General features: G+C 53.6%; 1 protein-coding gene across 1 annotated transcript; it reads left to right on the forward strand.

Annotated features, from left to right (window-relative positions):
• The first annotated feature begins 34,750 nt into the window (after positions 1-34,750).
• ENPP2 (ectonucleotide pyrophosphatase/phosphodiesterase 2) lies at positions 34,751-101,412 on the forward strand. The gene is given in 28 exon segments (XM_078604740.1): positions 34,751-36,143; positions 42,766-42,832; positions 43,917-44,048; positions 45,392-45,517; positions 46,534-46,594; positions 63,226-63,323; positions 68,127-68,206; positions 68,513-68,632; positions 68,936-68,991; positions 70,383-70,448; positions 70,919-70,991; positions 71,616-71,724; positions 72,569-72,703; positions 76,510-76,541; positions 77,336-77,463; positions 79,110-79,183; positions 79,423-79,506; positions 82,755-82,771; positions 82,773-82,799; positions 82,801-82,830; positions 82,832-82,927; positions 85,352-85,403; positions 87,719-87,858; positions 89,963-90,098; positions 94,893-94,970; positions 96,447-96,579; positions 96,972-97,131; positions 98,870-101,412. Coding segments are annotated over 28 exon segments (2,502 nt in total). The 5' UTR covers positions 34,751-36,116; the 3' UTR covers positions 99,035-101,412.
• Positions 101,413-111,147: the final 9,735 nt, after the last annotated feature.

Below are 111,147 nucleotides of genomic sequence, written 5' to 3' on the forward strand. Positions count from 1 at the left end.
ACACGGGCCCGCTCACCATCATGAAGGTCCTTAATGATCATGAGCAGAGGGTCAGGGACTCTGAAAGCACGAAGAACAACCCAGAGCCCAGGCCTACTGATGGTATCATAGTCATTGACCAGGTCAATAAAGCAGAGATCTAGGTCTGGTTGGAATTCCCTACACCTCTGCTGTAGCAGACGGACAGAAAATATGGCATCTGTGCAGGACCGCCCTCTCCTGAAACCGCATTGGGGCTCCGCAAGCCTCTCCTCAGCATGCCTAGCAAGGCAATGTTGAATAATCCTTGCCAGGACCTTTCCCGGCATACTGAGGAGTGAGATACCCCTGTAGTTGTTACAGTCTGTGCGGTCCCCCTTCTTAAAGACGGGGACCACCAGGGCATCCTGCTAATCCTGCGAAACCCATCCAGTGGTCCAGACTGTTGTTATGATGTCATGTAGGGCAGTCTGTGCATAACGCCACCCTCCCTCAGCATTTCGCTTGGGAGATCATCTCTGCCCGGTGCCTTTCCTGGTCTCAGACTCTGGATCGCCTTCAGTACTTCCTCAACAGATGGCACCTCAGCCAGCCACTCACTTGGGGTAACTTCTTCTTCCAACATTTGAGGCACCGCAGGCTCAGCAGGGTCATCCTCACTTTGTGCCACGATTTTTTCCTGGTTGAGGGATTTCCCCTCCCCCAGGACCTCACAAAAATGCTCAGCAAATCTGCAAACCTGTTCCTGGTGTCGGAGATTGGATCACCGTTTTTTCCCCTAATAATGGTAATAGGTGTGGCGCTGCAGGTTACTTTTTTTATGGAGTTAAATAGGGATTTGTGATCGCGGGCCAATGAGGCAGACTCCATCTCCTCAGCAACCCGCGACCACCACCCATCCTTGCAGTGCCTCACGGCTCTCCGAACCTCCGAGCGAAGGCTGCGGTAACCCTCCTCATTCTCTGACGTGGGATGCTGTAGACGATGAGAGTGGGCCTGTCACTTTTCTCAACCATCCTGAACACCTTCTCTGTCAGCCAGGGTCTCTGGGTAGGCCTGGACCGCATACCCAAAGCAGCCATTGCATCTGCATTCGTCACAGTCCTAAACCTCGCCCATTTACCCTCGACATCAGGAGGAGTGGGGGACAATGCCAACCCCAGCCGCAGGCAATGATGAAATTCTCGCTTGCAACTTTCATCAGCTAACTGAGACCAAGCCACCTTAGGTTGGAATAGGGTCCTGGGTGTACACCCACCACTGGAGTGGAAGAATGGCAGGCGCATCTTACAGATGACCAGTCGATGGTCAGAGGGCAGATCAGCTCCACGGTAGGTCCTGGAGTCAAGGACATGGGTTCGCATCCGCTGGTCCATCACTATGTAGTCCAGCAGATGTTCTTGCTTGGACCCGGCATGCATCCATGATGCTGTGTGGATGCGCCGATGCCGGAACAGCGTGTTGGTAATTACAAGCTCATGGGCTGCACAAAATTCTAGCAGCCTCCTACTGTTGTTATTGAGCTGATCTGGCCCATGCCTTACAATCACTCCAGACCAGGTGCCAGTATTATGACCAACTCGGGCATTGAAGTCACCCAACAAGATGACTCTATACCGAGGGGCAACTTTAGCCAGCACCTGTGACAGGAGGTCATAGAAGGCATCTGACTCATCGGCCTTGCCTGCATCCCTCCACGGATGTTCGTTTTCGGTGGGGGCATAAGTAATCACGACCACCACTCCTCGTCTTCGGTTGATAGGAAGGCGAGCCCAAAGTAGCCTGGGGCGTACAGCTTCACACACCTCACCGCCACGCTCCCACGCCCCCTTCATTATTTTGTTCAGAAGAAGAGCCACACCCTGTTGTTTGGCAGTCTCCTGCCCAGAGTAGAGGACTGTCCACCCCTCATGGTGGCAGGAGCCAGAGCTGGTCCACCGGACCTCCTGAATGCCACAGAGATTCAGGCGGTACCGGTCCAGCTCCCGACAGAGGAGTGGCAGCCTCTCCTCCACAGTGAGCTGTCGAACATTCCACGTGGCCATACATAGTGGTTTTTTGTTGTCTTCTCGAGGATCTCCTGGCTCCGCCAGATGGGTTTTGGCCAGGAGATGTCATAGACGCCTGTCCCCCCGGAGCCTCCAGCACAAGCCTATTAATTAGATATTTTTAACGTGGTTTAGTGGTAATTTATTGAAGGTGGAGGGGTTACCAGCCCCTCGCACCCGTCCAGAGCCCCCATTTAGCCGCTGTGGTTGTCACAGACGCCATGAGGGGAAAGGCCAAACGGAATTGGCCCTCCCCCCCTCAGCACTGTCCACGACAACGTTGACCGTCCGGCACCACCGGGTAGGGGGTTCATCTTCTTGGTTCTTTCGGTAAAGTCACGTAGAACCAAGAAGATGAATCCCTGCAGTCACGAAAGCTTTAAATCGAAAGGTAGGGGGTTGTTTTGCCGGACACACACACATGCACACACACGCACTTTAAAGGACAAGAGCCGCAGGGCTTCTGTCTAAAATCCAAAGGGCGCTGGCCAAGACGCTGCGTTTTTTAAAAAGAAGAACCAACCCCAGTTGTTATCCGGTTGCCGTGCGATCCATGTCGTTGTTTGCTCTTGTTTCGCTCACGCTGTTGCGAGGCAATCGTTATCTCTCCACCACGGCCTCCCGCTTTACGCCAATCTGGCCCCTTTCCTTTCCAGAAATTGCGTAACATTTACTCGCACATATATATGCAGTATTTAAAATGTTATCGTTGCAAATTGGCCAATTGTTTTGAATGTTTTTGTTCCCAATTACTTGGCCCTATTCCCGTGTTTATGAAATGGTTGTGAACATTTGAGGTGGGATTTTTGCGGAGCATTTCCCTTCTAATTGACTTGATGCGGGAGTCGGGGCCGGTCTAGCTGTCTAGGCAGTATTTATTTAACGCTGCATCTCCTCTCGAGATTGAGGAAGGGGGGGGGGGCACGGTGGCTATGAGATGCTATCTTCCTCGTCTGGTATACAAGAGGTCGGGGGATCGATCCTGACTCTGACGCCTGCTGCATATTTGGAGTTTGCGTGTCTTTCTCCCTCCCCCCGTGGTCGCGTGGATTTTTTTCCTCCGGGTCCTCCGGATTCCCCCTCCACATCTATAACCGTGCGTTTAGAGTATTTGGCTGCTATGAATTGCCATGTGATGATAAGCCACTTCGTCGAGCTATCGCTTGTGGCCAGGTTGCTTCTGAAGAAGGTAATTGCTTATTGGGCTTCATCTGATAAAATAAAATATATTAGTTTCATTTGTAGTTTTTCTAGTGATTTGTTTACCTTACCTATACTTTGCACTCCTATCGTGTTTTTTTTGTATCGTTTGTTGTCGTAACGTTCTGACCTCGTGCTCCCGACCGGACTCTCTTTGAAAAAATAGATCATGGGATTCCTCCCGCAGTAAATTAAAGTCAACATTCCGATTCGTGGTTCCATAAAGGATACCCATGGCGCTGACCACTATTGATTGTGCTGGACACAACGACGCCGGCCGAACTCTACTCAGGGCCAAACACGGATCTGCCCACACACACAGAATGCGAGAGAGATGATGGGTAAGGGAGTGGGGGAGTAGGGGGGTTCAAGAAGGGAAGGAAGGGAAAGGGGTTTCGTGACATCACCCCCAGCACCGGCAAGCGGCAGCGTTCATAACCCCCCTGGGGGTCGCCGAGTGAATGGCCCTCATTGTGCGGGTCACGAGGTCCTCATTGCGCGGGTCACGAGGAAGGTCGCGGGCGCTCGGCTACACCAAGGGGGGCCCACGACGCGGAGGCTGCGGCGGCGGCGGACTTTGAAGAAGAGATCGGCTGTTGTGTGTGGGGCTGCTCACGCAGGAGGGTGGTAGGAGGAGGTGGGAGGGAGGGTCGAGGGGTTTCCTGGCCCCATCCTGAATGGGAAGCGGGACACATCCAGGTCGGCCTGGGGGTTAGCGCGCTCGCTCACTCGCTTGCTCGGTGTCGATTGGTAACGCGAGCCTGGCGTGCTAATTGATGCCAGCGTCAAGGGGCTCTTCCTCGACCCCCCCCCTGCGGAGGCTTCACTCTTACGGGGGCTGGATCACGCCCGCCTGTCACCACCCCACCGCTCTCACCGGAGTGTCGGTGGGGAGGGGTGGGGGCTGTAGGGGGGCTATGCATCCCCCCCCACACCACCCCTCCCAACCCCACAATGATACATTGTTATAGGTGAAGTCAAAATAATGATTATTGGGAAAACAACGAGAAGCGATCAGGCCATGGGCGACGCAGCTCGTCAACTCATGGTGCCTCACGCTTTGTATCGGTGTGACGTCCCTGTGTGACGTCCCTTTAACGTTGGTGCCCCCCCCCACCCGCCCGGCCCCCCTCAATGTCTTGATGTGCCCCCCCTCCCCCTAAACAAGGTCACACTTCAGGGTTGACTCACTAATGCACACCAAGCCGGAGTAAGTTGATTTTTTTTACTATTTTGTATTTTACCCGGTAAGTGCCCCAACACTGAGCTGTTACATCGCTGTTTTTCAGAAGTGACGCTGGCTATCACAAATGATAGCCCAACGAAGTGGCTTATCATGATCTTCATCGTCATAACAGATCCACATCCTCATCGCTGCAATAGGTGGCTACCGCGCGCACGCGTGCTGTGTGGTTAGCGCGCGCGGCCTCCTCCACACCATGATGGTGTGGAGGAGGCCGCGATGGCGTGGAGGAGGCCGTGATGGCGTGGAGGAGGCCGTGATGGCGTGGAGGAGGCCGCGATGGCGTGGAGGAGGCCGCGATGGTGTGGAGGAGACCAGCGATGGCGTGGAGGAGGCCGTGATGGCGTGGAGGAGGCCGTGATGGCGTGGAGGAGGCCGTGATGGCGTGGAGGAGGCCGTGATGGCGTGGAGGAGGCCGCGATGGCGTGGAGGAGGTCGCGATGGCGTGGAGGAGGCCGCGATGGTGTGGAGGAGGTCGTGATGGTGTGGAGGAGGCCGCGATGGCGTGGAAGAAGCCGTACAAATACTGGAGGAAGGGCCTTTGCTGTTGATGCCCGCAGGGTCTGGAATGCTATCGTCAATAAAGTGCAACTTGGATCACGACCTGTGAGCTCTTCACTCAAAACTGCTCTTGAGGAGCTGTACACCCCTAGCTGCCACTGCTATTCAGAATGGCCTGAAATCAAATGCATCGTTCCGGATGGCCGCTGCAAAGTATGATCTTGAGTTTTGATTATAGTGTGCTGATCTTCAAAGGTGCATTGAAAATGTTTGATACTCCTGCTGATACTCCTGCTGTTATGGAGTGACTCATGCTGCCAGCTTTGGCTGCAAAGTTTGGTCGTACATGTTATGTATCTCGTTGATTGTTAAATTTGAATCACAGTTCCTATGAGCACTGTTACCTTGTTTTATTGGATTATTTTGGTGATTTCTAAAACGAATGGTTTAGCCATGTTTGTCTGTTGAAGAACAGAGTTTGCCTGATAACTTTAATCTAAATTGTCTTCTGGTTGTTATTGTCTGAGAGAGTGCCTTCACTCAATGCGCTTGACATGGCTTGAGAAACGAAGTGGAGTGATTTCGATTGCACGGGGCGCGCTAGGACGATTGAGGAATGAGTGACCGCGATCGATGGATGCTTTATGGCTCACGAAAGCGTAGGGGAGGGACGGGAAGAGAATGGGGGGGGGGGGTCCCTGTAGTTAACATCTCGCCGCGGTGGCAGAGATGTTGACTATCTCGCCTAGTATGCAAGTCTGTGGGTCTCTGCGAGTTTGAAGGTCTCTACGTGAGTCTGTGGGTCGCTGTGTGAGTCTGCGAGGCTCAGTGTGAGTCTGTGGGTCAGTGTGAGTCTGTGGGTCCAAACAGCACTTGCCCCCAACAGTCTGTACAATGACTATACGGGGGACCTTTGTCTTTGCGTGTGTGTGGAGATTGCTGCGGCCTTGTACACGAATGTGACCCTGGGTTAGCGGTGTGTGTGTCTCCGTGTGTGTCTCTGTGTGTGAGCGGTGTAGCGGTTAGCGCGCTGCGCTATGAACCTAGCGACCCGGGTTCGATTCCCGCTCACGGTAACACCAGTGACGCTTATCTGAACCGGTCCCGGGCCTCACCTAGGTCGACTCAGCCTTAAATGAGTACCTGGTGCGGTGTGTAAACATTGCCACTAGGGAGACAAAGGCAGTCGGGCGTGGTGCCGGCCACACCCACCCCCTCGTGTACCGTTCCGGCCTTCATAGGTGCTCGCTAACAGCACTTGCCCCTACAGTCTGTTAAGGCTATATTGGGGGATCTTTGTCTCTGTGTGTGTCTCTGTTATTGTCTGTGTGTGCGTGGTGCGTGTGTGTGTGTCTGTGTGCGTGTGTGGGTCTCTGTGTGCGTGTGTGTTTGTGTGCCTCTGTGTGCGTGTGTGTCTCTGTGTGCGTGTATATGTCTCTGTGTGTCTCTGTGTGTCTGTGTGTGTCTGTGTGTGTGTCTGTGTGTGTAGCGGTTAGCACGCTGCGCTACCAGTCCGGCGACTCGAGTTCAATTCCCGCTCACGGCTGACACCAGTGACGATTATCTGAACCGGTCCTGGGCCTCTGCTAGGTCGACTCAGCCTCAACTGAGTACATGGTGCGTTGTGTAATAATATCGCCACTGGGGAGACAAAGGCGGCACGGGCGTGGTGCTGGCCACCCACCCCCTCGTGTGCCGTGCAGGCCTTCATAGGTGCTACTCGTTTAACAGCACTTGCCCCAACTGTCTGTTAAAGGCTACACGGGGGATCTTTGTCTTTGTTGTGTGTGCCCAGGACAGGCAGTGCCACTTATCTCGCCACACTGTCGCCTCCTTTCAAGTGGCTCCACGAGGAACCCCCCACCACCCCCACCCCGGCCGACACGAGAGGCGATTCCGCGGTTAATCTTCTCGCCCTGCCGACCGGGGGGGGGGCGAGAAGGGGGGGGGGGGTCTGGGGGCAGCCCCGCCCCGTGGGCTGCAGGGCCGAGGGGAGGGCCTGGACAGGGGGCCTGGACAGGCGACCGTGAAAGTCCCGTGGCTTTGTGCTGACGATGGGCCCGCTCGACGGCGGTGGCGAGACGTTAGCTATGATGCGGCGTTGATTTCATTGGGTTAGATCGCGTAAATATATACATGTGTCGTTAAACCCGCCACCACCCCGACACAGCCAACTAGTAAGGGTTGTCACGTACACAGAACGTGGCAATTCGTTACTGGTACAGCACTAACCGGTGTGTTGGAGAGCCAAGCTACAACATTTACAATCTGAGTACGACGTTTCGCCAGTAATTGCTATTTGGCTATGTCGAGTGGTGGCGGGTTTAACGACACATTTAAATAGTTACGCGTTCTGACCCCAAAACACCTTTATTATGGATGATATTGATCGCGAAAGCCTACGTGTTAAACAGATGTTAACTACCTCGCCTGGTATACAGGAGGTTGTGGGTTCGATCCCGACCCTGACGCCTGCTGTATATTTGGAGTTTGCGTGTCTCTCTCTCTCCCCGTGGTCGTGCGGATTTCCCCCCGGATCCTCCGGTTTTTTCCTTCGCATTTAGAATCAGCATCACCATGCGTTTAGAATGTTTGGCGGCTTTAAATGTCCACGCGATAAGCCACTTGGTTGAGCTATCATTTGTGATGGCCAGATCACTTCTGATAAAAAAAAAATGTTTACATAGTTTTAGACATTTTGCGCGTCGAAAGCTTCTCCACAGTTGCAGAATATTTAGGAATCAGAATATTTATTACTAGAGGAATCCGATGAATTATAAAGCTCGTTTTCACTGATGTCCAATAGGGGAACGGGGTAAGAACGTTACAGTAACAAAGAGTACAAACACGATAGTAGTGCAATCAAGGTAAACAAATCATCCCAACACAAACAAATACAAGACTAAACCATCCCCACCCTGCAGCCAGGCAAAGCCCACCGAGGCATTCACTTGTTTTCAGAAGCGACCTGGCGATCGCGAATTGTAGCTCAAACAAAGTGGCCCCATCATTTGGACAATTGAAGCACCAAGACAATCTAAATCATCTCAAGGCAAGTTGAAGCATCATCTCAAGGCAAGTTGAAGCACCAAAACAATCTAAATCATCTCAAGGCAAGTTGAAGCACCAAGATAATCTGGATAATCTCAAGGCATGTTCCTAAATGTGGCCATAAAAATAAATGGTTGAGAACCACCGATTGACCCGTCAAGTCACGGGGCTGGCCCTCCCAAGCAGGATTTGACCTCGCGACCTTTCCGCTCGCTCGCTCCATCGCCCCACCGCTGCCCCAGCGTTGACGGAGGGTTCGCACCTTGAGCCCGCTGAAATGTGCACAGAGGAGCGCTGGGTTTTATTATTCGATCTCCAGGCGCGGCAGTTGAAAGCAAGAGAGAGCCGGGCCGTGTTCGTAGTGGCGCGTTGTTGCGCCCCGTGGTGTGAGTCGGGTGCACCTCGTGGCGCGGGCGTGAACACGCGGCAGGCGAGCCTCCTCGTGCGCGTCACGTGGCCGCACCGCCTCAACCGCTCCGACCTCTTCGCGCTCATTGCGCGCAGCAGAGTGCACGTGCACGCCCGCGAAACGAGCCACGGCGTCCCTTGCTTGGTCTCGGCAAGGAGCGTAAACCGTCGGCCATGCGAACTCCGCTCATCCTAGTGGCGGCGGCGGCTTTTGGCTACGAGCCGTCGGACAAAGTCGGCGGTGGTCACCGCATCAGCGCGCGGCGCTTTCAGATGGCGCTGCATCTGCGGCCGTCTGGAACGTTCTTCCCTTCCGATATTAGGAAGCCATTGGGAGCTATGGTGCACTTTTAAATCATCATCTAGATTGACAAACTCATTGTTTTATAATAGATGTGTGTTCAGCGTTGTTGTCTTTTCCTCCGCACCTCCGATTAGCGCGGTTGGCGACGTACGGTGCGTGAGTGTATGTATGGTGGGTGAATAAGTGAGTGAGTGTATGTACGTTGAACTTCTTTCGCACCGTACGTAGCCAACCGCGCTACTAACGGGCAGCGCAGCGGGTTGAAGGACATCGAACTAAACACAAGAGCAAGCGGTGAGGAGCCACCCGCGAGAACACAAAGTGAACGAAGCCTCTTGCGCCAGGGGTCGGCAAAGCAAAACAACAAGAAGAGACGTAAAAAAAATGCGAATTTGGTCCAAAATGAAACTCAATATTTAAAAAGCCTCAGTGCAATGACGTCACGACGCGGTCCCTTTAAAGAGCCGCGCGGTTGGTAACCCCCCCCCCCTTGCAAGTCGACAGCACCGAGGGGCCAAGTGAAACAGGGGGAGCAGGGGGGAGGGGGAGCAGGGGGGAGGGGGGGCTTGCCTGTATGTGGTGTGGTGTGTGTGTCGTCTTGGGTGTGTTGTGGTGTGTGTTGTGTCTCGTGGCGTGTGTTGTGTGTTGTTGTGTCTCGTGGCGTGTGTTGTGTGTGTTGTGTCTCGTGGCGTGTGTTGTGTGTGTTGTGTCTCGTGGCGTGTGTTGTGTGTGTTGTGTCTCGTGGCGTGTGTTGTGTGTTGTTGTGTGTGTTGTTTTTGCGGCTGTGTCTGTGAGCACATCCTGAAATGTTTTTGTTGAGTGAAGCTCCCAGCTGACGACCGCAACCCGCCACGAGCGGATGTTGGTGTAGACAGAAAGCGTTGACAACAACAACAACAACACTCACCAGTGTGCCAGTGTTGACAACAACAACACTCACCAGCGTGCCAATGTTGACAACAACAACACTCACCAGCGTGCCAATGTTGACAACAACAACACTCACCAGCGTGCCAATGTTGACAACAACAACACTCACCAGTGTGCCAGTGTTGACAACAACAACACTCACCAGCGTGCCAATGTTGACAACAACAACACTCACCAGCGTGCCAATGTTGACAACAACAACACTCACCAGCGTGCCAATGTTGACAACAACAACACTCACCAGTGTGCCAGTGTTGACAACAACAACACTCACCAGTGTGCCAATGTTGACAACAACAACAACAACAACAACACTCACCAGTGTGCCAATGTTGACAACAACAACAACACTCACCAGCGTGCCAGTGTTGACAACAACAACAACACTCACCAGCGTGCCAGTGTTGACAACAACAACAACACTCACCAGCGTGCCAATGTTGACAACAACAACAACACTCACCAGTGTGCCAGTGTTGACAACAACAACACTCACCAGCGTGCCAATGTTGACAACAACAACACTCACCAGTGTGCCAATGTTGACAACAACAACAACACTCACCAGCGTGCCAATGTTGACAACAACAACAACACTCACCAGCGTGCCAATGTTGACAACAACAACACTCACCAGTGTGCCAGTGTTGACAACAACAACACTCACCAGCGTGCCAATGTTGACAACAACAACACTCACCAGCGTGCCAATGTTGACAACAACAACAACACTCACCAGCGTGCCAATGTTGACAACAACAACACTCACCAGCGTGCCAATGTTGACAACAACAACACTCACCAGTGTGCCAGTGTTGACAACAACAACAACACTCACCAGCGTGCCAATGTTGACAACAAGAACACTCACCAGCGTGCCAATATTGACAACAACAACACTCACCAGTGTGCCAATGTTGACAACAACAACACTCACCAGCGTGCCAATGTTGACAACAACAACAACACTCACCAGCGTGCCAATGTTGACAACAACAACACTCACCAGCGTGCCAATGTTGACAACAACAACACTCACCAGTGTGCCAGTGTTGACAACAACAACAACACTCACCAGCGTGCCAATGTTGACAACAACAACACTCACCAGCGTGCCAATATTGACAACAACAACACTCACCAGCGTGCCAATATTGACAACAACAACACTCACCAGTGTGCCAGTGTTGACAACAACAACAACACTCACCAGCGTGCCAATGTTGACAACAACAACACTCACCAGCGTGCCAATGTTGACAACAACAACAACACTCACCAGCGTGCCAATGTTGACAACAACACTCACCAGTGTGCCAGTGTTGACAACAACAACAACAACACTCACCAGCGTGCCAATGTTGACAACAACAACAACACTCACCAGCGTGCCAATGTTGACAACAACAACACTCACCAGTGTGCCAGTGTTGACAACAACAACAACACTCACCAGCGTGCCAATGTTGACAACAACAACACTCACCAGCGTGCCAATGTTGACAACAACAACAACACTCACCAGCGTGCCAATGTTGACAACAACAACACTCACCAGTGTGCCAGTGTTGACAACAACAACAACACTCACCAGCGTGCCAATGTTGACAACAACAACACTCACCAGCGTGCCAATGTTGACAACAACAACACTCACCAGTGTGCCAGTGTTGACAACAACAACAACACTCACCAGCGTGCCAATGTTGACAACAACAACACTCACCAGCGTGCCAATATTGACAACAACAACACTCACCAGCGTGCCAATATTGACAACAACAACACTCACCAGTGTGCCAGTGTTGACAACAACAACAACACTCACCAGCGTGCCAATGTTGACAACAACAACACTCACCAGCGTGCCAATGTTGACAACAACAACAACACTCACCAGCGTGCCAATGTTGACAACAACAACACTCACCAGTGTGCCAGTGTTGACAACAACAACAACACTCACCAGCGTGCCAATGTTGACAACAACAACAACACTCACCAGCGTGCCAATGTTGACAACAACAACACTCACCAGTGTGCCAGTGTTGACAACAACAACAACACTCACCAGCGTGCCAATGTTGACAACAACAACACTCACCAGCGTGCCAATGTTGACAACAACAACAACACTCACCAGCGTGCCAATGTTGACAACAACAACACTCACCAGTGTGCCAGTGTTGACAACAACAACAACACTCACCAGCGTGCCAATGTTGACAACAACAACACTCACCAGCGTGCCAATGTTGACAACAACAACACTCACCAGTGTGCCAGTGTTGACAACAACAACACTCACCAGCGTGCCAATGTTGACAACAACAACAACACTCACCAGCGTGCCAATGTTGACAACAACAACACTCACCAGTGTGCCAGTGTTGACAACAACAACAACACTCACCAGCGTGCCAATGTTGACAACAACAACACTCACCAGCGTGCCAATGTTGACAACAACAACAACACTCACCAGCGTGCCAATGTTGACAACAACAACACTCACCAGTGTGCCAGTGTTGACAACAACAACAACACTCACCAGCGTGCCAATGTTGACAACAACAACACTCACCAGCGTGCCAATGTTGACAACAACAACAACACTCACCAGCGTGCCAATGTTGACAACAACAACACTCACCAGTGTGCCAGTGTTGACAAGAACAACAACACTCACCAGCGTGCCAATGTTGACAACAACAACACTCACCAGCGTGCCAATGTTGACAACAACAACAACACTCACCAGCGTGCCAATGTTGACAACAACAACACTCACCAGTGTGCCAGTGTTGACAACAACAACAACACTCACCAGCGTGCCAATGTTGACAACAACACTCACCAGCGTGCCAATGTTGACAACAACAACACTCACCAGTGTGCCAGTGTTGACAACAACAACAACACTCACCAGCGTGCCAATGTTGACAACAACAACAACACTCACCAGCGTGCCAATGTTGACAACAACAACACTCACCAGTGTGCCAGTGTTGACAACAACAACAACACTCACCAGCGTGCCAATGTTGACAACAACAACACTCACCAGCGTGCCAATGTTGACAACAACAACAACACTCACCAGCGTGCCAATGTTGACAACAACAACACTCACCAGTGTGCCAGTGTTGACAACAACAACAACACTCACCAGCGTGCCAATGTTGACAACAACAACACTCACCAGCGTGCCAATGTTGACAACAACAACAACACTCACCAGCGTGCCAATGTTGACAACAACAACACTCACCAGTGTGCCAGTGTTGACAACAACAACAACACTCACCAGCGTGCCAATGTTGACAACAACAACACTCACCAGCGTGCCAATGTTGACAACAACAACACTCACCAGTGTGCCAGTGTTGACAACAACAACACTCACCAGCGTGCCAATGTTGACAACAACAACACTCACCAGCGTGCCAATGTTGACAACAACAACAACACTCACCAGCGTGCCAATGTTGACAACAACAACACTCACCAGTGTGCCAATGTTGACAACAACACTCACCAGTGTGCCAGTGTTGACAACAACAACAACACTCACCAGCGTGCCAATGTTGACAACAACAACACTCACCAGTGTGCCAGTGTTGACAACAACAACAACACTCACCAGCGTGCCAATGTTGACAACAACAACACTCACCAGCGTACCAATGTTGACAACAACAACAACACTCACCAGCGTGCCAATGTTGACAACAACAACACTCACCAGTGTGCCAGTGTTGACAACAACAACACTCACCAGCGTGCCAATGTTGACAACAACAACACTCACCAGCGTGCCAATGTTGACAACAACAACAACACTCACCAGTGTGCCAATGTTGACAACAACAACACTCACCAGTGTGCCAGTGTTGACAACAACAACAACACTCACCAGCGTGCCAATGTTGACAACAACAACACTCACCAGCGTGCCAATGTTGACAACAACAACACTCACCAGTGTGCCAGTGTTGACAACAACAACACTCACCAGCGTGCCAATGTTGACAACAACAACACTCACCAGCGTGCCAATGTTGACAACAACAATAACACTCACCAGCGTGCCAATGTTGACAACAACAACACTCACCAGTGTGCCAATGTTGACAACAACACTCACCAGTGTGCCAGTGTTGACAACAACAACAACACTCACCAGCGTGCCAATGTTGACAACAACAACACTCACCAGTGTGCCAGTGTTGACAACAACAACAACACTCACCAGCGTGCCAATGTTGACAACAACAACACTCACCAGCGTACCAATGTTGACAACAACAACACTCACCAGCGTGCCAATGTTGACAACAACAACACTCACCAGTGTGCCAGTGTTGACAACAACAACACTCACCAGTGTGCCAGTGTTGACAACAACAACACTCACCAGCGTGCCAATGTTGACAACAACAACACTCACCAGCGTGCCAATGTTGACAACAACAACAACACTCACCAGTGTGCCAATGTTGACAACAACAACACTCACCAGTGTGCCAGTGTTGACAACAACACTCACCAGTGTGCCAGTGTTGACAACAACAACAACACTCACCAGCGTGCCAATGTTGACAACAACAACACTCACCAGTGTGCCAGTGTTGACAACAACAACAACACTCACCAGCGTGCCAATGTTGACAACAACAACACTCACCAGCGTACCAATGTTGACAACAACAACAACACTCACCAGCGTGCCAATGTTGACAACAACAACACTCACCAGTGTGCCAGTGTTGACAACAACAACACTCACCAGTGTGCCAGTGTTGACAACAACAACACTCACCAGCGTGCCAATGTTGACAACAACAACACTCACCAGCGTGCCAATGTTGACAACAACAACAACACTCACCAGTGTGCCAATGTTGACAACAACAACACTCACCAGTGTGCCAGTGTTGACAACAACACTCACCAGTGTGCCAGTGTTGACAACAACAACAACACTCACCAGTGTGCCAATGTTGACAACAACAACACTCACCAGTGTTGACAACAACAACACTCACCAGTGTGTCAAAGTTGACAACAACAACAACACTCACCAGCCTGCCAACGTCACCTGCCAGTGGCTGCCACGTGCTTGCTCACAGTTACTTTGATGGCTTGCGCAGACAAGAACGAGACGCAACAACGCAGCTCTGCACGAACCGCCGACCGGTTTTTGCATGAAGCGCCAGGGGCCGTGTGAGAGTGTGTGCCGTGCCTGCCTGAATGTTGTTGGCACAGTAGGGGGCACAGGTGGTGCATCAGCCAGTCGTCTCAGTCGTCTCAGCCAGTCGACCCGTGGCACCTGCTGGGTCTGCCCCGTGACCTCCTGCCAGCGGGCGTTCGACACTTCACGTGGCCTCAACGTGCACATGGCCTGGCACAAGCGTCGTGGAGACGTCACCGCCACTTAGTGGCAAATGGCGGTTGTTGTTGTTGTTGTTGTTGTTTTGCAGCCTGCACTGTGATTCTGTTGCCGTGATGATGCTGCTGCTGCTGCTGATGTTGTTGTTGATGACCCTGATGGGCTGGTCTCATCATTTGCAGATCTGATCGCGTTACCAGTTACGTCAGGCACTTCCCGGCATCCCCCGCAGCACCGCCTGGGACTCACCACGTGCAGAACCCTCGCGGCCGAGTTCGATCCCCACTCACGGCCAACACCGGTCCTGGGCCTCCTCCCCTAGGTCGACTCGGCCTCAAATGAGTACCCAGTGTAAACATCGCCACTGGGGAGACAAAGGCGGTCGGGCGTGGTGCTGGCCACCCACCCCCTCGTGTGCTGTGCCGTCCTTCATAGGTGCTGCTCGCTAACAGCACTTGCCCCGACATTCTGTGAATGCTATACGGGGGGGTTTTGTCCTGTGTTTTGTGCCCACAGTGGCCTGCCGGTCGCTGGCACTGCTGCTTCTACAGCTACGCTAGATGATGTCGCTACTCATGATGATACTTTTGATGATAATGTTGGCTTCTGACGATGATGATGCTGCTGCGACTGATCATGATGATGAAGATACTGCTGCTGCCTAGGATGCTGCTGCTTCTGAAGACGATGCTGATGTTAATGATGATTCTTCTATCTTCTTGGTTCTTTCGGTAAAGTCACGTAGAAGGGAAATAATAAAATAATAAAAATAAAACATAATAAAATAATTCTCACGACGTTTCGGCCACAACGCAAGCAGCCGTCCTCAGGTGAAGAACAGGTCTGTCGGGAAGACAGCGTCTGAATGAAACACCACCAGGCTTGGAGCGTATATTTAAGCTGGGTTGGAGGGGGAAGAGCGCCTTGACAAAATAATTTGCATATCAAGAGGAATTTAGCATATTTGTAGTAACGCTTATGACTCGTTCACACCGGAGTTGGAGGCACACTTGTTTATTCAACACCACACGTTGTGACATACACACTGAGGGGGTATCGGCCCCCTCACCCGTCTATCTGAGGACACACCTCTAGGCTAACCCTAGCCTGCCTCTGAGTCCTCCTCTAATGGGCTAGGGGAGGCTATCTTGGCCCGACACTGGTCAGTCGGGCCCGGTACCCAGAGTCCAGACCAGCTCTGGCTCTGGTACCACGCCACTGGCTCGAGCCTGCGCGGTCCTGATAAGGACGGCGTGCCAGGGGGAGACCAGGGCTCTATCTAGGACGTCTTCCGTCTCCTCTTCTTAGCTAACACAACACTCTCGAGCCCCTCGATACATTCCCCTTTTATACCCAACCCCTCCCTGAGGGGTGGGGCCCCGGGGGATCATAATGACCGAATCGACCCCCCAGGGTGTCTGGCGCGGACGTCGCAGAGGGCACCTGCTCGTGCACACATGTAGCCCCGCCTACTGTGTTTGTTTACCATAGGCTGCCATGCATAACGGGCTCTCTCTCTAACACCCCTACATCACTCCCCCCCGCATAGCATGCAGCCGTCCCGGCTGCCAACATACAAAAATTTGACAATAAAGGTGCCTTCACCCCCTGACCGCGCGTGTGCCTCACTATTTTTGAACAATAACAGGAACCAGAACAAGAACGCAACAGCAAGATGAGAAAACAACCCGTCGCACCCCCCCCGAATAAATACGAATTCCGTAAAAAAAAACAGCCTATATACAATCAGCAGGGAACCCACCACGCACACACAACACACGGTGAAGCCAACATATGTACATCCGAGGAGTGGGGAACACACCACCCACACAACATCCAATGAACACAACAGCTATGTACACATTTTCCGGCCTCACAACAGTTTGCGCATTTTAGCGCGCGTCCTTGCAGCGGGCCCCTCACACGGGGTAACCGCGTGTGGCGGACCATCAGGTGGCAATTGTCCGTCTTGGGGTGAGCATTCATCCGACTCCGCGTGACCCTCGGTATCCGCAGGAGGGGTGATTGGGCGTGAGCCCGTCACTCCTGATGCACCTGAAGGTGGCACAGCCGGCAAGGCATTAGGTGAGAGCGACGGAGACGGACCCAGCGAGTCGGCCGACCCCCCACATGCTTGGCCACGCGCGTGTGAAGTGTGATTGTGTACCGCAGAGAAGGGTTTTAACCTAGAGGGGTGCACGAACCATCGCCGCTTCCCCCACTTGATGCGCACGCACTGCGGTCGTAACACCTCCACCACTTCCACAGGGCCCCGCCACGGCCGCACCAGTTTAGAGGAGGTTGCCAGTGGCACCTGGGGGCAGTGCAGCCATGCCTTGTCCCCCGGCTTCCACTGCAGCATGTGCGCTCGACTCAATCTGAGGCGCTCATTCGCCTTCTGACGGAGGTCAGAGTTTTGCATTGCAGCATCCCGTGCCTCGGTCAATTTGTCCAGATTAAATTTAACGTGGTCAGCCAGATTAGTTTTTCCCTGCGGCACGGGGATCTGCAACTGGGCACGAACAGGCGGGTCTGGTTCTCGGCCGTACATGAGGTAAAAGGGAGAAAACCCCGTAGCTGCATGGGGTGCCATCCGGTACGCCGCCAAGACCCCCTGAATTTGTAGGTCCCAATCCGTTTGCGAGTCCGAAACTTGTTGTGATAACATGGACGTGATGGTGCGATGCAACCGTTCGACCATCCCGTCAGTTTGTGGGTGATATGGGGAGGTCCGAATTTTCTTTGTGCCCAGGAGATCACAGACTTGTCTGAGTAGTTTACCGGAAAAATTTCTGCCCTGGTCGGTCAGCAGCCTCTCCGGAGCACCTTTGTCCAGGACATAACCCTGAACAAAGGCCTCCACGATGGCTGCTGCCGACTGGTTGGCCAGAGGCCAGGCCATAGGCCAGCGTGTAAAATACTCGACACCAGTCAACAAATATCTATTCCCCCTGGGGGTGGCGGGGAATGGTCCCAAAATGTCCAGAGCGACCAGCTCGTTTATCCTGGACACTTTGATCGATTGCAAGGGCGGGTTAGACTCCCGTGCCGGCGGTTTGCGTTGTGCACATCGAGGGCATGATCCCAACAAATCCCCAACATCCCTCGTCATGCCAGGCCAATAAAAATCAAGTTGCAGCAAGGCGAGAGTCTTTTGGGTCCCCAGGTGTAGGAGGCGCTCATGAGCGGCCCATACCACCCTGCCCCGCAACCCAGTAGGGACCACCAGCCGATGTCGACGCGACTTCCCGTCCCAATGCATCAGCAGGCCTTGGCACATTTCCCATGCGTCGGAACCACCTCTTTTTCCCCCCGCCGCACCGCCAACGCGACGTCGCCACCCGAGGAGGGACACATCCTCCATCTGGAGGCGCCCCCAGTCAATGACGGGCAACCCCAACAGGGAATCTTTGCCCTGTTGTTCGATCGAATTAGTAACTACTGTATCGTCGTCGTTGGCGGCCGCCAAGACAGGAACCGATGTGTCCCCTGGAGGTCTGCAACGTCCAGACCCCAGGAGGCATGCACACTCGGAGGTGGTTGGCAAGCGCGACAGAGCGTCCGCGTTGGTGTGGCGAACGCCCTTACGGTATGTGGTTTGGAAATCGTAATCCTGGAGGACCTCCAACCATCGGGACAATTGTCCCGATGGCTGTTGAACCCTCAGGGCGTACTGCAGTGCCGCATGATCTGTGCGGACGGTGAAATGCCGACCGTACAGATATGGGCGATACTGTTGGATGAAATGGACAATTGCCAACAGTTCCCTACGGGTGACACAATATCGTTGCTCCGCTGGAGACAACACCCGACTGCCGTACGCAACCACACGTTCCACGCCGTCAACCACCTGGGAGAGCACGCCCCCAATACCCGTGTTGCTCGCATCGGTGTCGAGCAAGAATGGTTTTGAAAAATCAGGGTAAATCAGGGGAGGAGCGTTTACCAAAGCGTCCCGAAGGGAGCAAAAAGCAGCTTCCTCCTCCTGACCCCAGCAGAACCGAACCCCTTTTGATGTTAAAGCGTGTAGGGGTTTTGCTATAGTCGCAAAATTAGCGACGAAGCGTCTATAATACGACGCAAACCCAATAAAACTCCTAACCTCTCCCACTGAGGTGGGAGTCGGCCAGGAGCTTACACACTGCGTTTTGGCGGGATCGGTAGAAATACCTGAGCGTCCCACGATGTGCCCCAAATAACGCACCGACTCGCGTAACAAATGGCATTTTTGGGGCTTAAATTTCAAATTAGCAGCCCGCATCTTTAGGAAAACCGCCCGCAACCTCTGGAGATGTTCATCAAAAGTTTTGCCAAAGACAATAACGTCATCCAAATAAATCAGGCACGACTCCCATTGCAATCCAGCCAAAACCAATTCCATCAACCGCTGGAAAGTTGCCGGCGCTGAGTGTAAGCCCATCGGCAACCGGTTGAATTGAAACAGGCCGTGCGGAGTACGGAAAGCAGTTTTAGGCTTTGAATCATCGTCCAGAGGAAGCTGCCAGAATCCCGAAAGTAAGTCCAATGTGGAGAAGAATCGCGCTCCCGCCAAGGCGTCAAGCGATTCGTCCATCCGTGGGAGCGGGTATGCGTCGGCAACCGTAATTTTGTTAAGGCGCCGAAAGTCAACGCAAAACCGCAACGAACCGTCCTGCTTCTTAACCAGGACGATCGGCGCTCCCCAAGGGCTGTTGGAGGGAGAAATGATGTCGGCGGCTAGCATGTCATCAACAGCCGATTTGACATGGTCCTTTTCGGCGGGACTCAACCGAAAAGGATTCTGGCGTATTGGCGCGCTGTCACCCGTATCAATATGGTGACGCAGCAGATTAGTGCAGCCCAAATCGTATTTATCCCGACTGAAAACGTCGGAAAATTCCCTTAGTAGTGTCTTAAGACGTTGACGCTCTAAATTTGACAGGTCCGTCGATCCCGCACAAAGCGCCTCGAGCCACCCTTCATCGCTGTCCGAATGTGGTCGCGGTGCAGGGACAGCGCCGACATGACTCGCGACGGGTTCCTCACAGGGCACCGGCGTTGCGTGAGCAAGCACGGTCCCCTGTGGGACCACCACCGTCTGCGAGCCCACATTGAGGACCGCGATGAAGGGTTCTCCTTCCCCTCTCACTATGGTCTGGGCCGGGAGTAAATCAGGTCCACTGACCCCGGCCCTAGACGGTCCCAACAGAACCCCTTGAGCCCCAATGCCCTTAGCGAAGGGCCGCCGAAGTTTCAAGGGAATCAACATTTGCGCCCCCGGAGGAACGCGCACCGTTCTATCTACGAACGCCGGCACCGTCGCGAACGCCGTCCGGCTCGTAGCGGGGGATGGCAGAAACGCCATGCGTCGGCCCGATGGGAGCTCAATGCATCCCTGGTCGATTAATATCCTAATCGGCATTTTGGCCAGGAAGTCCGTCCCCAGCAGGCACGGAACCGCCAGCGAGGAGGAAACAAAAATCGGCCCAGACAATTTAATATCCCCGACACAAATTTGGGCACGAATTTGTCCGATGATGCCAAGTGAACCCCCGTTAGCAGCAAAGAATGGCACGTTAACAGGCATCAAAGGACGGCTTTGGGCAGGGAGAATGTTATAAATCAACTCCGAAATAATGGTCGCCGATGCTCCTGTATCGACCAGGATGCGCACCTCGACCCCATCGATGTGGCCCACAACGGCCGACGACCCTGACGACGCGGCTACAACCCGATGGGCCAACACGGACCACTGGCTGGGTTCAATCTGAGTACCCAGAGCGGTGCGTGTTGGTGCCATGGTACGCGATATTGGCCCCCCCTTCGCTGCGGTGTTTGAGTGTGTGACGGGCGTGTGCGTGGGCCAAGCATGAGGGGTGCCGCGACTCGCCGGATTATGATGGTGGAGCTTGTGACGAGGGCCAGCGTCCCGTTGAGGTGTCGTCCTGCGCTGCCCAGGAGAGCGGCACCCCGAGGCGACGTGGCCCCGGATGCCGCAGTTGTAACAGCGTGGAAGCGCTGGTGACGACGATGGATGTTGTAGACGGCTTGAACCGGCCCGGTCCTCCCGTACTCCCGCTCCATGCTGCCGTTGATGGTCGATGGCGCAAACCTCTTCCGCCGGGAGGGTGGCTGCAGCGACGGCACGCCCGCTCGCCGCCTTGCTGGCCTTCCGTCGTTGAGAGGACAGGTTTGCGTGGAGAAGACGGGCCGCTTGGAGGGAGCACATCTCTGCATCGTCCTGTGCGACAATGACGATGTCTAAGTCGTCCGCCAGCAAAAGTATCTTCTCTGTCACCATGGCGTCGACACCCTCGTCATCCATTCGTGGAAAGGCCTCCTTCGCCAGTGCCAGGAGGCTTGTGCGGTACGCCAGGGGCGACTCCTTCGTCCCTCGCTGGCGATCGTAAAAGAGTTGGCGACAGTCCGATGGTGGACCATATACCGCCGACAGCACCTGCATCGCCTTCTGCAGCGTGGAGCGCCTCTCCTTCGAAGCCGATGTTAGAGTGGCGAGGGCGTCGCTGTCGAGGAGTGCTGGCAGTGCTCGGAGAGCCTCGGCGTCTGTCCACTGTGCCATCTCCTGGTGAGCGAGGAAGCGCCGCTGGAAGCCGCCCCAGTCGCCATCCTCGCCCACAAATTCCTTGAGTGGAGGTAGCCGCTGATGTAAGGCAGCGGCTGCAGAGGAAGAACGCACTCCCTCGTCCGCCTCACTCAAGTCAGCGTCGGCACGAACCAGCGATGGCATCGCCGGTCGCACCCGTGGTGACGTTCCGCCCGTTGGTGGTGACGCGGCAGGTACTGTACTCCCGCCGCTGGACGCGATGCTTAGAGCGGCCACGCCCTCAACAGCAGCTGCGGCGATGGCGGGAGTTTCAAAATGTTGCTCCGTGGAAATGGCGGGAAGGCGCTGTGATCGTCGGCTGCCGTTGCCCCGTGGCGGTCCCGCAGCCCCCAGCTGCGTGATGGTGTCGAGCATGGCGGCTGCGGCGTACAGCAGCTCGGTCAGCTTCGCGTGCGCCTCCCTCAGCCCCTCCATCGACGGCTCCCCTTCCTCCAGCTGCTGTGGCGTGGATGCGCCCAGCCCCGGCTGGTCGATGGCATCTTCAGCCGTCTCGGGCCCTCCGACTGCAGTGGTGTCTTCTGCCTCTGGTACCCCGACTCGAGTCGTCCGGCGTGTATCCATGTTCGTACTTTGTTTCACTTCTGACGCCAGATGTAGTAACGCTTATGACTCGTTCACACCGGAGTTGGAGGCACACTTGTTTATTCAACACCACACGTTGTGACATACACACTGAGGGGGTATCGGCCCCCTCACCCGTCTATCTGAGGACACACCTCTAGGCTAACCCTAGCCTGCCTCTGAGTCCTCCTCTAATGGGCTAGGGGAGGCTATCTTGGCCCGACACTGGTCAGTCGGGCCCGGTACCCAGAGTCCAGACCAGCACTGGCTCTGGCTCTGGTACCACGCCACTGGCTCGAGCCTGCGCGGTCCTGATAAGGACGGCGTGCCAGGGGGAGACCAGGGCTCTATCTAGGACGTCTTCCGTCTCCTCTTCTTAGCTAACACAACACTCTCGAGCCCCTCGATACATTCCCCTTTTATACCCAACCCCTCCCTGAGGGGTGGGGCCCCGGGGGATCATAATGACCGAATCGACCCCCCAGGGTGTCTGGCGCGGACGTCGCAGAGGGCACCTGCTCGTGCACACATGTAGCCCCGCCTACTGTGTTTGTTTACCATAGGCTGCCATGCATAACGGGCTCTCTCTCTAACACCCCTACATATTCATGGGAAATGCAGATATGGGATTAGTCACTACTTGCAAAATGCGTAGGAGGTGGGCGGGGGGTTTCAAAGTCATTATTCCCATTGCATTATGCAGGATTAGCAGCATCAAAGGTAGGGGATAGGGGTAGCATTAATAAAGGGAAGGAATGTTAATAGTATGTAGCTGCAGTAACTAAACCACCACGTAAAAAACTATAATATAAACTACATAGTATCATCAGTGTACTAAATATACTCTCCAATAAGGTGAGCTACTAACAGTAAGTAATACATTACAATTCTACGTCGCAAAAAATATAATATGCTTCCAGCTAAACTTTTTTCTCTTACATTACACGGGTCTACCCCGTACTATATGCTGCCATAGACAAACCCAACATTAAATTATATACTGTATTACTATACAACACCCTATACCTTCGACTATACATTGTAATATTACACTATGTATTATTCTACCCACCCTACTGTATACCACACTGCTGTATATTCACTATACAATTACGATACTATATATTACCTTATACATTGTATTAAACATTACAATTTTATGTGGTATACAGTAGGGTGGGTAGAATACGCATTTCACAAGTAGTGACTAATCCAATATCTGCATTTCCCATGAATATGCTAAATTCCTCTTGATATGCAAATTATTTTGTCAAGGCGCTCTTCCCCCTCCAACCCAGCTTAAATATACGCTCCAAGCTTGGTGGTGTTTCATTCAGACGCTGTCTTCCCGACAGACCTGTTCTTCACCTGAGGACGGCTGCTTGCGTTGTGGCCGAAACGTCGTGAGAATTATTTTATTATGTTTTATTTTTATTATTTTATTATTTCCCTTCTACGTGACTTTACCGAAAGAACCAAGAAGATGAATCCCTGCAGTCACGAAAGCTTTAAATCGAAATATGATTCTTCTAATGTCGGTGCTGATTTTGAACATGCTGCTCCTACTGATGATTCTTCTGATGATGATGTTGTTGCTGATGATGATGCTACTGCTGCTGCTTCTGTTGATGCTACTGCGATTGATGAATATTCTGGTGATGTAGCTGCTGATGCTGATGACGCTACTTCTGATGTTGCTGCTTCTGAACATGCTGCTGATGATTGTTCTGATGATTATTATTTCTGATGTTGCTGACGCTGCTACTACTGCTGCTTCTGATGCTTCCACTGCTGCTTGCCGCTGATGCTGCCGATGATGCCTGTAGGCGGTCCCCCTGCCGGGCGTCTGTGCTGTTTGTTATGCGAGTCAAACAGCAGCAGGCGCAGCAGCAGCAACAGTAGGGGCAGCAGCAGTAGGGGCAGCAGCAGCAGCGTTCATGCAGTTGCGACAGCGCGCGGCCCTCTGGGTAACGGGCCTGGCAAGCAGCCGCGCCTGGGGCCGTGTCCGCCGGGGAAGGTCGCCAGAGTTTGGTAAACAAATGGTCTCCGTGGCAACCGAATGTCCGACCAGCCCCCCGCACCGCTCACAACAAAGACGAAAAGGTCACCACCCACGTGGCCCCCTTCGAGCAGAGTGCGGTTCGCGAGCGCCGACTAAGGCCCGCGACAGCTGCGAGCGATGCGATGGTCAACGCTTCACCTCTGCTTACAACTTTCTTCGGCTGACCGGGTTAATTTGGGTTTTAATTGGGGGGGGGGGGGGGGGTGGAAGGTGTTGTTTCCCCCCTCCACACTGAGAATCAACATCACGCACGTTTAGAATATTTGGCTGCTGATATAAATTGCCACACGATGATGATGAGCCACTTGGCTGAGCTGCAATGAAAAGCTACGTAGCAGCTCAGAGGGGCCTTAACTGGTAAAATAAAAGAAACATTGTTAGGATGCCCACCACCGCTACCACCACAGTGGGAGAATGGCAAGCGCATCTTGCAGATGGCACGCCGATGGTCATTGAGCAGATCAGCTCCACGGTAGATTCTGGTGTCAAGGACATTGACCCGCCATCCACCGTTCTGTCACTATGTACATCCATAATGCTGTGTGGATGTGCAGATGCCGGAGCAGTGTATTGGTGATTACAAGCTCACGGGCCACACAGAAGTCTGGTAGCCTCCTGCTGTTGTTATGGAGCTGATTTGCCCCATGCCTTCCAATCACTCCATCCCAAGTGCGAGCATCAACACCCACTTCGGGCATTAAAGTCACCCAAAAATATGCCTCTGTCCCGAGGGACCACTTTATCCATCACCTCGGACAAGGGGTCATCGGAAGCTCTTGTAACTCATCAGCCTTGCCTAAATCCTTCCACAGATGTCCGTCTTCGGTGGGGGGTGGGGGTGTTGGCCACCACCATCACTACCCCTCGCCTTCTGTTGATGGGGAGACGAGCCCACAGCAGCCTGGAACGGACGCCTTCTCACACCTCACCGCTACGCTCCCAAACCTACTGCATTCTCTAGTTTGGATGAACACTCACTGCCTGATGTTTGGCAGTTTCCTACCCCGAGTGGACGACTGTCCACCCCTCATAGTGACTGGAGCCAGAACCAAACCGCCGGACCTGTATTCCACAGACCTTCTGGGTGGCTCCAGTCTAGCTCCCGACAGGAGTGGCAGCCTCTCCCCTTTCGTCCCCAGTGAGCGTTGGGACGTTCCTCACAGCCAGCCGTAGCGATTTGCCGCTCACTTCCTGCGCAACCCCAAAGGCGGTGGGTGGGTGGTCCGAGTCTCCTGGCTCCACCAAAATGGGCTTTGGCCAGAAGACGTCATCGACGTCCTGTCCCCTGCGTACCTCTGCCACGTGTTCGGCTCATGTTTAAATGGGCTGTCTCATCATTTGCAGATCTAATCGCGGTAACAGTCAGGCACTTCCAGGCATCCCCCGCAGCGCCGCTTGGGACTCACCACGTGCGGAACCCCCCGAGTTTGATCCCCACTCACAGCCAACACCGGTGACGAGTATCTGAATCGGTCCTGGGCCTCCTCCGCTAGGTCGACTCAGCCTCAAATGAGCACCCAGTGTAAACATCGCCACTGGAGAGACAAAGGCGGTTGGGTGTGGTGCTGGCCACCCACCCCCTCGTGTGCCGTGCCGTCCTTCATAGGTGCTGCTCGCTAACAGCACTTGCCCTGACAGCTGTGAATGCTATACGGGGGGGGGGGTTGTCCTTTGTTTTGTGACCACAGTGGCCTGCCAGTCGCTGGCACTGCTGTTTCTACAGCTACGCAAGATGATGTCGCTACTCATGATGATACTTTTGATGATAATGTTGGCTTCTGATGATGATGATGCTGCTGCGACTGATGATGATGAAGCTACTACTGCTGCTGCCTAGGATGCTGCTGCTTCTGAACATGATGCTGATGTTAATGATGATTCTTCTAATGTTGGTGCTGATTTTGAACATGCTGCTGCTACTGATGATTCTTCTGATGATGATGTTGTTGCTGATGATGATGATGCTACTCCTGCTGCTTCTGTTGATGCTACTGCGATTGCTGAATATTCTGGTGATGTAGCTGCTGATGCTGATGACGCTACTTCTGATGTTGCCGCTTCTGAACATGCTGCTGATGATTGTTCTGATGATTATTATTTCTGATGTTGCTGACGCTGCTACTACTGCTGCTTCTGATGCTGCCACTGCTGCTTGCCGCTGATGCTGCTGATGCCTGTAGGCGGTCCCCCTGCCGTGCGCCTGTGCTGTTTGTTTCGTTGAGCTGTCGTTTGTGATAGGCATTGTCGCTTCTGTAATAAAGTGTGTGCGTGTATGTGTACTCGGGTTAAGTGTGTGTGTGTACCCGTGTGTGTACTCGTGTTAAGTGTGTGTGTACCCGGGTTAAGTGTGTACCCGTGTGTCAACTCGTGTTAAGTGTGTGTGTGTGTGTACCCGGGTTAAGTGTGTGTGTGTACTCGTGTTAAGTGTGTGTGTGTGTACTCGTGTTAAGTGTGTGTGTGTACTCGTGTTAAGTGTGTGTGTGTGTACTCGTGTTAAGTGTGTGTGTGTACCCGGGTTAAGTGTGTGTGTGTGCTCGTGTTAAGTGTGTGTGTACTCGTGTTAAGTGTGTGTGTGTACTCGTGTTAAGTGTGTGTGTGTGTACTCGTGTTAAGTGTGTGTGTGTACTCGTGTTAAGTGTGTGTGTGTGTACTCGTGTTAAGTGTGTGTGTGTACCCGGGTTAAGTGTGTGTGTGTGCTCGTGTTAAGTGTGTGTGTACTCGTGTTAAGTGTGTGTGTGTACTCGTGTTAAGTGTGTGTGTACTCGTGTTAAGTGTGTGTGTGTGTACTCGTGTTAAGTGTGTGTGTACTCGTGTTAAGTGTGTGTGTGTACTCGTGTTAAGTGTGTGTGTGTGTACTCGTGTTAAGTGTGTGTGTACTCGTGTTAAGTGTGTGTGTGTACTCGTGTTAAGTGTGTGTGTGTACTTGGGTTAAGTGTGTGTGTGTACTCGTGTTAAGTGTGTGTGTGTACTTGGGTTAAGTGTGTGTGTGTGTACTCGTGTTAAGTGTGTGTGTGTACCCGGGTTAAGTGTGTGTGTGTACTCGTGTTAAGTGTGTGTGTGTGTGTACTCGTGTTAAGTGTGTGTGTACTCGTGTTAAGTGTGTGTGTGTACTCGTGTTAAGTGTGTGTGTGTGTACTCGTGTTAAGTGTGTGTGTGTACTCGTGTTAAGTGTGTGTGTGTACTCGTGTTAAGTGTGTGTGTGTACTTGGGTTAAGTGTGTGTGTGTGTACTCGTGTTAAGTGTGTGTGTGTGTACTTGGGTTAAGTGTGTGTGTGTACTCGTGTTAAGTGTGTGTGTGTACTCGTGTTAAGTGTGTGTGTACTCCTGTTAAGTGTGTGTGTGTACTCGTGTTAAGTGTGTGTGTGTGTACCCGGGTTAAGTGTGTGTGTACCCGTGTGTCAACTCGTGTTAAGTGTGTGTGTGGTTCAGTCAGCAAGCTACCGTGGTTCATCATCATCAGCAGCCGTCAGTCCACCACGTGCGATCCGCTGCTGTAACGCAGAGGGCAATTTATTATTTGCTTCTCACCGAACATATTCTGGCTCTCCGCTTGAGCCTGAGTGAGTGGGCACGTGTTGAGTAGCCACAGCGAGACGCATGGCGGACGTGGTGTGCCGGGAGCGGACACGAGGTGCCGGCTCTATGTGTCGGAACGTCCAGCGAGGAGCGCGGTGCTCATGCGCTGCATTGAAACTGCTGAAACTATTTCTCTCTTTTTATTTTACCGGGTGTAAGGTCCCACTGAGCTCTTTTTCCCAGGCGACCCGGTCGTCACAAATGACAGCTCAAGGAAGTGGCCTATGGTGTGGACACTGAGAGCAGTAGCCGAAGACTCTAAACGCGTGACGTTGATTAAAGACTGGGAGAAAAATCCACGCGACCACGGCGAGAGAGAGACTCAAACTCCAAATATACAGCAGCAGGCGTCAGGGTCGGGATCGAATCCACGACCTCCTGCATACCCGGCGAGGTAGTTGACATCTCCTAGCCACCGTAATGATGATGATGATGAGAGAGAGAGACACTCAAACTCCAAATATACAGCAGCAGGCATTGTCAGGGTCGAGATCAAATCCACGACCTCCTGCACACCCGGCGAGGTAGTTGACATCTCCTAGCCATCGTGATGATGATGATGATGAGAGAGACACGCAAACTCCAAATATACAGCAGCAGACATTGCCAGGGTCGGGATCGAACCCACGACCTCCCGTATACCAGGCGATGTAGTTAACATCTCCTAGCCACCGTGATATTGAGAGAGAGAGACACTCAAACTCCAAATATACAGCAGCAGACATTGTCAGGGTCGGCGTCAAACCCACCACCTCCTCAATACCAGGCGAGGCGCCCGTGTGCTGGGCTCCCGGCTAACATCAGTGGCGTACAGAATAGTTGAACCGGTCCAGGGACTGCCACTCTTATCGACTCGGCCTCGAGTGTGTGACTCAGTGCGGGGACAGAGGCGGCCGGGCGTCATTGCTGTCCAGCCAACCGCCTCGCGTGCCGTGCCAGCAGCCCTCCTCACAGTCACTCGATCACTCCACTTGCCCCAGCACTCTTGAAGGCTACACGGGGGGTCTTAGTCTTTGTGTAGGGGGGGGGGGAGCGGTGGCGCAGTGGTTAGGGACACTGCCGCTACGGACCCCGGTGACCCGAGTTCGATTCCCGCTCACGGGCAACGTCGGTGACGATTGTCTGAACCGGTCATGGGCCTCCTCTAGGTCGACTCGGCCTCAGATGAGTACCTGGTGCGGTGTGTAAACATCGCCACGAAGAAGACAAAGCGGCCGGGCGTGGTGTTGGCCACCCACCCCCTCGTGTGCCGTGCCAGCCCTCACCGTTACTCGTTAGCACCACTTGGCCCAGCACTCTGTAAAGACACGTGGATGGTGTTTGTCTCTGTGTGTGTTTGGGGCGAGGGGGAGCGGTGGCGCAATGGTTAGCGCACTGCGCTACGTATACCCCGGCCACCAGAGTTCGATTCCCGCTCACGGCCACCAACACCGTTGACGATTGCCTGAACCGGTCATGGGCCTCCCTTAGGTCGACTCGGCCTCAAATGAGTACCTGGTGCGGTGTGTCAACAATCATCACTGGGGAGACAAAGGCGGTCGGGCGTGGTGTTGGCCACCCACGCCCTCGTGTGCCGTGCCGGCCTTCATAGGCGTTCGTTGGGAGCACTTGCCCCAACAATCTGTTACGGCTCCACGGGGCGATCTTTGTTATTGTTTGTTGAGTGTGGCACTGTGTGGGTTTCGTGTGTGTGTGAGAGAGAGCGCGCACTTGTGAGCGTGGCTGTGTGTGTGTGTGAGTCTGTGTGAGAATCTGTGTGTGGGTGTGTGTGTGTGTGAGAGTCTGTGTGTGTGTGAGAGTCTGTGTGTGTGTGAGAGTCTGTGTGTGTGAGCGTAGCTGTGTGTATGTGAGTGTGTGTGAGAGTCTGTGTGTGTGTGAGTCTGTATGTGTGTGTGATGGCCTTCATAGGTGCTACTCGCTAACAGCACTTTCCCCGACACTCTGTTACAGGCTACACGGAAGGTCTTTGATGTTGTTTTGTGTGTGCGGTATACGTCTGTGTGTGTGTGTCTGTGTGCGTGTGTCTATTTGTGTGTGTGAATCTGTGTGCACGTGTCTGTGTGTGCGCGTGTCTGTGTGTGTGCATGTGCGTCTGTTTATGTGCGCGTGTGTGTCTGTGTGTGTGTGTCTGTGCGTGCACGCGCGTGTGTGTGTATGTGTGTGTATGTCTGTGTGTTGTCCGGCAAAACAACCCCCTACCTCCTCGCGGTGCCGGACGGGGAACTCTGTCGTGGACAGTGCTGTGGGGGGAGGGCCAATGCCCATTGGCCTCTTCCCTCATGGCGTCTGTGACCACCACAGTGGCTAAACGGGGGCTCTGGACGGGTGCGAAGGGCTGGTAACCCCTCCACCTTCAATTCATTACCACCAAACTACGAATTAAACATAAATATGTAACTAATAAGCTTGTGCCGGAAGCCCAGGGGGGACAGGCGTCTATGACATCTCCTGGCCAAACCCCAATTGGCGGAGCCAGGAGATTGAATCTTCACCCTCGGAGCTCCTCCAGAAACAACGAAAAGCCACTACGGATGGCCACGTGGAATGTTCGAACGCTCACTGCGGAGGAGAGGCTGCCACTCCTTTGTCGGGAGCTGGACCGGTACCACCTGGATCTCTGTGGCATTCAGGAGGTCCGGTGGACCGGTTCTGGCTCCTGCCACTATGACGGGTGGACAGTACTCTACTCGGGGCAGGAGACTGTCAAACATCAGGGTGTGGTTCTTCTTCTGAACAAAAGAATGAAGGGGGCGTGGGAGCGTGGCGCTGAAGTGTGGGAAGCTGTAAGCCCCAGGCTACTTTGGGCTCACCTTCCCATCAACCGGAGGCGAGGAGTGGTGGTCGTGGTTACTTATGCCCCCACCGAAGACGAACATCCGTGGAGGGATGCAGGCAAAAGTCGATGAGTCAGATGCCTTATATGACCTCCTGTCACAGGTGCTGGCTAAAGTGGCCACTCGGGACAGAGTCATCTTGTTGGGTGACTTCAATGCCCGAGTTGGTCATGATGCTGGCACCTGGTCTGTAGTCATTGGAAGGCATGGGCCAGATCAGCTTAATAACAACGGTAGGAGGCTGCTAGCTTTTTGTGCAGCCCATGGGCTTGTAATTACCAACACGCTCTTCTGGCATCGGCGCATCCACACAACATCATGGATGCATGCCGAGTCCAAGCAAGAACATCTGCTGGACTACATAGTGACAGACCAGCGGATGCGAGCCCATGTCCTTGACACCAAGACCTACCGTGGAGCTGATCTGCCCTCTGACCATCGACTAGTCATCTGTAAGATGCGCCTGCCATTCTTCCACTCCGGTGGTGGGTGTACACCCAGGACCCCATTCCAACCTAAAGTGGCCTGGTCTCAGTTACCTGATGAAAGTTGCAAGCGAGAATTTCATCATCGCTTGCAGCTGGGGTTGGCATCGTCCCCCACTCCTCCTGATGTCGAGGGTAAATGGGCGAGGTTTAGGACTGTGACTCATGCAGCTGCAATGACTGCTTTGGCTACGCGGTCCAGACCTCCCCAGAGACCTTGGCTGACAGAGGAGGTGTTCAGGATAGTTGAGAAAAAGCGACAGGCCCACTCTCATTGGCTACAGCATCCCACGTCAGAGAATGAGGAGGCTTACCGCAGCCTTCACGCGGAGGTTCGGAGAGCCGTAAGGCGCTGCAAGGATGGGTGGTGGTCGCGGGTTGCTGAGGAGATGGAGTCTGCCTCAGTGGCCCGCGATCACAAATCACTATTTAACTCCATTAAAAAGTAACTTGCAGCGCCACACCTATTACCATAATTAAGCGAAAAAACAGTGATCCAATCTCCAACACCCAGGAACAGGTTTGCAGATTTGCTGAACATTTCTGTGAGGTCCTGGGGGAGGGGAAATCCTTCAGCCAGGAAAACATCACGGTACAAAGTGGGGATAACCCTGCTGAGGCTGCGGTGCCTCAAATATTGAAAGAGGTCACCCCCTGCGAGTGGCTGGCTGAGGTGTCATCTGTTGAGGAAGTACTGACGGCGATCCGGAGTCTGAGACCAGGAAAGGCACCGGGCAGAGAGGATCTCCCAAGCGAAATGCTGAGGGAGGGTGGCGTTTGTGCACAGACTGCCCTCTATGACATCATAACAACTGTCTGGACGGCTAGACGGGTTCCTTAGGATTTGAAGGATGCCCTGGTGGTCCCCCTCTTTAAGAAGGGGGACCGCACAGACTGTAACAACTACAGGGGCATCTCACTCCTCAGTGTGCCGGGAAAGGTCCTGGCAAGGATTATTCAACATCGCCTAGCTAGGCATACTGAGGAGAGGCTTGCGGAGCCACAATGCGGTTTCAGGAAAGGGCGGTCCTGCACAGATGCCATATTTTCTGTCCGTCTGCTACAGCAAATGTGTAGAGAATTCCTACAAGACCTACATCTCTGCTTTATTGACCTGGTCAAGGCCTATGATATCATCAGTAGGCCTGGACTCTGGGTTGTTCTTCGTGCTTTCGGAGTCCCTGACCCTCTGCTCATGATCATTAAGGACCTTCATGATGATGAGCGGGCCCGGGTAAAACTACGTGGCCGGGAGTCAGAGCCTTTCCCTGTACACCTTGGGGTGCGACAGGGATGTCCTCTGGCTCCCACATTATTTAACATATATTTTGACCGCGTAGTTCGTGAAGTTTTCAATAGCTGTACCGGGGGAATTTCCATTTGGTACAGATATAATGGGAGACTGATCGACGCCCGGGTGCGATCAAGGGATGGCTCCCTATTGGTCAACCACGTTATGTATGCCGATGATTTGGTAATAGCTGCTCTTTCAGAAGAGGAGTTGGAGACGCTGCTGCTGAGACTGGAGCGTGCCACTAAGAGGTAGAGCCTTACAATCAGCCCCACTAAAACTAAGCATCTGCCTGGGTATTTTGTACCATCGGACACTCCACCCCCACAACTCCCAATCGGTGATGGGGCAGTAGTGGAGAGAGTGGAGAGTTTTCCATATCTGGGCAGTGTGCTTATGACCGTCTCCAGTTTAACAGCAGAGGTCTCACTCCGAATCAGTCGAGCGGCAATATCTTTTCATCGGTTGCGTAACGCTGTGTGAAAGCTGCCTAGTCTGTCGCTCCGCACGAAGCTTCAGGTCTTCTCGGCCACAGTCATTCCCTCCCTTCTCTACGCTTGCGAAACGTGGACCCCCCTAATGGAGCATCTTCGCCGGTTGGAAACATTTAGGCTGGCTTGCCTACGATCCATCCTGGGTTTAACCAGGCTGGATTGTGTGAGGAGCTCACAAATCCTTGAAAGATCTGGGCAAAGTCCCATCGGTGAGCTCCTCCGGCAGGCAAGGCTGCGTTGGCTGGGTCATGTAGCCCTTATGCCCAGCCACCACATGCCTAAACAGCTTTTGTTTGGCCGGATTGAGGGGGCTAGACGGGCGCGGTACGGGCTTGAGAAGAGATGGAGTGATGTGGTACAGGAGGACGTGGAGCTGAGTGGACTTGCCGATGACTGGTACCAGCGGTGTCAAGATCGGCCTCTGTGGAGGAGGCTCGTGAAGGACGCTACTGGGCAGTTGGAGGCAGTCGCCCTCCAACAACAACGGAGGGCGGAGGAGCGACGCTCACAACAACGAGCGGAGCGCCGGGTGGCTAAAGCACAGCAAGTTGGTACAGTAGGGGACACAGGTGGTGCATCAGCCAGTCATCTCGGTCATCTCGGTCAGTCGACCCGTGGCACCTGGGTCTGCCCCGTGACCTCCTGCCAGCGGGCGTTCGACACTTCACGTGGCCTCAAGGTGCACATGGCCTGGCACAAGCGTCGTGGTGACGTCACCGCCACTTAGTGGCGAATGGCGGTTGTTGTTGTTGTTGTGTGTGTGTCTGTGTGTGTGTCTGTGCCAAAAGGTAGGCGGGCGGCCGCGGTATTGAACCACCCCTCGTGTCCCTACATTGGCGCCACTCGCCACTCACAGCACTTGCCCCGACAGTCCATTGAAGGCGACACGGGCGGCGGGGAGGGGTGGTGGGCAGGGATCTTTGCCTCTTTTGTCTCCGTGCGTGCGCTGAACGCGACCCACTCGGACTGGGAGCAGCGTTGTTTGGGAATTATCGCCCGGGAGAAGTTTGCGGAAGGCAAATCGACGATGCTCAGCGGGTGTTGCGGTGCCGGAGAGCGGAGGGAGGGCAGTCGGCACAGCTCCACCGAGCGGCGCCAACGACTCGGGGTGGCTCCGTGTAGTGGTGGTGGTGCACTGCTTACTGCTGGCCACAGAGACCCCCCCACCACCCCCCGGAGGAGAGAAGGGGGCGGCGTAGGGGGTGCCGGGTGAGAGAGAAGAGGTGAGGTCCTCTCGCTGAAATGAGAGCCACGTGTTGGGACCCCCCCACGCGCTCAGAGGCGCTCCGCGCACCCCGTAACCCATCCCGGTGGCGGTGCCCCTCCCAACCCTCGCCCCCCCCCCCTCGACAGAAGAAACTGGGAGGAACATTTAGGAACCGCAGCAGAGAAGGAGAAAGGTGGAGGGGGGTGTTGGTGGAATTATTTTATTATTATTCACGAATGTTTTTTTTTACTTTCCTCTCTCTGATGGTGACAGTAAAAGCCGGGGGCTCGCGGCTCCGCACGAACACTTTCGTCTCTGTGTCTCTCTCTCGCTGTCTGTCTCGCTGTCTCTCTCTGTCTCGCTGTCTCTCTCGCCACTGTGTCTCTGTCTCGCTGTCTCTCTCGCCACTGGCTCTCTCTCTGTCTTGCTTGTGTGTCTCTTTCTTTCTCTTGCTCTCTGTCTCTGACCTCTCTCTGTCTCTCTCTGTCTCTCGCTGCCTGCGTGTGCCGTGGGTGCGAGCAGCTGTGTGGGTGGGAGAAGGAGGGAGGGTGGTGCGGGGGGTGCATCAGGAGCGAGTGCGGGGCTGCTGTGAGAAGAGCGCTGTGTGTGGCGTGACAGGAGCGGTGAGTGAGTGAGGAGTGGGTGGCTGGGTTTGTGAGAGAGAGAGTGGGTAGCCGTGTGTGGGTGACCGAGTGAGCGTGTGGGTGACCGAGTGAGCGTGTGGGTGACTAAGTGAGTGTGTGGGTAGGTAGTGGCGTGGGTGACCGAGTGGGCGTGTGGGTGGCTGAGTGAGTGAGTGTGTGGGTAGTGGCGTGGGTGGATGGCTGAGTGAGTGGGTAGTCGTGTGGGTGGCTGAGTGAGTGAGTGTGTGGGTAGTCGTGTGTGTGGGTGGCTGAGTGAGTGTGTGTGGGTAGTCGTGTGGGTGAGTGGCTGAGTGAGTGTGTGTGTGGGCGGGTGGCTGAGTGAGTGTGTGTGTGGGTAGTCGTGTGGGTGGGTGGCTGAGTGTGTGGGTAGTCGTGTGTGTGGGTGGCTGAGTGAGTGTGTGTGTGGGTAGTCGTGTGGGCGGGTGGCTGAGTGAGTGTGTGTGTGGGTAGTCGTGTGGGTGGGTGGCTGAGTGTGTGGGTAGTCGTGTGAGTGAGTGGCTGAGTGAGTGTGTGTGAGGGCGGGTGGCTGAGTGAGTGTGTGTGTTGGTGAGTGGCTGAGTGAGTGTGTGTGGGTGAGTGGCTGAGTGTGTGTGTGGGTGAGCGGCTGAGTGAGTGAGTGTGTGGGTGGCTGAGTGAGTGTGTGTGGGTAGTCGTGTGGGTGAGTGGCTGAGTGAGTGTGTGTGTGGGTGGCTGAGTGAGTGTGTGTGTGGGTAGTCGTGTGGGTGAGTGGCTGAGTGAGTGTGTGTGTGGGTAGTCGTGTGGGTGAGTGGCTGAGTGAGTGTGTGTGTGGGTAGTCGTGTGGGTGAGTGGCTGAGTGAGTGTGTGTGTGGGTAGTCGTGTGGGTGAGTGGCTGAGTGAGTGTGTGTGTGGGTAGTCGTGTGGGTGAGTGGCTGAGTGAGTGTGTGTGTGGGTAGTCGTGTGGGTGAGTGGCTGAGTGAGTGTGTGTGTGGGTAGTCGTGTGGGTGAGTGGCTGAGTGAGTGTGTGTGTGGGTAGTCGTGTGGGTGAGTGGCTGAGTGAGTGTGTGTGTGGGTAGTCGTGTGGGTGAGTGGCTGAGTGAGTGTGTGTGTGGGTAGTCGTGTGGGCGGGTGGCTGAGTCCGGTACGAGCCACGGCGCCACGCGTCTACCTCTGTCCGTCTCCACGGTCGCTGACATTTTTCGTGGCGACGTGAAATATTGAACCGGCCACTGTGACTCACTCGCTCGCTGCTGGGTCATCACCCCACCCCCCGGCACCCACCCGCCCTCTCAGCGAAGAGGCGACTTCGAACGAGCGCACGAGGAGAGAGAGAGAGCTGCCGTCATGGGGATGTTGAGCGTGATCCTACAGGTAAATGCAACGTACAATCCACTCGCTCGCTGCCGGCACCACCACCACCACCAACCACGACTACTACCGCGATCCTCGCTCGCCTCGATCCATGTCATCGTGGTCGCGCTCCACAGCGCTGAGCGGGGAAGCGGGCGTGGGGTTGGCACGAGCTGACACGACCGGCCACAGCCACGCGGAGGCGAGAGGGGAAATATGATTGAGTTTCCCTCCCCGGGTCGCCGGGTAGACTTGCGTGTGGGTGGCATGCGACGATAATGAGCTCGTTAAAGCGTCGTAAAAGCGGGGGGTTTGGACTGCACTGGACGTGGGTCTCGCTGCGTTCGGCAAAGGGTAACGAGACCAGGACCGCATCATCCGGACGGACCTTACCTAATCCGCGAATTCAATTTACAAAAGTTAATTGTGCCACGTGTGCGTGTGTACTTAAGTCTGATGTGTGTGTGCGGGGAGCGGTGGTGTAGTGGTTAGCGCTACGCTGCGCTATGAAGCCCGCAACCCGAGTTCGATTCCTGCTCACGGCCAACACCGGTGACGATTATTTGAACCGGTCCTGGGTCGCCCCTAACTCGACTCAGCCTCAAATGAGTACCTGGTGCGGTGTCGTAAACATCTCCACTGGGGAGACAAAGGCGGTCGGGCGTGGTGCTGGCCACCCATCCCATCGTGTACCGTTCCTGCCTTCATAGATGATCGCTAACAGCACTTGCCCCAACAATCTGTTGATTCTATACGGGGGATCTTTGTTGTCGTTGTGTGTGTGCGTGTTTAAATGTTCTAATCCGCGGGAGGATTAGTGAGCGAAAGACGTTCATTATTAATGCCTTTTGTGTGCCGACTGATCTGAAACACAGACGATTCTTTGGGGGTGCTTGCACTGCCGTGCCTAAAGGGCTTGATTGAATCCGTGTGTGTGTGTAGCTTTATAAAACGCATGTATAGTCATATACTCATGTCACTCCACTGCCGAGTGACGGCCTTCCACCCCGCGAGTCGTCTCCGCGTCATGGCTGATCGTTTGGCCATACTTCGCCACGCCGGTCAGTGCGGGGTGGTGAACGTTTCGTGGTGGACGGGGTGGAGGGAAAGGCCGCAGTTTGCGGGTCAGAAATCACTCGCCACTGATGTCTCTCTCGAGCCGCCGCGGACAAGAATTGAACTCCCCTCGCCCCCCGGGTGCATTGTGGCGCAACGCGCTAACCACTGCGCCACCGCTCCCGTCGTGTTCCGTGCGTTGACAGACGTGGATAACGCCGTGGTGTCCGTAGTAACCGGTTAACGGGTTCTGTCGTAACCGGTTAACGGGGACCGCAGCCACCCCGGGCTACACGACTCACAAGAGCTCGTGGCGCCACGGTGGCTAGCAGATGTTAACTACCTCTCCCGGTATGCAGGAGGTCGTGGGTTCGATATCCCGACCCTGACGCCTGCTGCTGTGTATTTAGAGTTCGCGTGGATTTTTCACCGGGACCTCCGGATTTTCCCTTCACACTTAGAAACACGCGTTTAGAGTATTTGACTGCTGCTATAACTTTCCACGCGATGGTGACGACGATAAGCCCACTTCGTTGGGCTACCATCTGTGATGGCCAGGGTCGCTTCTGCAAAAAGTGCCACATCGCTCAGTGGGGCCTTACCTGGTACAATAACAAACAAATAGTTACGTTCGCAGTTGCTGACTTTGATGTTCGAGCCAAATCGGCACACACACAGGACGCAACTGAGTGGTGTTCACCAACCGACAATCCCAATTGTTGAAACGTCACCTGCACATCACTCAATTGGGATGCCACAGCAGCAGCGGCAGCAGCAGCGGTAGCAGCAACATCGCTCTGTACTGCTGCCAGAGGCTGGCAGGACCCTCCTGAAGAACATCACCAAGTCACGAGACTCAGTGAGGCTTTCCTGGGTCAACAAGCGGATTGATAAGCATGGCTCCATCACGAACTCTCAAACCTCAACTAAAACTCGTTTTTATTTTATCAGCTAAGGCCCCGCTGAACTACTATAGAAGCGACACTGGTTATCACAAATGATAGCTCAACGAAGTGGGCTTATCATCATCATCATGACGTGGACATTTATAACAGTAGCAAAATACTCTAAAACGCGTCATGCCGATACTACATGTGGAGGGGGAAAACCGGAGAACCCAGAGAAAAATCCACGCAACCACGGGGAGAGAGAGAGAGAGACACGCAAACTCCAAATATACAGCAGCAGGTGTCAGCGTCCGGTTATCGGACCCACGAACTCCTGCATACCCTGCGAGGTAGTTAACATCTCCTAGCCACCGTGATGATGATGATAGAGAGAATGACACGCAATCTCAAAATATACAGCAGCAGCCGTCAGGGTTGGGATATCGATCCCACGACCTCCTGCATACCCGGCGAGGTAGTTAACATCTCCTAGCCACCGTGATGATGATAATGATGACAGAGAGAGTGACACGCATTCTCAAAATATACAGCAGCAGCCGTCAGGGTCGGGATATCAATCCCACGACCTCCTGCATACCAGGCGAGGTAGTTAACATCTCCTAGCCACCGTGATGATGATAATGATGGCAGAGAGAAAGTGACACGCAATGTCAAAATATACAGCAGCAGCCGTCAGGATCGGGATATCGATCCCACGACCTCCTGCATACCAGGCGAGGTAGTTAACATTCCCCTAGCCACCGCGGCGCCCGTGTGACACCATGGTCCTGTCATGCCGTCAAACGCAATGTTTGAGATATTGGGGCCACATTCTGAGTGCTAGAGAGTTGATCGACTTACACAGAGAACCATGAACTTACACAGAGAGCCATGAACTTACACAGAGAACCATGGACTTACACAGAGAACCATGGACTTACACAGAGAACCATGGACTTACACAGAGAACCATGGACTTACACAGAGAGCCATGGACTTAAACAGAGAACCATGGACTTACACAGAGAACCATGGACTTACACAGAGAACCATTGACTTACACAGAGAACCATGGACTTACACAGAGAAACATGGACTTACACAGAGAACCATGGACTTACACAGAGAACCATGAACTTACACAGAGAACCATGGACTTAGACAGAGAACCATGGACCTACACAGAGAAACATGGACTTACACAGAGAACCATGGACTTACACAGAGAACCATGAACTTACACAGAGAGCCATGAACTTACACAGATAACCATGGACTTACACAGAGAACCATGAACTTACACAAAGAACCATGGACTTACACAGAGAACCATGAACTTACATAGAGAACCATGGACTTACACAGAGAACCATGGACTTACACAGAGAACCATGGACTTACACAGAGAACCATGCACTTACATAGAGAACCATGGACTTACACAGAGAACCATGAACTTACACAGAGAACCATGGACTTACACAGAGAACCATGCACTTACATAGAGAACCATGGACTTACACAGAGAACCATGGACTTACACAGAGAACCATGGACTTACACAGAGAACCATGCACTTACATAGAGAACCATGGACTTACACAGAGAACCATGGACTTACACAGAGAACCATGAACTTACACAGAGAACCATGGACTTACGGAGTATCCACACTCACACGCGAGTCTCAGACTCAAATGATCGCCAGTGTAAAGCTGATGCCAGTTGTGTGCGGTGTGCGATGTGCTGTGTGGTTTGCTGTGTGTATGTGATGTGTGCTGTATGCGGTGTGTACTGTGTGGTGTGTACTATGTGATGTGTGTGTGCTGTGTTTGATGTGTGTATGTAATATGTGTGTGTGGTGTGAAGTGTGCTGTGTACTATGTGATGTGTGTGTGATGTGTGGTTTGTACTGTGTGATGTGTGTGCTGTGTGTGCGGTGTGATACGTGCTGTGTGTGCTGTGTGTTTGGTGTGATGTGTGTGCTGTGTGTTTGGTGTGCTGTGTGGTTTGTACTGTGTGATGTGTGTGCTGTATGTGTTGTGTGTGCTGTGTTTGGTGTGATGCGTGCTGTGTGTGATGTGTGTTTGGTGTGTTTGGTGTGATGCGTGCTGTGTGTGATGTGTGTGATGTGTGTTTGGTGTGCTGTGTGTGCTGTGTGTGATGTGTGTTTGGTGTGATGTGTGTGCTGTGTGATGTGTGTGCTGTGTGTGATGTGTGTTTGGTGTGATGCGTGCTGTGTGTGATGTGTGTGCTGTGTGTTAGGTGTGATGCGTGCTGTGTGTGATGTGTGTGCTGTGTGTTGTGTGTTTGGTGTGATGTGTTTGGTGTGATGTGTGTGCTGTGTGTGATGTGTGTTTGGTGTGATGTGTGTTTGGTGTGATGTGTGTGATGTGTGTGCTGTGTTTGGTGTGATGCGTGCTGTGTGTGCTGTGTGTGTTGTGTGTGCTGTGTTTGGTGTGATGCGTGCTGTGTGTGCTGTGTGTGCTGTGTATGATGTGTGTGCTGTGTGTGATGTGTGTGCTGTGTGTTTGGTGTGCTGTGTGTGATGTGTGTGCTGTGTGTGATGTGTGTGTTGTGTGTGCTGTGTGTTTGGCGTGATGCGTGCTGTGTGTGCTGTGTGTGATGTGTGTGCTATGTGTGCTGTGTTTGGTGTGTTGTGTGTTTGGTGTACTGTGTGCTGTGTGTGCTGTGTGATGTGTGTGCTGTGTGTGTTGTGTGTGCTGTGTGTGTTGTGTGTTTGGTGTGCTGTGTGTGTTGTGTGTTTGGTGTGATGCGTGCTGTGTGTGATGTGCGCTGTTGGTAGCGGTCGTGGTTATCGCGCTTCGCCACGACACCGACCACCCGAATTCGATTCCCGCCCATGGCCAACACCAGTGACGATGATCTGAATTGGTCCTGGGCCTCCCCTAGGGCGACTCAACCTCAAATGAGTACCCATGCGGTGTGTAAAAACAATGCCACTGGGGAGACAAAGGCGGCCGGGCGTGGTTGTGGCAACCCACCCCCTGGTGTGCCGTGCTAGCCTTCAAAGGTGCTCGCTAAAAGGCACTTGCCTCTACAGTCTGTTAAGGCTATACGGGGGGATCTTTGTCTTTGTATATGTGAATATGCTGTGTTGTGTGGTTTGCTGTGTCATGTGATGTGTGTATGTGATGTATGCTGTGTGTATGTGTTGTGTATGTGATGTGTTGTGTGTATGTGATGTGTATGTCTGGACAAAGTTCCATCGGTGAGCTCCTCCGGCAGGCAAGGCTGCGTTGGCTGGGTCATGTAGCCCTTATGCCCAGCCACCGCATGCCTAAACAGCTTTTGTTTGGCCGGATCGAGGGGGCTAGACGGGCGCGGTACGGGCTAGAGTAGAGATGGAGTGATGTGGTACAGGAGGACGTGGAGCTGAGTGGACTTGCCGATGACTGGTACCAGCGGTGTCAAGATCGGCCTCAGTGGAGGAGGCTCGTGAAGGACGCTACTGGGCAGTTGGAGGCAGTCGCCCTCCAACAACAACGGAGGGCGGAAGAGCGACGCTCACAACAACGAGCGGAGTGCCGGGTGGCTAAAGCACAGCAAGTTGGCACAGTAGGGGGTACAGGTTGGTGCATCAGCCAGTCATCTGGGTCATCTCAGTCAGTCGACCCGTGGCACCTGCTGGGTCTGCCCCGTGACCTCCTGCCAGCGGGCGTTCGACACTTCACGTGACCTCAACGTGCACCTAGCCTGGCACAAGCGTCGTGGTGACGTCAACGACACTTAGTGGTGAATGGCGGTTGTTGTGTATATGTGCTGTGTGTATGTTATGTGTGCTGTGTGTATGTGATGTGTGCTGTGTGTATGTGATGTGTGCTGTGTGTATGTGATGTGTGCTGTGTGTATGTGATGTGTGCTGTGTGTATGTGATGTGTGCTGTGTGTATGTGATGTGTGCTGTGTGTATGTGATGTGTGCTGTGTGTATGTGCTGTGTGTATGTGATGTGTGCTGTGTGTATGTGATGTGTGCTGTGTGTATGTGCTGTGTGTATGTGATGTGTGCTGTGTGTATGTGATGTGTGCTGTGTGTATGTGCTGTGTGTATGTGATGTGTGCTGTGTGTATGTGATGTGTGCTGTGTGTATGTACTGTGTGTATGTGATGTGTGCTGTGTGTATGTGATGTGTGCTGTGTGTATGTGCTGTGTGTATGTGATGTGTGCTGTGTGTATGTTATGTGTGCTGTGTGTATGTGATGTGTGCTGTGTGTATGTAATGTGTGCTGTATGTGATGTGTGCTGTGTGTATGTGATGTGTGTATGTGATGTGTGCTGTGTGTATGTGATGTGTGCTGTGTGTATGTGATGTGTGTATGTGATGTGTGCTGTGTGTATGTGATGTGTGCTGTGTGTATGTGCTGTGTGTATGTTATGTGTGCTGTGTGTATGTGATGTGTGCTGTGTGTATGTGATGTGTGTATGTGATGTGTGCTGTGTGTATGTGCTGTGTGTATGTTATGTGTGCTGTGTGTATGTGATGTGTGCTGTGTGTATGTTATGTGTGCTGTGTGTATGTGATGTGTGCTGTGTGTATGTGATGTGTGTACAGTACTTGCTCGTGTACTGCATTTGTACTGTACGCACCGTGAGAACCGTTGCGTACTTTACACACACGTACTGTACGCGCACCCGCACTGTACTCACTGTACGTGCACTGTACTCACACTGTACGCAGGTGGCTGCGCTCTGGACCGGCGTCGCGAGCGGAATGAGCCTCCCCAGCATCCTCAACCGCTCCCAGGGTAACCATGGCAACCGCAATAACCACCCTTACCCCTCCCATAGTAACCACGGTAACCACCCTTACCCCTCCCATAGTAACCACGGTAACCACCCTTACCCCTCCCATAGTAACCGCGATAACCACCCTTACCCCTCCCATAGTAACCACGGTTACCATCCTTACCCCTCCCATAGTTACCGCGATAACCACCCTTTCCTCTTCCACAGTAACCATGGTAACCATCCTTACCCTGGCCATAATAACCACGGTAACCACCCTTACCCCTCCCATAGTAACCGCAGTTACCACCCTTGTACCTCCCACGTTAACCATCCTCAACACGAGCATGGCATTTGCATTTAACAGTGATGGCAGTCGACAGATCTTTGTGAATCTACTGCATGCGAGGGGCCCCCCCAGCGGAAGCTGCCACTGCGCGGCACCCGACCCGAGTTACGATTCTCGCTCACGGCCACCAACACCGATGTGTCGTAGTAAACATCGCCACTGGGGAGACAAAGGTGGCCGGGCGTGGTGCGGGCCACCCACCCGCTCGTGTGCCGTGCCGGCCTTCGTAGGTGCTCGCTAACCGCACTTGCCCCAACAGTCTCTTAGAGGCTACACGGGGGATCTTTGTCTTTCATCCCACCCGAGTCGTCGGTGGAATTCTTCGATTCGGGCAAATTCTGGGACCGTGGACGCCAGTGGCTCACGGTCGCCGACCCCTGCAAACGACATTCGCCGGGATCTTTAGACGCCCGGTGACGATTCTTTGAACCGGTCCTGGGCCTCCGCTAGGTCGACTGAGCCTCAAACGAGTAGCTGGTGCGGTGGGTAGCAAACATCGCCACTGGGAAAACAAAGGCGGCCGCAGTATTAACCAAGGGGGGCGGCCACCAGGGGTGGGAACGCGAACCCCCTGCGTTGAGTGGGCGCAGGGCTGCACTTGACGACTAAAAACCTGCAAGCGGGGGGAGTAGAGCGGTGGCGGTGGTGGTGGCGGTGGTGGCAGTGGCGGTGGCGGCGGTGGTGGCAGTGGTGGTGGCGGTGGTGGTGGCCACCGCGTACTGACGGCGCCGCGTGTGGGCCGCGTGTGGGCCCAGGGTCGACCTCGTCGTGCAGGGAGCGCTGCTTCGAGGTGACCCCCAGCGCCGAGGACGCGTGCAGCTGCGATGCGCTCTGCATCGCCTACAACACGTGCTGCGCCGACTTCAACGAGTTGTGCATCCAGCCAGGTGCTCTGCCGCACCGCACGCACACACCGTGCCGCACACACCACACACACACACACCACACACACACTGTGCCGCACACACACCGTGCCGCACACACCACACACACACACCACACACACACACCACACACACACACCGCAGACACACCATGCCGCACACACACCACACACACACCACACACACACACCACACACACCACACACACACACACCACACACACACTGTGCCGCACACACCACACACACACACACACTGTGCCGCACACACACCGTGCCGCACACACCACACACACACACCACACACACACACCACACACACACACCGCAGACACACCATGCCGCACACACACCACACACACACCACACACACACACCACACACACCACACACACACACACCACACACACACTGTGCCGCACACACACCGTGCCGCACACACACCACACACACGCCACACACACACCGCACTCACATCGTACACACATCACACACACACACACCGTGCCACACACACACACACCACACACCACACTCACATCGTACACACCACACACACACCGTGCTGCACTCATACACCGTGCCGCACACACACCACACATACCGTGCCGTACACACACCACACCACACACACTGTGCCGCACTCACACCACACCACACACACACACATACACCATGCCGCACACACACCGCACCGTGCCACACACACACACACCATGCTGCACACACACCGCGTACACACCGCGCCCTACACACACCGCACACACCGTGCTGCACTCACACCACACACCGCACACACCGTGCTGCACTCACACCACACACACACACCGCACCGTGCCACACACACACACACCATGCTGCACACACACCGCATACACACCGCGCCCCACACATACCGCACGCACCTCACACGCCTTCTCTCATCCCATCTCATGACGACGACGAGACGACCTGCTGCTACTGCTGCATTGGGTTCCCAGCCGTACCGATTTTGCCCTAAATCCGCTTGTGCATCACGGTCACTCGCACCTCTGATGAGCGCGGTTGGCTACGTACGGCGCATCCAGCACACCTTTGGCTACTACTCGTCACGTGCCACTTACTGCAGCATATCTGCAACCAGGAGAACATTCTGAGAAACTCTACCCTGCTGTGAATCACTTCCAATCGACGAGCGTGTGAGCCTCCCCTTGCTGTGTGCTCGGTAGGGCTCCATCACTCGCTCTCTCCCTCACTCATTCCTTCACTCACTCTCCCACTCCTCTGCTCCCTCACTCGTTCCTTCACTCGCCCCCCTGCTCACTCGCTCCCTCGCTCATTCCCCTTCTCCCCCGCTCGCTCGTGCAGGCTACGCGTGGAACTGCATCAAGTCGCGCTGTGGGGAGAAGCGCACCAACCAGACGTACTGCAACTGTGCGGACGATTGCCTCGAGCACAGAGACTGCTGCACCAACTACAACGTCGTCTGCAAAGGTGCGTCCCTTCGACCCCCCCCCCCACACCGCGCACCACGCCTGATGATGACGACGAACGACGGACGAGCGAGCTCTCGGCACATCCGCTCGGCGGTTCCCCGCGACGCCGTCACGCTCGGCGACATCACTCGGCGACATCGCTCGGCGGTTCCCATGACACCGTTACGCTCGGCACCGCCGGTGGTGGTGGTGACACTCGCAGCAAGGGTGGTGCCTGAGTTCGACTCCCGATTCTGTGCGGAGGTCGTTGTGTTCCCTCTCCTCCCCCCGCCGGTCTGCATGGGTTTGCTCCGGCTTCTTCGGGTTTCCTCCCACGAACAAAACCACGCGCAGTCGGACTGCTGTTGGACGAGTGACATCCCAATGCAGAACGATCACCTCCACGCGACTCAGTTGGGGGGATCACAAAGATCCCTGCCCGTGTAGCCTGTGACAGACTGTTGAGGCAAGCGCTGTTAGCGGCGAGTAGCAGCACCTGTGACGGTACACGAGGGGGGTGGGTGGGTGGCCAGCATCCATGCCCGGCCGCCTTTGTCTCCCTAAGCGGCGATGTTTACACACGCCCGGCCACGGGTCATGCTGAAACATGACCTTCAAATTACTCGCCCGGCAATGTTTACACTGCACCAGGCACTCAGACTATCGTCACTGGTGGTGGCCGTGAGCGGGAATTGAGCTCGGGTCACCGGGCTCTGTAGCACAGCGCAGCACGCTAACGATAGAGGGGTGGACTACAGGGGTGGAGTAGAAGGGGTGGAGTAGCGGGGTGGAGTAGAGGGGGTGGAGTAGAGGGGGTGGAGTAGAGGGGTGGAGTAGAGGGGGTGGACTAGAGGGGGTGGAGTGGAGGGGTGAAGTAGAGGGGGTGGAGTAGAGGGGTGGAGTAGAGGGGGTGCACTAGAGGGGTAGACTAGAGGGGGTTGACTATAGGGGGTGGACTAGAGGGGTGGACTAGAAGGGATGGCGAGAGAGAGGAGCGTCGTCGTCACCGGCTGGAGCTGCTGTCGTTTGGAACAGGAGAGAAGCACTGGGTGGACGACCAGTGTGACGACACCGCAGAGCCCGAGTGTCCACCAGGGTGAGTGTCCACCAGGGTGAGTGTCTGCCTGGGTGAGTGTCCACCAGGGTGCACGCCGTGAATACAGCAGGGGGCATCGTGGGTCCTCACAGAGGCAGCCCCAACGCGTCCGCCTCTCCAGACGCTGCACAGGAGCAGTGAGCGAGCTTATCTCTAGACAGTCATAGGTCTCTGTGTGAGTCTGTGGGTCTCTGTGTGAGTCTACGGGTCTCTGTGTGAGTCTATGGGTCTCTGTGTGAGTATGTGGGTCTCTGTGTGAGTCTGTAGGTCTCTGTGTGAGTCTGTGGGTCTCTTTGTGAGTCTACGGGTCTCTGTGTGAGTCTGTGGGTCTCTGTGTGAGTCTGTGGGTCTCTGTGTGAGTCTGTGGGTCTCTGTGTGAGTCTGTGGGTCTCTGTGTGAGTCTGTGGGTCTCTGTGTTAGTCTGTGGGTCTCTGTGTGAGTCTGTGTGTCTCTGTGTGAGTCTGTGGGTCTCTGTGTGAGTCTGTGGGTCTCTGTGTGAGTCTGTGGGTCTCTGTGTGAGTCTGTGGGTCTCTGTGTGAGTCTGTGGGTTTCTGTGTGAGTCTGTGGGTCTCTGTGTGAGTCTTTGGGTCTCTGTGTGAGTCTGTGGGTCTCTGTGTGAGTCTGTGGGTCTCTGTGTGAGTCTGTGGGTCTCTGTGTTAGTCTGTGAGTCTCTGTGTGAGTCTGTGGGTCTCTGTGTTAGTCTGTGGGTCTCTGTGTGAGTCTGTGGGTCTCTGTGTTAGTCTGTGGGTCTCTGTGTGAGTCTGTGGGTCTTTGTGCGAGTCTGTGGGTCTCTGTGTTAGTCTGTGGGTCTCTGTGTGAGTCTACGGGTCTCTGTGTGAGTCTGTGGGTCTCTGTGTGAGTCTGTGGGTCTCTGTGTGAGTCTGTGGGTCTCTGTGTGAGTCTATGGGTCTCTGTGTGAGTCTGTGGGCCTCTGTGTGAGTCTATGGGTCTATGTGTGAGTCTGTGGCTCTCTGTGTGAGTCTGTGGGTCTCTGTGTGAGTCTGTGGGTCTCTGTGTTAGTCTGTGGGTCTCTGTGTGAGTCTGTGGGTCTATGTGTTAGTCTGTGGGTCTCTGTGTAAGTCTGTGGGTCTCTGTGTTAGTCTGTTGGTCTCTGTGTGAGTCTGTGGGTCTCTGTGTTAGTCTGTGGGTCTCTGTGTTAGTCTGTGGGTCTCTGTGTGAGTCTGTGGGTCTCTGTGTGAGTCTGTGGGTCTCTGTGTTAGTCTGTGGGTCTCTGTGTTAGTCTGTGGGTCTCTGTGTGAGTCTGTGGGTCTCTGTGTGAGTCTGTGGGTCTCTGTGTGAGTCTGTGGGTCTCTGTGTGAGTCTGTGGGTCTCTGTGTGAGTCTGTGGGTCTCTGTGTGAGTCTGTGGGTCTCTGTGTTAGTCTGTGGGTCTCTGTGTGAGTCTGTGGGTCTCTGTGTGAGTCTGTGGGTCTCTGTGTGAGTCTGTGGGTCTCTGTGTTAGTCTGTGGGTCTCTGTGTGAGTCTGTGGGTCTCTGTGTTAGTCTGTGGGTCTCTGTGTGAGTCTGTGGGTCTCTGTGTTAGTCTGTGGGTCTCTGTGTGAGTCTGTGGGTCTTTGTGCGAGTCTGTGGGTCTCTGTGTTAGTCTGTGGGTCTCTGTGTGAGTCTACGGGTCTCTGTGTGAGTCTGTGGGTCTCTGTGTGAGTCTGTGGCTCTCTGTGTCAGTCTGTGGGTCTCTGTGTGAGTCTGTGGGTCTATGTGTTAGTCTGTGGGTCTCTGTGTAAGTCTGTGGGTCTCTGTGTTAGTCTGTGGGTCTCTGTGTGAGTATGTGGGTATCTGTGTTAGTCTGTGGGTCTCTGTGTTAGTCTGTGGGTCTCTGTGTGAGTCTGTGGGTCTCTGTGTGAGTCTGTGGGTCTCTGTGTGAGTCTGTGGGTCTCTGTGTTAGTCTGTGGGTCTCTGTGTTAGTCTGTGGGTCTCTGTGTGAGTCTGTGGGTCTCTGTGTGAGTCTGTGGGTCTCTGTGTTAGTCTGTGGGTCTCTGTGTTAGTCTGTGGGTCTCTGTGTGAGTCTGTGGGTCTCTGTGTGAGTCTGTGGGTCTCTGTGTGAGTCTGTGGGTCTCTGTGTGAGTCTGTGGGTCTCTGTGTGAGTCTGTGGGTCTCTGTGTGAGTCTGTGGGTCTCTGTGTTAGTCTGTGGGTCTCTGTGTGAGTCTGTGGGTCTCTGTGTGAGTCTGTGGGTCTCTGTGTGAGTCTGTGGGTCTCTGTGTTAGTCTGTGGGTCTCTGTGTGAGTCTGTGGGTCTCTGTGTTAGTCTGTGGGTCTCTGTGTGAGTCTGTGGGTCTCTGTGTTAGTCTGTGGGTCTCTGTGTGAGTCTGTGGGTCTTTGTGCGAGTCTGTGGGTCTCTGTGTTAGTCTGTGGGTCTCTGTGTGAGTCTACGGGTCTCTGTGTGAGTCTGTGGGTCTCTGTGTGAGTCTGTGGCTCTCTGTGTCAGTCTGTGGGTCTCTGTGTGAGTCTGTGGGTCTATGTGTTAGTCTGTGGGTCTCTGTGTAAGTCTGTGGGTCTCTGTGTTAGTCTGTGGGTCTCTGTGTGAGTATGTGGGTATCTGTGTTAGTCTGTGGGTCTCTGTGTTAGTCTGTGGGTCTCTGTGTGAGTCTGTGGGTCTCTGTGTGAGTCTGTGGGTCTCTGTGTTAGTCTGTGGGTCTCTGTGTTAGTCTGTGGGTCTCTGTGTGAGTCTGTGGGTCTCTGTGTGAGTCTGTGGGTCTCTGTGTGAGTCTGTGGGTCTCTGTGTGAGTCTGTGGGTCTCTGTGTGAGTCTGTGGGTCTCTGTGTGAGTCTGTGGGTCTCTGTGTGAGTCTGTGGGTCTCTGTGTGAGTCTGTGGGTCTCTGTGTGAGTCTGTGGGTCTTTTTGTGAGTCTATGGGTCTCTGTGTGAGTCTGTGGGTCTCTGTGTGAGTCTGTGGGTCTCTGTGTGAGTCTGTGGGTCTTTGTGTTAGTCTGTGGGTCTCTGTGTGAGTCTACGGGTCTCTGTGTGAGTCTACGGGTCTCTGTGTGAGTATGTGGGTCTCTGTGTGAGTCTGTAGGTCTCTGTGTGAGTCTGTGGGTCTCTTTGTGAGTCTACGGGTCTCTGTGTGAGTCTGTGGGTCTCTGTGTGAGTCTGTGGGTCTCTGTGTGAGTCTGTGGGTCTCTGTGTGAGTCTGTGGGTCTCTGTGTGAGTCTGTGGGTCTCTGTGTGAGTCTGTGGGTCTTTGTGTGAGTCTGTGGGTCTCTGTGTGAGTCTGTGGGTCTCTGTGTGAGTCTGTGGGTCTCTGTGTGAGTCTGTGGGTCTCTGTGTGAGTCTGTGGGTCTCTGTGTGAGTCTGTGGGTCTCTGTGTGAGTCTGTGGGTCTCTGTGTGAGTCTGTGGGTCTCTGTGTGAGTCTGTGGGTCTCTGTGTGAGTCTGTGGGTCTCTGTGTGAGTCTGTGGGTCTCTGTGTGAGTCTGTGGGTCTCTGTGTTAGTCTGTGGGTCTCTGTGTGAGTCTGTGGGTCTCTGTGTGAGTCTGTGGGTCTCTGTGTGAGTCTGTGGGTCTCTGTGTTAGTCTGTGGGTCTCTGTGTGAGTCTGTGGGTCTCTGTGTTAGTCTGTGGGTCTCTGTGTGAGTCTGTGGGTCTCTGTGTTAGTCTGTGGGTCTCTGTGTGAGTCTGTGGGTCTTTGTGCGAGTCTGTGGGTCTCTGTGTTAGTCTGTGGGTCTCTGTGTGAGTCTACGGGTCTCTGTGTGAGTCTGTGGGTCTCTGTGTGAGTCTGTGGGTCTCTGTGTGAGTCTGTGGGTTTCTGTGTGAGTCTATGGGTCTCTGTGTGAGTCTGTGGGCCTCTGTGTGAGTCTATGGGTCTATGTGTGAGTCTGTGGCTCTCTGTGTGAGTCTGTGGGTCTCTGTGTGAGTCTGTGGGTCTCTGTGTTAGTCTGTGGGTCTCTGTGTGAGTCTGTGGGTCTATGTGTTAGTCTGTGGGTCTCTGTGTAAGTCTGTGCGTCTCTGTGTTAGTCTGTTGGTCTCTGTGTGAGTCTGTGGGTCTCTGTGTTAGTCTGTGGGTCTCTGTGTTAGTCTGTGGGTCTTTGTGTGAGTCTTTGGGTCTCTGTGTGAGTCTGTGGGTCTCTGTGTTAGTCTGTGGGTCTCTGTGTGAGTCTGTGGGTCTCTGTGTGAGTCTGTGGGTCTCTGTGTAAGTCTGTGGGTCTCTGTGTGAGTCTGTGGGTCTCTGTGTGAGTCTGTGGGTCTCTGTGTGAGTCTGTGGGTCTCTGTGTGAGTCTGTGGGTCTCTGTGTTAGTCTGTGGGTCTCTGTGTGAGTCTGTGGGTCTCTGTGTGAGTCTGTGGGTCTCTGTGTGAGTCTGTGGGTCTCTGTGTTAGTCTGTGGGTCTCTGTGTGAGTCTGTGGGTCTCTGTGTGAGTCTGTGGGTCTCTGTGTGAGTCTGTGGGTCTCTGTGTGAGTCTGTGGGTCTCTGTGTGAGTCTGTGGGTCTCTGTGTGAGTCTGTGGGTCTCTGCGTGAGTCTGTGGGTCTCTGTGTGAGTCTGTGGGTCTCTGTGTGAGTCTGTGGGTCTCTGTGTGAGTCTGTGGGTCTCTGTGTGAGTCTGTGGGTCTCTGTGTGAGTCTGTGGGTCTCTGTGTGAGTCTGTGGGTCTCTGTGTGAGTCTGTGGGTCTCTGTGTGAGTCTGTGGGTCTCTGTGTGAGTCTGTGGGTCTCTGTGTGAGTCTGTGGGTCTCTGTGTGAGTCTGTGGGTCTCTGTGTTAGTCTGTGGGTCTCTGTGTGAGTCTGTGGGTCTCTGTGTGAGTCTGTGGGTCTCTGTGTGAGTCTGTGGGTCTCTGTGTTAGTCTGTGGGTCTCTGTGTGAGTCTGTGGGTCTCTGTGTTAGTCTGTGGGTCTCTGTGTGAGTCTGTGGGTCTCTGTGTTAGTCTGTGGGTCTCTGTGTGAGTCTGTGGGTCTTTGTGCGAGTCTGTGGGTCTCTGTGTTAGTCTGTGGGTCTCTGTGTGAGTCTACGGGTCTCTGTGTGAGTCTGTGGGTCTCTGTGTGAGTCTGTGGGTCTCTGTGTGAGTCTGTGGGTTTCTGTGTGAGTCTATGGGTCTCTGTGTGAGTCTGTGGGCCTCTGTGTGAGTCTATGGGTCTATGTGTGAGTCTGTGGCTCTCTGTGTGAGTCTGTGGGTCTCTGTGTGAGTCTGTGGGTCTCTGTGTTAGTCTGTGGGTCTCTGTGTGAGTCTGTGGGTCTATGTGTTAGTCTGTGGGTCTCTGTGTAAGTCTGTGCGTCTCTGTGTTAGTCTGTTGGTCTCTGTGTGAGTCTGTGGGTCTCTGTGTTAGTCTGTGGGTCTCTGTGTTAGTCTGTGGGTCTTTGTGTGAGTCTTTGGGTCTCTGTGTGAGTCTGTGGGTCTCTGTGTTAGTCTGTGGGTCTCTGTGTGAGTCTGTGGGTCTCTGTGTGAGTCTGTGGGTCTCTGTGTAAGTCTGTGGGTCTCTGTGTGAGTCTGTGGGTCTCTGTGTGAGTCTGTGGGTCTCTGTGTGAGTCTGTGGGTCTCTGTGTGAGTCTGTGGGTCTCTGTGTTAGTCTGTGGGTCTCTGTGTGAGTCTGTGGGTCTCTGTGTGAGTCTGTGGGTCTCTGTGTGAGTCTGTGGGTCTCTGTGTTAGTCTGTGGGTCTCTGTGTGAGTCTGTGGGTCTCTGTGTGAGTCTGTGGGTCTCTGTGTGAGTCTGTGGGTCTCTGTGTGAGTCTGTGGGTCTCTGTGTGAGTCTGTGGGTCTCTGTGTGAGTCTGTGGGTCTCTGCGTGAGTCTGTGGGTCTCTGTGTGAGTCTGTGGGTCTCTGTGTGAGTCTGTGGGTCTCTGTGTGAGTCTGTGGGTATCTGTGTGAGTCTGTGGGTCTCTGTGTTAGTCTGTGGGTCTCTGTGTGAGTCTGTGGGTCTTTGTGCGAGTCTGTGGGTCTCTGTGTTAGTCTGTGGGTCTCTGTGTGAGTCTACGGGTCTCTGTGTGAGTCTGTGGGTCTCTGTGTGAGTCTGTGGGTCTCTGTGTGAATCTGTGGGTCTCTGTGTGAGTCTATGGGTCTCTGTGTGAGTCTGTGGGCCTCTGTGTGAGTCTATGGGTCTATGTGTGAGTCTGTGGCTCTCTGTGTGAGTCTGTGGGTCTCTGTGTGAGTCTGTGGGTCTCTGTGTTAGTCTGTGGGTCTCTGTGTGAGTCTGTGGGTCTATGTGTTAGTCTGTGGGTCTCTGTGTAAGTCTGTGGGTCTCTGTGTTAGTCTGTTGGTCTCTGTGTGAGTCTGTGGGTCTCTGTGTTAGTCTGTGGGTCTCTGTGTTAGTCTGTGGGTCTCTGTGTGAGTCTGTGGGTCTCTGTGTGAGTCTGTGGGTCTCTGTGTTAGTCTGTGGGTCTCTGTGTTAGTCTGTGGGTCTCTGTGTGAGTCTGTGGGTCTCTGTGTGAGTCTGTGGGTCTCTGTGTGAGTCTGTGGGTCTCTGTGTGAGTCTGTGGGTCTCTGTGTGAGTCTGTGGGTCTCTGTGTGAGTCTGTGGGTCTCTGTGTTAGTCTGTGGGTCTCTGTGTGAGTCTGTGGGTCTCTGTGTGAGTCTGTGGGTCTCTGTGTTAGTCTGTGGGTCTCTGTGTGAGTCTGTGGGTCTCTGTGTTAGTCTGTGGGTCTCTGTGTGAGTCTGTGGGTCTCTGTGTGAGTCTGTGGGTCTCTGTGTGAGTCTGTGGGTCTCTGTGTGAGTCTGTGGGTCTCTGTGTGAGTCTGTGGGTCTCTGTGTGAGTCTGTGGGTCTCTGTGTGAGTCTGTGGGTCTCTGTGTGAGTCTGTAGGTCTCTGTGTGAGTCTGTGGGTCTTTTTGTGAGTCTATGGGTCTCTGTGTGAGTCTGTGGGTCTCTGTGTGAGTCTGTGGGTCTCTGTGTGAGTCTGTGGGTCTTTGTGTTAGTCTGTGGGTCTCTGTGTGAGTCTACGGGTCTCTGTGTGAGTCTACGGGTCTCTGTGTGAGTATGTGGGTCTCTGTGTGAGTCTGTAGGTCTCTGTGTGAGTCTGTGGGTCTCTTTGTGAGTCTACGGGTCTCTGTGTGAGTCTGTGGGTCTCTGTGTGAGTCTGTGGGTCTCTGTGTGAGTCTGTGGGTCTCTGTGTGAGTCTGTGGGTCTCTGTGTGAGTCTGTGGGTCTCTGTGTGAGTCTGTGGGTCTTTGTGTGAGTCTGTGGGTCTCTGTGTGAGTCTGTGGGTCTCTGTGTGAGTCTGTGGGTCTCTGTGTGAGTCTGTGGGTCTCTGTGTGAGTCTGTGGGTCTCTGTGTGAGTCTGTGGGTCTCTGTGTGAGTCTGTGGGTCTCTGTGTGAGTCTGTGGGTCTCTGTGTGAGTCTGTGGGTCTCTGTGTGAGTCTGTGGGTCTCTGTGTGAGTCTGTGGGTCTCTGTGTGAGTCTGTGGGTCTCTGTGTTAGTCTGTGGGTCTCTGTGTGAGTCTGTGGGTCTCTGTGTGAGTCTGTGGGTCTCTGTGTGAGTCTGTGGGTCTCTGTGTTAGTCTGTGGGTCTCTGTGTGAGTCTGTGGGTCTCTGTGTTAGTCTGTGGGTCTCTGTGTGAGTCTGTGGGTCTCTGTGTTAGTCTGTGGGTCTCTGTGTGAGTCTGTGGGTCTTTGTGCGAGTCTGTGGGTCTCTGTGTTAGTCTGTGGGTCTCTGTGTGAGTCTACGGGTCTCTGTGTGAGTCTGTGGGTCTCTGTGTGAGTCTGTGGGTCTCTGTGTGAGTCTGTGGGTTTCTGTGTGAGTCTATGGGTCTCTGTGTGAGTCTGTGGGCCTCTGTGTGAGTCTATGGGTCTATGTGTGAGTCTGTGGCTCTCTGTGTGAGTCTGTGGGTCTCTGTGTGAGTCTGTGGGTCTCTGTGTTAGTCTGTGGGTCTCTGTGTGAGTCTGTGTGTCTATGTGTTAGTCTGTGGGTCTCTGTGTAAGTCTGTGCGTCTCTGTGTTAGTCTGTTGGTCTCTGTGTGAGTCTGTGGGTCTCTGTGTTAGTCTGTGGGTCTCTGTGTTAGTCTGTGGGTCTTTGTGTGAGTCTTTGGGTCTCTGTGTGAGTCTGTGGGTCTCTGTGTTAGTCTGTGGGTCTCTGTGTGAGTCTGTGGGTCTCTGTGTGAGTCTGTGGGTCTCTGTGTAAGTCTGTGGGTCTCTGTGTGAGTCTGTGGGTCTCTGTGTGAGTCTGTGGGTCTCTGTGTGAGTCTGTGGGTCTCTGTGTGAGTCTGTGGGTCTCTGTGTTAGTCTGTGGGTCTCTGTGTGAGTCTGTGGGTCTCTGTGTGAGTCTGTGGGTCTCTGTGTGAGTCTGTGGGTCTCTGTGTTAGTCTGTGGGTCTCTGTGTGAGTCTGTGGGTCTCTGTGTGAGTCTGTGGGTCTCTGTGTGAGTCTGTGGGTCTCTGTGTGAGTCTGTGGGTCTCTGTGTGAGTCTGTGGGTCTCTGCGTGAGTCTGTGGGTCTCTGTGTGAGTCTGTGGGTCTCTGTGTGAGTCTGTGGGTCTCTGTGTGAGTCTGTGGGTATCTGTGTGAGTCTGTGGGTCTCTGTGTTAGTCTGTGGGTCTCTGTGTGAGTCTGTGGGTCTTTGTGCGAGTCTGTGGGTCTCTGTGTTAGTCTGTGGGTCTCTGTGTGAGTCTACGGGTCTCTGTGTGAGTCTGTGGGTCTCTGTGTGAGTCTGTGGGTCTCTGTGTGAATCTGTGGGTCTCTGTGTGAGTCTATGGGTCTCTGTGTGAGTCTGTGGGCCTCTGTGTGAGTCTATGGGTCTATGTGTGAGTCTGTGGCTCTCTGTGTGAGTCTGTGGGTCTCTGTGTGAGTCTGTGGGTCTCTGTGTTAGTCTGTGGGTCTCTGTGTGAGTCTGTGGGTCTATGTGTTAGTCTGTGGGTCTCTGTGTAAGTCTGTGGGTCTCTGTGTTAGTCTGTTGGTCTCTGTGTGAGTCTGTGGGTCTCTGTGTTAGTCTGTGGGTCTCTGTGTTAGTCTGTGGGTCTCTGTGTGAGTCTGTGGGTCTCTGTGTGAGTCTGTGGGTCTCTGTGTTAGTCTGTGGGTCTCTGTGTTAGTCTGTGGGTCTCTGTGTGAGTCTGTGGGTCTCTGTGTGAGTCTGTGGGTCTCTGTGTGAGTCTGTGGGTCTCTGTGTGAGTCTGTGGGTCTCTGTGTGAGTCTGTGGGTCTCTGTGTGAGTCTGTGGGTCTCTGTGTTAGTCTGTGGGTCTCTGTGTGAGTCTGTGGGTCTCTGTGTGAGTCTGTGGGTCTCTGTGTTAGTCTGTGGGTCTCTGTGTGAGTCTGTGGGTCTCTGTGTTAGTCTGTGGGTCTCTGTGTGAGTCTGTGGGTCTCTGTGTTAGTCTGTGGGTCTCTGTGTGAGTCTGTGGGTCTTTGTGCGAGTCTGTGGGTCTCTGTGTTAGTCTGTGGGTCTCTGTGTGAGTCTACGGGTCTCTGTGTGAGTCTGTGGGTCTCTGTGTGAGTCTGTGGCTCTCTGTGTCAGTCTGTGGGTCTCTGTGTGAGTCTGTGGGTCTATGTGTTAGTCTGTGGGTCTCTGTGTAAGTCTGTGGGTCTCTGTGTTAGTCTGTGGGTCTCTGTGTGAGTATGTGGGTATCTGTGTTAGTCTGTGGGTCTCTGTGTTAGTCTGTGGGTCTCTGTGTGAGTCTGTGGGTCTCTGTGTGAGTCTGTGGGTCTCTGTGTGAGTCTGTGGGTCTCTGTGTGAGTCTGTGCGTCTCTGTGTGAGTCTGTGGGTCTCTGTGTGAGTCTGTGGGTTTCTGTGTGAGTCTGTGGGTCTCTGTGTGAGTCTGTGGGTCTTTGTGTGAGTCTGTGGGTCTCTGTGTGAGTCTGTGGGTCTCTGTGTGAGTCTGTGGGTCTTTGTGTGAGTCTGTGGGTCTCTGTGTGAGTCTGTGGGTCTCTGTGTGAGTCTGTGGGTCTTTGTGTTAGTCTGTGGGTCTCTGTGTGAGTCTACGGGTCTCTGTGTGAGTCTACGGGTCTCTGTGTGAGTATGTGGGTCTCTGTGTGAGTCTGTAGGTCTCTGTATGAGTCTGTGGGTCTCTTTGTGAGTCTACGGGTCTCTGTGTGAGTCTGTGGGTCTCTGTGTGAGTCTGTGGGTCTCTGTGTGAGTCTGTGGGTCTCTGTGTGAGTCTGTGGGTCTCTGTGTGAGTCTGTAGGTCTCTGTGTGAGTCTGTGGGTCTTTGTGTGAGTCTGTGGGTCTCTGTGTGAGTCTGTGGGTCTCTGTGTGAGTCTGTGGGTCTCTGTGTGAGTCTGTGGGTCTCTGTGTGAGTCTGTGGGTCTCTGTGTGAGTCTGTGGGTCTCTGTGTGAGTCTGTGGGTCTCTGTGTGAGTCTGTGGGTCTCTGTGTGAGTCTGTGGGTCTCTGTGTGAGTCTGTGGGTCTCTGTGTGAGTCTGTGGGTCTCTGTGTGAGTCTGTGGGTCTCTGTGTTAGTCTGTGGGTCTCTGAGTGAGTCTGTGGGTCTCTGTGTGAGTCTGTGGGTCTCTGTGTGAGTCTGTGGGTCTCTGTGTTAGTCTGTGGGTCTCTGTGTGAGTCTGTGGGTCTCTGTGTTAGTCTGTGGGTCTCTGTGTGAGTCTGTGGGTCTCTGTGTTAGTCTGTGGGTCTCTGTGCGAGTCTGTGGGTCTTTGTGCGAGTCTGTGGGTCTCTGTGTTAGTCTGTGGGTCTCTGTGTGAGTCTACGGGTCTCTGTGTGAGTCTGTGGGTCTCTGTGTGAGTCTGTGGGTCTTTGTGTGAGTCTGTGGGTCTCTGTGTGAGTCTATGGGTCTCTGTGTGAGTCTGTGGGCCTCTGTGTGAGTCTATGGGTCTATGTGTGAGTCTGTGGCTCTCTGTGTGAGTCTGTGGGTCTCTGTGTGAGTCTGTGGGTCTCTGTGTTAGTCTGTGGGTCTCTGTGTGAGTCTGTGGGTCTATGTGTTAGTCTGTGGGTCTCTGTGTAAGTCTGTGCGTCTCTGTGTTAGTCTGTTGGTCTCTGTGTGAGTCTGTGGGTCTCTGTGTTAGTCTGTGGGTCTCTGTGTTAGTCTGTGGGTCTTTGTGTGAGTCTTTGGGTCTCTGTGTGAGTCTGTGGGTCTCTGTGTTAGTCTGTGGGTCTCTGTGTGAGTCTGTGGGTCTCTGTGTGAGTCTGTGGGTCTCTGTGTAAGTCTGTGGGTCTCTGTGTGAGTCTGTGGGTCTCTGTGTGAGTCTGTGGGTCTCTGTGTGAGTCTGTGGGTCTCTGTGTGAGTCTGTGGGTCTCTGTGTTAGTCTGTGGGTCTCTGTGTGAGTCTGTGGGTCTCTGTGTGAGTCTGCGGGTCTCTGTGTGAGTCTGTGGGTCTCTGTGTTAGTCTGTGGGTCTCTGTGTGAGTCTGTGGGTCTCTGTGTGAGTCTGTGGGTCTCTGTGTGAGTCTGTGGGTCTCTGTGTGAGTCTGTGGGTCTCTGTGTGAGTCTGTGGGTCTCTGTGTGAGTCTGTGGGTCTCTGTGTGAGTCTGTGGGTCTCTGTGTGAGTCTGTGGGTCTCTGTGTGAGTCTGTGGGTCTTTGTGTGAGTCTGTGGGTCTCTGTGTTAGTCTGTGGGTCTCTGTGTGAATCTGTGGTGCTCTGTGTGAGTCTGTGGGTCTTTGTGTTAGTCTGTGGGTCTCTGTGTGAGTCTGTGGGTCTCTGTGTGAGTCTGTGGGTCTCTGTGTGAGTCTGGGGGTCTCTGTCTGAGTCTGTGGGTCTCTGTGTGAGTCTGTGGGTCTCTGTGTTAGTCTGTGTGTCTGTGTGTGAGTCTACGGGTCTCTGTGTGAGTCTGTGGGTCTCTGTGTGAGTCTGTGGGTCTCTGTGTGAATCTGTGGGTCTCTGTGTGAGTCTGTGGGTCTCTGTGTGAGTCTGTGGGTCTCTGTGTGAGTCTGTGGGTCTCTGTGTGAGTCTGTGGGTCTCTGTGTGAGTCTGTGGGTATCTGTGTGAGTCTATGGGTCTCTGTGTGTGTCTGTGGGTCTCTGTGTTAGTCTGTGGGTCTCTGTGTGAGTCTGTGGGTCTCTGTGTGAGTCTGTGGGTCTCTGTGTGAGTCTGTGGGTCTCTGTGTGAGTCTGTGGGTCTCTGTGTGAGTCTGTGGGTCTCTGTGTGAGTCTGTGGGTCTCTGTGTGAGTCTGTGGGTCTCTGTGTGAGTCTGTGGGTCTCTGTGTGAGTCTGTGGGTCTCTGTGTTAGTCTGTGGGTCTCTGTGTGAGTCTGTGGGTCTCTGTGTGAGTCTGTGGGTCTCTGTGTGAGTCTGTGGGTCTCTGTGTTAGTCTGTGGGTCTCTGTGTGAGTCTGTGGGTCTCTGTGTGAGTCTGTGGGTCTCTGTGTGAGTCTGTGGGTCTCTGTGTGAGTCTGTGGGTCTCTGTGTGAGTCTGTGGGTCTCTGTGTGAGTCTGTGGGTCTCTGTGTGAGTCTGTGGGTCTCTGTGTGAGTCTGTGGGTCTTTGTGTGAGTCTGTGGGTCTCTGTGTTAGTCTGTGGGTCTCTGTGTGAATCTGTGGTGCTCTGTGTGAGTATGTGGGTCTTTGTGTTAGTCTGTGGGTCTCTGTGTGAGTCTGTGGGTCTCTGTGTGAGTCTGTGGGTCTCTGTGTGAGTCTGTGGGTCTCTGTCTGAGTCTGTGGGTCTCTGTGTGAGTCTGTGGGTCTCTGTGTTAGTCTGTGTGTCTGTGTGTGAGTCTACGGGTATCTGTGTGAGTCTGTGGGTCTCTGTGTGAGTCTGTGGGTCTCTGTGTGAATCTGTGGGTCTCTGTGTGAGTCTGTGGGTCTCTGTGTGAGTCTGTGGGTCTCTGTGTGAGTCTGTGGGTCTCTGTGTGAGTCTGTGGGTCTCTGTGTGAGTCTGTGGGTATCTGTGTGAGTCTATGGGTCTCTGTGTGTGTCTGTGGGTCTCTGTGTTAGTCTGTGGGTCTCTGTGTGAGTCTGTGGGTCTCTATGTGAGTCTGTGGGTCTCTGTGTGAGTCTGTGGGTCTCTGTGTTAGTCTGTGGGTCTCTGTGTGAGTCTGTGGGTCTCTGTGTGAGTCTGTGGGTCTCTGTGATAGTCTGTGGGTCTCTGTGTGAGTCTACGGGTCTCTGTGTGAGTCTATGGGTCTCTGTGTGAGTATGTGGGTCTCTGTGTGAGTCTACGGGTCTCTGTGTTAGTCTGTGGGTCTCTGTGTGAGTCTCTGGGTCACTGTGTGAGTCTATGGGTCTCTGTCTGAGTCTGTGGGTCTCTGTGTGAGTCTATGGGTCTCTGAGTGAGTCTGTGGGTCTCTGTGTGAGTCTGTGGGTCTCTGTGCGAGTCTGTGGGTCTCTGTGTTAGTCTGTGGGTCTCTGGGTGAGTCTTTGGGTCTCTGTGTGAGTCTGTGGGTCTCTGTGTGAGTCTGTGGGTCTCTGTGGGAGTCTGTGGGTCTTTTGGAGTCTGTGGGTCTTTGTGTGAGTCTATGGGTCTCTGTGTGAGTCTGTGGGTCTCTGTGTGAGTCTGTGGATCTCTGTGTGAGTCTGTGGGTCTTTGTGTTAGTCTGTGGGTCTCTGTGTGAGTCTGTGGGTCTCTGTGTGAGTCTGTAGGTCTCTGTGTGAGTCTGTGGGTCTCTGTCTGAGTCTGTGGGTCTCTGTGTGAGTCTGTGGGTCTCTGTGTTAGTCTGTGGGTCTGTGTGTGAGTCTACGGGTCTCTGTGTGAGTCTGTGGGTCTCTGTGTGAGTCTGTGGGTCTCTGTGTGAATCTGTGGGTCTCTGTGTGAGTCTGTGGGTCTCTGTGTGAGTCTGTGTGTCTCTGTGTGAGTCTGTGGGTCTCTGTGTTAGTCTGTGGGTCTCTGTGTGAGTCTGTGGGTCTCTATGTGAGTCTGTGGGTCTCTGTGTGAGTCTGTGGGTCTCTGTGTTAGTCTGTGGGTCTCTGTGTGAGTCTGTGGGTCTCTGTGTGAGTCTGTGGGTCTCTGTGATAGTCTGTGGGTCTCTGTGTGAGTCTACGGGTCTCTGTGTAAGTCTATGGGTCTCTGTGTGAGTATGTGGGTCTCTGTGGGAGTCTACGGGTCTCTGTGTTAGTCTGTGGGTCTCTGTGTGAGTCTGTGGGTCACTGTGTGAGTCTATGGGTCTCTGTCTGAGTCTGTGGGTCTCTGTGTGAGTCTATGGGTCTCTGAGTGAGTCTGTGGGTCTCTGTGTGAGTCTGTGGGTCTCTGTGCGAGTCTGTGGGTCTCTGTGTTAGTCTGTGGGTCTCTGGGTGAGTCTGTGGGTCTCTGTGTGAGTCTGTGGGTCTCTGTGTGAGTCCGTGGGTCTCTGTGTGAGTCTGTCGGTCTCTGTGTGAGTCTGTGGGTCTCTGTGTTAGTCTGTGGGTCTCTGTGTGAGTCTGTGCGTCTCTGTGTGAGTCTGTGGGTCTCTGTGTGAGTCTGTGGGTCTCTGTGTGAGTCTGTGGGTCTTTGTGTGAGTCTGTGGGTCTCTGTGTTAGTCTGTGGGTCTCTGTGTGAATCTGTGGTGCTCTGTGTGAGTCTGTGGGTCTTTGTGTTAGTCTGTGGGTCTCTGTGTGAGTCTGTGGGTCTCTGTGTGAGTCTGTGGGTCTCTGTGTGAGTCTGTGGGTCTCTGTCTGAGTCTGTGGGTCTCTGTGTGAGTCTGTGGGTCTCTGTGTTAGTCTGTGTGTCTGTGTGTGAGTCTACGGGTCTCTGTGTGAGTCTGTGGGTCTCTGTGTGAGTCTGTGGGTCTCTGTGTGAATCTGTGGGTCTCTGTGTGAGTCTGTGGGTCTCTGTGTGAGTCTGTGGGTCTCTGTGTGAGTCTGTGGGTCTCTGTGTGAGTCTGTGGGTCTCTGTGTGAGTCTGTGGGTATCTGTGTGAGTCTATGGGTCTCTGTGTGTGTCTGTGGGTCTCTGTGTTAGTCTGTGGGTCTCTGTGTGAGTCTGTGGGTCTCTATGTGAGTCTGTGGGTCTCTGTGTGAGTCTGTGGGTCTCTGTGTTAGTCTGTGGGTCTCTGTGTGAGTCTGTGGGTCTCTGTGTGAGTCTGTGGGTCTCTGTGATAGTCTGTGGGTCTCTGTGTGAGTCTACGGGTCTCTGTGTGAGTCTATGGGTCTCTGTGTGAGTATGTGGGTCTCTGTGTGAGTCTACGGGTCTCTGTGTTAGTCTGTGGGTCTCTGTGTGAGTCTCTGGGTCACTGTGTGAGTCTATGGGTCTCTGTCTGAGTCTGTGGGTCTCTGTGTGAGTCTATGGGTCTCTGAGTGAGTCTGTGGGTCTCTGTGTGAGTCTGTGGGTCTCTGTGCGAGTCTGTGGGTCTCTGTGTTAGTCTGTGGGTCTCTGGGTGAGTCTGTGGGTCTCTGTGTGAGTCTGTGGGTCTCTGTGTGAGTCTGTGGGTCTCTGTGGGAGTCTGTGGGTCTCTGTGGGAGTCTGTGGGTCTTTGTGTGAGTCTATGGGTCTCTGTGTGAGTCTGTGGGTCTCTGTGTGAGTCTGTGGATCTCTGTGTGAGTCTGTGGGTCTTTGTGTTAGTCTGTGGGTCTCTGTGTGAGTCTGTGGGTCTCTGTGTGAGTCTGTGGGTCTCTGTGTGAGTCTGTGGGTCTCTGTCTGAGTCTGTGGGTCTCTGTGTGAGTCTGTGGGTCTCTGTGTTAGTCTGTGGGTCTGTGTGTGAGTCTACGGGTCTCTGTGTGAGTCTGTGGGTCTCTGTGTGAGTCTGTGGGTCTCTGTGTGAGTCTGTGGGTCTCTGTGTGAGTCTGTGGGTCTCTGTGTGAGTCTGTGGGTCTCTGTGTTAGTCTGTGGGTCTCTGTGTGAGTCTGTGGGTCTCTATGTGAGTCTGTGGGTCTCTGTGTGAGTCTGTGGGTCTCTGTGTTAGTCTGTGGGTCTCTGTGTGAGTCTGTGGGTCTCTGTGTGAGTCTGTGGGTCTCTGTGATAGTCTGTGGGTCTCTGTGTGAGTCTACGGGTCTCTGTGTAAGTCTATGGGTCTCTGTGTGAGTATGTGGGTCTCTGTGTGAGTCTGTGGGTCACTGTGTGAGTCTATGGGTCTCTGTCTGAGTCTGTGGGTCTCTGTGTGAGTCTATGGGTCTCTGAGTGAGTCTGTGGTTCTCTGTGTGAGTCTGTGGGTCTCTGTGCGAGACTGTGGGTCTCTGTGTTAGTCTGTGGGTCTCCGGGTGAGTCTGTGGGTCTCTGTGTGAGTCTGTGGGTCTCTGTGTGAGTCCGTGGGTCTCTGTGTGAGTCTGTCGGTCTCTGTGTGAGTCTGTGGGTCTCTGTGTTAGTCTGTGGGTCTCTGTGTGAGTTTGTGCGTCTCTGTGTGAGTCTGTGGGTCTCTGTGTGAGTCTGTGGGTCTCTGTGTGAGTCTGTGGGTCTCTGTGTGAGCCTGTGGGAGAGAGAGAGAGGGAAGCAGTTGGACACAGGAGAAGAGGGGCAGGAAGTCGACAGCACGGATGGCTGGGAAAAGGGAGTTCCAGACTGTGGGGGCAGCAGCAGAGAAGAGCGACCTCCCACCACTGAGTGATCGGGTGACTGTTGGGATTCCACAGAAACCCTTGGTCACTGGAGAGGAGAGTGCATGGAGGGGAGTGGAGTGAGGTGAGAGGGGAGAGGAAGGAGAGTGCGTGGAGGGGAGTGGAGTGAGATGAGAGGGGAGAGGCAGGGGAGTGCGTGGAGGTGACTGGAGTGAGATGAGAGGGGAGAGGCGGGCATGGTGTGTGTGATGTTGAAACCGATCCGGGATTGGATTGGGAGCCAGCGTTGACGGGGAGACGGTGGGCCGGGGTGTCTCCGCTTCTCAAAACTAAACACTCCCACCCCACCAAGCAACAACAAAGACGACGACAAAGATGAAAACGCGAGGGGCGACAGCGGCCTCGGTAACAACTCCCCCCCCCCTCCCCACGTGCGTTTGGCAGCTTCTCGAAGCCTCCGCTCATCCTGGTGTCGCTGGACGGCTACAAAGCCGACTACCTCAACTTCGACAAGACCATCATCCCCGTGGTGCAGAAACTCCGTGAGTAATCCCCCCCCCCCGATTTCCACTCGCACCCATGCGCGCCAGGCCCCGTTGTCTCTCCACTGCTGGATGAGGGAGGGTGGCGGGGTGGGGGTCTCCCCATGTCTTGCGGGGACCTCCGGTTGGCACGGTCGGCTCCGTGCGGCCATGCGACAGAAGTTCAACGCACGTGGGTGGTGGGGGGGGGTTACAGTGGCCGTGCTTTACCACAGGTGAGGTAAAGGCGGGGGTGGGGGAGCACGGACCCGGCAGGCGTAGAAGTACAGTACAACAATGGGTGTTGGCTCAACACGACGTGGAATAATAACGGAAGCGGTGAACATCGCTTCGAAGTTCAGACCTCAGCGGTTCGGATCCAGTGGCCGCCCTGGTTAATACCGCGTGTGTAACAACAACACCGTGTAACAACAACACCGCGTAATAACACCAAAGATTGTCACTCACTTGAGGTCGCACGCGCACACACACGCACGCACAGCAACAACCTGGCAGGACCCTCCTGAAAGTGAGACCGAGAGAAACTCGGCGAGCGTTTTCCTGGTGACTGAGCAGAGTAACCAACGGTGGCTGCAGCCCCAAGTTCCGTGTGAATGTGCCCTCCTACATACCAGGCGAGGCAGTTAACATCCCATAGCCACCATGATGATGAGAGAGAGACACAGACTCCAAATGTACAGCAGGCATTGTCAGTGTCGGGATCGAACCCTCGACCTCCTGCGTGCCAGCCAAGGTAGTTGACATCTCCTAGCCACCGTGGCGCTCCACGGAGGCTCTCCCTGCTCTATGAGATTACCGGAGTTGATCTTCGGTGTCGTGGCTGTCGACTGCGCGGTTCCGGGTAAAACCGGCAACCAAGATCGGCACTGCCGAAGGCCGGCATCCAGCAGTGGGTAATCAACTCGGGGCTGCCGTGCGCGTGTTCATGTGTGTGCGTGTGTTCATGTGTGTGCGCGTGTTCACGTGTGTGCGTGTGTTCATGTGTGTGCGCGTGTTCACGTGTGTGCGTGTGTTCATGTGTGTGCGTGCGTGTGCGTGTGTGTGTGTATGCACCATCGCTCGGAGGTTCGGAGAGCCATAAGGCGCAAGGATGGGTGGTGGTCGCGGGTTGCTGAGGAGATGGAGTCTGCCTCAGTGGCCCACGATCACAAATCACTATTTAACTCCATCAAAAAAGTAACCTACAGCACCACACCTATTATCATCATTAGGGGAAAAACGGTGATCCAATATTCGACCCCCAGGAACAGGTTTGCAGATTTGCTGAGCATTTCTGTGAGGTCCTGGGGGAGGGGAAATCCCTCAGCCAGGAAAACATCGTGGCACAAAGTGGGGATGACCCTGCTGAGGCTGCGGTGCCTCAAATATTGGAAGAAGTCACCCCCTGTGAGTGGCTGGCTGAGGTGCCATCTGTTGAGGAAGTACTGAAGGCGATCCGGAGTCTGAGACCAGGAAAGGCACCGAGCAGAGATGATCTCCGAAGCAAAATGCTGAGGGAGGATGGCGTTTGTACACAGACTGCCCTACATGACATCATAATAACAGTCTGGACCACTGGACGGGTTCCTCAGGATTAGAAGGATGCCCTGATGGTCCCCTTTTTTAATAAGGGGAACCGCACAGACTGTAACAACTACAGGGGCATCTCACTCCTCAGTGTGCCGGGAAAGATCCTGGCAAGGATATTTCAACATCGCCTTGCTAGGCATGCTGAGGAGAGGCTTGCGGAGCCCCAATGCGGTTTCAGGAGAGGGCGGTCCTGCACAGATACCATATTTTCTGTCCGTCTGCTACAGCAGAGGTATAGGGAATTCCAACAGGACCTACATCTCTGCTTTATTGACCTGGTCAAGGCCCATGATGCCATCAGTAGGCCTGGGCTCTGGGTTGTTCTTTGTGCTTTCGGAGTCCCTGACCCTCTGCTCACGATCATTAAGGACCTTCATTATGGTGAGCGGGCCTGGGTAAAACTACGTGGCCGGGAGTCAGAGCCTTTCCCTGTACACCTTGGGGTGCGACAGGAATGTCGTCTGGCTCCCACATTATTTAACATCTATTTTGACCATGTAGTTCGTGAAGCCTTCAATATCTGTACCGGGGGAATTTCCATTTGGTACAGATATAATGGGAGGCTGATCGATGCCCAGGTGCGATCAAGGGATGGCTCCCTATTGGTCGATTATTTTGTAATAGCTGCTCATTCAGAGGAGGAGTTGGAGACGCTGCTGCTGAGACTGGAGCGTGCTACTAAGAGGTGGGGCCTTACCATCAGTCCCACCAAAACTAAGCACCTGCCTGGGTATTTTGTTCCATCGGACACACCACCCCCACAACTCCCAATCGGTGATGGGGCAGTAGTGGAAAGAGTGGAGAGTTTCCCATACCTGGGCAGTGTGCTTATGACCGGCTCCAGTTTAACAGCAGAGGTCTTATTCCGAATCAGTCGAGCGGCAATATCATTTCATCGGTTGCGTATCGCTGTGTGGAAGCTACCTGGTCTGTCGCTCCGCACGAAGCTTCAGGTCTTCTCGGCCACAGTCATTCCCTCCCTTCTCTACGCTTGTGAAACGTGGACCCCCCTAATGGAGCATCTTCGACGGTTGGAAACATTTAGGCTGGCCTGCCTATGATCCATCCTGGGCTGAACCAGGCTGGATTGTGTGAGGAGCTCACAATTCCTTGAAAGATCTGGGCAAAGTCCCATTGGTGAGCTCCTCCGGCAGGCAAGGCTGCGTTGGCTAGGTCATGTAGCCCGCATGCCCGGCCACCGTATGCCAAAACAGCTTTTGTTCAGCCGGATCGAGGGGGCTAAACAGGTGCAGCACGGGCTGGAAAAGAGATGGAGTGATGTGGAAGACGTGGAGCTAAGTGGACTTACCGATGACTGGTACCAGCATTGTCAAGATCGGCCTCTGTGGAAGAGGCTCGTGAAGGACGCTACTGGGCAGTTGGAGGCAGTCGCCCTCCAACAACAACGGAGGGTGCAGGAGCGACTATCACAACCACGAGCGGAGCGCCGGGTGGCTAAAGCATAGTAAGTTGGCACAGTAGGGGGCACAGGTGGTGCATCAGCAGAGGCGTAGCTAGGGGGGGGCAGGGGGGTACATATGTCCCCGGGCGCCAAGGTAAAGGGGCGCCAAAATGAGGCTTACAACGTTACATTTTAACTTATTGCGGCGGGCGCAGCAGCCTGAAACTACTGCACAAATCTACACCTCAACCTAAAAGTTTATATATCCCCCCACACACAGCCTACATGTCATGTAATTACATTTTGGTACGCGTGCCTATTAAGAACTTACATGGAAGAACGTCCCAAACAACAGACAGGCGCAGTCTTTCAGCCTTAGTCACTGGCCTGTTTTCTGGTGGCGGAAACTACGACGGCCTGAAACACGCTGGAGTGCACGATCAGAAGCTGTTAAAGCTATCTATGAAGGACTGGATGAACTAGTAGGGCTGCTAGACAATTTATCGGAGGATATAACTAGGACGCCTGAAACCAGAAGTGATGCAGAACAGTTACAGGCATGCGTATTACATTTTAACTTCATAGTTTTATTACATTTCTGAAATGTCATTCTTGGAAAAATTGATCGTGTTCAGAAGCACTTACAGGATCCTACTATGAATTTAAAGGAAGCAGCAACTGATCTTACATCTTTGGAGCATGAATTTGTTAAGCTTCGTGATGATTTGAGCCAAGTTGCTGTAGAAAACTCAAAAACAAGATGCACAGCCTGGGGGATCGATGTGGACAAAAGAATTAGGCGACGTCGGAAGATGCCAGGAGAACTGGCAAGAAATGCAGGACTTTCAGCAGAAGAAGAAATTGTGCGCGTTATGAAGAGCGTATTTTATCGACTTCAACAGGAGATGTCAACACGGTTTTTACGACTAAAAGACCTGAACACAAAATTTGGATTTTTGCTGGACGTCAAAACTCTTCTATCCAACACAGATGTCGATGCAATTCGTCGAAATTGCACAGATTTTGGAAATTTCTATGACACCGACATCAATGGCCACGAACTTTTCACAGAAATTGGTGATTGCAAAATGCTGCTCAGTAACCGGAATGAAGTTCTACCAGAAACTCCTTTGGATCTTCTTGGTTTTATCGTGTTTTATGGAGACGACATATTTCCGAATTTGCGAATTTCACTGCAAATTTTGTATTAACAATAACAGTTTCAATTGCAAGCTGTGAGCGGTCGTTCAGCAAATTGAAACTTATTTTGTCGTATTTGCGGCTTCAATGGGACAAGATCGTCTCAGTGATCTTGCTCTTCTTAGCGTTGAAAGAGAAACATTGGAAAAAACAGATTTTGATTACGTGATTGACCAGTTTGCGACAGTGAAATCAAGAAAAATTAATCTTTTGTAGACTATGTCAACCAGTCTACGACAGTTACTGAGTGAGCCATGTAATATAATTTATATAAATTTGCTTCTTTAAATACAATGTTTCATTAAAATTTTAATTGTTATTCCTTATTCGATGTAATAGGAAAATGTGATTAAAGGGGAGGGGGGGGGGCGCCAATTTTATAGTTCGTCCCCGGGCGCAAAATATCCTAGCTACGCCTCTGTGCATCAGCCAGTCATCTCAGTCAGTCGACCCGTGGCACCTGCTGGGTCTGCTCCGTGACCTCCTGCCAGCAGGCGTTCGACACTTCACGTGGCCTCAAGATGCACATGGCCTGGCACAAGCGTCATGGTGACGTCACCGCCACTTAGTGGCGAATGGCGGTTGTTGTTGTATGCGCGTGTATGCGTGTCCGCTCCGTTGCGTCTCCCCAGGCACGTGCGGGACCAGCGCGCGCCACCTGAGGCCCATGTACCCGACCAAGACGTTCCCCAATCACTACAGCATGGTCACGGTGAGTCCACCAAGCGCATGCGACGCTCGCCACAGGAGCACGAGGGCCTAGCCGGCTCAGCGTCGTCACGCGGTGCCCCGCAGCCCCTCCCTCCCTCTCTTTTTTTGCGATCAGAGGAAACAAAAAGATGCTCGGTGTAGTTGGCACTTTGCTTCGTTCATCATTTCGTTTTGTTTTATATTTGCTTTATGTACCCCCTCCCCCCTCTCTGCCCCCCCTCTCTCTCTCTCCCCTCTCGCTCCCTTCTTCCCTCCCTCCCTCCCTCACTGTCTCTCTCCCCCTCTCCCCGCCCGGGTCACCGCTCAGGGCCTCTACCCAGAGTCCCACGGCATCATCGACAACGTCATCTACGACAGCGAGTTCAACGCCACCTTCACCTACCGGGGCAAGGAGAAGCTCAAGCACCGCTGGTGGGGGGGGCAGCCCGTGAGTATCGGGGGGGGGGGGGGGGCAGCCCCTGAGTACCCACGGGGAGGGGCGGGAGTGGGACCAGTCCAGTCGTGAATCACCAACAGCGCCGTTTCTACAGATGGCGAGTTGTTATGTATTTGGAAATGGCCGTTGTTTCTTATTCTTCCCTCTACTTCTTCTTCAGCCACCCAGCGAGGTTCCAATCCGGGCACCAGCCTCCAGGCTAGGTTCCAATCCGGGCGCCAGCCGGCTAACATTCCGCTAAATACCAGCGCCGGTGGTTGAGAAAGCAATGCCTGTTTTTTTTCGCGCCCACAGATTTGGATCACGGTGGAGAAGCAAGACAAGAAGTCCAGCACCTTCTTCTGGCCAAGGTGAGAGAGAGAGGGGGGGGGGAGGAGCAGGGGCACATGTGTGTGTGCCTGTGCCTCAAATGATGTGCAAAAACATCACCACTGGGGAGACAAAGGCGACCAGGCATGGTGCTGGCCACCCACCCCGGCCTTCATAGGTGCTACTCGCTAACAGCACTTGCCCCAACAGTGTGTTAAGGCAGCACGGGGGATCTCTGACTTTGTGTGTGTGTGGCGGTAGTGTAGCGGTTTGCACTGCGCTACGAACCCGGCAACCTGAGTTTAGTTCCCACTCATGGCTAACACCGGTGACGATTATTTGAACCGGTCCTGGGCCTCCCCTACATCGACTCAGCTTCAAATGAGTACCTGGTACAGTGTGTAAACATCGCCACGAGGGAGACAAAGGCGGTCGGGCATGGTGTTGGCCACCCACTCCCTCGTGTGCCACAGTGCCGGGCTTCATAGGTGCTCGCTAACAGCACTTGCCCCCCGCAGTCTGCTACAGGCTACACGGGCAGATCTTTGTCTTTGGTGCCCCAAAAACGGGCCTCTCCATTTAGAAAGGAGAACACCTGTTCTCATTTCTATACTTTGATATTGTAAAAAAGTGTCCCACGATGTAGCTGCTCACCCCGGGCTGTAAATGCTCCGATACGTGTGGCATTGTCTTTGTGTTGTTCGCCTTTTGTTGTTCTCTGGCCTGACGCTGGTGGTAGTGAGACTCGGCCCTGAAGAAGGCTGCTGTCTCTGGTGTAGGCCAATCAGTTTCAAAGACAATTCCATCTGTTATTATCAGAGCCATGTTTGTTTGCATGTTTACCACAAGCACTGTGTGTGGTTAATGCGGCACTTGATGCCTTGCGGGAGGTATAATCGATTTGGCGTTTGAACATCTCAACTCCTGTTTTATTGCCAGGAAAAAATGTCAAAATCTCTACTTACTTTGCATCATCTCAGTTCACCGCATCATATCGTTCAACCTTCCTTGCAAGGCCACCACCTTGGGGCTCCCACTACCCTGATGAGATGTTAACTACCTCGCCTGCTATCCAGGAATGTCGTGGGCTTCGAGCCCTGACCCTTGACGACGCCTGCTGCTGTATACTTGGAGTTTGCATTTCTCTGTCTCCCCGTGGTCGCGTGGATTTTTCCCCGGTTTTTGTTCCCCCGCCACATTTGGACTCGACGTCGCGCGAGTTTTTGGACTGTTGCTATAAATGTCTACGTGATGATGATGATGATGGTAAGCCAACTTTCCTTGTGCCTATCGTTTGTGATGGGCCAGGTCGCTTCTGTAAAAATATATTTTACCAGTTTGGTTGAATTCCCCAGCCGCACGCACTATGGAGGAGGGGAGCAGGAGGGGAGGATGGTTTGCGCTGAGGTTTGTTTCTCTCTCCGATCTCTAGCGGCATCAACCACGACCTGCGCCTGTTCACGATACTGCGCTGGCTGGACCTTCCCCCAGCCGAACGGTGAGCTCTTTGGCAAAAACCCTCGCGTGGTAATCCAGCGCCACTATTCACATCATCGTGTTCGCTGCTATGGGTTTAGCATTATTATTTTGTATTTCCCTTAACACACTTTGACCACCCCCTTCCCCCCGCAACTCAACAAGCGGAGGCCAGAGTGAACAGTTGCCTGTGCAGTGACAGTTTGTAGTGAACACTATAAACTCTGTCTTTCTCGTGCCCTGTTCTTTTCCTATTAAACCCACGGTGCTGACTTGCACCTGTGCTTCACACCTTATTCCCCCCCCCCGATGTGCTGCGTGTCTACGTCCCTGTGAACACAAACCACGGCGCTGACTTGCACCTGTGCCTTTTACTTTATTTTTCTGGGCCCCCTCGATGCGTTGCATAACGCTGCCCACACACATACCCCCCCAACCCCCCACCCCCTTGCCCCCCCCCCCTTCCCGCCTCTCTCGCTCCTCGCCCCGCAGGCCCATCGTGTACGGTCTGTACGTGGAGCAACCGGACCTCAACGGTCACCTCTACGGGCCCAACAGTTTCAAGGTTCGTGAACTTTTAATTATTAATCCCTTCAAAGGGGCTCTCCCCCGTTCCCCCAATCCCCCCCCCACCCCGGTCCCCGCTGTTTGCCTGCCCATGCGGCGCTATCTACGCGACCCGCGCTATCTCGCACGTGCCTGCGCTTGCCTCCCTCTCGCCCTTGCCTCCCTCTCTTGCGCCAGTGGAGATGAAACGGACGACGCGTTTTTTGTGCCGGCGTGGGGGTCGGAGGGGTGGAGGTCAGCGTGTGGTTACAATTCGGCGGGGGTGGTGGCGGTGGCGGGCGGGGGGGGGGGGCGGCGGTGTGGGTCCGATGGCAACGAGAGACGCTCAGGGACGAGCGCCGAGTTTCACCGGAGTTCACGGCATGCTCTCGGCAAGGACGCTCGCGTGGGGGGGGGGGGGGATTACAGGAAAGGGATGCGCACAAACGCACACACACACGCACACACGCAAGCACACGCACACACGCAAGCACACGCACACACGTGCACAAAGACAAAGATGTCCCGTATGGATTTTAACAGACTGTTGGGGCAAGTGCTGACGTTTGCGAGCAGCACTTGTGAAGGCCGGCAAGGCTATACGGGGCATCTTTGTCTTTGTGTGCGTGCGGGTGCACGGCAGGTGAAGAACATCCTCGTGTACGTGGACGAGCTGGTGGGGAAGCTGATGGACGGCCTGAAGCAGAGGAACCTGCACAAGTGTGTGGACATCATGTTCGTGTCGGACCACGGTAACGCACCGCAGCCTCCTCCCCTCCCTCCTCCTTACCCCCCTCCTCCCTCCTCATCCCCCTCCCCCCTCCTCCTCCTCCCCCTTCCCTCCTCCCTCCTCCTCCTCCCCTTCCTCCCCCTTCCTCCCTCCTCCTCCCTCCTCCACCTCCTCCTCCCCCCTCCTCCTTCCCTCCTTCTTCCCCTCCTCCTCCCTCCTCTCCACATTTAGAATCGACATCACGTGTGTTTAGAGTATTTGGCTGTTCCTATACATTTCCGCACGACGACGATGATGAAGATGATGATAAGCCACTTCGTTGAGCTATCGTTTGTGATGGCCAAGGTCGCTTCTGAAAAAGAGCTGTGTAGCTCAGTGGAGCCTTACCTGGTAAAATAAAAATAAACATTCTAATCGTTTTAGTTTCAATAAACGTCCCCGAGTGTCGCTTTGAGTCTAAATCTTCAGACAGCAGTTGCCCGGCTTACACGCGGTCTGGCGAGAAGCGGCCCGTACGGCGTTCCGTGGCACAAACGGAGCCCTCGTTGTGAAGGCCAGGGTCGCTTCTGGTAAAAATAGCTCCATGATAGCTTCAGTGGGGCCTTCCCTGCTCACCTCGTTTCCGCTCCTCACTCAACACTCACTTCTTGTTTCCTAGCACACCCCACGACCACCTGTAAATCGGGAGTTTGCGTGTCTCTGACTCTCTCCCGTGGTCGCGTGGATTTTTACTCTGGGTCCTCTGGTTTGAAAAACGTACATTAAAAAGATAAAAGACATGTTAGCAAAAATTTGCTTAGATAGTTTTTTTTTCTGGAGTTTGGAATTAACCTTGGAGGTTGCGGTGTCGCCGCGTGTGGGCGCAGGCATGGCCGACGTGAGCCGCAGCCGTGTGGAGTTCCTCAGCTCCTACCTCACCAACGTCGACAACTTTGAGCTCGTCCACGGCTCGTCGGCACGCATCCACCCCAACGCCGCCGCCGCCGCCGGCCAGCAACCGTGTGAGCAAAGCACTCATTGCCAACTCGCCCACACACACAACAACAACCACCGTCATTCGCCACTTAAGTGGCGGTGATGTCACCACGGCGCTTGTGCCAGGCTATGTGCACATTAAGGCACATACACAAAGACAAAGATTCCCCGCGCGCGCTGATGCACGGACAGACGGATGAAGATCTCCCCCCCATGTTAGCTTCGACAGGACGTTGAATGTTTGGTGTTTTTATTGATGAAACCCTACCTAAGTGCTTCTTAGCTCACTTCATAATCAACTGAACTGAACCGAACTCTTTTGTGGGCAAGTGCTGTGGGCGAGCACCGACATGGCCCGCCTATGACGGGGGGTGGTGGATTGGCCAGCGCCACTTGAGGCCGAGTCGACCTAGAGGCCAAGTGGGCGAGGGGGAGCTGGACCCCCTCATTCTTTAGCGACACAAACCCAGGCCCCCCTTGTCAGGTGCTCTGTTGTGAGGCCCACTCTGGGCCGGCCCTGTGCTTGTACTGTCCTTGTACTGTACTTTGTACAGTGCTTTACGTTGCTTGTACAGTGCTTGTACTGTGCTTGTACGGTACTTTCACTGTCGCCGTGGCGCCGCGTTCGCTGCCAGAGGCTCGCGGTTTCGAACAGCGACGGCGCGGGTTAACCAAACAATGTTCTCCGCCTAAGTCCTTCGCGAGAGCAGGCGATTGCGCAAAGATTCGAGAAATCACTCGTTAACGCACTCGGCAGCTATCGTCGCCCCCCCTGCTCTGCTATGATTTTCCTGCCATAGTTAAACAAAGACAAAGATCGCCTGTATAGCCTGAACAGACTGTTGGGGCAAGTGCTGTTAGTGAGCACCTATGAAGGCCAGCACGTCACACGAGGGGGTGGGTTGCCAGCACCACGCCCGGCCGCCATTGTCTCCCACCCCCTCATGCGTCACAGTGCCGACCTTAACAGGTGCTACTACTCGCTAACAGCACTTGCCTCAACAGTCTGTTACAGTTTAACACGTAGGCTTTCGCGACCAATATTATTCATAATATAGGTTTTTGGGTCAGATCGCGTTATTTATAAATGTGTCGTAACCCTCCACCACCCGACACGGCCAAACAGTAAAAAATGTGTCACGTTTTTCAAAGGACAAAATAATTCACTTCTTTAGCCCACCGGTGTGTTGAAGAAAGAATCAACAGCATTTAAAAATTTGAGTAGTACGACGTTTCGCTGGTAATTACAATCAGCTTCATTCTTACTGTTTGGCCGCGTCGGGTGGTGGAGGGTTACAACACATATATAAATAACGCAATCTGACCCAAAAACCTATATTATGAGTCTGTTACAGGCTATACGGGGGATCTTTGTCTTTGTATAATAAAACAATTCTAAGAATCGGCTCTCCCCTTTCTGGCAAGAAAATCGGAAGGTGTTAAGATGTTCAGACACTAAATAGACAACACCTATTGCAAGGCATCATCACGCCTGCATGAACCCCACTTGTGGCAAAACCACGTGTAACCGGCTCGCCCTATTCCTCTCCTCCCGTGATCGTAACGAGGGGACAGACCGGCTAATAAAGACAACGATAGACGAGTTCCGAGGCAACGAGGGAATACTCGTGCGTTGTGTTCTGCCCTCCTCTTGAGGGTCGAGTAACTCCACCACCAGAGCGTTGTGGAACGGCAACTCTTTATTTCAAAGGGTTCTTCTGAGGAACATTCGTTATGACCAGATGCACACCAATCGACCCCACGTTACACAGCACCGCATTGCTTAATACAGGTAGGAACAACAGTTCCACACTGCCCACCAGGGATTATTTGTCTGTCTGTCGTGCATAGCCACGCCCTCGATTTGTATTTCATAGAGCGCTTTGGGCAGGCTCAGCACCACGTGACGCACCGCCCCACGCAGCTCACGCCGCGTGACACGGATCTCACGAATGCGCTGTCCAACCAAGTTCCTACCTGCCCACTCCGAAGGAACGTGTTCCCTGTACAGCTTTCATCCGAATCTGAATAGATGCCCTGAACCCTGAATTGATTACTCCACTGGTGGGCGTGGCCTACTGTGCAGTCACGTGCGTCTATGGGTCCAATCCATGGTCATCATTAACTCCACAGTTAAACGTGTGATTTATGACATTAGGGCCATACCGGCTATACATGTGAAGTATTGGAAATGACGGCAGGAAACTCCTTTGACGGGAACACACTTCTTTTATTAAATCTTGACTTGTAACGATACAACGCGTGGCCTCTCTTCTTCACAGTACGGTCACCATACAACGGTACAACTCGTGACCTCTTCTCTCCCGTAGATTCTGTGCTGCTGACTCTCTGTGCCTCGTGTAGACTCCGCGCCTCTGCTACACTCTTCTCTCGTCTCGTGTAGACTTTACGCCTCCGCTACACTCTTCACTCGTCTCGTGTAGACTTTACACATCTGGCTACACACTCTTCAGTACCCGTCTCGTGTAGACCTTACATCTCCGGCTACACACTCTTCAGTACCTATCTCGTGTAGACCTTATCCTCTCTCTGGCTACACCGTATGCATTACTCGGCTCGTGTAGACCTTACACTCTCTCTGGCTACACACTGTACATTACTCGGCTCGTGTAGACCTTCCTCTCTCTCTGGCTACACCTTGTACATTACTCTCCATTACTCTCCATTACTCTCCTCTCCGGGCTCTATCTCTGCACCTTCGTCTTCATTCCTAGATGGTTCCACTTCTCCCCCCTACTCCTCTGTGCATCACCTTATATACCCCTTCCTCCCGGGAGACGGAGCGGATGCGGACCTCAACGTCGGCACCGCTCCTCAGTTACTCAATCACCACGCGCTATCTCTACGATCCGTTTCCGCCCAGCGCGTGTTTCCACTCCTCGACCAATCACACCGCGCTGCCACCCGATCACTCCCTCTCAGCGCGTCACCGGCACACAGCCAATCAGCAGCACTACCCCCACCCGCGCGCTGACGCCTGCTCCTCCCCGTCAGCGCGCGTCACCACACACACACACGTACATACGCGCTGGCACACGACGTATACCCCCAGCGCGTATCACCACTACACATGCAAACACACGTCCTCTGATAATAATAATACATGCATTGATAATTGTTTTATTTTACCCTTTTATCTGGCAACAAAACTGACACCTGGTTTTTTACCCTTTTATCTTGTTGCCAGATAAAAGGGTAAAAAAAACAATTATCATATTTTTTACTGGCAAATGAGGTTCCAATGGAATACATGCATTGTTTTCGCAAACACCAGAAACAACAGCCTTCTGCATGGCCTTGTCTCATCGCTGGTGTTCGACCAGAGAACGACGCCAAAAGGCGGACAGCACAAGGGGAATAAAAGTATCAGAACACTTATAGCTGAGGTCCAAAATGATAATAATAATAGGTTTCACCTTTGATGACAATAAAACAGGAGGTGTTAAAATCTTCAAACACCAAATAGATTATACCTTTGCAAGGCATCAAGGCTGCATTGACCACACGTGCGGCAAAACATGCAGACAAATGTGCTCTGATGATAGATGGCATTGCCTTTGAAACTGATTGGCCTACACCAGAGACGGCAGCCTTCTTTATGACCTTGTCTCACCACCGGTGTTGGACCAGAGAACGATGACAGAAAGGCGGACAGAACAAGGGTAATGCAAGTATCAGAGCATTGGTAGCTCCGGTGGTTGTGTGTTTTTGACGTCATCGTCATCGCCGCCGATGCTGTGTGCCCAGGGGCACCTGCCGCCATGTTCACACTGTGTGTTGTTGTTCACTTCTCCCCTCTGTGTCTCTCTAGTCGACCAAAAGGCTGTCATGGCGAACTTAACCGTAAGTTTGCTTTTCCTCTCCGTCTCGTGCCGCGGCTAGGAGATGTTAACGACCTCGCCTGGTATGCAGGAGGGTTTGTGGGTTCGATCTCGACCCTGGAGTTGGTGTCTCTCTCTCCCTGTGGTGGCGTGGATTTTTCTCCGGGTCCTACATTTGTTCCCTAGGCGTTTAAAATCAAAATCATGCGTCTGCTATAAATCTTCACGTGATGATGATAAGCTACTTTGTTGAGCTATCATTTGTGATAACCATGTTGCTTCGGAAAAAGAGTTATAAAGCTCAGTGGGCCTTATCTGCTAAAATAAAAAGTGTAGTTTTTAGGTGCACCTCCGATTAGCACGGTTAGCTATGTACGTTGCGAAAAAAGTTTAACATGCGTACATACATACATACGTACACACGCACACACATACATGCGCACACACGCGCACACATCACCAAATGCGAGCACACATACATGTAAACATCACTGCAAAGGCAAAATTAATCTGTACAAACTGTTGGGGCCAGTGATGTTAGCGAGCAGAACCTTTGAAGGCTGGCATGGCACCACGCCCGGCTTCCTTTATCCACCCAGTGGTGAAGTTTACACACCACAACAGATACTCAATCCAGGCTGAGTCGATCGAATCGCCACTGGCGTCGGCCGTGAGCGGGAATCGAACCCGGGTAGCCGGGTCGCCGGGTTCGTAGCGCTAACCGCTACACTACCGCTCACCACGCACACACGCACGGACCGGCGGTGCGACCGAACCGGGTGACGATGCCTCGCCCCTCTCGCTCGCCCGTCCCAGTGCCGCAGACCGGATCAGCACTTCCGGCCGTACCTCAAGCAGCACCTGCCCAAGAGGCTGCACTACGCCTTCAACCGCCGGATCGAGGACATCCACCTCTTTGTGGACGAACGCTGGCTGGTGGACAAGTAAGCGTCGTGTGCGGCGATGGGCGACTGCGAGTGGCCAGGCAATCTGGGGCCGTGGAGGCAGTGAGCGAGGGTCGGTGGATCACCGACGCGGGCGCGTCGAGGAGGAAGCCGTTAGGAGCCATCCATTTAGTACGCAGGCATGGAGGGGGGGTTAACCAAAATCCATATACTGACAATGTGCGTACGCATAGGAAACAGGGGGGGGGGTGAAGCCTCGATAATAATTTGTCTACATTGGCCTTCAAATGAGCCACAGTTCAGTTTCTTCAGCTGCCAGACAAGTACTAGCGGGAGAAGTAGGCCTGTGGGAGAGGTGTCACTTGTATGCCACCATGCCCCTGACTGCAGCTCTCACGCAGCTCAGCAGTGAGTCTGACATCGTCTGGCGGCCTGCCCCAAGGATCAATCTGGCCTCACTGCAGACTTCCACTGGCTCAAGGTTTTAGCTGCCGCGGTGTTCTCTGTTCGTGCTGCTGCTGCCCGGACTTCAGTACTAACACTCGTCTGTACATCGGGCTACTGCTACAGCAGACGTTCAGTCGACGCGCTTTATATAGAGACGAGTTCACCGAGTTTTAATTGTGTTTTAAGATTATAATAGACGTGTTTTTGAATAACCAGTCAGGATGGATAACACGGCCAAGTATGACTGTTTGTACAAAGCTGTGTGTGGCCGATATTTAATCTGCGTGGATTAAGTATCGGCCTTCTATAGGATTCGGGGGGGGGGTGCGTCAAGCGTACGTAGGCAGGTGGGGGGGGTGTAAAAAGTCCGCGTGCGTACAGGGAGGGGGGGAGGGGTCAAGTTTTGACAGATTTTTGCGTGCATACGTACTCAATGGATGGCCCTGCCAGGAGAATGCCATCTGTATGGGATAGAGTGTTTCCCCCTCGCACGCGTGTGTGGGGTATGGGTTTTCTCCGGGTGCTCCGGCCTCCTCCCACGTGTCGTATAGTGACCACCTGTCATCACTTGGTCCATCCCACCTTCATACGTAGCGGACCGCAGAGCTTGGGGGCAATTGTTGGTAGCCCTGGCTCCTCACCGTGTGGCCGCTGCTGCTGCTGCTTTCCCGACTCCTCAGCTGTGGTTCTTCCTACGCGCGCCTCTGAGTCGTCCCCTCTCTCTCCCCGTGGTCGCGTGGATTTTTTCTCCGGGTCCTCCGATTTTTTCCTCCACATTTAGAATCAACGTCGTGCGTTTAAGAGTATTTGGCTGCTGCTATAACTTTCCACACGATGACGACGATGATGACGATAAGCCCCCTTCGTTGGAGCTATCAGGTGACTTCTGTAAAGAGAGCTACGTAGCTCAGTGGGGGCCTTACCTGGTACAATAAAACAAATGTTGGATAGTTGTTTAAATCTCCAAGCAACGCTTTTGCTGAACCAGTTACGACTTCATTGATCCTCATCAGCACGGCTGTGGCCTGTTGGAGGAATGCCGCCGTGCAGGCCCACGGGGGTCGTGCGTGAGATCTGACCTCAGTCTCCGTTGGAGGTGGGGGGGGGGGGCACATCCACACAGCTGTTCATTGCGCTCGGCTGTTCATTCCGGTTTTTTGTGTTTGTCCGCTCGTGACCTGCGGGACGTCTGCACGGAGCTGTAACGGTCCGCCCTGCGTGCGCGTCGTTGCTTTCAGGAAGGAGAGCGGCGACAAGGATTACTTCTCTGGGGAGCACGGCTACGACAACCGTTACGAGAGCATGCAGGCCAGTGGCACGCTGCACGGGCACAGTGGCACGCGGCACGGGGGCAGTTCCCACTTGGAGCAGCGATAGAACTGAATGATTGTAGCCAATGATGATGATAATAACGATGACGTTGATGATGCCGATGACGTTAATGATGCCGACGATGGATTACAATGATGTTGACGACGATGATGATCATGCCGATGCTGATGATGACGCCAATGATGATTATGACGATGGCGGTGTTTGCTTTGTAGGCAGTCTTTATTGGATACGGTCCAAGCTTCAAATACAAGACAGAGGTGGACCCAGTGGAAAACATCGAGCTCTACAACCTCATGTGTGGTGAGCGCGTGACTCCTCCCCCTCCTCCTCACTCCTCCTCCCTCCTCTCTCCTACCTCCTTCTACCTCCTCTTCTTTCCTGCTCTCTCCTCCCCCCTCCTCCTACATCCTCCCTCCTTCCTCCTCCCCCTCCTCCTCACTCCTCCTCACTCCTCCTCCCCCCTCCTCCCTCCTCCCCCTCCTCCTCACTCCTCCTCACTCCTCCTCACTCCTCCTCCCTCCTTCGTCCTCCTCCCGGCACATGGCTCCGTCGTGCCGACGCTGACTACGGCAACTCTCCGGGGGTCAAAGCGAGCGGCTTGCAAGAAAAAGGTCACGAGGTCACATCCTGCTTGGGGTGGGAGCCGTTAACGCAGCCCATCATCATTTCCTCCCTGCGGCGAATGGGGAGATAAAATAAGGTACCACTTTGTGAAGGAGTAAACAGCGGTTCGCCCCTGCCAAAGGAATGTGGAATTTCCACCACTGGCTCTGCAGGGCTATATAGACAGGGCATAACCACCAGTGTTTCAGTTTGCTCATGTGTGTGTGTCAGGGTGTGTGTGTGTTAGGGTGTGTGTGTCAGGGTGTGTGTGTGTCAGGGTGTGTGTCAGGGTCAGCCTGGCTGACAGAGGAGGTGTTCAGGTTAGTTGAGAAAAAGCGACAGGCCCACTCTCATCGGCTACAGCATCCCACATCAGAGAATAAGGAGGTTTACCGCAGCCTTCGCTCGGAGGTTCGGAGAGCCGTAAGGCGCTGCAAGCATGGGTGGTGATAGCGGGTTGCTGAGGAGATTGAGTCTGCCTCAGTGGCCCGCGATCACAAATCACTATTTAACTCCATCAAAAAAGTAACCTGCAGCGCCACACCTATTACCATTGTTAGGGGAAAAAACGGTAATCCAATCTCCGATCCCCAGGAACAGGTTTGCAGATTTGCTGAGCATTTCTGTGAGGTCCTGGGGGAGGGGACATCATGGCACAAAGTGGGGATAACCCTGCTGAGGCTGCGGTGCCTCAAATATTGGAAGAGGTCACCCCCTGTGAGTGGCTGGCTGAGGTGCCATCTGTTGAGGAAGTACTGAAGGCGATCCGGAGTCTGAGACCAGGAAAGGCACCGGGCAGAGATGATCTCCCAAGCGAAATGCTGAGGGAGGGTGGCGTTTGTGCACAGACTGCCCTATATGACATGATAACAACAGTCTGGATGGGTTCCGCAGGATTGGAAGGATGCCCTGGTAGTCCCCCTCTTTAAGAAGGGGGACCGCACAGACTGTAACAACTACAGGGGCATCTCACTCCTCAGTGTGCCGGGAAAGGTCCTGGCAAGGATTATTCAACATCGCCTTGCTAGGCACGCTGAGGAGAGGCTTGCGGAGCCCCAATGCGGTTTCAGGCAAGGGTGGTCCTGCACAGATGCCATATTTTCTGTCCGTTTGCTACAGCAGAGGTGCAGGGAATTCCAACAAGACCTACATCTTTGCTTTATTGACCTGGTCAAGGCCTATGATACCATCAGTAGGCCTGGGCTCTGGGTTGTTCTTTGTGCTTTTGGAGTCCATGACCCTCTGCTCATGATCATTAAGGACCTTCATGATGGTGAGCGGGCCCGGATAAAACTACGTGGCCGGGAGTCAGAGCCTTTCCCTGTACACCTTTGGGTGCGACAAGGATGTCCTCTGGCTCTCACATTATTTAACATCTATTTTGACCACGTAGTTCGTGAAGCCTTCAATAGCTGTACTGGGGGAATTTCCATTTGGTACAGATATAATGGGAGGCTGATCGATGCCCGGGTGCGATCAAGGGATGGCTCCCTATCGGTCAACCACATTATGTATGCCGATGATTTGGTAATAGCTGCTCATTCAGAGGAGGAGTTGGAGACGCTGCTGTTGAGACTGGAGCGTGCCACTAAGAGGTGGGGCCTTACCATCAACCCCACCAAAACTAAGCACCTGCCTGGGTATTTTGTACCATCGGACACTCCACCCCCACAACTCCCAATCGGTGATGGGGCAGTAGTGGAGCGAGTGGAGAGTTTCCCATACCTGGGCAGTGTGCTTATGACTGGCTCCAGTTTAACAGCAGAGGTCTCACTCCGAATCAGTCGAGCGACAATATCTTTTCATCGGTTGCGTAACGCTGTGTGGAAGCTACCTGGTCTGTCGCTCCGCACGAAGCTTCAGGTCTTCTCGGCCACAGTCATTCCCTCCCTTCTCTACGCTTGCGAAACGTGGACCCCCCTAATGGAGCATCTTCGCCGGCTGGAAACATTTAGGCTGGCCTGCCTACGATCTATTCTGGGTTTAACCAGGCTGGATTGTGTAAGGAGCTCACAAATCCTTGAAAGATCTGGGCAAAGTCCAATCGGTGAGCTCCTCCGGCAGGCAAGGCTGCGTTGGCTGGGTCATGTAGCCCGCATGCCTAGCCACCGCATGCCTAAACAGCTTTTGTTCGGCCGGATCGAGGGTGCTAAACGGGCGCGGCACGGGCTAGAGAAGAGATGGAGTGATGTGGTACAGGAGGACGTGGAGCTGAGTGGATTTGCCGATGACTGGTACCAGCGGTGTCAAGATTGGCCTCTGTGGAGGAGGCTCGTGAAGGACGCTACTGGGCAGTTGGAGGCAGTCACCCTCCAGCAACAACGGAGGGCGGAGGAGCGACGCTCACAACAACGAGCGGAGCACCGGGTGGCTAAAGCACAGCAAGTTGGCACAGTAGGCGACACAGGTGGTGCATCAGCCAGTCATCACGGTCATCTTAGTCAGTCGACCCGTGGCACCTGGGTCTGCCCCGTGACCTCCTGCGAGCGGAGCGTTCGACACTTCACGTGGCCTCAAGGTGCACATGGCCTGGCACAAGCGTCGTGGTGACGTCACCGCCACTTAGTGGCGAATGGCGGTTGTTGTTGTCAGGGTGTGTGTGTGTCAGGATGCGTATTGTGGGGAGTAGTAGTCTAGTGGTTAGCGTGCTGGACTTTTAACCTGGCGGCCCGAGTTCAATTCCTGCTCACAGTCAACACCAGTGACGATTATCTGAATCGTTCCTGGGCCTCCCCTAGGTCGACTCAGCCTTAAATGAGTACTTGGTGCGGTATGTAAACATCGCGACTGGGGAGACAAAGGTGGCCGGGCGTGGTGCTGGCCACCCACCCCCTCGTGTGCCATTCCGGCCTTCTTCGGTACTGCCCGCTAACAGCACTTGCCCCGACAGTCCGTTTGCAGTGATGTTTGCGCTAACGGTGCGCTCGGTGTTATGCCTCGCGTAGACCTCTTGGGAGTGATGCCCCATGCCGAACAACGGCACGCACGGCAAGCCTGAACCACCTCCTGCGGAGGCCGGTGCAACCGGCCGGCGCTGCCCGAAGAGGTCTCCAAGCCGGCCTCGTGCCCGGCCACCGTCGCGGCCGACGAGGACCCGCAGTGCGAATGCGACCCCGGGGTACCGGCGGCACGGAGCTCACTCACCCCCCCACTCACCCCCCCACTCACCCACCCCCCCCACTCAACGCCCCGCTCACCCCCCCGCTCACCCCTCCATTCATCCCCCCCCCCCGACTCAGCGCCATGCTCACCCCCCCCACTCACCCCCCCCACTCAACGCCCCGCTCACCCCCCCCCCCCCCCACTGAACGCCGCGCTCACCCCCCCCCCACTCACCCACCCCCCCCCACTCAACGCCCCGCTCACCCCCCCCCCACTCAACGCCCCGCTCACCCCCCCGCTCACCCCCCCGTTCATCCCCCCCCCGACTCAACGCCGTGCTCACCCCCCCCCCACTCACCCCCCCCACTCAACGCCCCACTCACCCCCCCCCCACTCAACGCCACGCTCACCCCCCCCCCACTCATCCACCCCCCCCCACTCAACGCCCCGCTCACCCCCCCCCACTCAACGCTCCGCTCACCCCTCCCCCCACTCACGCCAACTCACCCCCATTCACTCCCCGCTCACCTCCCGCTCACCCTCCGCTCGCCCCCCAACTCACCCCAACTCACCTCTACTCACCCCCCCGCTCACTCCCACATCCGCTCCCCGCTCACCCCAACTCACCCCCCGCTCTCCCACCCTCCCTGCTTGCCCCCCACCACTCGCTCGCCACTCACACCAACGCGGCTCAATTAGACATTGAGGCACGGGTGCTCATCTCTCGTTCGCAGCCCTGAAAAAAAACCCAGTCGTGGAAATTCCACATTCCTATGGCGAGGGCGAGTCTGCCCTATAGGACGACCGCTATTGACTTCCCGCAAAGTGGTGCCGATTGTATTGACCCCGGAGAGGAGGAAGGGATGGGCTGAGTTGACCGCCTAATCGGGATGCGAACTCGCGAGTTAAAATTAACCATTTTGTATTTTACAAGGTAAGGCCCTACTGAGCTGTGTAGATCTTTTTCAGAAGCTACCCTGGCCATGACAAATGATAGCTCAACCACGTGGCTTATCGTCACGTGGAAATCTATATCAACCAAATACTCTAAACGCGTGATGTCGATCCTCAATGTGGAAGGGAAAAACCGGAGGACCCGGAGAAAAATCCACGCGGCTATGGGGAAAGAGAGAGAGAGAGACACGCACAAACTAACTACAAATATACAACAGGCGTCAGGGTCGGAATCAAACCCGTGACCTCCTGTATACCAGGCGAGGTAGTTAACATCTCCGAGCCACTGTGGCGCCCAGATCTCCCGACTGCGTGCCACTCGCTCGTTCGCCGGCTACAGCGACAACGTTTAGGCCGCAATATTGATTGCATGTTAAAGATAGTTTTTATTTCACGTGCACATTCCTCTTATTGTTGTTGTTGTCGTTAGTCTGCTCGTTCAAACCTCAGGCTAAGCCTCGCTGAGTCTCAAGTCTCATTCTCAGGAGGCTCATCATGTCGCAAGGACCAAGCGATCTTGCTGCTGCTGCTGTGAAATCACAAATGAGTCATTTGGCATGAGGTTCTTTTGCCACTGCCAGTTGCTTGTTTTTGTTGTTGTTGGTTTAACACCTAGTCGTGGGTTTCCACGACCAATATTATCCATAATAGAGGTCTTTTTTTGGGTTAGATCGCGTAAATATGAATGTATCATTGAACCCGCCACCACGACTACCCGACATAGCCGATCAGTCAAGGGTTTGTCACGAAAACAAAACTGTGCCCAATTCGTTACCAGATCAGCACGCAACCGGTTGTGTGTTGCAGAGTAAACTCACTACAACGTTTATAATTCGAGTAGCATGACGTTTACGCCGGTAAATACAACAACCAGCCTCGCCAGGCGACTGATTGCGACGTTTTGTTTCCGTTGCCAACCTTACTCATTGGCTGTGTGAGGTGGTGGTGGCAGGTTTAACGACACATTCACGTTCACGCGATCTAACCCTGACAAAACCTCTATCATGGATGGTTTTGTTCTTGTTGATTAGCAGACTACACGCAGAGAGGCGCCAGAGTCGGGAATCGAACCCCAGTAATTTTTGTTGCCGTGAGGTGCGAGTGTTACCACGGCAAGTGGCACCAGGTGGCACTCGTGTATGTGCTGTATGTTGAACTTCTTTCGCACCGTACGTAGCCACCCACGCTAATCGGAGGTGCGGGGGGAATGGCAACAAACGAAACACAGCAACAACAACAACATGCAGTTCTAAAGAAATTACTTCGTCAATCTAGATGATGATTTTAAAGTTGCGTTGCTCGCAGCGGCTTCATAATACCGTAAGGGAAGAGCATTCCAGACGGCCGCGGGAGCACGTCTGAAAACGCGCGTAGCAGCCCCGACAACAACGACGCAGGAGGCCGTCGTACGGGGGGAGAGGCCGTCGCTAACGCCGCCAGCGCCACCAGCGCCGCTGACGCGCTCCTCTCTGCTTCTTTGTTGCAGTCGTACCCGGCCGATTCGCTCAACCGCCAGCTGCTCAACTCCGTCCCGCAAGGTGCGTTGAGCCCCCCGCCTTGCGCCCGACCTCGCCGTTGGAAACGCGCCGATGAGCGAGCTGCGTCCGTCTGTCCCCGTGCGCCTGCGTGTCTGTGTGTCTGTGTGTCTGTGCTTCTGTGTGTCTGTGCGTGTGCGTCTGTGTGTCTGTCTTTGTGGTGCATCGGGCCAGTCACGTGGGGAGCGGTAGTGTAGCGGTTAGCCTCAAATAAGTACCTGGTGCGGTGCGTAATAAACATCGCCACTAGGGAGACAAAGGTGGCGGGGAGTGGTTGCTGGCAACGCACTCACCCCCTTCATCTGCCGTGCCGGTCTTCATAGGTGCTCCTAACAGCACTTGCCCCAACAGCCTGTTACAGGCTATATGGGGCGGGGGATCTTTGTCTTTGTGTGGAACGGCGGGGTGGCGATGATGACGCTCGTAGAGTTGTGATCCGTTGATTCGATGTGAAGGGAACTTTGAAGAAGGTCTCGAAGTTGGGGGTAGAGAACCCCCGGACGCAGTGGCTCCATGGGTTATCCCGGCAGCATTTGGAATGAACAAAACAAAAAAACTCAGCGGTAAAAAGATTCACAAACACAAACACCCAGCGCTGAATTAGGCATCGTCACGCATGGCGAAGTTGTCACGCCTAACGATTACTCAATCTACGCTAAACTCATTTTTAAGACCCCACTGAGCTCTTTCTCAGAAGCAACGTGGACCATCACAAATGATAGCCCGACCAAGTGGCTCATCATCATCATCGCGTGGAGGTTTATTGCAGTCAAAGACTCTAAATCGCGTGATTATTTATTCTAAATGTGGAGGGCAAAACCGGAGGACCCGGAGAAAAATCCACCCAGCCACGGGGAGAGAGACACGCAAACTCAAAATACACAGCAGCAGGCGGCAAGCTCGGGATCAAACCCATGACCTCCTGTGCACCAGGCGAGGTAGTTAACATCTCCTAGCCACCGCAATGCACGCGAATACGAGACGGTGGGCATTTTATTAGGTATTTATTTTTTAAATAGGAAGCATTTTTTGGTCACGAAAGAACGCCAGAATACGGTGCACGCGAAGCGGGAGGGAAAACGACAACGGATAACGCGGAACAAGCTCGGAGCAACACAACCAACGCAGGGATTCATAAACGACGTCACGAAGAGGTCACTTGAAGAGCCACAATGCACCGTGATGATGACGAGACGGTGACACGTGATGAATGACGTCACGAAGAGGTCACTTGTGGAACCACGTAGTCTTAACCTTCACTGCAGCCTTGCACCCCTTTGATTCTCAATCGCTAAACAATGTAGAATGTTAATAGACACGCAGGGTTTGATGAGAGAAAGTAAGGTGTAACTTGACGTGCCCCGTGCTTGATTTGTATTTTCGATTATTTACCTTCTAAAAACGAACTTGGCCCTGTCTCGCACCCCCAGAAAGGGCATCTGCGTGATGCCCCCCAGGTTAAGAAGAAGAGCCACCGGCTTAGCCCTGTGCCCCGACAGCCTCTCTGCAACATGAACTCGCCCACTGTGCCCGGACACACATGGGGCTCGAGACGTCAGAGCTGCAAATCCACATCATCACCTCTCGTGATAGCAGTGATGGCGGTGTCAACGCGTTGCCATTGTCCTCGAGTCCGATTGTCTCATCGCCATTAACAGAGCTTGCGCCACCTTGCAGACTGTTGCTTTACCCAAGATGACGATGATGATGGTGGTGGCGGTGGTATGGTGGTGGTATGGTGGTGGTGGTGGTATGGTGGCGGTATGGTGGTGGTATGGTGGTGGTATAGTGGTGTTGCTCTTCGTGTGGCTGACGTTGATGTCGAGCATTTGGATTTTACACCGAGGTGGTCGATGAGCGTGATGATTGCGTCAGGAGGTGTAGCCGAGTGGGGAATCATCGCTGCTGTGATGATGACGCCTTCCTATCGATCTCTGTGTGAGTCTGTGGGTCTCTGTGTGAGTCTATGGGTCTCACTGTGAGTCTATGGGTCTCACTGTGAGTCGATGGAGTGTATCGCTGCTGTGGTGATGATGATGCCTCCTCGTCCGTCAATCGGGCATCGAGCCGTCATTCTACGTCCCGTGGTTCTGTTCTGGGTTATGACCACAGTATCCGCACACCGTCCGGAGAAATCTTTCATTTCCCATTTGTGCATCATCATCAGCATCACCGAGTATCATGAGCTGCTGCGGCTGCTCTGGTTTGTGTGCGGATGCAGCTCAGGATTTGGGGCCCATGAAGCTTGTGATGATGGCGATGATGATGATGATGATGGCGATGATGATGACAGCGATGTCGACGATATCTGTTTGCAGATAATCACCACTTACCATTCGGCCGGCCCAGGGTGCTGCTGGACACGCGCTACTGCCTGCTGCACCACACGGGCTTCGAGAGCGCCTACAGCGAGGATTACCGCATGCCCCTGTGGACCTCCTTCACACTGCCCAAAAGCGTGAGCCCTGCCCTCCCCCTGCCCTCCCCTGCCCTCCCCCTGCCCTCCCCCTGCCCTCCCCTGCGGCCGCTCGCCCCCCCGGTTCACCGCTCGTGGCGTCGCGGGTCGCGTGGCGTGGCCGAGCCGTTCCGGGGGGTCGGTTGGCCCGCTCGTGGCCGGGCGACGTCGCGAGCAGGCCGAGGTTTGGGGGGGTGAGGGAAGTGGGGAGGGGGGGGGGGCCCGGTCGCAACACGGCGGCCCGGCGGGCGGCAGAGCGCTGACCGCTCGTTGCGGTCGGTTCGAATTTGGGTGGCCGCCCCGGTTAACGCTGCGGGTGCAGTGACGCCGCTTCCTTGCTGCCTCGCGGCGGGCGCTAGCGATGCCGTGAGTGGCGCCATTCAGAGGGAGAGTGGCGGGGGGCCGTCACGCACCGCCAGCGGCTGCGACGCAGTCGGCGAATTTGGCAAATTTGAAAACTGACACGCGGGCAATTTTTTTAAATAATTTGTTTTAATTAAACGTCACGCTGGCTTGCCTGCCGAAAACCTGGCAGGACCCCCCACCACCCCCTGAACAAAGAGCAGAATCGAGACTCTTTCGTGAGGCTTCAATGGGTAAACGAGTGGATTGAAATCAAAGAGTAATCATCTCGCTGCAGATAGTGGCACAATGAACTCAATAATTAACCCCCCTCTCCGCCGCCGTAATCCTCGCCGCCCCTCTAAACGAGTTGACCGGACAATGGAGTTTGTGTTGCGTTTTCAGTTTTAGCTTCTCTTGGCCTTCCACGAAAACGTGCTTCTGCAATGAGCACCATCCCTCTTCAATAGCTAGTAACTGATTGATTGCACATTATGTGTTTGTTTGGCAAACCTCGTTAATAATTTACCTGGGCAAGGGGCCACGTCTACCAGAGAGGGCCCCTTGTGCTATGAACATCTGGGGTAGTTCACCAAGCATTGGTGCAAGCAAAGTCTGACTCTGCTGCTGCTGCTGATGAGACACGCAATGTCGAAACCGGTCCAGAGTTTTGTTTGTGTTAAACCAGTGCTGTTGATGAGATGCACTCCCACAAGGCCGTTTGGCTGATGGGATTTGTAAACAAAAATACTGTATTTTTGTTAGGAGAGACAAATGATAAATAATAAATGATCATTTCATATAGTTAACTACCTCGCCTGGTATACAGGAGGTTGTGGGTTCGATCCCGACCCTGACTCCTGCTGTTAATTTGGAATTTGCGGTGTCTCTCTCTCTCTCTCCATGGTCACATGGATTTGTCTCCGGGTCCTCCGGTTTTATCCCGCCACATTTAGAATCAACGTCATATTTGGCTGCTGTTATAAATTTCCACATCATGATGATGATGATAAGCTATCATTTATGATGGCCAGGTCGCTTCTGAAAAAAAGAGCGACATAGTTTAAAGTTGAGAGGCGCGCGAAGGAGGAACCACAGATACCAGCGATTGCCCAAGCACTGCAGTCCTCTGTATATGAAGGCGTTAGCGAGCACCTATTAGGCCTTTCCCACTTCCGAGACGTCGGCAACGTTGGCGGGTGGTGGGTGTCCCGTGCACCTCTGAATCTCGGAACGCGCGAGCGGGCGGTTCACAGCGTTACATTTGCTTTAGAGCGGCGTGGTAGAAGCAGCACCCGTTGTTTTTAATGAACATTGTTACTCACCACAGAGAACCGTCGCGACGCGACCGCCACAGCCTCTCCCGCATGGCCTTGTGGGAGCCTCAGGAACCGATGACGTACGTTCCGATGGCGTAAACGCATGTATAAGTATTCGTCATCGGAACGGAATTGGAATAAAAACCGGTGCACGTGCGTACACGCGTACGTACATGTGTACGTACGCGTGTACGTACATGTGTACGTGTGTGCGTTCCGTTTGTACATGAACGAGTACGTCACGTACATGTGTACGTGTCTATGTTCCGTTCGTACGTGCACACGTACGTCACATACACATGTACGTGTGTGTGTTCTGTTCGTACATGCACGCGTACGGACGTCACGTACACGTGTGTACGTGGGTGTGTTTCGTGCGTACATGCACGCGTATGTACATCATGTACACGTGTACGTGTGTGTGTTCGTACGTGCACGCCTCGCAGATCAACATCAACGAGCCCTCGGCCGCGCTCGCCCAGTGCTTGAAGCCCGACATCCGGATCCCCGTCAGCAAAGTCACGGCCTGCAAAGCCTTCAAGTCCACGTCCGACCTCTCCTACGGCTACCTCTACCCCCCGAGTAAGGCACCGCGCGCCCCTGGGGCCTCACACAAAAGGGGGCAGCCTGCCCCTGGGGCCTCACACAAAAGGGGGCAGCCTTCCCCTGGGGCCCTCACACAAAAGAGGGCAGCCTGCCCCTGGGGCCTCACACAAAAGGGGGCAGCCTGCCCCTGGGGCCTCACACAAAAGGGGGCAGCCTGCCCGTGGGGCCCTCACACAAAAGAAGGCAGCCTGCCCCTGGGGCCTCACACAAAAGGGGGCAGCCTGCCCCTGGGGCCTCACACAAAAGGGGGCAGCCTGCCCCTGGGGCCCTCGCACAAAAGGGGGCAGCCTGCCCCTGGGGCCCTCACACAAAAGAGGGCAGCCTGCCCCTGGGGCCCTCGCACAAAAGGGGGCAGCCTGCCCCTGGGGCCCTCGCACAAAAGGGGGCAGCCTGCCCCTGGGGCCTCACATAAAAGGGGGCAGCCTGCCCCTGGGGCCCTCGCACAAAAGGGGGCAGCCTGCCCCTGGGGCCTCACACAAAAGGGGGCAGCCTGCCCCTGGGGCCTCACACAAAAGGGGGCAGCCTGCCCCTGGGACCTCACACAAAAGGGGCTAAAATGGTGATGTCAACTTATACCGCTGCGCTGCCACAGCACGGTATTCACTCGCGCTTGGAGATAGAAGATGACTCAGAGTTGCGAGGGCGCCACGGTGGCGAGGTGTTTACTCCCTCGCCTGGTATACAGGAGGTCGTGGGTTCGATCCAGACCCTGACGCCTGCTGTATATTTGGAGTTTGCGGTGTCTCTCTCATCATCACGGTGGCTAGGAGATGCTAACTCCCTCGCCTGATTTGCAGGATATCGTGGGTTCGATCCTGACCCTGAGGCCTGCTGCTGTATATTTAGAGTTTGTGTGTATCTTTCCCCGTGTTCACGTGAGAACTGACACACGTCGAGAGTATTTGGTTGCTGCTATAAAATGTCCACGTGGTGATGAGGCCACTTTGTTGCGCTATCATTTGTGATAGCCAGGTCGCTTCTGAATAAGAGTTACATAGCTCAGTAGGGGCCTTACCTGGTACAATAAAAAGTAGTTTAGTAGCTTGCGAGGACAAAGCACAGACGAGCGGGTAAAGTCAGCCAGGCGGTTAGCCGATGCCAAATTCCACCGCCTATATATATTAAAGATGCTATCGGCCAATCAATGAGTACACACGTGTGTATGTATGATGAACTTCTTTAACGCCATACGTAGCCAACCGTGCTCCCGAACAAAACCCACCCGGCGTACGAGAGGGAAACGCTGTACCCCAGGCGTTGGCAAACGCTGCGCCTCCTGAGCGGCGAGCGCTGTGGCTCTTCGGCCTCCCCCCTTGAGGCTCTTTGGCTGCGAAAAAACATTGAATTGTAATTTAGTGTAAAGAAAATGTATTACATTTTTGGCAGGGAATGATGGGGTCACGGCGGAATGCCTTGGTGGTGACGACAAAATAAACACAACAGTCACAAACGGTTCTTGTTAAAGAATAACGGAAGGATCTAGATTTGAAGTTTTTGTGACTGCAGGGATCCATACTCTTTGGTTCTTTCGGTAAAGTCACGTAGGTAGAAAATGTATCTTATTTTATACCTACGTTACTTTACCTAAGTGATTTTACCGAAAGAACCAAAGAGTAATAACGGAAGGGGCGGGGAAAAAAATTAAATAGACGCAAGTTTATTCCATTGCCTATAATACAGCTTTGGTCACGTAAATATATAAATGTGTCATTAAATCCGCCACCAGCCGACACAGCCAATTAGTAAGGTTTGTCACTTAAACAAAATATACGAATTCGTTACTAGCACACCGGCATGTTGGAGAGCAAAGCCACAACGTTTACAATCTGAGTACGACGTTTCGCCAGTAATTACTTCATCAGGCGGGAGCCAGATTTGTGGAGAAGTCCTCACCTATGTGTTGTTGTTGTTGTTGTCGTCGTCAATGTCTGCCGTATACCTGCCGTGTCTGTGTACAAGCAGCTTCTTCTTCTCCTCCTACTTCCTCTTCATCTTCTTTGACATTTGCTGCTGTGCCGCGTCCACCTGGCGCCCATAACGACCGTGCACTAAGAAAAGTGTCCCCGGGGGATTTTTTTTAATTGACAATATTCAAAACAACAACCTCACAGAGCCATTGGTAAATGAATCCAGATCGCTAGAAAGTCAACCGATTCTCCCAACAAATATATAGCTTTTGGGAAAAGTTCAATTCGAGCAGATACTTGAGCCCAGCGTTCGTGACGTGAAGCGTTCCACAAGGCTCGGAGAATATCAATAATTCTGTACTGCCTTCTACTCGCAGAGTCAGGGTACAGCTCCTCCTTGACACCCACCCACAGGCAGAAGAGAGTGAGATGGAACAGATGGAGATTAGTCCACACACTATGCTGTACCGCCTTGTCCTGGCAGAGCCAAGGGTACAGCTCCTCTGTCTAGGAAGTTCACCATATGTGTGTTGAACTTTCACACCGTACGTAGTCAACCGTGCCAATCGGAGGTGCCGGGGAAGGACAACAGACTAAACACTAAAAGCAGCCCTAAAGAAATGAGTTTGTCGATAAAAATGATGATGATTTAAAAGTGCACTGCTCCAGTGGCTTCTTAATATCGGAAGGGAAGAGCATTCCAGACGGCCCGCAGGAGAAGCACGTCTGAAAGTGCCGTGCGGTGAAGCGGTGACCACGACCACCTTTGTTCGACAGCTCGCAGCCAAAAGCCATTGCTGCTGCCACTGCTGCTGCGAGGATGAGCGGATTTGTTACCATAATGATAGTGTTTAGGGCAGAGTTGTTACCGTGGCGATGATGCTTAGTGCGGAGTTGTTACCGTGGCGACGATGTTTAAAGCGGAGTTGTTACTGTGGCGACGGTGTTTAGAGCGGAGTTGTTACCTTGGCGATGGTGTTTAGAGCGAAGTTGTTACCGTGGCGACGATTTTTAGAGTAGAGTTGTTACCGTGGCGATGGTGTTTAGAGTAGAGTTGTTACCTTGGCAACGGTGTTTAGAGCGGAGTTGTTACCGTGGCAACGGTGTTTGGAGTGGAGTTGTTACCGGGGCGACGATGTTTAGAGCGGAGTTGGTACCGTGGCGACGGTGTTTAGAGCGGGGTTGTTGCCATGGCGACGGTGTTTAGAGTGGAGTTGTTACCTTGGCGATGGTGTTTAGAGCGAAGTTGTTACCGTGGCGACGATTTTTAGAGTAGAGTTGTTACCGTGGCGATGGTGTTTAGAGTAGAGTTGTTACCTTGGCAACGGTGTTTAGAGCGGAGTTGTTACCATGACGACGCTGTTTAGAGCAGAGTTGTTACCATGACGACGGTGTTTAGAGCGGAGTTGTTACCGTGACGACGGTTTACACTCCTTGACCTGTGTGTGTCTGTGTGTCTGTGTGTGTCTGTTTGTCTGTGTGTGTGTCGGATGGGGAGCGGTAGTGTAGCGTTAGCGCGCTGCGCTATGAACCTAGCGACCCGGGTTCAATTCCCGCTCACGGCCAACACCAGTGAGGATTATCTGAACCGGTCCTGGGCCTCCCCTAGGTCGACTCAGCCTGAAATGAGTACCTGGTGTGATGTGTAAACATCGCCACTGGGGAGACAAAGGCGGTCGAGCGTGGTGCTGGCCACCCACCCCCTCGTGTACCGCTCCGGCCTTCATAGGTGCTCGCTAACGGCACTTGCCCCTACAGTCTGTTCAGGCTATACGGGGGATCTTTATCTTTGTGTCGGACGGAAACGCTGTGGTGGGTAACTTCCGTGGGGGGAGCGCCAACTTAGATTGGCCTTTCCCTTAATGGCGTTTGTAACCACCACAGTGGCCAAATGGGGGCTCTGGATGGGTGCGAGTGGCTGGTAACCCCTCCACCTTCAATTAACTACCACTAAACTACGAGGTCAAAAAATGTTTAAGCTTGTGCCGGAGGCCCCGGGGAGACACAGACACACACAAGGTGTGTGTCTCGCTCGGTGTGTCTTTGTGTGTGTCTCTCCCTGCATTTGTGTCTGCCTATGCTGTTCCTGTGTCTGTGCTTTATCATTCATTCTTACCTGATGATGGTTGCTTGTGTTGCAACCGAAACGTCGTTTTCTATTATTATTTCATTTTATTTTCTACGTGACTTTACTGAAAGAACCAAATAGTAATTCCTGCAGTCACGAAAGCTTCGAATCTAGTTTGAGCTCGCATATCCTTGAAATATCTGGACAAAGTCCCATCAGTGAGCTCCTCCGGCAGGCAAGGCTGCGTTGGCTGGGTCATGTAGCCCGCATGCCCAGCCACCGCATGCCTAAACAGCTTTTGTTCGGCTGGATCGAGGGGGCTAAATGGGCGTGGCACGGTCTAGAGAAGCGATGGAGTGATGTGGTACAGGAGGACGTGGAGCTGAGTGGACTTGCCGATGACCGGTACCAGCGGTGTCAAGATCGGCCTCTGTGGAGGAGGCTCGTGAAGTACGCTACCGGGCAGTTGGAGGCAGTCACCCTCCAACAACAACGGAGGGCAGAGGAGCGACGCTCACAACAACCAGTGGAGCGCCGGGTGGCTAAAGCACAGCAAGTTGGCACAGTAGGGGGCACAGGTGGCGCATCAGCCAGTCGTCTCAGTCAGTCAACCCGTGGCACTTGGGTCTGCCCCGTGACCTCCTGCCAGCGGGCGTTCGACACTTCACGTGGCCTCAATGTGCACATAGCCTGGCACAAGCGTCGTGGTGATGTCACTGCCACTTAGTGGCGAATGGCGGTTGTTGTTGTTGTGTTTCTGTGTGTGTGTCAATTTCCCGAATCCCACCGTTGCAGGCCTCAGCCGATCGGAGTCGTCGATGCACGAGGGTCTGCTGGCATCGAACATCGTGCCCATGTACAAGCCGTTCAAACGCAAGTTCCCCACACCGGCGCCCACCGATCGTTTTTTTTTTTCCCGAGTTGATTTTTCGAGCGACCCAGGTGAGGGCTCTTGGAAGATGGAGAGAGAGAGAGAGAGACAGAGAGAGAGAGACAGAGACAGACAGAGAGAGACAGAGTCAGACAGAGACAGACAGACAGAAAGAGAGACAGAGACAGACAGAGAGACAGAGAGAGACAGAGACAGAGAGAGACAGAGACAGACAGAGAGAGAGACAGACAGAAAGACAGAGAGAGAGAGACAGAGAGAGACAGAACGAGAGACAGAGATAGACAGAGACCGATTGAGACAGAGAGACAGAGAGAGGCCATGATGGGAGAGTTGTATCGGCGCTTCGAGCAAATACGTTCCCTGCAGTGCAAGTCGGCTCATGGGGAGTCATTTAAAATTAAATTTTTTTCACACCGATCCTCGTAATTATTTGCGAATGAAGTCGAGAGAGAAACCCTCAAGTGGATATGGGGCGGTGGGCGGTGACCGCATGGTGCCGACACGTGAAGGGATGAGGGTTTAACGGGGTCCATTTCCGCCAAGGTACGCAATGCCTTGCCACTGCCGGATTTATATATGACGTTTCATTCCCTCTTTTGCCGCCACTCACGGGAGTTGGCCGTTGCGTGCCGATGCAGAGGGGCCGAACTTTTGTCCAAATTCTGAACAAGTGCACGGCAAATTGACCCTCGGCTGGCATCCACGGAGGTCAGCGGTCGTCGCCAACCCAGCTGTGAGCGCGTGGCAGGGACCCTGCTGGGCAGGAGCCGTGAGACTCGGCGCGGCTCTCGTGGGTGAACAAGCGCAATAGTGACGACGGCGGCGACAGTGATGATGACGACAACTACGACGATGTTGATGACGTTGATGATGACGATGATGATGATGACGATGATGATAACAATGACGGTGATGACGACGATGATGACAATGACAATGGTGATGATGACGGCAATGTTGATGACGGTAACTTCGATGATGTTGATGACGATGGTGATTATGATGTCAATGACAATGATTCTTCCACCTCCAACTCAGCTTATATATAAGCTCCTAGCTTGGCAGTGTCTCATTCTTCACCTGAAGACGGCTGCTTGCGTTGTAGCCGAAACGTCGTGAGAATTATTTTATTTTATTATGTTTTATTTTTATTATTTTATTACTTCCCTTCTACGTGACTTTACCGAAAGAACCAAGAAGAAAATGACAATGATGACGATGATGACAACGACGATGATGATGATGATGATTTTTATGATGACCATAATGATGATGATGACAATGACGACGATAATGATGATGATGACGCGATGATAATGTCGATGATGATGATGACACGATGACGATGATTACAATGACGACGATGACGACGATAATGACAATAATGATGATGACGATGATGATGACGACGATGACGACAATAACAATAATGACGACGTCCATACTGTCTGAAACAGGAATATGGAAACACTTCCACGACGTGCTGCTCAAGACGTACGGCAACCAGCACCATGGCATCAACGTGGTGAGCGGGCCCGTGTTTGACTACAACGCCGACGGGCACTTCGACCCCGTCGACAAAATCCTGGAGTGAGTCCTTCACGTCAGCAGCCCGCACTGGCCATCGTCAACCACTGACTTAGCTCGTGGCTAGCGACGACGATGATGATGATCATGATGACAGCGGCCATGATGATGATGATGATGATCATGATGACAATGGCAATGACGATGATGATAATCATGACAATGACGATGCTCATGATGACAGCGACTATGATGATCATGATGACAATGGCCATGACGATGATGATAATCATGACAATGACGATGCTCATGATGACAGCGACTATGATGATCATGATGACAATGGCCATGATGATGATGACAATGGCCATGATGATGATGACAACGATGACAATGACGACAACTATGATGATCACGATGACGATGTTGCTGCACGCCATCCCTGCCCGCCCCAGGCACACGGACGCGTCGCTCTTGATGCCGGTCCCCACCCACTACTTCATCGTCATCACGAGCTGCCGGGACAAGGCGAAGGGCCCCAACCAGTGCGAGGGGAAGCTCGAGGCCTCCTCCTTCATCCTGCCGCACAGACCTGACAACGAGGAGAGCTGCAACGTGAGAACACCCCCCAGTGTCCCCACCCCCCCACCCCCAAGTGTCCACCCCCCCCCACCCCCCACTCCCCAGTGTAGACACCCCCAGACACCCCCCAGTGTAGACACCCCCACCCCCCAGTGTACACCCCCCCCACCCCCCCAGTGTCCCCACCCCCCACCCCCCAGTGTAGACACGCCCCACCCCCCAGTTTACACACCCCCCACCCTCCACCCCCCAGTGTAGACACCCCCAGACACCCTCCAGTGTACACCCCCCCACCCCCCAGTGTCCCCACCCCCCACCCCCCAGTATAGACACCCCCCACCCCCCACCCCCCAGTGTCGACACCCCCAGACACCCCCCAGACACCCCCAGCGCTCTCCCTCTCCCGCTCTCTTTCCCGTTCTCTATCAATTAGTAAAGTGTTTTTGTTTACAAACTTTACTAATTGGCTGTGGTCGGGTGGTGGTGGTGGCGGGTTTAACGACACATTTATATTGACGCGATCTAACCCCACAAAAACACCTCTGTTATGGATAATATTGGTTGCCAAAGCCTCCCACTATTGCTGCTGCTACTGCTGCTACGCGTGAATGTGTGCAGGGCGTTTGGATGCTAGAAACCTCCACACGACCATGAGACGCCACTTCGTTTGAGCTGCCATTCGTGATGGCCAGGTCCGCCACTGATAAGAAAGAGTCGTGTAGCTTCAGCGGGGCCTACACCTCCTATGATATATAAATATTTAGAGTAGTTTAATCCGTGTCGCAGTTGCCCGGCTTACACGTGGTCAGGTGAGGAGCGGCCGTACGGCATTCCGTGGCATACGCGGAGCCCTCGTTCGTGGTCGCTTCTGTTCACAATCAGAATGTTTATTTATTATGGGAGGAATCCGATGAGCTGTAAAGCTCTTTCTTCACAAATGTCCAGTAGGGGCACGGGGGTAAGGATGTAACAATTGAGCATTACATTTTTTTTTAAATGAAAAACACCGTTGTGTTAGATTAAGGATAAGTGAAATAACAAAGATATTTACACAAAGTGACGCATTGCATTCACACTTTAACTTTAAAAAGTGGGGTAAAGTTGTATATTTATAAAAAAACGTGTAATAAATTATGTTAAAATAGCTCCATAATATCTTCAGTGGGGCCTTACGTGTCAATAAAGAAAAAAGGAAACGCATGTTAAAAGGATTATTTATTTAAGTAAAATAATAACGGAGCCGTGGCCTGGACATCTGTGAACAACGACTGGACATCTGTTAAGAAGAGCTTTATAGCTCATCGGATTCCTCCAGCATAAATATTGTCACCGTGACGTGACGTCGCCTGCGTGTGTGTGTGTGCGTGCCCATGTGTATGTGCGTGTGTGTGTGCGTGCCCATGTGTATGTGCGTGTGTGTGTGCCCATGTGTATGTGTGTGTGCGCGTGCATGCGTGTGTATATGTGTGTGCGGGCGCCCATGTGCGTGTGTGTTACAGGCTATATGGGAGGTATTTGTCTTTCTGGTTCAGTGGTAGTTGAATTGAAGGTGGAGGGGTTACCAGCCTATCAAGGGCCCCAATTTGGCTGCTGTGGTGGCGACAATCGCCGCGGGGGGAATGGCCGATGTTGCAATTCGCCTTCCCTCCACGGCACAGCTCACATCCACGGCACAGCGTTACCGCCCGGCACCGCCGCAGAGGTAGGGGCACTTAGCCTGGCACGAGCGCCGCGGTGACGTCACGGCGAATGTTGTGCGTGCGTGCCGCAGAGCGACGAGGACGAGTCGCGGTGGGTGGAGGAGCTGGTGAAGATGCACTCGGCGCGCGTGCGCGACGTGGAGCTCCTGTCGGGCCTCGACTTCTTCCACCAGACCAACTTCGCCGTCAACGAGATCATGGCCCTGAAGACGTCGCTGCCGACGTTCACGCTCTGAACGCGCCCGCGCTTTGCCTGTGTGTTGCCCGCGTGTTGCTTGCGTGTTGCCCACACATGGGCAGCCCGCGTGTTGCCCGCGCACGCCCCCTTCCCCCCCACCCCCCCGTTCCGGCGGCTATCTCGTGTTTGATGGTGTATATTTTTCATACCTAATTTGTATTTATTGACAAGCGGAAAAGCAGCAGCAGCAATAAACAAACAACAACAAAAGTAAAAGTAAAAAAAAAGGTGTGGGAGCTTGGGTTGTGGTGGTGGGCGGTCGTTGGGGAGGGAGTTGGCATCTCCGCACGAAATCGTCAACGGACTTTCACGCCCCATTGCCTTTCATTGCCGTCTCGAATTTTGCCAAACAAACGACGTTGACAGCAGCCGCAGCAGCGGCAAACTGCTCGACAATATTTAACTCTCGGTTCCCCCGAAGGAAATGCGACGGCGCCTCTCTCACGCCCGCTGGAGCTTCTGCCGCGCCCGACGGAACGCCGGCCGTCGCGAACCCGAGGTTCGGGCGCGTTACCATGTACCCGTGGAAATGTTTTGTAAAAGTTTGCCGTGCAAGAGAGTGAATATTACGTGGCTTGGACGAGTTTTTATTTCAAACCCCCACCTCTGCCCGCTACCCCAACGAAGCGGCGTGGAGTGTTGCCGTGTCGTACGTATGTTGTACGTATGTTGTACGTATGTTGTACTTATGTTGTACGTATGTTGTACGTATGTTGTATGTTGGACTTATTTCGCACCGTACATAGCCAAACACGCTAATCGGAGGCGTGGGGATAAGGACAACAACACTAAACTCTGAAAGCAGTTCTAAAGAAATTAGTTTTCAATTGAGTATAGCGGTGTCGTGTATATTAGTGTATAGTAGTTTAGTGCACTGTAGTGTATAGTGTAGTGTATAGTGTAGTGTATCGTGATGTATGTATGTTGAATTTCTTTCGAACCGTATGTAGCCAACCGTGCTAATCGGAGGTGCAGGAGTGAGTGGGTGAGTGTGTGGGTGAGTGGGTGGGTGGGTGAGTGGCTGAGTGAGTGTGTGGGTGAGTGTGTGGGTGAGTGAGTGGGTGAGTGTGTGGATGAGTGTGTGGGTGAGTGGGTGAGTGGGGAGCGACCCGAGTTCGATTCCCGCTCACGGCCAAAATCAGTGACAATCATCAGAACCGGTCCTGGGCCTCCCCAAGGTCGACTCAGCCTCAAATGAGTACCTGGTGTGATGTGTGGGCATCGCCACTGGGGAGACAAAGGCGGCCGGGCGTGGTGCTGGCCACCCATCCCCTCGTGCGCCGTTCTGGCCTTCATAGGTGCTCGCTAACAGCACTTGCCCCAACAGTCTGTTACAGGCTATACGGGGGATCTTTGTTTGAGTGGGTGAGTGGGTGGGGAAATGTGTGTGTATGTATGTATGTTGAACTTCTTTAACACCGTACAGCGGGGGATCGACATCGTGAGCCCACGAGCACAACGCTTCAGCGCAACGCTTCAGCCACAACTCTTCAGCGCTGATGCAGTGGGATCGCAAGTTGTACACCGCCACGAAGCTGAATCTCCACGTTCCTCTTCGTCCGCCGAGGTTGATCTCCCCGCGAGGTTCCCGCTGTCGTTGCGCGTGACTCCGGTTGTAAAAAAAAATTCTGGGACATTTATAACTTTGATCGTTTTTATTATTCCGCTTGATGATGACAAAAAAAACCGAATGAGCTTCACCCTTTCCCAGCAAGATGTTCAAACACCAGAGACACCGTTTACAGGTGTAGTAATGCTTATGACTCGTTGACACCGGAGTTGGAGGCACACTTGTTTATTTGAATACCAACTTTGTGACATACACAATTGAGGGGGTATCGGCCCCCTCACCCGTCTATCTGAGGACACACCTCTAGGCTAACCTTAGCCTGCCTCTGAGTCCTCCACTAATGGGCTAGGGGAGGCTATCTTGGCCCGACACTGGTCAGTCGGGCCCGGTACCCAGAGTCCAGACCAGCACTGGCTCTGGCTCTGGTACCACGCCACTGGCTCGAGCCTGCGCGGTCCTGATAAGGACGGCGTACCAGGGGGAGTCCAGGGCTCTATCTCAGACGTCTTCCGCCTCCTCTTCTTTAGCTAAACATCACTCCCGAGCCCCCCGATACATTCCCCTTTTATACACCCCCCTCCCTGAGGGGTGGGGCCCCGGGGGATCGTAACGTCCGAAGCGCGGACGTCGTAGAGGGCACCTGCCCGTGCACTGACGTAGCCCCGCCCACTGTGCTTGTTTACCATAGGCTGCCATGCATAACGGGCTCTCTGTAACAGCCCTACATCACTCCCCCCCACATAGCATGCAGCCGTCCCGGCTGCCAACATACAAAATTTGACAATAAAGGTGCCTTCACCCCCTGACGTGTGCCTCACTATTTTTGAACCATAACAGGAACCAGAACAAGACACAACAACAAGATGAGAAACAACCCGTCGCACCCCCCCGAATAAATACGAATTCCGTAAAAAAAACAGCTTATATACAACCAGCAGGGAACCCACCCCGCACACACAACAAACGGTGAACCCAACATATGTACATCCGAGGAGCGGGAAACACACCATCCACACAACAGCCAATAAACACAACAGCTATGTACACATTTTCCGGCCTCACAACAGTTTGCGCATTTTAGCGCGCGTCCTTGCAGCGGGCCCCTCACACGGGGTAACCCCGCGTGGCGGACCATCAGGTGGCGATTGTCCGTCTTGAGGTGAGCATTCCTCTGACTCCGCGTGACCCTCGGTATCCGCAGGAGGGGTGATCGGGCGTGAGCCCGTCACTCCTGATGCTCCTGAAGGTGGCACAGCCGGCAAGGCATTAGGTGAGAGCGACAGAGACGGACCCAGCAAGTCGGCCGACCCCCCACATGTTTGGCCACGCGCGTGTGAAGTGGGGTTGTGTACCGCAGCGAAGGGTTTTAATCTAGAGGGGTGCACGAACCATCGCCACTTCCCCCACTTGATGCGCACGCACTGCGGACGTAACACCTCCACCACTTCCACAGGGCCCCGCCACGGCCGCACAAGCTTAGAGGAGGTTGCCAGTGGCACCTGGGGGCAGTGCAACCATGCCTTGTCCCCCGGCTTCCACTGCAGCATGTGCGCTCGACTCAATCTGAGGCGCTCATTTGCCTTCTGACGGAGGTCAGAGTTTTGCATTGCAGCATCCCGTGCCTCGGTCAATTTGTCCAGATTAAATTTAACGTGGTCAGCCAGATTAGTTTTTCCCTGCGGCACGGGGATCCGCAACTGGGCACGAACAGGCGGGTCTGGTTCTCGGCCGTACATGAGGTAAAAGGGAGAAAACCCCGTAGCCGCATGGGGTGCCATCCGGTACGCCGCCAAGACCCCCTGAATTTGTAGGTCCCAATCCGTTTGCGAGTCCGAAACTTGTTGTGATAACATGGACGAGATGGTGCGATGCAAACGTTCGACCATCCCGTCAGTTTGTGGGTGATATGGGGAGGTCCGAATTTTCTTTGTGCCCAGGAGATCGCAGACTTGTCTGAGTAGTTTACCGGAAAAATTTCTGCCCTGGTCGGTCAGCAGCCTCTCCGGAGCACCTTTGTCCAGGACATAACCCTGAACAAAGGCCTCCACGATGGCTGCTGCCGACTGGTTGGCCAAAGGCCAGGCCATAGGCCAGCGTGTAAAATACTCGACACCCGTCAACAAATATCTATTCCCTCTGGGGGTGGCGGGGAATGGTCCCAAAATGTCCAGAGTGACCAGCTCGTTTATCCTGGACACTTTGATCGATTGCAAGGGCGGGTTAGACTCCCGTGCCGGCGGTTTGCGTTGTGCACATTGAGGGCACGATCCCAACAAATCCCCCACATCCCTCGTCATGCCAGGCCAGTAAAAATCAAGTTGCAGCAAGGCGAGAGTCTTTTGGGTCCCCAGGTGTAGGAGGCGCTCATGAGCGGCCCATACCACCCTACCCCGCAACCCAGTAGGGACAACCAGCCGATGTCGACGTGACTTCCCGTCCCAATGCATTAGCAGACCTTGGCACATTTCCCATGCGTCGGAACCACCTCTTTTTCCCCCCGCCGCACCGCCAACGCGACGTCGCCACCCGAGGAGGGAGACATCCTCCATCTGGAGGCGCCCCCATTCAATGACGGGCAACCCCAACAGGGAATCTTTGCCCTGTTGTTCGATCGAATTAGGAACCATTGCATCGTCGTCGTTGGCGGCCGCCAAGACAGGTACCGATGTGTCCCCTGGAGGCCTGCAACGTCCAGACCCCAGGAGGCATGCACACTCGGAGGTGGTTGGCAAGCGTGACAGAGCGTCCGCGTTGGTGTGGCGAACGCCCTTACGGTATGTGGTTTGGAAATCGTAATCCTGGAGGACCTCCAACCATCGGGACAATTGTCCCGATGGCTGTTGAACCCTCAGGGCGTACTGCAGTGCCGCATGATCTGTGCGGACGGTGAAATGCCGACCGTACAGATATGGGCGATACTGTTGGACGAAATGGACAATTGCCAACAGTTCCCTACGGGTGACACAATACCGTTGCTCCGCTGGAGACAACACCCGACTGCCGTACGCAACCACATGTTCCACGCCGTCAACCACCTGGGAGAGCACGCCCCCAATACCCGTGTTGCTCGCATCGGTGTCGAGCAAGAACGGTTTTGAAAAATCAGGGTAAATCAGGGGAGGAGCGTTTACCAAAGCATCCCGAAGGGAGCAAAAAGCAGCCTCCTCCTCCTGACCCCAGCAAAACCGAACCCCTTTAGATGTTAAAGCATGTAGGGGTTTGGCAATAGTCGCAAAATTAGCGACGAAGCGTCTATAATACGACGCAAACCCAATAAAACTCCTAACCTCTCCCACTGAGGTGGGAGTCGGCCAGGAGCTTACACACTGCGTTTTGGCGGGATCGGTAGAAATACCTGAGCGCCCCACGATGTGCCCCAAATAACGCACCGACTCGCGTAACAAATGGCATTTTTGGGGCTTAAATTTCAAATTAGCAGCCCGCATCTTTAGGAAAACCGCCCGCAACCTCTGGAGATGTTCCTCAAAAGTTTTGCCAAAGACAATGACGTCATCCAAATAAATCAGGCACGACTCCCATTGCAATCCAGCCAAAACCAATTCCATCAACCGCTGGAAAGTTGCCGGCGCTGAGTGTAAGCCCATCGGCAACCGGTTGAATTGAAACAGGCCGTGCGGAGTACGGAAAGCAGTTTTAGGCTTTGAATCATCGTCCAGAGGAAGCTGCCAGAATCCCGAAAGTAAGTCCAATGTGGAGAAGAATCGCGCTCCCGCCAAGGCGTCAAGCGATTCGTCCATCCGTGGGAGCGGGTATGCGTCGGCAACCGTAATTTTATTAAGGCGCCGAAAGTCAACGCAAAACCGCAACGAACCGTCCTGCTTCTTAACCAGGACGATCGGCGCTCCCCAAGGGCTGTTGGAGGGAGAAATTATGTCGGCGGCTAGCATGTCATCAACAGCCGATTTGACATGGTCCTTTTCGGCGGGACTCAACCGAAAAGGATTTTGGCGTATTGGCGCGCTGTCACCCGTATCAATATGGTGACGCAGCAGATGAGTGCAGCCCAAATCGTATTTATCCCGACTGAAAACGTCGGAAAATTCCCTCAGTAGTGTCTTAAGACGTTGGCGCTCTAAATTTGACAGGTCCGTCGATCCCGCGCAAAGCGCCTCGAGCCACCCTTCATCGCTGTCTGAATGTGGTCGCGGTGCAGGGGCAGCGCCGACATGACTCGCGACGGGTTCCTCACAGGGCACCGGCGTTGCGTGAGCAAGCACGGTCCCCTGTGGGACCACCACCGTCTGCGAGCCCACATTGAGGACCGCGATGAAGGGTTCTCCATCCCCTCTCACTATGGTCTGGGCCGGGAGTAAATTAGGTCCACTGACCCCGGCCCTAGACGGTCCCAGCAAAACCCCTTGAGCCCCAATGCCCTTAGCGAAGGGCCGCCGAAGTCTCAAAGGAATTAACATTTGCGCCCCCGGAGGAACGCGCACCGTTCTATCTACGAACGCCGGCACCGTCGCGAACGCCGTCCGGCTCGTAGCGGGGGATGGCAAAAACGCCATGCGTCGGCCCGATGGGAGCTCAATGCATCCCTGGTCGATTAATATCCTAATCGGCATTTTGGCCAGGAAATCCGTCCCCAGCAGGCACGGAACCGCCAGCGAGGAGGAAACAAAAATCGGCCCAGATAATTTAATATCCCCGACACAAATTTGGGCTCGAATTTGTCCGATGATGCCAAGTGAACCCCCGTTAGCAGCAAAGAATGGCACATTAACAGGCATCAAAGGACGGCTCTGGGCAGGGAGAATGTTATAAATCAACTCCGAAATAATGGTCGCCGATGCTCCTGTATCGACCAAGATGCGAACCTCCACCCCATCGATGTGACCCACAACGGCCGACGACCCCGACGACGCGGCTACAACCCGATGGGCCAACACGGACCACTGGCTGGGTTCAATGTGAGTACCCAGAGCGGTGCGTGTTGGTGCCATGGTACGCGATATTGGCCCCCCCTTCGCTGCGGTGTTTAAGTGTGCGACGGGCGTGTGCGTGGGCCAAACGTGAGGGGTGCCGCGACTCGCCGGATTATGATGGTGGAGCTTGTGACGAGGGCCGGCGTCCCGTTGAGGTGTCGTCCCGCGCTGCCGAGGAGAGCGGCACCCCGAGGCGACGTGGCCCCGGATGCCGCAGTTGTAGCAGCGTGGAAGCGCTGGTGGCGACGATGGACGTTGTAGATGGCTTGAACCGGCCCGGTCCCCCCGCGCTCCCGCTCCGTGCTGCCGTCGATGGTTGATGGCGCAAACCTCTTCCGCCGGGAGGGTGGCCGCAGCGACGGCGCGCCCGCTCGCCGCCTTGCTGGCCTTCCGTCGTTGAGAGGACAGGTTTGCGTGGAGGAGACGGGCCGCTTGGAGGGAGCACATTTCTGCATCGTCCTGTGCGACAATGACGATGTCTAAGTCGTCCGCCAGCAAAAGTATCTTTTCTGTCACCATGGCGTCGATCCCCTCGTCGTCCATTCGTGGAAAGGCTTCCTTTGCCAGCGCCAGGAGGCTTGTACGGTACGCCAGGGGCGACTCCTTCGTCCCCCGCTGGCGATCGTAAAAGAGTTGACGACAGTCCGATGGTGGCCCATACACAGCGGACAGCACTTGCATCGCCTTCCGCAGCGTGGAACGCCTCTCCTTCGTTGCCGATGTTAGTGTGGCGAGGGCGTCGCTGTCGAGGAGTGCTGGCAGTGCTCGGAGAGCCTCGGCGTCTGTCCACTGTGCCATCTCCTGGTGAGCGAGGAAGCGCCGCTGGAAGCCGCCCCAGTCGCCCTCCTCGCCCACAAATTCTTTGAGCGGCGGCAGTCGCTGATGTAAGGCAGCGGCTGCAGAGGACGATCGCGCTCCCTCGCCTCCCTCACTCGACTCAGCGTCGGCCCGAAGCAGCGATGGCATCGCCGGTCGCACCCGTGGTGACGCGGCAGGTACTGTACTCCCGCCGTTGGACGCGATGCTTAGAGCGGCCACGCCCTCAACAGCAGCTGCGGCGATGGCGGGAGTTTCAAAATGTTGCTCCGTTGAAATGGCGGGAAGGCGCTGTGGTCGTTGGCTGCTGTCGCCTCGTGGCGGTCCCGCAGCCCCCAGCCGTGTGATGTTATCGAGCATGGCGGCTGCGGCGTACAGCAGCTCGGCCAGCTTCGCGTGCGCCTGCCTCAGCCCCTCCGTCGACGGCTCCCCTTCCTCCAGCTGCTGTGGCGTGGATGCACCCAGCCCCGGCTGCTCGATGGCATCTTCAGCCGTCTCGGGCTCTCCAACTGCAGCGGTGTCCTCCGCTCCTGGTACTCCGACTCGAGTCGTCCGGCGTGTATCCATGTTCGTACTTTGTTTCACTTCTGACGCCAGATGTAGTAATGCTTATGACTCGTTGACACCGGAGTTGGAGGCACACTTGTTTATTTGAATACCAACTTTGTGACATACACAATTGAGGGGGTATCGGCCCCCTCACCCGTCTATCTGAGGACACACCTCTAGGCTAACCTTAGCCTGCCTCTGAGTCCTCCACTAATGGGCTAGGGGAGGCTATCTTGGCCCGACACTGGTCAGTCGGGCCCGGTACCCAGAGTCCAGACCAGCACTGGCTCTGGCTCTGGTACCACGCCACTGGCTCGAGCCTGCGCGGTCCTGATAAGGACGGCGTACCAGGGGGAGTCCAGGGCTCTATCTCAGACGTCTTCCGCCTCCTCTTCTTTAGCTAAACATCACTCCCGAGCCCCCCGATACATTCCCCTTTTATACACCCCCCTCCCTGAGGGGTGGGGCCCCGGGGGATCGTAACGTCCGAAGCGCGGACGTCGTAGAGGGCACCTGCCCGTGCACTGACGTAGCCCCGCCCACTGTGCTTGTTTACCATAGGCTGCCATGCATAACGGGCTCTCTGTAACAGCCCTACACAGGCATAAAGTGTGCATTGACCACACATGCTCGTGGCAAAACATGCATGCATACATAAATACCGGCAAGCAACCACTCTTTGGTAAACGCGTGCATTGTTGTAGGCCGATCGGTTTCAAGGAGAGCGCGCGTGCGGTTTATCGTTCGTTTGCACGTTACCACGAGCGTGACGTGCGTGTGTGTGCGTGTGTGTGCGTTCGTGTGTGTTCGTGTGTGTGTATGTGCGTGTGTGTGCGTGCGTGTGTATGTGCGTGTGTGTGCGTGTGTGTGTGCGGTTAACTCAGACTCGGTCCCTTGCAATAAGTGCGTCTGTTTTGGCGTTCGCACGTCTTAACGCCCCCTGTATTCTTGCCGGAATGGGTAATAAAGCATATTATTATTTCATCATCTTGATACCGGTAGTGAAGAAAAAAGGGTCCCATAGATATTATTAGTAGTATTCCGCTCGTTCACCCAGAAGAGCCCCTTTTTCAGGAGGGTCCCGACCACGCTTTCACAGCAGGTGCCGACGATTGCTGCCCTTACGCCACGGTGGCCAGGAGATGTTTACTACCTCGCCCGGTATACAGGAAGTCGTGAGTTCGATCCAGACCCTGACGCCTGCTGCTGTATATTTGGAGTTGGCGTGTCTCTCTCTCTCTCCCCCCGTGGTCGCGTGGAATTTTCTCCGGGTCCTCCGGTTTTTCCCTTCCGTATTTAGAATCAACGTCACGCGTTTCGAGTCGTTTGGCTGCTGCGAGACATTACCGCGGGATGATGGTGATGATGATAAGCCACTTCGTTGAGCCATCATTTGTGATCGCCAGCGTCATCATTTGTGACAGCCAGCCACATTGCAGCTCTGTGGTGGGGCCTTACCTGCTAAACAAAACTAGTAAAACATTTAGTTTTAATAGTCATCCTGGGAGAGTATATTGATATTTTAGTTTTAATAGTTTTAATATATATAACTTAAAAAAAAAATTAGTATATAATGTATATAAATATAATATTTATAATATTTATATATAGTTTTAATATATATATTTAATATTCATCCCGGTAGAGTGTATTAATATATATTTAATTAGATATATATAATATATATCTTTATAAAATATCTAGTTGTAATATATAATATATATTTAATTATATATACTATATATTAAAATATACATCGTTTTAATATAATATAGTTTTAATACACAATATATAGTTTTCATATATATTTAGTTTAATATACATTTAATGTTTAGTCTCAATAGTCATATTTATTTATTCACAACCTTTGAGGACCTCGACAGATTCGGCACTCGTTCCCGTGGGGGTGACCGTCCAATCATCTCTCTCTCGCGCGTGTGAGGGTTGACACGTGGGCAAGGTAGGGGCCACAGGTGGTGCATCGGCCACTCATCTCAGTCATCTCGGTCATCTCAGTCAGTCGACCCCTGGCACCTGGGTCTGCCCCGTGACCTGCCGGCGGGCGTTCGACACTTCACGTGGCCTCAACGTGCACACAGCCTGGCACAAGCGTCGTGGTGACGTCACCTATACTTAGTGGCGAATGGCGGCTACTGTTGTTGTTGTTAACACGTGGAACAGCGAAGTTCCCGGACGCGGGCGAGGGGAGAATCTGTCCCACACGGCTGCGAGGCTGTGAGACCCGCTGCCTGTGCCGATCTCACGCGACGCCTCTTACCCCGTGCGTGCCCCTACTGGGCATCTGTGAAAGATGAGCTTCATAGCTCATCGGATTCCTCCACTATCAATATTCTGATATAAACACACACAGTGACGCGGGCTGTAGCATTCACAAACACCCCTTCAATCCCTCCTCCATTGATTGTCAATCACCCCGCACATCCAATTAGCACGGTTGGCTACGTACGGTGCGAAAGAAGTTCAACATACATAGACTCACACAGAAACCCACAGACTCACACGGAGATCCGTAGACTCACACAGACGCATCGACTGACACAGAGACCCATAGACTCACACAGAGACCCATAGACTCACACGGAGACCCATATACTTACACAGAGACCCATAGACTCACACAAAGACCCATAGACTCACACAAAGACCCATAGACTCACACAGAGACCCATAGATTCACACAGATCCGTAGACTCGCACAGAGACCCATAGACTCGCACAGAGACCCATAGACTCACACACAAACGCATCGACTTACACAGAGACCCATAGACTCACACAGATACGTAGACTCGCACAGAAACCACTTTCTTTAGAAGTGCTTTTTATGTTTAGTTCGTTGTCCTTCCCCTACACCTCCGAAGAGCACGGTTGGCTACGTACGGCGTGAAAGAAGTTCAACACACATACAAGCAAGACCAGTCGCTCACACGATGCCTCCAATCTTTGCCCGATCCGCCAACTCTGCATCCCAAGACGCCTCCCACCATTTGCTAGCTTCTGGTTTTTTTTGTAACGTTTCCGGCATTGATACAAAACGCGGGTTCCGTATTCTTGGGTCTTTCGGTAAAGTCGCGTCGATAGGTTCAAAGAAAATAACAAAGTTAACAAAAAACGACGACGTTTCGATCGCAACACAAGCGGTCGTCTTTTTTCCTGAAGACGGCCGCTTGTGTTGTGATCGAAACGTCGTCGTTTTTGTTATTTTCTTTGAACCTATCTACGTGACTTTACCGAAAGACCCAATAATATTAATTCCTGACGCGGAGAAGTGCTGCCCCCTTGCTGTGACCGATCGCAGGTCATGTGAAGCGATCCCAGAAGCAGCTCGCTGGCCAGATGTTAACTACCTCGCCTGGTGTACAGGAGGTCGTGGGTTCGATCATGACCCTGACAATGCTGCTGCTGCTGTGTATTTGAGGCTTGTCTCTCTCCCCGTGGTCGCGTGAATGCTTCTCGGGATCCTCCGTTTTCTCCGTTCCACATTTAGAATCGACATCGCGCATTCAGAGTGTCTCGCTGCTGTAAATAACCACACGATGGTGATGGTGGTGATGATGATGGTGGTGATGATGGTGGTGATGATGATGGTGGTGATGGTGATGATGGTGGTGATGGTGGTGATGATGATGATGGTGATGATGGTAATGATGGTAATGATGATGGTGGTGATGGTTGTGATGATGATGGTGATGATGGTAATGATGGTAATGATGATGGTGGTGATGATGGTGGTGATGGTGGTGATGATGATGGTGGTGATGGTGATGATGGTGATGATGATGGTGATGATGGTGATGATGGTTATGATGATGATGGTGGTAATGATGATGGTGATGATGATGATGGTGGTGATGATGATGGTGATGATGATGGTGGTGATGATGGTGGCGATGGTGATGATGATGGTGATGATGATGGTGGTGATGATGGTGATGATGATGGTAATGATGATGGTGGTGGTGATGGTGGTGGTGATGATGATGATGGTGATGATGGTGGTGATGATGGTGGTGATGATGGTGGTGATGAGATCGCTTCGTTGAGCCATCATTCGTGACGGCCAGGTCGCTTCTGAAGAGGTCGCTGTCAAGTAGCTCTGCTGGGACATTGACACCCACCGCGGGCGAGAACCACGGGGCTGTCTGCACTATACAATCTAACCAGCGCGTCGCGTGCCTATCCACACCATGAAATACAATACCGAACAAC

This window comes from Lampetra planeri, chromosome 23 (assembly GCF_965212315.1).
Source record: "Lampetra planeri chromosome 23, kcLamPlan1.2.h2, whole genome shotgun sequence".
NCBI lineage: Eukaryota > Metazoa > Chordata > Hyperoartia > Petromyzontiformes > Petromyzontidae > Lampetra > Lampetra planeri.